This window comes from Sapajus apella, unplaced genomic scaffold, assembly GCF_009761245.1.
Source record: "Sapajus apella isolate SASKATOON/1434 unplaced genomic scaffold, GSC_monkey_1.0 scaffold30, whole genome shotgun sequence".
NCBI classification, from domain to species: Eukaryota; Metazoa; Chordata; class Mammalia; order Primates; family Cebidae; genus Sapajus; species Sapajus apella.
Window position 1 is genome coordinate 402,057 of NW_022436970.1, and position 121,896 is coordinate 523,952.

Genomic DNA, 121,896 nt, shown 5'->3' on the forward strand with positions numbered 1-121,896 from the left:
TCTTGAACTCCTGACCTCGTGATCTGCCCACCTTGGCCTCCCAAAGTGCTGGGATTACAGGCGTGAGCCACAGTGCTTGGCCAAAGTAGACTTTAAGAGTTACTTCTTTCAAATTATTGATATTTTTTCTGTCTTTTTTTTTTTTTTTTTTGGGACGGAGTTTCGCTCTTGTTACCCAGGCTGGAGTGCAATGGCGCGATCTCGGCTCACCGCAACCTCCGCCTCCTGGGTTCAGGCAATTCTCCTGCCTCAGCCTCCTGAGTAGCTGGGATTACAGGCACACGCCACCATGCCCAGCTAATGTTTTGTATTTTTAGTAGAGATGGGGTTTCACCATGTTGACCAGGATGGTCTCGATCTCTTGACCTCGTGATCCACCCGCCTCGGCCTCCCAAAGTGCTGGGATTACAGGCTTGAGCCACCGCGCCCGGCTATTTTTTCTGTCTTAAACAAAATACATTTACAGTACTACAGTTACACATTTTTCAAAGGCATTCTAGGATCTTGATGCAATTAACTCAATGTACTTCTAAAATATATCATTTTTAGCTTAATATATTCTGTTAACAGAATCTAATAGCTCAATTAATTACTAGAAGACCTTGTATTTTCTTGTCTTTCTGTATTTTGAAGAGAATATGATTACCTATGACTATGTTCAAATGAAATATCATATTTTTTCTTAAAATTAACAAGATACTTTAAGTAAGTCAGAAGACTTCTATATTAAAATCTCGCTATGCCACAATTCACCAAGAGTAGAATTTGTTGCAGGGTAGGCCAACAAGTAAATAGACATTGAGAGAGACAGCCCAATCTGAGTTTGAAGCCTAGATCAGGCCAGTTACCTAACTTCTCTGAGCCTCCATTTCCTCATCTCTAAGGAAACGGGACATTTCATTGCTGGATTCTGTGTTAGATTAGAGACAGTTTAATGGGCAAGCATGCAGTAGATGATTAATGAATGGTCATTATTATAAAATAGTGTATAATTGCTGAGCTGCCAAAAAGGGCCTCCTTTTAATGATTGTAATTTACTGGGTAATCTCAAAGAATGAATCTCCCATAACCAGTTTAGCAAAATGCCTAAATATTTACTTCCCCCATTGGCTCACAGCAAAGTCACATGATATCTACATTTAACATACTGAAATGCAACTATATGCATTTGATAAGAAAAAAAATAGAAGGAAAATGTCCCTCAATTTTAATTTATCTGGGAAAATCAGCTCAATATTCCTCTCAATGAGCAAATACTGTGGCATAAATATGAGAAATGTGAACCTTTTTTTCAATGGCTTCTCAAAGTATCAACATCTCAGTGTAGAGAGCATAGTTCTAGTATTTAAAAATATATACTTTTGTGCAAAAATATTACTAAAGCACAAACCAACTGTACTTTATCTGGTGCTCAAGTGAAGAAACAAAGTTCTGCCTGAAAGTTGGAATAAAAACTCAATTAGAACATTGAGAAATACTCTGCCTCTCTCTGAAGTAACAACTTCCTGACGAATTTTCCAATGTAATTAAAAAATATTTTTATTTTGAAATAATTTTAGACTTACAGAAGTTGCAAAATCGTTGCCCAAATAGTTCACTAAGTTGTTATCTACTCTCTACCCATTTTCCCCTAAGGCTTACAACTTATATAACCATAGCATAATTATCAAAACCAGGAGCTAAACATTGGAACAAAACTATTAACTAAACAACAGACCTTATTCACATTTCGGCAGTTTTTCCCTTAATGTCCTTTTTCTGTCCTGGGATCTGATCCAGGATCTCACCTGTGACTTATTTATTATATTTACTTACTTTCCTCCAAACTGTGACAATTTCTCACTCTGTCTTTCATGACTTTGATCTGTGGTTCCATGAAGGTAAAGAAATGTAAATCAAGTCAATTGTTTTTTCTTTAGTGTCTTAAGTATCCATTTTTCAGAGAATTCTTTATAAATCCAAAACCAGGATATTTTCTATGCTGGATTATTAATTAATTTGTCATTATACAAGTGAATGTAGCAGACGGCATTATTCAATTGAATTTAACTGCCCAAGTGACCAAAAAGAACAAGCTCCTCTTATTCTTGAATAGTTGCTACCTTATGATAGGAACCATTTCAGACACTGACGGAAGAATCTACTGCTAACATTCCATTTATCTTATCCTCAGATGGATACGAGATTCAGCAATTCTGACGTCAAGTACTCATTACCATTTCTTTCTTTTTTTGAGACAGAGTCTCATTCTGTCACCCAGGCTGGAATGCAGTGGTGCAATTTTTGACTCACTGCAACTCCGTCTCCTGGGTTCAAGCTAATTTTTGTATTTTTTGTATTTTTAGTAGAGATGGGGTTTCACCATGTTGGCCAAGGTAGTCTTGAACCCCTGGTCTCAAGTGATCTGCCCACCTTGGTCTCTCACAGTGCTAGGATTACAGGTCTGAGCCACCATGCCTGGCTTACCATTAATTTCTTAATAGTGTTTCTGGCATTTATTCAAAAGAAAAATAAGCCAAAGCTTATAGACAAGTAAGAAAGTTTTTACGTAGAAAGTTTTTAAAGAAGTGATTATTTCTTTAAAAACTGTTTGGTACCGATATGTTAAAAAACATCCTTCAACTATGAACATTACATAGGCATTAACTCTAATGATAGCATATTTTAAAGATTTTAAAGCATGGTGACAAAAATGAAAAAGAATAACTGGGACCTAAGAGGTTTAAAAAAGTTTTAAACAGAATTCAAAGGATAGCAGTTATCAAATATGTGTATGTTAGTAACATTAAAAGGCAGGGTTTATATTGCACTTTTGAATACCAGGAGCAACATATGAGTATTTTTCTAAATAACTTTTTTTTTTTTTTGACAGGATCTCACTCTGTTGCCCAGGCTGGAGTATATTGGAACAATCTTGGCTCACTGCAGCCAAGGGGAGGTTGATCCCCTAGCTCAGCTGACCCTCCCATCTCAGGACACCACTGCCTCCACTGCCCACCTCCCATCCCACCTGCCCACCCCAAAAGTATTGAGAATAGAAGCATGAGCCAGAGCCACGGCACTTGGCTTCTAGAGAGCCTTTCTATTTTCATTTTTACTTTTCTTATTTGTGAAGACTTGAAAAAACTACTGTGGTTTATTTAGATTCTGGTTTGTGATTTTTTTAAAATAAAGTTATTATTTTGGAATAAATTTCTGTTTAGAGAATAGTTGCAAATATAATAAAGCGAATTTTCATAAACCCCTCACCAGCTTCCCCTGTTGTTAACATTTTATATCACCATGCTGTGGCCTTGGTCAAAACTAAGAAACTAACATTGCTGGATGCAGTGGTTCATGCTTGTAATTCCAGGACTTCGAGAGGCTGAGGTAGGAGGCTCACTGAGGTCAGGAGTTTGAGATCAGCCTGGGCAACAAACAAGGCCACATTTCTACAAAAATTATTTTAAAAAGTAAAACTTAAATAGAAACCAAAATTGATGTATTTTTATAAACATGAGATTTTGTTTGTATTTCACCATTTTTTTTCCCATTAATATTGTCTTTTTGTTCCAGAATTTAATCCAGAATGTCACATTGCTTTTAGTTGTCATGTCTCCCTAGTGTCTTTTACTATGTGACAGTTCCATGGCCTCATCTTTTCTTTCATGACCTTGACACTTTTGATGAATATTGGTTAACTATTGGTTTTGTAGAATGCCTCTCAATTTGGATGTTTTCTTATGATTTGACTGAGGTTATGCATCTTGGGCAAGTATTCCACAGAAGCAACGCTGTGCCCTTCTGATCACCTCATATAAGGGGTATATCCATGTGGTTATTTGGTTAAGTTAGGTTAAGCTAGTGACTGCAGATTTCTCCACTATAAATTTACTATTCCTCTCCTTTTTTTTTTTTTTTTTTTTTCTTGACAAAGTCTTGGTCTGTCAAGACTTTGTGTCTGCCAAGACTTGGTCTGTCAAGACAGAGTGCAGTGGCGCAATCTCTGCTACCTGAAACCTCCACCTCCCAGGTTCAAGCAATTCTCCTCCCTCAGTCTCCCAAGCAGCTGGCACTACCACCACCCAAGCAGCTGCATGCCACCACTCCTGGCTAATTTATTGTGTTTTTAGTAGAGGCAGGGTTTCGCCATGTTGGCCAGATTGGTCTCGAATTCCTGGCCTCAAGTGATCTAGCTGACTTGGCCTCCCAAAGGGCTGGGATCACAGGTGTGAGCCACTGTGCCCGGCCCTAAACCTCTCCTTCTACACTCTCTTCTTCAGCAGCCAGTCACTATACCTAGCCCACCAGCAAAAAGGGGAAGATTAAGTTCCATTTCCTACAGAAGGGCTTATCTACATACAATGTTTGGAATTTTTTGGTAATAAAATTTTGTTTATAACAGGCTTTTAAGTCTGACTTCATCTAGGTATTCAACTTTTCCACTGATATTGAAATAATATTTGTTTACTGCAAACATATTTTTGGTAGATTCTAATAAGGTACAAGGCATAGAAGTTTTCCACCCTAATACGATTCATGCTCTAATAGAAGAGAAAGACATTAAAAACAAGTAAGCTATAAATAATCAAGATAATTACATATTGGTATAAGTGTTATAAATGAAACTCAGTAAGGTATGAGAGAATGTGGTAACTCCGGGGGAGGCCTTCTGAGTCAGTGCAGTTTGGAAAGGTCAGTCTGAGGTGTCGACATTTGAACAGAGAACTCAAAAAAGAGAACATACCAGTTCTGTGAAAAATGTTCCAAACTTCAGAATGATTTGGAGGCAGGAAATTGTCCTGTGATGGTTAATTCGTGTGTCAACTTGACTGGTCATGGGGGACCCAGATATTTGGTGAACTATTATTCTTGGAGTGTGTTTGAGGTGTTTATAGATGAGATTAATATTTGAATCAGCAGACTAAGCAAAATAGTTTACCCTCCCCATTGTGGATAGGCATCGTCCAATCCATTGAAAACCTGCATAGAACTAGAAGGTTGAGTAAGGGAGAATTTGTATTCTCTGTCTGACTGTCTTTGATCTGTAACATCAGTCTTCATCTGACGATTTAGGCTTGGGTTGGGCTGGAACTTACATCATCAGCTTTCCTGGTTCTTAGGCCCTCTGGTTCAGACTCCAACTATACCACTGGCTCTCCTGGGTCTCTGGCTATCCAACCCATAACTAATATGTGTCTCCAGAATAGGAAATGGGCTGCAGTAGCACAAGTGTGGGGAAAGATGGGCAATTGCTATGAGAAGTAGAGAAGAGACGGAGCCTGCTCCAGCAGGGCCTTGAGGACCATGGCAAGCAAAGGGTTTGATTTTTACTGTAGGTATTGTAGAAAGCCTTTGAAGGATTCTTGGCAGGAAAAGGAAATTAGATACTACATTATTAAAAGATTCTTCTGACTGCTCTAAGGCCACAGATTGTAAGAAGCAGATATTCAGAGCCCAGTACAGTAGGCTAAACCAGAGGTAACTGTATGTATGTGGGCTGGTGGTGGAAAGTGTCAGTGCAGACACAGAGAAGTAGAGGGATTTGAGAGAACATTTGGAGTTAGACCCAACAGGCCTCATGTGTTATAGCATGCTTATATATAAAGTCTGCAAGGTTCAGTCACTGAGAGAAAGGGAACCTCTTGATGTCATATAGAAAGTGCAAGCAGATTAACATAGATCAGCCATCTAACTTTAATGTAATGTACAGACATCTAACTTTAATGTAATTTTTTAAGTACCCCATTTTTTGTTTGCTTTTGAAAGACAGAATCTCCCTCTGTTGCCCAGTTTGGAGTGCAGTGGCATGTTCATAGCTCACTGCAGTCTGGACCTCCTGGCTCAAGCAATCCTCCCACCTCAGAGACTCCTGAGGAGCTGGGACTACAGGCACACACCATCATGCTTGGCTAATTTTTAAATTTTTGTAGAGATGGGATCTTGCTATTTTGCCCAGGCTGGTCTTGAACTCCTAAGCTCAAGCAATCCTCCTTTCTTGGCCTCCCAAAGTACTGGGATTACAGGTGTGAGACACTGCACCCAGTGAGTGCCTCATTTTTTTAGTTGAAAAAGTAATCTATGATTATGATGGAGAATTTTGAAAACATAACATTATTATAGAATTTTGGGAGATTTGATTTGTCTTAGGGAAGGGTGGGATCAAACTCCTGAAGAAGGGCACAAAGATACATGAACAAGAATGTTCACTGCAGCATTACTGGTAACAGCAAGAAATTAGAAATAAGCATCCATGATTATGGAATTGGTAAAACAACGTGGCCATTAAAAAGAATGCAGTAAATTTTTGTGCACTGAAAAAAATGATGTTCAAGACATACTAAGTGAAAAAGCCTAATGCAAATAATATACAGTGTGATCCCACTCATGTGAATTAGAATATTTTTCATTGTGTCTTCCCTATATTAAGTATATTGTAAATAATAAAAGTCTGAAATATATTGAATTTTATTAGCAATGGTCACCTCAAGATAGAGAGGGGATTAGAAAGGATTTTAACTTTCTGCCTTTTACCTTTTGTTTTAGTAGGATATGTTAAACAATGGATAAAAAGAAAAAAAAATTAAGCAGACACACAAGCAGTAATTTTAGGATTAATAAGTCCTTCAAATGAAGTCTTTGAAGCAACAGTAAGAAAAAGTCCTGTAAATATAAGTATTATTTTCTTTGTAGAGAGTTTACATTAATCTCAAACCAGACAAATGGAGATTATTAAGTTGAATTTATTAGCATTTCCAAGATGAGGTTTAGGCTGTCTTTATTCATGTTCTTTAACATTAAAAACAAGTAAGTGGATAGAAGGCTTTCTATGTCATTTATTTAGGCAATGCATGTCTCAGTGGTTTTCGTGGCTTAGTAAATAAATACACACATTTATTTGTGAAAAATAAAAAAAATTAGTGGGGCATGGTGGCACATGCCTGTAATCCCAGCTACCTGGGAGGCTGAGGCAGGAGAATCACTTGAATCTGGGAGGTGGAGATTGCAGTGAGCTGAGATCGCGCCACTGCACTCCAGGCTGGGTGACAGAGTGAGACTGTCTAAAAAAAAAAAAAAAAAGGAAAAAAAAAACCCTACAAGTTTCTTTTCGTCATGCTTTGTGAAAAACTGATTAAAGCATGGTTCTCTGAGCATCAAGATTATGGATTATTACAGATTATTTCCATCATTTTCTTATGTCCTATGTTTTGCCAATTCTCTGTAATAATGAATTTTGTAATCGGAAAAAGAGGTACTTTAGAAAACATTTCATTAAAGTTAAATGTCTATAAATTTAAAACAGTATACCTGATGTATACTGATCTGCTTACACTTCCTACATGACACCACATAGTTTCTTTCTTTCGATGGCTGACCTTGCAGACTTTATTTACAAACTAAGACCAAATGACTCGTATTGTGATCACACTGGTCTGCACCTCTCTCCATCCAAAATGACGAGGCTCGGTCCATTGAGCACACCCTGCCAAACGACATTTAAAATATAATTACTGAAATGACTATGTAGGCTTTTCAACAGACTTCTACAGCACCACAAAGAAAAGTCAGAGCAAGAAGCTGACTGTTAGAAAAACTCCAGCCTCTTACACCTTTTAGCCCCAATCACATGTTGTGCAGCAGATACTTTTAGGTTACACAGAGTAAACCTGAAACTGCAAACTGGAGCTATGGTGTGCAATGTGATAACGGAAAAAAAAAAAAAAAGATTTCTTTGTGACAATTGAAATGTTTATGCAAAATGTTTGAGACCTTTGGTTGAAAGTTAAGTAAATACCGCAGGAGATGTACGTTGTACTAGAGCCAGCATAGCATAATTACAGTTTGCTTTCAACCTTCTGAAGCCTGTGTTTTCTGGTTTTAGTCTCTTTGCCTTTCAAATTATTTCTGACTCATTAGCCTTTCACCATAGGGGCAATTATTGAACTCCATAAAAGTGTGGATATTTTTTCTTTTCCTTTGTTTTTGAGACGGAGTCTCTGTCGCTCAGGCTGAAGTACCGTGGCAAGATCTCTGTTCACTGCAACTTCCGCCTCCCAGGTTCAGGCGATTCTCCTGCCTCAGCTCCCCGAGTAGCTGGGATTACAGGTGCCCACCACCACGCCCAGCTAATTTTCGGATTTGTAGTAGAGACAGGTTTTCACCATGTTAGCCAGGCTGGTCTTGAACTCCTGACCTCAAGTGATCAGCCTGCTGTGGGCTCCTAAAGTGCTGGAATTACAGGTGTGAGCCACCACGCCCAGCTGTGGATATTTTCCTTAAATTTCTTTTCCAGGAAATGCATTCCATTTCTTTTTTAGTATCAGAATATAAATTCCCACAGTAAAAAGCAACTAAAACTTATTTTCTTCTTTTATACTCTTTCCTTTTTTTTTTTTTTCCCTTTTTGAGATGGAGTCTCACTGTTGCCTAGGCTGGAGTGCAGTGGTACAATCATAGCTCACTGTAGCCTCAAATTACCAGACTCAAACATTCCTCCCACCTCAGCCTCCCTAGTAGCTGGGATTACAGGCATGTCCCCCCAGGACTGGTTGATTTTTTTTTTATTAATTTTTCTTAGAGATGAAGTCTCACTACGTTGCCTAGGCTGGTCTCAAACTCCTGGGCTCAAGCCATCCCCCTGCCTTGGCTTCCCAAAGTGTTGGGATTATAGGCATAAGCCATCACACCTGGTCCTATTTATAATTAATAAAAGCACATAACTGAAGACCAGTTCTTCATTACAACTGGAGACCCTAATCTGAAGAAACTAGTTGGGAGCAAGGCAGTGTAGACACTACTGGTGTCCCACCTGGCGCCCTACTGACACTTTGGGCTGGATAATTCTTTGTTGTAAGGGGTTGTCTTTGCACTGTAGGCTGTTCAGCAATATCCATGACCCCTACCCATTAGATGCCAGTAGCACAGAACTCCAACACCAGAGATATGACCACCAAACAATGTCTCCAGACACTGCCAAATAGCCGCTAGGGAACAAAATCATCTTGCTTGAGAACTATTGCATTAGGCCAAAGGCCTCACAAAATCAAGCTCTTTGTGCCTTTGCCAATTCAAATTGCTCCTTTGACTCCATGGTCAACCTCTACCCACTTAGCCACCCACCAACATAAAATACAGACACTCACAAACGCCCTCACATTCTTCATATGAAAGACCTTGATCATTGTCTCGAGTTCTTCCTCTGAGCCATATGTGGCCAATTTGGCTGAGAGGAGAGAAGCAAGCACTGATGCTTATTTCTTACCCTCCGCTGACATGGGAGTTCATGCTTGTCCTTTCAAATGTACTTAAGTTCATAATGTACTGACTGTCTTTGTTTCTTCTTTCTTGGAGATGGATTCTTACTCTGTTGCCCAGGCTGGAGCATAGCGGCATGATCATAGATGACTGCAGCCCTCAAACTCCTGGCTTCAAGCATCCTCCTGCTTCAGCCTCCTAAGTAGCTGGGATTACAGATGTGACCCACTGCATTGGCATGTCTTGACTTCTGAAGCTCCAAAACACCTCCAGCTTCTTTGTCCACTAGGCATGCTCTGCCAACCCATGCTGCTCCATGAATTCTGTTTGACCATAATATTATTTCATTAACTATATCTATTCTGCCTTGCAATTGTTTTCCTCATTTGGCACTTTAATTTACAATTATGATCCAAACTTGAGATAGCTATTTCTTTTTTTTTTTTTTTGAGACGGAGTTTCGCTCTTGTTACCCAGGCTGGAGTGCAATGGCGCGATCTCGGCTCACCGCAACCTCCGCCTCCCGGGTTCAGGCAATTCTCCTGCCTCAGCCTCCTGAGTAGCTGGGATTACAGGCACGCGCCACCATGCCCAGCTAATTTTTTGTATTTTTTTTTTAGTAGAGACGGGGTTTCACCATGTTGACCAGGATGGTCTCGATCTCTTGACCTCGTGATCCACCCGCCTCGGCCTCCCAAAGTGCTGGGATTACAGGCTTGAGCCACCGCGCCCGGCCTGAGATAGCTATTTCTTAAAGTTATTCTAGATTAGATCCTATTAATTAAAACTGGGAGTAGGGATTTATAGAATTAATCCCCAAAATCCTTTTTTCCTAAAACATTCCGCAACAAAGAGACACACGTTAGCTTATATAAGTTTTATTGTTATGCCTTTTAATACATTTGCGGGATGTTTATTCTCCCCACTGCAAGTCATCTGGTGTTTGAAGCACCAAGGAGAATGGTGAGAGTGAATTGATTTCCTCTGTGGAGTAAACATTATTAATGAATTCTTCGCAGTGGAAAATTCTGAAAAGTGGATCCGTCATTGCTAGATTCATAGCCTTGAGCAAGCATATTAATCTCTCCTAGGTTGTTTCATCTTTGGTAAAATGAGGATGCTGACACCTACCCTCTAGGGCTATTATATTGAATGAAATGACCTGTTTCAAGCTTTTAGCCCTGTGCTTCACATACAGGTGCTTTATGAGTGTCCTTTTCAATGCTGCTTCTCTTCCTTGTTTCCAGCACTGGCTAAATAATTTCTGGGGTCCAGGGCAAAATGACAATGTGGGGCTTCCTTGTTCAAATATTAAGAATTTCAAGACAAGAGCAGAATGTGAAATCACGGTGGAGCCCTGTGTGACTGTCTACGTTACACACTCATAAAGCCAGCCCTGCTTGCTCCCTAGGGTTTCCAAGGGTCTACTTTTCTATCCTTCCACTAAATTAAAAGCCACTCTTCAAATTAAACAACTGTCAGATAAATAAATGCAACTAACTAAAGAGGGCTTGATTGTGTGATTGTTTTTCAATGCCGTCTCACTTAAGCAACATGTTGAATATTAGTGAGCCTAGGGCTCTTCTAGAGAGACCCTTTTCATCTGACATAGTATTTTCATGTTTATATCATTTTTTTTCTTTCTTTTTTTTTTTTTTTTTGAGATGGACTCTTGTTCTGTTGCACAGGCTGGAGGGCAGTTGCATGATCTTGGCTCACTGCAACCTCCACCTCCTGGGTTCAAGTAATTCTCCTGTCTCAGCTTTCTGAGTAGCTGGGATTATAGGTGCCCATGACCATGCCTGGCTAATTTTTTGTATTTTTAGTAGAGACAGGGTTTTACTGTGTTAGCCAGGATGGTCGAGACCTCCTGACCTTGTGATCCGGCCGTGTCGGCCTCCCAAAGTGCTGGGATTACAGGTGTGAGCCACAGCGCCCAGCCTTTATATCATTTTCTATCTGGAAGAATGAAAAGAAAAACAAACTTTGGTTGTCTATTAGTAATCAGACCCTGGAATATCATCCAAGAAGCACTTAGCAGACAAGGAGACATTCAGTTCTAAAGCTCTCTATTTATGCTGGGCTGCGGTGGCTCAGGCCTGTAGTCCTAACATTTTAGGGAACAAAGTGGGTAGATCACTTGAGGTCGGAAGTTTGAGACCAGCCTGGCTAACATAGTGAAACCCTGTCTCTACTAAAAATACAAAAATTAGCCAGGTGTGGTGGCACACACCTGTAGTCCCAGCTACACAGATGACTGAGGCAGGGGAATTGCTTGAACCCAGGAGGCAGAGGTTGCCCTGCCAAGATTATACACCACTACATTCTAGCCTGGGAGACTCTTCTCAAAAAAACAAGTAAACAAACAAACAACAACAAAAAAAACCCACCAAACAACTATCTAAACTTATCAAACAGCATTCACAAAGACAGAAGCATAGCTCTCTGAACAGGTAATTTATAACCTAGAGAGGAGACTTTGAAAGAACTGGTCTAGATGTTTAAGAATTAAATATGCAAAGAGGAAGATTTTGTCTCCAAACCACTGAGACCCAGCTCTGCTTGTTATTCCTTTTTCTTTATGGATGCATCAACATATCCTTTAAAGGAGGGGTTCCCAATACCCAGGCCATGGGCCAGAACCAGTCCCTGCCCTGTTAGGAACCAGGGTGCACAGCAGGAGGTGAGTAGCAGGCCGGGGAGTGAAGCTTCATCTGTATTTACAGCCACTCTCCATTGCTGGCATGACTACCCGAGCACTGCTTCTTGTCAGATCAGCATCGGCATTAGATTCTCTCAGGAGCACAAACACTATTTTGAACTCGCATGCAAGGGATCTAGGTTGCATGCTTCTTATGGGAATCTAATGCCTGACGATCTATCACTATCTCCCATCACCCCAGATGGGACGGTCTAGTTGCAGGAAAGCACGCTCAGAGCTCCCACTGATTCGACTTGATTATCTATTAAAATATAATAATAACAGAAATAAAGTGTACAATAAATGTGATGCACTTGAATCATCCCAAAGCCACCCCCCTCCCTTCCATTTGAGGAAAAATGGTCTTCCATGAAACCAGTCCCTGGTGCCAAAAAGGTTGGGAACAGCTGATTTCAAGGGTTTCTCAAGGTTCTAATATCCTATTTGATAAGAAGTAGAACCACGTATGTGTGAATATGGGTATTTATACAGAAACAGTTTATATACATTCATACAGGCAGGAAGGAATTTCCAAATTTCCTCTATTGGAAAACACATACACATATACACACCAACACACTCATACACACATGGTATCCTAATAGAAGGCAAGGAGAATTAACATTTACTGAGCACTTCCTAAGTGCCCTATGTTTTATATACATTAGAATATTACAGTATATGGTAGCTTTAATCCATTCTTTCATTTAATCTCAAAACACTGTTTTTTTTTTAACAGTAGAGCCACTGAGGCTCACAGCAGTTATGTAAACCTGCCCAAAGTCATTCAGCATAATGGAGGGTCTAGATGGGAGATTTTATCTTACTCCAACACTTATGTATCAAAATCCTATTCAGTTTTCATGTTAAAAATTCTGCGGTTGAATTCGTTACAGTGTCTTTAAAGAAAACGACAACAAACAGAACACAGCAAACCTTAACATAGTTGCTAATCACATGAGTTTACAAGGCCACCTGTCTATCATTTACACTCTTTCCCACCCCATCACATTAATCACTCAGGTCTAGGGATTTGCAATTTTGCTAACTGCCGAACAGAGCAAAGATAAAAAGATAAAATTTCTGAGGTGGGCCCCACTCCAAAGCCTTCACGAGAAAAAAAAGTTAGGCCCAGTGCGGTGGCTCACGCCTGTAATCCCAGCACTTTGGGAGGCCGAGATGGATGGATCACCGAAGTCAGGAGTGCGAGACGAGACTGATCAACATGGCGAAACCACCTCTCTACTAAATACAAAAAAGTACCACAGCTTGATGGCGTATGCCTGTAATACCAGCTACTTGGGAGGCTGAGACAGGAGAATCGCTTGAACTCGGGAGGCGGAGGTTGCGCTCCGCCGGGATTGCGCCACTGCACTCCAGCCTGGGAAACAAGAGCGAGACTCTGTTTAAAAAAAAAAAAAAAAAAAAAAGCCACGTGTGCTTTCAATCTCTCCCCGCTTCCGGCCTCGACCGGGTGGGAAAAAACTCCAGCACGTGGGCGTCCACGATTCCCCGGCAAGCACGTCCCTCCGGGAAACAAGCTGGTCGGCCACGACTGCGCCGGCGCGAGGGACCCAGCGGCTGGAGACGGTCGCCCCGCGGTTTCCCTGGAGACCAGGCGGAAGGCGGAAGTAGCGCTGCGGTTCGTAGCGGCTGGATGGAGAAGAAGGGGGTGGAGCTGGAGGAGGAAGGCTGCGGCAACGAGGAAGACGACGAGGCCTGGGCCATGGAACTGTCGGACGTAGGGGCGGCTGGCAGCTTGCAGGGTGCGCTGGGGCCTGAGGAGCCCAGCGGCCTCCTTGGATGTAAATGAGAAGGGCGGGGTAGGCAGACGCCCGGGACGGCGGCCTGGTCCCTGCCCCGCTCGGCTCCTCTAAGAGAGGGCTGCTTCCCTCTGCCTCGTATTACGCGGCTGGTACCTCTAGAGGAATGGCTTCACTCAGTAGGAGTAGGGTGGGGCGCGTCCACACTACAAATGCGTGTCGAGGGTGCATCTACACCTTCCTCTCCTCCTCTGTGAGGGGCGAAGTCGGGCAGGAATCCCTAAGCCAGCCCTACGAAAACTGCAGAAGCTCCCGGGGCCGTTTAAGGTTGGAGAAGTGGAGGACCTTGCCGCTCACTTGGCAGAGGGTGGGACCCGGTCTCAGCCCTGGCAGGAAGGGATGACTCGGAACCTAGGCGGAGTCACGTCCGCTGTGGTCTTATCTCTGGTGACCCACTTCCAGCTTCTGGTTTTTACCTTGTACCGCCCACCTCAGGGCCTGGATGCCAAGGCACCGGTTCTCATCTCCTGCTGGTTTTTTTCATTCATTAATTTAGAGACAGGGTCTCCCTTGCAGCCTTGAACTCCTGGGCTCAAGTGATCCTCTGCCTCCCGAGTAGCTGGGACATCAGGCACGTGCTACCACACCCGGCTAATTTTCAGATTTTTTTAGATCAGGTGTAGCTGTGTGTCCAGGCTGGTATCAAACTCTAGCCTGAAGCCATCCTTCCATCTCAGCCTCCGAAAGTGTTGGGATTATAGGAATTAGCCATCGTGCCTGGCCTTTTAAATTTTGGAACAACTTTAGGTTTGCTGAAAGTTGCAAAGGTAGATACCCCTAGTGTTAACATAAACTCAGTACATATGTCAAAACTAGGAAATTACTATTAGTATAATACTGTTAACCGAACTACACGCTTTATTCAGATTTTACCAGTTTTTCTGCTAACATTTTCTGTTCTAGGATCCCAGCCAGAATATCAAATTGCATTTTGCTTCTGTTTCTACCCAATGTAGAGAGGAGTCGTCTCTCATTCCCTTCCCCTACACGTGATCTAAGCAACTTTTTAAAACTAATAACTATTCAGTCTTTCAATTTAGTGAATATTTATTGGTGGTCTTTTATGTCGTAGACACTGTTTTAGGCACTGGTGATTTAGCATTAAACCAGATAATCTTGCTGTCATGGGAGGTAAAAATCGCCCACACTGGTACCCACTGGTTGTCTTTTGTCATTTTGTATTTCAGATATATATATATATATATATATATATATAAAATATATTATAAATGATATATATAATTATATATTATAAATGATATATATAATTATATATAAATGTATGTAAATGGATATATATATTAATGTAAAGGGATGCTGCTTAGAATAATTTTCAAGTTTTGTGAAAATCAACGACGTTTCAACTTTTCTGCCCCTTCTGGTTTATGCTGAAAGCTACTATAAACTTCCAAGTGATAGTATTATCTCTTGCATCATCCTTTACTGAACAGATTTTTTTTTCTCCTCAAATTTATTGCTATCCTAAGAAAAATCCAGTACACAAAGAAACGCTAATTAAGAGGACCGAAGACCCTACTCTAGGTGGAGTTTCATGTCTTTGTAATTTTTCGATGCTTTCACATATAATCCAGGAAAAAGCTAACATCACTTTGCATTCTTCCTTCACAGGTACCATGTTTTAAGGAATTGTCAGTTGCTCGGAGATGACAGCAACCTGATTTTTTAAAAATTTCTTTGTATATTGTGCAGGAGTTCATGATCAAGTGTTGCCCACACAAAATTCTTCAACCAGAGTCATAGTACATGTAGATCTGGATTGCTTTTATGCACAAGTAGAAATGATCTCAAATCCAGAGCTAAAAGACAAACCTTTAGGTAACTGAACGTTTATAATATTTGTATTGCATAATGATTAGATTAGCAACTCATGCACATTATATACAGATTTATTAACCTTATTAAGAAAGGTTTTGGAAGCAGTTCTTAAGTGCTTTGTAGCTGGTCATTTGTGCTTCACTACCAACTGTAAATTTTACAAGCCTCATTTAGTAAGTGGTGAATCTGAGAATAGTATAGTCGACAATAAATGAAGAGAAAACATTTTACTTTTCTGTGCTGGTTAGTAGCTTAGTTTGCTTGGCAGATTTCTTTTTCTCAGTATTTGAAATTTTACAAGCATTGTTCTCAAAAACAACCTCTCACTACATTTTAATGGAAGTGTTCATCTGTCCTCCCCTTTCTGAAATTAACTCTTAAATTGTATAACATCTAACACACTGGTTGGATTTTGAACATAAACCTAAGTATTATAAAGACAGCAAACTTTCCATAAAAACATAAGCATCTTTTTAAATAAAAGCCAAACCAATTTTATATTGGATATTTACTTGATATACTGACTTGTTTTATCATTTTTATTCATATTTTAAATTGAGAGATTTTCATGCATTCAGGAAAGATTCATCTTTAAGTATAAACATAAAGAACAATTTTGGTTCACTTGCTGCCACCCTCTTGTGTTCAGTTTGGCTTAAAAAATCCCAAGCTAGCCTAGTTGATTTACTGAAGAACAAAGGGATGACTAGCTTTTGCTATGCTAAGGTGAGTCAAGGATCTTCAGACTTTCCTAAGAGTGCCAAGAAGTTAGAATCAAGGGACCTAAATTTTTCTCCTCAAAGCTTTTCTAAATAGCAGCACTGTGATATAAGATGTTCTGTAGATAATGCTTAATAAAAAAAAGTGTAATTAAGTACAAATGAATGATTATTGTGAAATGAGGGATATGAATGCTCCACTTTTTGGAAGGAAAACTGAAGTATTTCATTTATACTCAACAAATACATGATGAACTCAGGCTAGTGATATACAGTGGTGAGGCCATATAATGTAATGCTCCATTTAAAGACTCCTGTTTTTGGTTAAGAAGTCTACCAATCTGATTTTTTATGTGGTTCACTGAGGAATCTCAAATTATTATTACTTTTGGTTCCACGAATATATTTTTGGGCATTACCTGATATGTGAAAAAACTTTATGTAAAAATAATGTTTCTTGCCTTGTTTATGATACCAAAATTTTAGAAACAATGTCTAATAGTAGAGAAGTGGACATAACCTTTTTTTTTCTTCTACATGTTTACATTTTACATATTTTAGGTGAACATTACTCTTACAGTGGTAAACAAGTAGTCAACTTGTATAAAAAGAGCAGAGCAAATACTTTTGAGCCACCTTAAGTCACCAATAAACTAGAACTTTTTATGCAGTCTGTAAATAAATGATCATATTTAATTGTTTTTGATAGAAAAGTTCAATAAGTAGTACATAACTGTTAGATCCCTAAAAATTGCTGTAGCCTGTCACATGTTGTATATGTTATATTTTATATTGCTTTATATTAGCAAGTTACTTGGAAGAGAAGTTGAGTTTTTCTAGCAGCAACCAGTATTTAATTGTACTCAATTATTTTCATCTTGTTTTTTTTTTTTTTTTTTGGTAAAACATGCCTTATTATATGGCAGTATAAATTAATCTGCTTTTATATTGTCTGGGAAAAAATCCTAGAGAGATTTGATTTGTGTCTTATCACTGAAGATTCCATAGAATTTGTTGATTTATGTTCATTTTTATTAAATTTGAGAAATGTAATACACAGATTGCCTTTTGTATGTGAATAACTGATCTTTTGTCTAACTTGTAATTTTGTGTTATTCAGTGTTTTGTTATTTAATAATAACTTACCTTCTTCATGGAGACAAAACAACCAGAGATTAAAAATGGGTATGGAAAAATACCATATTGGTATATTATAATTCATAATTAGGAGGCAGCTTCAAAACCTAATGTTTCTGTAATATAGAAATTTGATTTATGGAGGCTGTGTTTTTCTTTTAATTGAGATAGGGCTGTTGGTTCTTATCAAAACTGATTGCCTTACAACTTAGACAAGTGTAATGTGGAATTAATAAATATTATCTTTAAATGTTTCTTCAGTTGTGCTTGGTTTTCTCATAAAATATTTTTTATAGGGGTTCAACAGAAATATTTGGTGGTTACCTGCAACTATGAAGCTAGGAAACTTGGAGTTAAGAAGCTTATGAATGTCAGAGTTGCAAAAGAAAAGTGTCCACAGCTGGTATTAGTTAATGGAGAAGACCTGACTCGCTACAGAGAAATGTCTTACAAGGTTACAGGTACAAATTATAGGCAATGTACTTTTAACATTAATTTTTATGTAGGATGCCCATTATGTGAATTTTTTAATGAATGTGAAATAACATAAGATGCTTTTTCCTAATAACTTCTTATTTTGGGTCTCATCCACTTTAAAAATTATATAAAAGGATAACTATTCTACAAATACTATTTTTAAGATGTATAGTTGTAAGTAATTTTAACTCTGTTATGATTCATGTTTATATATATAATGGGGAAAAATGGAAAACAAAGTTTAAAAGTGAGAAAATGGGAAACTGTACTGTAAAAGATGCCAGGTATTTAAAATTTTAAGTTTGAATGAATTATGAAGAAATAAATTGTTTTCTGATGCACTAATGAAAGTTGGAAAAGGTTTCTGTAACATTTGATCAGCATAAGTAAAAACTGATTTCTTATGAACGATTAATAAAAATAATGGATTTATTAATATTTTCTTAGATTTTATATGTATAATTAATATTACAGTGTAGCTAAACTCTCTCATGCTAGGTTTGGGTTTAAATCTTAGTGTTATAGTAAATTAGAGGAAAAATGAAAATGAGCGTGCACTGACACATTGCAAATAAAGTAGGTTGGTGCAAAAGTAATTGCAGCTTTCACAGTTTTAATGGCAAAAAATGCAATTACTTAATATGTAGCATAAAAATCTATAATGATCAGCTTTGCAATGATTTGTCTTCATTTTTACTTTGTTTTTCTTTTATTATAGCAATTTTCAGATGATTGGATTAATGTCTATAATATACAAAGAGCTCTTAGAAATTAGGAAAAAGAAACCTAATTAAAAAGGACAAAGGATATGAATACGTAGTTGACAAGGAGAGCCTAACTCAGTGTCTAACACTTATAGGGAAAAAATGCTCCAATTTATTAGTGGCCAAGGAAATTTGAATTACTAAGATATTTTATATCCATCATACTTGCCACAATTTAAAAGGAATGCGAGAAAAAGCATCAAGAACACTTACCGAGGTTAAATATGCATGTTCTTCAATCCAGTGATATCATTCCTGGGAGTTTACCAAATAGAAATAAAATCATAAGACTGGTTATTGTGGCTTATACCTGTAAACCCAGAACTTTTGGAGGCTGAGGTAGGAGGATTGCTTGAGCAGGAACTTGAGGCTGCAGTGAGCCATGATCGTGTCACTGCATTCCAGCCTGCCTGCACATAACAGAGTGAGACTCTGTCTCTAAGAATAGAAAGAAAGCCACAAAAGACATATGTATAACAATGTTTATCCTAACATGGCTTATGATTGTTGAAAGTATGGAAGGAAAAATACCCATCAAGAGAAGTAGCCAAATAAACTAAGACATCTGTATGATGGATATTATATAGCCATGAAAAAGAATGCGTTGGTGCAATACTATTTGACTAATGGAGATAGGCCTTGTTGAGCTTGTTGAGTGAATAAAAGGCAAGATACAAAATCATGTATCATGTTTTTCCAAATGTGTAAAATGATGGCCTAAACGCCTCCTCTCATATATATGTGTATGTCTATATAGGAACAAGAAGAGAAACATGAGAGAGTATATTATAGGTTTTTAACATTGATTAACTTGTGGCGGGAAAGGCGTAGTGCTGAAATGGGAGGAATGAAGGGATAGCAGAGCACAAAAGACAAGATTATACTCCCAGATATCACTTATTTACATCACTAAAATTGTGTGTGTTTAACTATTAAAACTTTAGTCTTTAGAACTTTCCCTGTGGAGAAAATAAAAACTTAAGTTTTAGTGTACACAGAAGTGATTATATAATACATACACTTCTGTATCTTGCCTCTGAGCTTATTGATCTTTCATATCATTCACAGAGATTTTCCTCACTCCTTTTAATGCCTGCACAGTATTTTACTGTATTTATTCCATGTTTATTTAACCAATTCTTCAGTGATATGAAGACAGTGTGTATGTCCAACTTTATGCCTGTTGTTGCTACCTAATTAATAATTGCACTTCCTTTCACTCAAAAAATGTCTTCTTTTGGATGATAAGTTATATGGTTTCCCTGCATAGTGATGGATTATTAGGCTGTTGCCAGATTTTTGCTCTTAGACATTTTCTTGTAGAAATGTTGGCATATTTTTAAAGGGATTTCCATAAGGTAAGTTTCTAGAGGTGAATTGTGGGATCAAACATGATTTGCATTTAAATGTTTGGATACTGTTAATATGTTACATCTGAGGTTGCCCCAACATATTGCTGGTATATATGAGAGTGTTAGATAAAAAGTCGTTGCCTGATAGAAGAGGATTGTTTTAATTTGCAGTTTTTCATGAGTAAGGTTGAATATTTTTTCATATATTTTTGATCATTTATGTACTTTTTTCTGTTAACCTATTTACTTGCGCCTGTTTTTTATTTGGGTTGTTCATCTTTTTCTAAGTACTAAGTACTTAGTACTTTTTTGTGTCACTTTTTTTGCGAAAAAAGTTTTTTTTTTAAGTTATTTTATCAATTTTTCCTTACAGTATTTTTCTGAGTTGAAGTGGGAACCTAGCCAATTAGTCCTTTACTGTATTTATCTCTGACCTGTTTATGATATATAACCTTATTATTTATTTCACATATTTATTGTACTGCATGTATACCTTTCTTCAAGGTAGTTTTTTTTCCCCTCTAATTACAAACTCCTCTTTTGAGCCTTGTATAATTACATGTTTAATAATGTATCTTGTTTGTGAAGTTGATACCAAGAAAGAGGTTAACTTCAGGGTCGGAGGCTGGGCATGGTGGCTTATGTCTATAATCCCAACACTTTGGGAGGCTCTGGTGGGGGGATCATTTGAGGCCAGCCTGGGCAACATAACAGCAAAACCCTGTCTCTACAAAATTAAAAGAAAGAAAGAAAGAAATTAGCCGAATGGTAGCATGTGCCTGTAGTCCCAGAGGTTGAGGTGGGAGGATTGCTTGGGCTCAGGAAGTTAAGGCTATAGTGAGCTGTGGTGTGCTACTCCACTCCAGCCTGGGCAACAGAGTGAGACCCTGTCTCATTAAAACTACAGCAACAGCAAAAACCTTCAGGATTGGGATAATTAGGGATTTGTCTTCTGACCTAAAATCAATCAATGTTTAGTGATCCACCAGCTTCATGCACGATTCTGTATTTAACTTGCTTTTCTACTTAGTACTTAAAACCTTACCCTTTATTTTTCTTATGTAGTATTCTTTTGATAAACTCTTTTGTTTTCTACATCTTATTTTGCATGGCAGGTATATGCTTTTGAAAATAAATTGCAGAAATTGATAAAGGAAATGCAAAACAGTCATTTTATATGATCAGACATACTGTCTGTCTGTCCTGAGAGGAGGTAATAGTTTTCTCTGGGTAAATCAGGAGATTTTTGGTGTTCACCATGTCACATTGTTATCTTTATTAGTTTCCCCTTATTGTCAGTGCTGACATCAACAAAACAAAAAAGCACTTTTGGTATTTGTGAAAAACCGATCTGTGTGGAATGACATAGTCCTTTTATTTCTGAGCTTCAGATTATATGACTTTAAGGATCTATGCATTTTGTATACTAAGAGACTTGCATTTGTTTTCTCTTATCTAGCTGGTGTCGGTAGGTGATTCAGAGTGAAGTAAAAAACTTTCTCAATGATTTTAAACTTATTAGTCTCAGTGTTAATATATGAAAATTGATAGTTCTTTTGAATTTATTTTGAATTTTGGTTCAGCTCAATATAGTAAACATTTGACTTAAGGACTAGATATTGTGCTAGATGCTGGGAATTTGAGTATCTGAAACCTGTGGTTCATCTCTCTCTGTCCTAAGGAATATGCTTGGGAATGGCTAATAAAAATACCATGTTATAGTATATTTTGAAAGTTGAGTGACTGTTTTATTTAGTAATAATTGGAACTTTTAAATGCTATTTTGTTTTGCCTCATTTAAACTCTTGGAAAAATACAGCTAAAATATACTGTTATAAGCAGCCTCTAGTTTATTCTTTGACACATTTCTTCAAGGTCATAAATTTACTATTAACATTGATATTTAATGTACTACAGATATAAAAATTAAAGGCCTAGAAGATTTAGCTAAATATGTTGCCATGAATAACTGCCCTAGGAATGTCATTTTTAGATGTTTTGAAAAATATTGCCTGAACTTAAGATGTGGTACAGAAAAAAGTCAGTTAACCGAGGGTTTTATTAAAGATATTATGGAACTATGAATGTATATAAAACCTTTAACAATAAGGTTAAACATTTTTAAACACTAGTTAAATTTATCCTAGTTATAACTTTATTTACATCTGTGCTCCAATATTATTTCAATTTAGAATTACTGGAAGAATTTAGTCCAGTTGTTGAGAGACTTGGATTTGATGAAAATTTTGTGGATTTAACAGAAATGGTTGAGAAGAGACTACAGCAGCTGCAAAGTGACGAACTTTCTGCGATGACTGTGTCGGGTCATGTATACAATAATCAGTGTGAGTGGGTTCTTATTCTACCTACTAACTAAAAGTACATGCATTTCTTAATGTTCAGTGAGTTTGCTGTGTGATTCCGAAAGATTCACGACTTTTGTTGGAGGTATAGTTACATTTAGTCTGTAATCCGTCCAGGACAGCTAAAATTAGGTGTTGCTATTCTATCATAAGTATTAAAATTTTGATGACGTGGCTCAGTGCTCTGTGCACTTTTCATTTGCACAGAACATTGTTCCTGTTCACCTGCACAGAGTATTCATCTGCTCAGAGTTTTTATTTGACAGTGCATCTGCTCACATTTTAGAAAGCCATACCTAGCTGGGCACAGTAGTGCGCCCCTGTAGTCCCAGCTACTTGGGAGACTGAGCTGAGAGGATTGCTTGGACCCAGGAGTTTGAGTCCAGCCTGGGAAATAGACCAAGATCCCATCTCTTCTTTTTTTGTTTTTGAGACGGAGTTTTGCTTTTATTGCCCAGGCTGGAGTGCAATGGCACGATCTTGGCTCACCGCAACCTCCGTCTCCCAGGTTCAAGTGATTCTCCTGCCTCAGCCACCCGAGTAGCTGGGATTACAGGCATGTGCTACCATGCCCAGCTAATTTTGTATTTTTAGTAGAGATGGAGTTTCTCCTTGTTGGTCAGGCTGGTCTCAAACTTCCAACCTCAGGTGATGCACCCGTCTTGGCCTCCCAAGGTGCTGGGATTACAGGCGTGAGCCACCTTGCCTGGCTGATCCCATCTCTTAAAGAAACAAAAAGCCAAACCTCTTTAGGTCATTCTTAAGTTGCAAGAGTTGGCTTCTTAATATGCTTTTTGGAAAAAAATTTTGATTATCCTAAAGCATATCTAAGCAGAATTTTCAGGTAGGTTAGATGCCTTTGATATGTCTTTTACATGTTCATTTCAATTCCCCAGAGACACTGAGACCCTCCTGTTGCTCTCTGACTTCCCAAGTTAACACTTTTGGAATGTTGTCCAGGCCTATCTGCTTGTGCTAGAATCTTCTCCAAGCTCCTATTTAATCCGTTCAAATAATCTTTGCCAACTGTTAGCAAGAAAGCAGAATGGTTTATCTCCATGTATTAAGATATGAATGACTGATGGTATTTCCAGGGATATTTACATGCTAACTAAGCTTTCAGACATCTTAAGACTCTGCATGTGACTCCCTTATCATACCACATACAAGACAAGTTACTCTGCTTTTGTGTAAGATTTGTCTGACCCTTTTGCTCTTAAGCCTCCCCATGCATTTCCTCTTATCCTCTTTTTTTGAGAACTAAACATAAGTCTGCAGAATAGTTCTCCACAGAAGAAAAGCGGTGGAGCTACAGTTTCTGGAATACATGGAGCTTTTCTTGTATCTTTTGTACTTGTGGTTATTTATAACTTACAAGGGCTAAGTAGCAAGAATATTTCAAATGTATTTCTACATAATTTTTAAAGCAAATTTAGATTTTATCGGTTAGAGCACATTATAGTTAGGTTTTATATCCCAAAAAGGAAATGTGCAATTATTGATTAATTCTTCCTCTTTCACACAGATTTTATTAAAATCTTTTTTAAACCTAAAGAAAAGTTGACAGAATTGTACTACAAATACCCATTATGTCCTTTCTTGTAGATAAACCAGTTGTTATCATTTTGCCACATTTCCCTTATTCCCTATGGATTGCTTGCTTGGTTGATGAGCTATCTGAAAGCATATTGCAGACATCCTGACATTTCATCTCTAAATACTTGTAGTATGAGTCTCTTTGAGGTTTGTATAGTTTCATGTAATTCCAGCACTGTTTTACATCTAAAACAAATTTGTTTTTATACAATTTTCTTACACTTTTCATAAAAAAGCTCTAAAACTATGTACAGGTTAGAGATTATTTTCAGCAGCATATACAGCTAGTATGTGGTTAGGATTTAGATGTTTAGAGCTATAATGTTAGCTTCTTGTTATAATAATACTTTTATGCTTACTTACAGGTAAATGTGAGTAAACGTTTTACTCATGTCAGTAGGAATTTTTTTTTACGAGATGAGTGTTTATAATTTGTTAATTATTAAGAACTTCTAGTATACAGTCACTATCACAGGCCCTTGGAATTTGCTTGTTGAATTTGTTTACAGTATTCCTGTGAAGCATGAAAGAGATTAGTCAAGTGGATCACAGGGTGGCAGTGGTCTCTTAGTCCATTGAGTGTTGCTTTAACAGAATACCTGAAATTGGGTAATTTATACAGAAAAAAAGGTTTATTTGGTTCATGATTCTCATGGCCGGATAAGTCAGAATTAGCCCTCTGCATCTGGTGAGGGCCTCAGGCTGTTTTCACTCATGGTGGAAGGCAAAGGGGAGCCAGTATGTGCAGAGATCACATGGTGAGAGAGGAAGGAAGGACTGGGGGAGGTGCCAGGCCCTTTTAACAACCAGCTGTCTCTGGAGCTACTACCGTGAGAAACTCACTCACCCCTGAGGGAGGGCATTAATCTATTCATGAGGGATCCACCCCTGTGATCCCAATACCTCCCATTTGACCCCATCTCCAACATTGGGGATCAAATTACAACATGAGGTTTGGAGGGGACAAACGTTGCAGCCATACCAAGTGGTGGTGGTGGTGGTAGTGGTGGTTGGATATAGACTAAGCCCTCTACCTTTTAAAATTATTTTGTAAAGAAAAAAAGTTTTTTTCTTGTGACTTTTAATGACATTTGTTGTTTTTAAAGCTATAAATCTGCATGACATCTTGCACATCAGACTACTTGTTGGATCTCAGATTGCAGCAGAGATGCGGGAAGCCATGTATAATCGGTTGGGGCTCACTGGCTGTGCTGGAGTGGCTTCTAATAAACTGTTGGCAAAATTGGTTTCTGGTGTCTTTAAACCAAATCAACAAACAGTCTTATTACCTGAAAGTTGTCAACATCTTATTCATAGTTTGAATCACATAAAGGAAATACCTGGTAAGACAAATATATTTGAAAAGTACATATAGGTTTTAATGTATTTCTTTAATTTAAAAAATTATAGATACAATGTAATTAATTCTTAGAAGGGGTGTATGTGAGTTTGTGTGTGTGCACATGCGTGTGTGTGTGTTTGTGTGTGTGTGTGTGTGTGTGTGTGTGTGTGTGTACTTGGTTCCTGGAAAAAAACTAAAAGAACAGCAATATTTTCTGAAGCAAATTTGGATTAAGAAGTACATGAAAGTACTTTTCTTATTTTATCTACTTTTGTATGGTTAGAATATGATCATAAAAGTTATAGCCTAGAAACATATGGCCCTTTATTTCCAGTCCTTGGGTCATACTCTTATACTGTATGTTGCCTCTGGAGAGGGAAGTTGATCTTTTACTAACTCCTTTTTGGGATTACATATAAAATATTAAGGCTACAATGGACTTTCCAAAACATCTAGGCCAAGTTCCTCATTTTAAAGATGAGGAAACTGATTTCTTTAAGGAGTTCAGTGATCTATTTAGGTCATGGGGCAAGTTTGTATCTTCGAAGGTCAAATACCTAACTTTTTATAGACCATCAATAATGGCTATGTTAAACTACGTTTTTATGGTATTACTGGGGAATAAGATGTTATAAAAGAGTTCTGTGGGAGTGAATTTCTAATACAACTGAAACTTAGATGTCGTACTTCACATTCTCAACTGATACTTGTGTGTCCTTGCCTTCCTTAGTATAGTATAAGTATAATTTGGAGTTTTTTGGATGACTTTGGTTCTGCATTCTGAAGAACAATGTCAGGTTGTAATAAATTGAGAACTGTGTACTAGTGCAAAACATTTTTACTTGGCTTAACTTTTGAGTTCTTGGGTCTGTTTATTTTTTTATTTTATTATTTTTTGTAAAACAGGCTTTCTGCTTTCTCACTTATTGCCAAATTGGTAACCTTCTTTTATTTCTGCTGTGAAAAATCTGTCACTCTACCTTAGTAATTCCCCCTACACAGCTGTCCCTTCCTGCTTACTGCTTTTGCTGTGCAAGAAAACCAGATAACTGTAGAATTACTATTTTTAAATGAAAAGAATAAGGAGACACTAGATCGCCTGAGTATTTTCTCTTGTGAATAAAATATGACTAAATTTTAGTGCAAGAACTTTGTGACATTTTTGCCAGCAAGATTGTTTGTTTGCTTTCTGGCTGATAGTTGTATTCTGGATGGTAAATATTGTTAGATGTGACTTATGGTTAAATGTGTGGTGGTATGTATAGCAATCAGTTAGGTTACCTAATATGTATACTTAATTAAATTGCTCTAGTGACAGCCTTTTTGTACATTAATAATCATGATTTCTGAATATTTCTGGAATATTACATAACAGGTTGTAAAAACTTTATTTTAGTAAGACAGCATTTATTGGCTGCCTCTATGTCCATTTTATTATACTGCATTTTGTGAGGACTTCAAAGAGATGCATATAATCCAGGAGCCTGGCGTGGAAGAACAGCAACCTGGTTTGCAATGGAGTTTGATCTTTGCAAAATACAGTAGTCCCCCATTACCTGCAGTTTCACTTTTCACAATTTCTGTTACCTGCAGTCAACTGAGGTCTAAAAATACTAGAGGATATTTTGAGAGAGAGGCAGAGCCCACATTCATATAACTTGTGTATAGTACATTGTCATAATTGTTCTATTTTATTAGTTATTGTTAGTCTCTTACTGTGCCTAATTTATAACTTAAACTTTATCATAGGTATATATGTAATGGCAAAAACAGTACTGTATATATTGGGTTCGATACTGTCCATGGTTTCAGGCATCTGCTGAAGGTGGTAGAATGTATCCCCTGTGGATAAGGGGGGACTACTGTATACATTATAGAACTTAAAGATATGATTGATGTATTTATAATATTTTAATTACCTTTGTTTTCAGGAGAAAAGCTACTTTAACATTGTATGCATTTCTTTTTATTTAGGTATTGGCTATAAAACTACCAAATGTCTTGAAGCTCTGGGTATCACTAGTGTACATGATCTCCAAACCTTTTCATCCAAAATTTTAGAAAAAGAATTAGGAATTTTAGTTGCTCAGCGTATCCTGAAACTCAGTTTTGGAGAGGATAACTCCCCTGTGATACCCTCAGGACCACCTCAGGTATATGATGATATTTATTTTAATTAAGTACTGTTTATCACATCATTTGATAGAAAGAGTTCTAGTTTTAGTACCATGTTCTTATTATTCTAGTTTCCTTAGTATATGATCCTTTTCTTGTTAGAAGGCTGATTTATTATTAATAGATTAGATAATAAATATTCTTAAATTGAATCTTAAGCATTGATATTTAGATATTTTGTTAGCTACTATGATTGAAGACAGTGCAACTTAATTTTAATAGCCTATAATGCATATATGAGGCAAATATTTTAATCTTTAAAAATCTTGTTTTCAGAGTAGTCCAATGATTTAGCAAATGGGAAAGGTATAATCACCCAGTTAACATTGTTTGATTTTTTTGCTATGGGACAAGCACTCTACTGAGTGCTTTAAATACAGTAGTCCATTTAACCTTCACAACAAACCATCAAGGTAGGTAGTACTGTTGTTTGTCCATTCTTTCTTATCCTCTTTCCTTCCTTCTGTTCTCTCCCTGTGTCTCTCTCAAGATGAGGATACTATATTTCAGAAAGGTTAAACAACTTGTCCAAGGATAAACTTAGATTCAAGTCCTAGGTAATTAAGAGTCTTGCCATAATTATACTTGCTTGGAGTTGGTACTGGAGCTTTAGAGTTTTCTTAACTTTGAATTATTTTATATTAACTATTAATATAGTAATATTTTACATTAACTTCTTAGTGAGTACAACAACTTGCAGATAAAAAAGAGTTAATATATTGGCCGGGCGCGGTGGCCCATGCCTGTAATCCCAGCACTTTGGGAGGCCGAGCCGGGTGGATCACAAGATCAGGAGTTCGAGACCAGCCTGGCCAAAATGTTGAAACCTCGTCTCTACTAAAAATACAAAAATTAGCTGGGCACGGTGGCACACGCCTGCAATCCCAGCTACTCAGGAGGCTGAGGCAGGAGAATCACTTGAACCTGGGAGGCAGAGGTTTCAGTGAGCCGAGATCACGCCACTGCACTCCAGCCTGGGTGACAGAGTAAGACTCTGTCTCAAAAAAAAAAAAAGAAAAAAAGAAAAAAACCAGTTAATATAAAAGTGAACTAAATGGTTCAAATGAAGGACAAGAGGTATAAGTAAAGAACATATTGAATATTTATTTGACTATACACTGATAATAATTAGATATAGTTATTTGAGTTTGCATTAATCCTTATTTATGCTTCTTTGATAGTCCTTTAGTGAAGAAGATTCATTTAAAAAATGTTCATCAGAAGTTGAAGCTAAAAAAAGGATTGAAGAACTACTTGCTAGTCTTCTAAACAGGTGATTTTCAAACCATTTTGCCATGTTATCTTATATATTCATTCTGTATATGGTGTATGGAAAGAATATTTGATGTTCCGTCTTGGAACTGACAGATTATCTGGAGACTAAACAATGTAAAAATAATTTATTATGGGATTTCTCTGCATTATGAACTATTGTAAAGATGGTAGTGGGGCTCTTACCAAATTTAATTCATCTGCTTCCCTTGGTCTTAATTCTAGTAACACTGTGGTTATACTATGGATCTAAAGCTGCAGATAGTTACCTAGACGGGTTTTATAGATATTTCTAACATTCCTAGACTTATACTTGTCCTCCGGTGAGAAGGAAGAAGTTTTAATTTTTCCCTGTGGCAGCTGCAAAGCCTTTGCCCTCAACCTAATAGTTACTTGCATTTCATTAAGAAGAAAAAAATGCAAAGAGGAATAATACTGTCAAATTCTAGAACTCTTGATATAGGAACAGCTGTATAAATTTGTGATTGTTGGGGATAGGAAATTATTAAAGTAACAATGATGAAAGAAGCAGAAAAATCGTTGTATCTCTTTTGCCTCAGACTGTAAAATAAAATGGAGCCAAAGGAAAGAATGGCTAGCTGGGGCTGTGTGAGCAGGCTGAGTGACTGCAGGTGTGCGCAGGGTTTCTGATCTGTATGTGAAGAGTATCAGCTGTGGTTATAAATACATGAGTAGCACAAGATAAACTGAAAAGGAAATTTAGTTTTGTGCTGCTCCTTGCCATTATACTTGTATTTCTCAATATTCCATATTCCACAGAAGAGTATTACCTGTTTTCCTCTCTTTGTTTCTCCTTTTTTTTTTTTTTAGAAATTTCTCAAATTGTGGTTTTAGGACTCTAACAGTTTAGAGTGCTTGTCCTTCTCTAATGATTCTAGGAGGACTAACTGTATCTAGAGAAAATGTTTTTTAGATGGCTGTAAGTCTGAGAAAACTGATGAAGTGAAATTTCCTCCACTTTGCTGTCACGTGCAATGTGGCACTCATGTCTTGAGCAGAGCCATGCAGCTCATTTTTGGCTGCATGCATGTGGGGCTGGCTGTATGACTCAGCTCCAGTGATATGACTCAGACTGGGCCTGTGAGTATGCTAGTGAAACTGGGTCATTTGCTTTGTCTAAATAGAAGACTACTCTGAAATTTGTAGCCTTTGGAGACAGTTCTACACATAGATAAACCACAAGAAGTGTAAGTTTTAGTTCTCATTTGAAGAGTCAGCACAGAAGTGAGACTAGGTGCTCTAAACCTGTGAAATACAAAACCTGTAAAATTAACCATTTATCTGTATCTCTGCTTGCCAGCAACTTTTCTCCCACACCACGGGCACTTATTTAAGTGACTGAATTATAACACCATCTAAGTGACTTGCAAAAAAAAAAAAAAAATTACAGGTGTCTGTGTGTGTGTGTGTGTGTGTGTGTGTATTTGTGTATGATTACTTTTGTTTTTTCTAGAGTGCGTTATAATTAATACTATAGGTATGTAAGAAATGTAAAACCATATTAATTTTTAATCCATCCTGTAAGTACTAGTTTAGATTGCTTGTGATACAGCCTTTTTCTAATGTGTCTTAACTAGCATATCATACTCTTTGAATTGCATAATTAATAGAACAAGTTTAATTGGTAGATATTTAAACTGTTAACCATTTAAGGTATTTTATTATTCTAGTTAAGTAACCATCGAGAAGTTTTGTCATAAAGCAATAAGAGATAGAAAAAAATTATTTACTACAAAACTATTTTATTTATTTATTTTTTTTTTGCGATAGAGTCTTGCTCTGTCACCCAGGCTGGAATGCAGTAGTACAGTCACGGTTCACTGCAGCCTCAACCTCCTGCGCTCAAGAAATCCTCCCACTTCAGCCTCCAGAGTAGCTGGGAAGGTGCCTGCTATAAAGCCTAATTTTTAAATTTTTGTAGGTGAGGTCTCGCTCTGTTGCCTAGCCTGGTCTAAAACTCCTGTGCTTAAGTAAGTGATCTTCCCACCTCAGTTTCCCAAAGTGTTGGGATTACAGGTATGAGCCACCGTGCCTGGCCTAAAACTATTATTTTCAGTTCAGAATCTTCAACTTGAGTGTGTTTAACAATGTGCAATATTTGTATTTTGTGTTTGAGATTTGGTTTTATATGCATTGCCATGTGTATAAAAAGGAAAATTTTATCCTTTAATGACATTTATTTTTGCAGTAATTAGGTTTCATACTTCTTAAGTGAATTTGTCATATAATTAAAACTTTTGTTTCAATGCCAAAATCAAGACATTTGGATGAAACTTTTTAAAAACACATGTACATATATTGTATATCATTTATATCTAAATATAGTATATGATTGATCTTTCAAGATACTGCTCTAATATGCTATCATATAATGGTAATAGTGATTACTCTTTAACAAGAGTAATTTCATTTTGTAAAAAAAAAAACTTTTTTTGTAATCTTATTTTGTAAGAAAAAGTTTGAAAAAAAGGTTCTTTTGTTATTTTTTACTTATTTGCTTTTGTCAGTGAATGGTTCAGTTTCTTAAATTTCCTGCTGATTTTAATTTGTTGCCTTTTGGTTGGGCGTAGTGGCTCATGTCTGTAATCCCAGCATTTTGGGAGGCTGAGGCAGGGGATCACCTGAGGTCAGGAGTTCAAGACCAGCCTGGCCAACATGGCAAAACCCGCTCTCTAGTAAAAATACAAAAATTAGCTGGGTATGGTAACGCATGCCTGTAGTCCCAGCTACTGAGGAGGCTGAGGCAAGAGAATCACTTGAACCCAGGAGGTGGAGGTTGCAGTGAGCTGAGATTGTGTCACTGCACTCCAGCCAGGGTGACAGAGTGAGGCTCCATCTTATAAAAAAAAAAAAAAAAAAAAAAAATTGGTTTGTTTTAGTTTTATTTTGGATTTGGATTATAAAACAGCTTGTTATGATTAAATCTTATATCTCTTCTGTTTCTGACAGCACTCAATTCTGAGTGAGGCCTGAGAGCCTTACATGTAAACTTTCAGAGCTTTAGGTGCATAGACTTTGTGGTGATTATTTGGATACTTAGGGACCTTGATTGCTTACTATTTTGTTATCTACAATATGTATAATTGTTATAGTTAACAAAATCTGGCACCTTTAGATAAATGAGGTATTATGTAATTTAAAAAGTCTTTAGGTAATACTTTTTAAAATTCCTTATTTCCACTTTATTTTTAGAGTATGCCGAGATGGAAGGAAGCCTCATACGGTAAGATTAATAATCCGTCGGTATTCATCTGAGAAGCACTATGGTCGTGAGAGTCGTCAGTGCCCTATTCCATCGCATGTAATTCAGAAGTTAGGGACAGGTATGGACTAGTGTTCCAACAGTTTGATTAGCAGGTTGAACTCTTAAATAAGCCAACTTTGAATTAGAAAAATGCTCCAAAAAAGGAGAGTCTTTACAGGGAATTAGCGAGCAATTAAATGCTTTTATTCTTTAAGAAATTTCAACCAGAAAACTTTGTTGTTTTATTTTTATTTTTTTGTTTAGTTTTTGAGGTCTTGCTCTGCATCAAGGCTGTAGTGCCGTCATAGCTCACTGCAACCCTTGTCTCCCAGGCTCAAGCAATTCTTCTGCCTTAGCCTCCCAAGTAGCTGGGACAGTAGGTACATGCCACCACACCTGGCTAATTTTTTTGATATTTAGTATAGACAAGGTCTCAAACTCCTGAGCTCATACAATCTTTCTCCCTCAGCCTCCCAAAGTCCTGGGATTATGGGCATGAGCCACTGCACCTGGCCTTGTTTTTAAATGGATAATTAAGTAAAGAATCATTTGAGAATGTTTTCCGAGCTCAAAGAGAACAGAACTATGATAACTATATAGCATGAGATAACTTCTGTATGGGCATTTAGATTGTCTCATTTTGGTGAACATTTAAGTGCAAGTCATTGGTTGGGTATATGTATATGTTTTCATTTATCTTGGGTAGATTTCAAGGAGTGGGATTGCTGGATCATACGGTAATATGAACTGTTTAAGAAACTACCAACTTTTTTCCAAAGTTCATGCAATAATTTACATTTTCATCAACAATATATGAAGGTTCCAGTTTTTCATATTTTTGCCAATATTTGTATTATCAGTCTCTTTGATTATAGTTGTTCTAGTGGTATATAGTAGCATGGTTTTTCTTTTATGGATAATGTTTTTGGTGTTATATGTAAAAATTATTTGCCTAACTCAAAGGTCGCAGATATTTTCTTTTGTTTCCTGTTAGAAGTTTTATGGTTTTTAAGCTTCATGTTTAGGTCCATTTTGAATTAATTTTTTATGTGTGGTATATGGTAAGGGTCTTAGTTCTTTACTTTGCATGTGGGTATCCAGTTGATCCAGCATCATTTGTGTAAGACTATTCTTCACCCACTGAATTACCGTGGCATCTTTGTCAAAAATTAATTGACCATAAATATGAGTTCATTTCTTGACTTTCTTGATTCATTGGTCTATATGTTTATCCTTATACTGATTCCACTCTGTGGTGATCTTTGCTGCTCTGTTTATTTTTCTTCAGTCTTTTTTTTTCTGTTCTTTCTTACAAAGTGGTTAATTTGTATTGAGCTGCCTTTAAGTTCTCTGATTCATCTGTCATCTCATAACTGCTGTTGCCCCTCTAGTGATTTGTTGGTTTTGGTTACTGTACTTTTTAACTCTAGAATTTCTCCCATCCAAGTACTAACCAGGCCCGACCCTGCTTTGCTTCCGAGATCTGACGAGATCGGGCGCATTCAGGGTGGTGTGGCTGTAGACAACTTTAGAATTTCTATTTGTCTTTTGTTTGTATGTGTTTTGTTTCTTTATCGAGATTCCTCTTTTTGGTAGTCATTATATTTTACTTTAATTCTTTAAACACGTTTGTCTTTAATCCTTTGAACATATCTATAGTAATGACTTTGAAGTCTTTGCTAAGTCCAACTCAAAGTCAATTTATGTTAACTGCTTTTCCCCCCAAATATGTACAGGAAAAGTATACATATTTGGGGGAAAAAGTGTACCAGAAACACTTTCCTGTTTCTTTGCATGTTTTGAACTATTTTATTGAAAACTGGACCTCACAGACAATGTATTGTAGAAACTTTGGATTTAAATTTTTTACCTGTAGGGTTTTTTCTTTTTCTTTCCTGTTCTTTAGGTAACTTGTCTGAATGTAATCTGCAGAATCTATCTCCTCTGTGCTGTATAGCCACTGATTTCTCTGCTCAGTTTTTTGTTTTTAATTCAAATTTGTATTTTTATATTGGCTTTCAGGGAAGTTGCCCATGTCTGTATAGATTCATGGTTAGCCAGTGATTGGCAAAGGTTTTGCTCAAACACTAGAGCCTGGAAGCCTTCTACCTCTGCCAGCGGGTACATGCATGGGTTGGAGAGGACTCAGAAAATTTAGGCCATTTTCAAGTTTGCCTTATCTTTTATTTTCTGCTAGGCCCTCTTTATATACCCTTGATGTGCATGTGATCCTTTCAGTAAGGAGTGTATGGAGAACTTGGGCCCTCTGCACATAGTCTCCTAGTTGGCTATGGTTGTAAGGGAAGCCTATGTAGTCCCTCTTTGGTTCTCTCATTTCCAGATCCCCTAGTGAAATTTCTGGCTGGTCCACTGTTCTTTCATTCACTCCATTCACCACTAAAACCTCAGACTAGCAGAGCTGTAGGATTTCCCCATTCGTTTCCTATCAAGTTTGCTAATTTTACTGGCAGCACTGCTAAGTGTGGGCTTTTTGCGCTCTGCCTCAAATCAGGTCTGGTCTCCTCTGGAAGTGAAGCTGCTGGCTTTTGCAGTCTTCACCCTGTACCAACTGAGTGATATAAAGGGGCATTCAAACAGTCCCAGGCAATGAAGCTGCTGTCTCCTACTTTCTTAGCTAACATATAGCAGCTGGTCATAAATCAGTACTTCTTGCTTTGTTTGCCTTTGGTTCATTTCCAGATTTCCACCAAAATGATTGTTTTTGACAATGTTCAGTTTTATAGTAGCTTTTTGAGACAGGATTTTCTGGCCATATCACTGTACTATAACCAGAAGTCCCATATTTCAAATCTTTTGAAAACTTTTAGCCACTTAGTATTAATGTTGAAATATCTTAATTTGGTATATATAATGTCAAAATGCCCAGTGATACTTATTTAGAATTTTAATTTCTTAATCTCAGCAATATCAAGTATATTATGCTCTTAATATTAATTATAATGTTTATTGTCTTCTTAAACATTTTATTTAGGAAATTACGATGTGATGACCCCAATGGTTGAGATACTGATGAAACTTTTTCGAAATATGGTGAATGTGAAGATGCCATTTCACCTTACTCTTCTAAGTGTATGCTTCTGCAACCTTAAAGCACTAAATACCGCTAAAAAAGGGCCTATGGATTATTATTTAACACCATCATTAACAACAGCTTCACACTCTGGAAAGCGCAGTTTTGTAAGTACACTCTATTTTGTTCAGTTTCCTAAGAATACTCTTATTGGATTTGTGTGGTTAAAAATATCAAATCTAAGTGCTTGTCTTTTTGATACAGTTTAGAGATTCTTTTGGGTGATATTGTTTAGGTGATTAACTTGTTTATAATACCTATCTTATTATGGTTGCTGGCCTTAAATATACTGTGATCTAAGAAGAAAACCTAAGCATCACTGTATAAAAGATAGAACATTATAGAGGCTCTCTATTTTGGAATTGTTAACACATTTTATAGTAGTCTATAAAAACATGGCTTAGCTCATAAGTATCAAAATATTTTCAGATATTAGAAGTCACATCTTTTAGTGGACACATAAGTTACCAGTACCTTTCCCATGATTCTTTTGTTAAAGTATTTACATTTTCTTGGTTTTGAAAGAGTATTGAATTTTGATAGCAATATTGATAGAATTGACTACTGATTTTACAGTTGTAAAGTTAACAGTGTGGCAATAGAAAGGCAGAGGACAGTCACATTTTCAGATGACTAAAACAAAACCCTTTTATGAATAGACAAACCTATTTAGTAAATGTGGGTTGCCTTAAAAAATTATTTTTTAGGCCGGGCACGGTGGCTCAAGCCTGTAATCCCAGCACTGTGGGAGGCCGAGGCGGGTGGATCACGAGGTCAAGAGATTGAGACCATCCTGGTCAACATGGTGAAACTCCGTCTCTACTAAAAATACAAAAAATTAGCTGGGCATGGTGGTGCGTGCCTGTAATCCCAGCTACTCAGCAGGCTGAGGCAGGAGAATTGCCTGAACCCAGGAGGCGGAGGTTGCAGTGAGCCGAGATCGCGCCATTGCACTCCAGCCTGGGTAACAAGAGCGAAACTTCGTTTCAAAAAAAAAAAAAAAAAATTATTTTTTACTAAATTGTTCATGCCTATAGTTAACGTAAAATGCTTTTGTTTGTTTAGTCAGTATAATTTTGTAACCTTTTTATTTCCATTTAAGTTCAAAATGAGAACAGGACAGTGTATGGAAATAGTGAATTAATTCTCTCTTCAAATTACTTTTTTTCTGTGACCCTTTTTATTTCATTTATTACATTTACAAAGGTGTTTCTTTTTACATTTTAATTAATCTGTGAATTGGAATTAAAAGTGCTCATTTACACTGGCATTAGAGAAGTAAATATCAGTGAAAGTACCTTGTATGTATTTGTCACACAATAGGTATTCAATAAATATAATAGCCCGAATCTTTTCTACTCCTTTTACTTTTTCGGAATTAATATTGTATTATGTTTACTGAGTTATATTTTACTATGTTTATATTTTTAAGATGATTAAACCTAGAGGAGACATTTAGATGAAAAACTACATAGAAAAATTATGCAAGTTATAGTTGACTGTATCTTTAAATTTTTATTTTATATAAATATAAATTAGCACTATAGCTTGATGATATTGGGTTTTTGTTATAGGTTTTTTTTTTCTTTTCTTTTTTTTTAAAGGTTACCCTTTAGAATATTAATTTTTGGAAAATGAGCCCTTGATGCTGTATGTGTGCTTTTTGAAAAATACCCTTATGTGAACTGCTTTTCTAGGCGCTGTTCTTTTATATATGGAATTGAAAGTTTGTGTACATGATTGTTAAAATATTCCCAGGTCTCCAAATGCATATTTACCTTTGTTTAAGTGCTATCTAGGAAGGAAACCTCTTCCTGGAATAGTAAGTAAAGATTCACACAATAGTGTGACTAATTGTGGTAGTAGATCTCTAGTTGTTTTGAAGTGGCCACAAATAATTGAATTTATTGAGTAGGTTAGAATCATGTCAGGTAATAGCTATAGGCACACAGCAGCGCAGGGATATCTAAATTAGTCTGTTATTCTTGTGTTCTAGAAAATGAAAGACACTCATATGGAAGATTTTCCCAAAGACAAAGAAACAAACCAGGATTTCCTACCATGTGGAAGAGTTGAAAGTACAAGAACTAGGGAGTCTCTACTAGATACTAAACGTTTTTCTGAAGAAAAAGACATTAATGAATTCTCACTCTGTTCACTTCCTGAAGGTGTTGATCAAGAAGTCTTTAAGCAGCTTCCAGTAGATATTCAAGAAGAAATCCTTTCTGGAAAATCTAGAGAAAAATTTCAAGGGAAAGAAAGTGTGAGTTGTCCATTACATGCCTCTAAAGGAGTATTGTCTTTCTTTTCTAAAAAACAGATGCAAAATACTCCCATAAACCCTAAAAATCATTCATCCAGTAGCAAACAGGTGTCCTCTGTATCTCCTTGTGAACCGGGAACATCAGGCTTAAGTAGAAGTAGTTTCTCTTATCTGTCTAGCCAAAAGGATTATTCATATTATTTAGATAATAGATTAAAAGATGAACAAATGAGTCAAGGACCTAAAGAACCTCAAGGATTCCATTTTACAAATTCAAATCCTGCTGTGTCTGTTTGTCATTCATTTCCAAATTTGCGGAGTGAGCAGCTTTTCTCCAAAAACTATGCTACAGATAGCCATAAGCAAACAGTAGCAACAGACTCTCCTGAAGGACTTACAGAAAATAGAGAGCAAGATTCTATAGATGAGAAAATTACTTTCCCTTCTGACATTGATCCTCAAGTTTTCTATGAACTACCAGAAGTGGTACAAAAGGAACTGCTGGCAGAGTGGAAGAGAACAGGATCAGATTTCCACATTGGACATAAATAAGAATATTCAGCAAAAAGGTCTGAAAAGCAAGGGAATACCATTATTTTTGGATTAGTGGTTTATTAAGCTCTTCTATATTAAACACTAATAGATATTCAATAATGGAGTAAACTGTTCCAGATAAAGCAGGAATAGTTACAGGAAGTAAATTCTGGCACAAGGCATAAAAATATTTATAACAAAAAATAATGTAAAATACTATCTTCTATGTCTAAAGCCTTTTTATGTTGCTTTTCAATAAAAAGAATATCATGGTCAACAGAATATTTTTCATGAATTTGTGGGGAGATGTATACGCTTGCATATAAAAATAAACCATTGCAATGCTATGGTAAAGAACACATTTTTTTTCTTCCTGAGCAATGTGGAATATCTCAAATTCAGCCTATTAGGATATAAACAAATAGGAAATCCTACTGCCAACTAATCTATTAAAAATATAGGTAGTTTCGACTAAAGTACTTCATTACATTTAGTATGTTGACTTTTAAAGTACCAAAGTAATTTATATTCAATTAATGCTTCTTTATACACCTAGAATCTACCAGAATAACCCAGCACACAAAGGCCATTCAATAAATGTTGAATGAATGAATGGTTTGGCTAGGGCCAGGGTGAGGAGTTGAAGTGAGAGAAGTGTGTATGTTGTAGAGAACAGTGGTATAAGGAACTCTCCGTGCAACTAAATTAAGGGAAAGATGGGCACCAGAAATGCAAGGTAATGGGCCTATAGAATACTGGTTAAATGGAAGAAGTCCTTTGGTGGATGTCCTTTTTCTCCCATAGTTATTGGTGGATGTTATTGGTATTGCCTGTTGGTGGATGTCCTCTTTCTCCCATTATTATTGTCTTCCTCTTTTGCCTGCCAAACTAAAAATTGGATATAAGATTGCGAATATAATTATATAATTTGCAAGACATGGAGGATATTTATAGAATATACTAAAGTATCCTTCAGCACTAATATGGAGTATCCTGGTCTCATGTTTATAGTTTTTGCGCATATAATCTAAAGAAGAGACTTTAAAAATAAAGTACACAAATATGAACCAAAGAGTAGCTTAAAAATACTTTATTCCAGGTCTGAAATTTGCTTTTCTTTTCTCTTTTTTTTGGAGACAGAGTCTCACTCTCGCCCAGGCTGCAGTGCAGTGGCGTGATCACAGCTCTCTGCAACCTGCACCTCCCAGGTTCAAGCAATTCTCCTGCCTCACCCTTCTGAGTAGCTGGGATTACAGGCATGTGCTATCATGCCCAGCAAATCTTGATATTTTTAGTAGAGATGAGGTTACACCATGTTGGTCAGGCTGGTCTCAAACTCCTGACCTCAGGTGATCCTCTTCCTCAGCCTCCCAAAGTGCTGGGATTAGAGTTGTGAACCACCCTGCCCAGCCCCAGGTCTGAAATTTTACCTTGGTTTTGGATTCCTTGGAATTTGAAAATATGCTAACACAAAGGATTTTAAATGGGTAGTTTGAGGTTATCAAGAACAATAACTTGGAGCAAGAACATCAGAAATTGTTCACCATGCAAATATGTAGTGCTCTGAATCAAGGAACATAGTATTTTTTACATGGAGTATTCCAGCAAGGTAATTAAACTTATGAAAAGAATATATGACTTTTTATAAATAAATTATTGAAACATTTTATACTCCTTGTAATGATTTCAGGAACTTGGACAGCTAGAAGGGTCTTAAGAAAAACTGGTTAAGAAGAGAAAGTAAATGGTTTTGGCTAGTTTAAAAAGAGAAGGTAACATAGTTAAAAATATATTTTATGGATTGAGAATATAGGGGCTATGTCACAGTTATGCTACTTATTTTGTGGCTTTACGTTAGTCTCAATATCTTTGGGCCTCAGAATCAACTTTTTAGGTGTTGTTTTTTCTCTGTTTTTAAGATGATCTCCCTTTTTTTTTTTTTTGATGTTCTGCAGATTTACTGTAATATTTGAAAGTGTGAATTTCTTTTTATTCTTGATATATACTGGCTTCTTCCTGTATTTTTTAATTCATATTCTGTAAAATTCTCTGTTAGCTCTTCAAATATTTCTTCTCCATTCTAGGACTATATACAAATGATAGACTAATCTTAACTGTATTTTTCATGTCTCTTAATTTCTCATATTTCTCATCTTGTTTCTCTTTATTGCATTTCAGGTAATTTCATCAGCTCTATCTTTCTGTTCACTAATTCATTTTTCAGCAGCATCTCACCTGCTATTTAAAACAAGAATGATGGTTTTAATTTCAATAAATATATTTTTCATTTGATTCTTTTTAACTTCCTGTTTACTCATTACAGTCCCTTGTAAGTCTATTTCTAATTTTAAAAAATCAAATATTTTATATTTTTGATAATTTCAGTATTTTAAGTCTTTACAAGTCTAAATTTAAGGTTATTATTGCAAATTATTGTGACTTATTTCCTTGAGTATGTGTTAATCTGCGAGAAGACAGAGGGCATAAATTGTGTATGTTTTCCTTCAGTATGATTTGAGTTTGTTGCTTCTTGGGATCTTTGGATGAGGTGTTACAAACTCCCTGGCATACTCCCTTCACCTTTGAGGATCCTGATTGAATGCCTTGTCTTAAGTTTAAGCTCCTTGACCCTTACTACTAGCCTAAGGTTTTGTGTCTGCAGGTCAATTGCAAACTAACAGGCAAATGCTGTTATCTGCCCTCAGGGATAAACCCTATCTTTCAAGCTTGCTTCTTGCATGATGCTTTCTGCTGCTTTCTTGCGTTTGTTTCAGCTCAAGTTTTTTGTTTTGTTTTGTTTTTCTGTTCCTGTCTTAAGGGTAGAGGGTTTTAATTTTTTCTGTTTCTGTCTTGGTATAGTGTAGGGGGAGTTTCTGTCTTGAGTGTGGGCCTGGAGATTTCCTTTATATAGTCCAAACCAACAATGAATTAAGAGGTCTGTTTTCTCCAAGATCTAGTGTTTCGTACTGGGAGAACTTTTTAGAAAAGTATGTAGTGCCAAAGTACAAATTTATTTGGATTTATTTTTGCCATTTTATTTTGGACTATTTTTTTTTTCTCACTGTATAAGGTTTATTGGGGGTTTTACTTGGTGTAATGCTTGGATAGTTGGTTGCATTGTTTATATATAGATATTTTTACATTGTATGGTAATGTACACTACTTATATATATAGTTTACAAAATAAGATCCTTTAGAACAAGACATGCGATATTGGATCTATACACTGAATGCCAGGATGTGACTGACGGGGAAAAAATGTTGGACTAGGCATGTTCAGTGAAGGAGCCAGGAAGTTATATAACAAAGGAACATCTCTCTGGCTCAAGGGGCAACTGCAGCATGTGCAGCATTGGCAGTGGTGCCTCAGAGGTGACAGAACTATTTCACACTAACCAGTCTAGGACTACACAAGGTTACCACCATCCAGCATCAGGATATAGCTGTAGGATTTTACAAACCGTTCCTATTTCTAAGTTGAGGAATTGATGTTTGTCCTAGTCCGTCTTAAAATATGACTGCTTTAATCGCCGATCAGATAAAGAGGACAACATGCACAACCTCCAGCAAAAATCCTGTTGTAGCCTAGACAGTGAAATAGTATAACATCAGAAGACTTTAAAATTGCAGCTCTTTTTGGATCGCCCAAAGTGTATCCATACTCTTCTTCAAAGGGGCCTCTTCCTCAGGAGTCAGAGTCACCTTCACAACGTCTGAGATTCCATTCTGTCCCAAAATGCAAGGAACACTAAGGAAGATGGACGTCATCCTTTATTCCATAGAGACCCTTAATCATGGTGGAAATTGGGTGCACCCGCCTAAGATTCTTCATTATAGTCTCTGCCAAATCTGCCACAGAGAGTCCAATGGCCCAGGATGTGTAGCCTTTGAGTTTGATCACCTCGTAAGCACTCTCAACCATCTGCTTGTGAACCTCTTTCCACTGTTCCTTGTCTGTATCAGTTCCTAAATCTGGGTGCAGAGTCTTCAGGGAGACACCAGCAACATTCACTCCACTCCATACAGGCACACTGGAATCTCCATGTTCCCCAAGGACCCACCCACGACAGCTTAATGGGTGAACTCCCAGCCTTTCCCCCATCAGGTAACAGAATAGGGCTAAATCTAGATTGCAACCACTTCCAATAACACGGTTTTTGGGAAAGCCACTTATCTTCCAAGCCACATAGGTCAAGATATCCACTGGATTTGAAGCAATAAGCAATTTGCAGTTCAGGCTGTATTTTACAACATTAGGAATGATGAATTTAAAGATGTTCACGTTACGCTGGACCAAATTAAGACGGCTTTCTCCCTCTTGCTGACATGCCCCAGCCATAATATTGACCAGCTTGGAGTTTGCAGTTACATCGTAGTCTTTGCCAGAGACAATCTTTGGTGTTCTAAGGAAAAGGCTGCCATGTTGGAGATCCATCATCTCTCCCTTCAGTTTGTCTTCATTGACATCAACAAGAGCAAGTTCATCTGCCAAGTCCTTCATTAAGATACTGATGGCACAGGCCATGCCAACAGCACCAACCCCAACAACTGTAATCTTATTCTGGGGGGTCTGTTCTTCCTTTAGAGGATTATGAACCAGCTGATCCTTGAGAGTTGCCATGTTGGACTTGGAACCAAAAGGAACCAGGAATGCACGTCAGGCGGGCATCAGGGGCGCACAGCAGTGGGATCCAGACTTGGCAGCAGCTGCTCCAGCACCTGTACTATATTTCTAAAGGCAGCAAACCATATTGCCATGTATGTACCTATGCAACAATCTTACATGTTTTTCACATGTACCCCAAAACCTAAAACGCAATCAAATATGTATTAAAAAAATTTTAAATATAAAGGCAAATATGTTAAAAGTAACAGATTGAATAAAAGACACTAGTCTTAACAGTTGAAAGCTCTGTAATAGCTTTCAACAGGAAAACTGCTTGTTAGAGCAAAGGATTTTTTTTTAATTGCATTTTAGGTTTTTGGGTACATGTGAAGAACATGCAAGATTGTTGCATAGGTACACACATGGCAGTGTGATTTGCTGCCTTCCTCCCCGTCACCTATATCTGGCATTTCTCCCCATGCTATCTCTCCCCAACTCCCCACCCCCCACCGTCCCTTCCCTATTTCCCCCCAACAGACGCCAGTGTGTGATGCTTCCCTCCCTGTGTCCATGTGTTCTCACTGTTCAACACCCACCTATGAGTGAGAACATGCAGTGTTTGATTTTCTGTTCTTACATCAGTTTGCTGAGAATGATGGTTTCCAGGTTCGTCCATGTCCCTACAAAGGACACGAACTCATCGTTTTTCATGGCTGCATAGTATTCCATGGTGCATATGTGCCACATTTTTCCTGTCCAGTCTATCATCGATAGGCATTTGGATTGGTTCCAGGTCTTTGCTATTGTAAACAGTGCTACAATGAACATTCATGTGCATGTGTCTTTATAGTGGAACAATTTATAATCCTTTGGATATATACCCAGTAATGGGATTGCTGGGTCAAATGGAATTTCTATTTCTAGGTTCTTGAGGAATCGCCACACTGTCTTACACAATGTGTAAAAGTGTTCCTATTTCTCCATATCCTCTCCAGCATCTGTTGTCTCCAGATTTTTTAATGATCGTCATTCTAACTGGCGTGAGATAGTATCTCAATGTAGTTTTGATTTGCATTTCTCTAATGACCGGTGATGAGGAGCATTTTTTCATATGTTAGTCTCATGTATGTCTTCCTTTGTAAAGTGTCTGTTCATATCCTTTGCCCACTTTTGAATGGGCTTGTTTATTTCTTGTAAATCTGTTTTAGTTCTTTGTAGATTCTGGATATTAGCCCTTTGTCAGATGGGTAGATTGCAAAAATTTTTTCCCATTCTGTTGGTTGCCGATTCACTCTAATGACTGTTTCTTTTGCTGTGCAGAAGCTGTGGAGTTTAATTAGATCCCATTTGTCTATTTTGGCTTTTGTTGCCAATGCTTTCGGTGTTTTGGTCATGAAGTCCTTGCTTACATCTATGTCCAGAATGGTTTTGCCTAGGTTTTCTTCTAGGGTTTTTATGGTGTTAGGTCTTATTTTTAAGTCTTTAATCCATCTGGAGTTACTTTTAGTGTAAGGTGTCAGGAGGGGGTCCAGTTTCTGCTTTCTGCACATGGCTAGCCAGTTTTCCCAACACCAGAGCAAAGGAATTTATCAGAAGATAATTTCACAATGCTAAAGGGGTCAATCCATCAGGAGAATGCAATAGTCCTAAATGTTAATGCATCCTCAAAATACATAAAGCAAAAGCTGATAAAACTGCAAGGAGAAAAAATATCCACTATTGTTAAGAGATTTGAGGCTGGGGGTGGCTCATACCTGTAATCCCAGCACTTTGAGAGGCCGAAGCAGGTGGATCACGGGGTCAGGGGTTTGAGACCAGCCTGTCCAACATAGTGAAACCCTGTCTCTACTAAAAATACAAAATTAGCGAAGAATGGTGGTTGGTACCTGTAATCCTAGCTACTTGGGAGACTGAGGCAGGAGCATTGCGTGAACCTGGGAGGCGGAAGTTGCAGCAAGCTGAGATTGCGCCACTGTACTCCAGCCTGGCAGCAGAGCTCCCACAAATAAGTGAGAACATGCAAAGTTTGTTTTTCTGTGCCTGACTAATTTCACTTAACAACTGCCAGTTCCATCCATGTTGTTACAAATGTTTCTCAATTAGTTTTCACCCATTTCTCCTTACCAAGTTCCATTAGCATCACATCATTGATATAGAATTAGTCCTTTGGGTCATCAGCTGGTGGATGTCCAGTATTTGTGAAAAGTAATGATGTATTGCTATTTGAATTCTAGCTGTGATATATAGTCTTGCATTTCGTAGTTCCAATGTAGACTTAAAGGTAGTAGCTCTCGTGGTAGGACACCTACATAGTATACTTGGAGGCATCCAGGAGAGCCTAGAATCTGCCCTTCCCACTTTTCCAACAATGCCCTAAGTACCTAATTAGCTGTACTAAATTTATCACTTTCTGCCTAAACTACCTAGATTGTTTTGCATTAGTCCTAGAATGATAGAATGATAGAAAATTCTATTCTTTTTAAAATCTGCTTGCACTTTTTCTTATACTGTGTTAGAGCTGTCATGTTTTATTTTAATTACTATTTTCAACAGAGTCATTTTTATTCTGCATGAGGTAATATAAATATTTGAATTATTTGGTGGAAGACTCTAATTCTTTGTCTTATTATTTCTGCTGACAACTCACACATGCTGGCATTTTTCCTCATGTGCTCTGTGATTTTGGAGTGTGTGTTCATGTTGGCTAGCCTTTATTTGTGGAACTCCTATAAAGTCTGGATGAGGATGTGCCACTCCAGGAAATAATTGAGCTTGCTTCTGCTGGCACTTGGACTATTTTGCTAATTTCTTATCTTGCAAATTAAATCTCAACTGTCGACAAGACTGCAGTAATGGATTCTCAGGAGACAATTCCCCCCTCTCTCAGTTCATTTAAAAAATTTTTTATGGTTGGATTTTTTTTTTTTTTTTTTAGCTCACCATTTTACTGAGAAGATAGTCCTTCCAGGTTCCCGAGCAGTCACATTCTAGTTACTCACCTTCTATGGGTCCAAAGTTTTATCTCCTGTCTTCAAACTTAGATTTAATCATTTTTTGTTTTCTTATTTGCATAATACCACCACTTGTAAATAGTTGTGCGGATAGTGTGGAATTCTCTCTTATCCTATTACCTCGCAGTATTACCTACTTTTTTTTTTTCTGGGAGAAAGGTGCACTCTGCATTTCAACCTTGTTCTGTAAAGTTGATTCATATTAACAATTTTAGTTCACAAAGAGAGTTATGCTTTTGATACATAGTGGTTGGATGGATTCTCATAATTTGGTGATACTTGGGCATCCTCCTTTTCTTTCCTAAGTTGTATTTATTAAATATTAGATATGCTGAAGTCTTCAAATGTTGAAAAAATCTTTTAAAAATAGGTTAAAATCTTTTGAGAAAACTATAAGCTGTTTTCAAATGTATTGGTCAGGAAAATGGAACTGGTGTACATATTTTAAGCAAGAAGTAATTTAGTATAGTGAATTAAATGCTTACAAAATAATTGAGGAGCTGAAGGAGTCAGTTCTAGGTTTGGCCTCTGGAAATGAATCTGTGAACTATACAGAACCAACCATCAGATAAGCTATCTCTTTTGATTTAAAAATATATAGAGAGAGATGGGATCTTGTTATGTTGCCCAGGCTGGTCTCGAATGCCTGGCCTCAAATGATCCTCCTGCCATGGCTTCCTGAAGTGCTAAGAAGGGTTACAGGCGTGAGCCACTGTGCCCGGTCTAGCTATTTCTTTTGAATCCATCATGGAACTATGAATTCAAGAAACTGTAATCAGTATGCTGCCACCCTGCCAATGCTTCTTGACATCTGGAAGGCTGGAGAAGTTACTGACAATTGTGACCTAGTGATAAGGAACCAGGAATTGAGAAGCTGCTATTGCCTCTATTGTTGATGCACCTACCTCTTGGCACTCAAGAATCTGCTGGTTGGACAATGGAACACAGTAAAAAGGACTCACATTCCTTGTTTTTGCTAGCCAGCAGAAACAGCAATAAAATAATAATTAAAACAATGAAGAAACATGGCTTCTTCACAAAGAAATTACTGTTGAAATTACTATAGAATTTTAAAAGTAGCCAGTGTAGTATATTTGTGTCATAGTGGTCATTTCTTTTTGTTTCAAATTACAAACTTGTATTCTAATAAAGTTTAGCCTATAGTTGATTGATCTAAACCAAACTTATGTAGATACATGTATATGGATTTAGAAAATTTGTGATATTGACAGAATATTTAATCTATTTAGGCTTAGCCAGACTATCGTGTTCTACTTCAGTGTCATCAATTTTTTGATATAACACCCTAGCAGTGAAGAAAACTTAGAGGTACACACTCCCAGTATCTGTATATTTACTAAAGATGCCCCAAAGTTTAGCTTTAACCTTGGTATTCACTTGGCATTTGGGTGGCCGAATAATCAAATACATAGCATTAAATTGTGGTAGCCCATCAAATTGTGCAAATTATCATGTGATCATATAGTTTACATCATATCTAATAAGCATTAATGATTCTAGCCATAAAAACGGTATCACATTTAGATTTATTATTAACATCTGAATATTCACTTTATTTTAGAATTGAGGGATACATGAGCAGGTTTGTTACAGAGATATATTGCTTGATGCTGATATTTGGAGTACAAATGAATCCATCACCCAGATAGCAAGCATAGTACCCAATAGATAATTTTTCAACCCTTGCTCCCCTCTCTCCTCCTCTCTTATATTCCCCCCATTGTCTGTTTGTTTCTATCTTTTATATCCATGTATACCCAATGTTTAGCTCCCACATATAAGTGAGAAACACAGTATTTGGTTTTCTGTTTCTATATTACTTTGCTTAGGATAATGATTTCCAGTGGTATCCATGTTGCTGCAAAGGACATGACTTTGTTCTTTTTTTATGGCTGTATAGTATTCCATAGTGTATGTATACCATATTATCTTTATCCAGTATATCATTGATGGGCAATTGGGTTGATTCCCAGGTGTCCATATGTCTTTGCTCTTGTGAATAGCCCTGCATTGAACATATAGGTGCATGTGTCTTTTTGGTGGAATGATTTATTTTCCTTTGAGTATATACACAGTAGTGGAATTCCTTGGTTGAATGATTGTTCAGTTCTCTGAGGAACTGCCAAACCGCTTTTCACAATGGCTGAACCAATTTACATTCTTACCAACAGTGTATAAGCATTCCCCATGTTATCCCTCCCCGACCTCCCCAGCCTCCCCCTGTCCCTCCCTTAGCCTCCCACAACAGACCCCAGTGTGTGATGCTCCCCTCCATGTGTCCATGTGTTCTCATTGTTCAACACTTGCCTGTGAGTGAGAACATGTGGTGTTTGATTTTCTGTTTTTGTGTCTGTTGGCTGAGAATTATGGTTTCCAGATTCATCTGTGTCCCTACAAAGGACACAAACTCATCATTTTTTATAGCTGCGTAGTATTCCATGGTGTATATGTGCCACATTTTCCTTATCCAGTCTATCATCGATGGGCATTTGGGTTGGTTCCAGGTCTTTGCTATTGTAACCAGTGCCACTATGAACATACATGTGCATGTGTCTTTATAATGGAATGATTTATAATACTTTGGGTATATACCCAGCAGTGGGATTGCTGCGTCAAATGGAATTTCTATTCTAGGTCCTTGAGGAAGTACCACACTGTCTTCCACAATGGTTGAATTAGTTTACACTCCCACCAACAGTGTAAAAGTGTTCTTATTTCTCCACATCCTCTCCGGTATCTGTTGTCTCTAGATTTTTTAATGATCGCCATTCTTACTGGTGTGAGGTGGTATCTCAATGTGGTTTTGATTTGCATTTCTCTAAATGACCAGTGATGATGAGCATTTTTTCCTATATTTGTTAGCCTCATATATATCTTCTTTTGAAAAGTGTCTGTTCATATCCTTTGCCCACTTTTCGATGGGTTTGTTTGTTTTTTTTCTTGTAAATCTGTTTTAGTTCTTTGTAGATTCTGGATATTAGCCCTTTGTCAGATGGGTAGAATGCAAAAATTTTTTCCCATTCTGTTGGTTGCTGGTTCACTCTAATGATTGTTCATTTTGCTGTACAGAAGCTCTTGAGTTTAGTTAGGTCCCGTTTGTCTATTTTGGCTTTTGTTGCCAATGCTTTGGGTGTTTTAGTAAGCCTATGTCCTGAATGGTTTTACCTAGGTTTTCTTCTAGGGTTTTTATGGTGTTAAGTCTTATGTTTAAGACTTTAATCCATCCGGAATTAATTTTAGTGTAAGGTGTCAGGAAGGGGTCCAGTTTCTGCTTTCTGCATACTACTAGCCACTTTTCCTAACACCATTTATTAAACAGGGAATCCTTTCCTCATTGCTTGTTTTTGTCAGATTTGTCAAAGATCAGATGGTTGTAGATGTGTGGCGTTGCCTCCAAGGCCTCTGTCCTGTTCCATTGGTCTATATCTCTGTTTTGGTACTAGTACCATGCTGTTTTGATTACTGTAGCCTTGTAGTATAGTTTGAAATCAGGTAGTGTGATGCCTACAGCTTTGTTCTTTTTGCTTGGGATTGTCTTGGCTATGCGGGCTCTCTTTTGGTTCCATATGAAGTTTAAGGTGGCTTTTTCCAGTTCTGTGAAGAATGTCATTGGTAGCTTGATTGGGATAACGTTGAATCTATAAATTACTTTGGGCAGTATATCCATTTTCACGATATTGATTCTTCCTAACCATGAGCATGAAATGTTACTCCATCTGTTTATGTCTGCTGTTATTTCCTTCAGCAGTGGTTTGTAGTTCTCCTTGAAGGGGTCCTTTATGTCCTTTGTTAGTTGTATTCCTAGGTATTTTATTCTCTTTGTAGCAATTGTAAATGGGAGTTTGCTCATGATTTGGCTCTCTGTTAGTTTGCTATTGGTGTATAGAAATGCTTGTGATTTCTGCACATTGATTTTGTATCCCGAGACTGCTGAAGTTGCTCATCAGTTTAATGAGATTTGGGGCTGAGATGATAGGGCCATCTAAATATATAATCATGTCATCTGCAAATAGGGGATTTCCAAATTTGACTTCCTCTTTTCCTAATTGAATACCGTTTATTTTTTTTTCTTGCCTAATTGCTCTGGCTAGAACTTCTAATACTATATTGAATAGGAGTGGTGAGAGAGGACATCCTTGTCTAGTGCTGGATTTCAAAGGGCGTCCAGTTTTTGCCCATTCAGTATGATATTGGTTGTAGGTTTGTGGTAAATAGTTTTTATTGTTTTGGGGTATGTTCCTTCGATACCTAGTTGATTGAGAGTTTTTAGCATAAAGGGCTGTTGAATTTTGTCAAAGGCCTTCTCTTCATCTATTGAGATAACCATGTGGTTTTTGTCTTTGGTTCTGTTTATGTGGTGGATTACATTTATAGATTTGCATATGTTGAGCGAGCCTTGCATCCCTGGAATGAAGCCTACTTGATCGTGATGGATCAGCTTTTTGATGTGCTGTTGCAATCGGTTTGCCAGTATTTTATTGCAGATATTTGCATCTATGTTCATCATGGATATTGGCCTGAAGTTTTCTTTTTTTGTTGAGTCTCTGCTGGGTTTTGGTATCAGGATGATGTTGGTCTCATAAAATGATTTGGGAAGGATTCTTTCCTTTTGTATTGTTTGGAATAGTTTCAGAAGGAATGATACTAGCTCCTCTTTGTATATCTGGTAGAATTCAGCTGTGAACCCGTCTGGACCTGGACTTTTTTTGGTTGGTAAGCTATTAATAGCTGCCTCAATTTCAGCCCTTGTTATTGGTCTATTCAGGGTTTCAGCTTCTTCCTGGTTAAGGCTTGGGAGGGTGTAAGTGTCCAGGAATTTATCCATTTCTTCCAGGTTTACTGGTTTATGTGCATAGAGTTGTTTGTAGTAATCTCTGATTGTAGTCTGTATTTCTGTGGAGTCAGTGCTGATATCATCTTTATCGTTTTTTATCGCATCTATTTGATTCTTCTTCCTTTTCTTTTTTATTAATCTGGCTAGTGGTCTGTCTATTTTATTGATCTTTTCAAAAAAACAGCTCTGGATTTATTGATTTTTTTGAAGCGCTTTTTTGTGTCTCTATCTCCTTCAGTTCTGCTCTGATCTTTTTTATTTCTTGACTTCTGCTAGCTTTTGAGTTTTTAAAATCTTGCTCCTCTAGCTTTTTCAATTTTGATGATAGGGTGTTGATTCTAGATCTTTCCTCACTTATCTGGTGGGCATTTATTGCTATAAATTTCCCTCTAAATACTGCTTTAAATGTTTACCAGAGAGAATCTCTGGTACGTTGTGTCTTCGTTCTCGTTGTTTTCAAAGAACATCTTTATTTCTGCCTTCATTTCATTGTTTATCCAGTCAACATTCAGGAGCCAGTTGTTCAGTTTCCATGAAGCTGTGTGGTTCTGAGTTAGTTTCTTACTGTGGTCTAAGAGACTGTTTGTTATGATTTCTGTTCTTTTGCATTTGCTGAGGAGTGATTTACTTCCAATGATGTGATCAATTTTAGAGTAGGTGCCATGCGGTGCTGTGAAGAATGTATATTCTGTGGATTTGGGGTGGAGATTTCTGCAGATGTCTGTTAGGTCCGCTTGGTCTGGATCTGAGTTCAAGTCCTGGATATCCTTGTTAATTTTCTGTCTTGTTGACATGTCTAATATTGACAGTGGAGTGTAAAAATCTCCCACTATTATTGTATGGGAGTCTCTTTGTAGGTCATTAAGAACTTTCTTTATGTACCTGGGTGCTCTTGTATTGGGTGCTTATATATATATTTAGGATCATTAGTTCTTCTTGATGCATTGATCCTTTTACCATTATGTAACGCCCTTCTTTGTCTCTTTTGATCTTTGTTGGTTTAAAGTCCATTTTATCAGAGACTAGGATTGCAACTCCTGCTTTTTTTTGCTCTCCATTTGCTTGATAAATCTTCCTCCATCCCTTTATTTTGAGCCTATCAGTGTCCTGCACGTGAGATGCACTTCCTGAATAGAGCACAGCAATGGATTTTGACTTTTTATCCAATTTGCCAGTCTGTGTCTTTTGAATGGGGCATTAAGTCCATTTACATTTAAGGTTAATATTGTTATGTGTCAATTTGATCCTGCCATTTTGATGCTAACTGGATGTTTTGCCTGTTAGTTGACATATTTTCTTCATCCTGTCTTTATCATTTGGTACATGTTGGAGTGGCTGGTACTGGTTGTTGCTTTCCTTGTTTAGTGCTTCTTTTGGGAGCTCTTGTAAGGCCGGCCTGGTGGTGACAAAATCTCTCAGCAATTGATTGTCCAAAAAGGATTTTATGTCTCCTTTGCTTATGAAGCTTAGTTTGGTTGGATATGAAATTCTAGGTTGAAAGTTCTTTTCTTTAAGGATGATGAATGTCGACCCCCACTCTCTTCTGGCTTGTAGGATTTCTGCCGAGAGATCCGCTGTGAGTCAGATGGGCTTTGCTTTGTGGGTAACCCAACATTTCTCTCTTGCTGCCCTTAGCATTTTTTCGTTCATTTCAACCTTGGTGAATCTGATGATTATGTGCCTTAGGGTTGCTCTTCTTGAGGAATGTGTCTGTGGTATTCTCTGTGTTTCCTGGATGTAAATGTTGGCCTGGCTTGCTAGGTTGGGGAAGTTCTCCTGGATAATATCCTGAAGATTGTTTTCCAGCTTGGATTCATTCTCTTCATCACATTCAGGTACACCTATCAAAAGTAGATTTGGTCTTTTCACATAATCCCATATTTCTTGGAGGCTTTGTTTATTTCTTTTCACTCTTTTTTCTCTGTTCTTGCCTTCTCATTTTATTTCATTGAGTTGATCTTCAATCTCTGTTATCCGTTCTTTTGCTTGGTTGATTTCGCTACTGAAACTTGTGTATGCTTCATGAAGTTCTCGTGCTGTGTTTTTCAGCTCCATCAACTCATTTATATTCGTCTCTAAGCTATTTATTCTAGTTAGCATCTCATCTAACCTTTTTTTCTAGATTCTTAGTTTCATTGCATTTGGTTAGCACATGTTCTTTTAGATCTGAGAAGTTTGTTGTTACCCACCTTCTGAAGCCTGTTTCTGTCAATTCATCAGATTCATTCTCCATCCATCTTTGATCCTTAGCTGGTGAGTTGTTATCCCTTGGAGGAGAAGTGTTCTGCTTTTTGGTGTTTTCATCCTTTTTGCACTGATTTCTTCCCATCTTAGTGGCTTTATCTATGTTATCTTTGTAGTTGGTGACTTTCGGATGGAGTCTCTGAGTGGACATCCTTTTTGTTCATGATGAAGTTATTTCTTTTTCTTAGTTTTCCTTCTAATAGTCAGGGCTCTCTTCTGCAGGACTGCTGGAGGTCCACTCCAGACCCTGCTTGCCTGGGGATCACCTGGAGGGGCTGCATTACAGTAAGGGTTGCTGCTGGTCTCTTCTTCTGTTATCATTGTCCCAGAAGAGTACCTGCCAGATGTTGGCCTGAGCTCTCCTTTATGCGATGTGTCTTTTGGTATACGGGGGTCAGGGAGCTGCTTGAAGTGACAGTCTGTCCCTTATAGGAGCTCAAGTGCTGTGCTGGGAGCTCCGTTGTTCTGTGCAGAGCTGCTGGGCAGGTATTTTTAAGTCTGTTGCAGCAGAACTCATAGCTGCCTCTTTTCCCAGGTGTTCTGTCCTAGGAAGGTCGGCTTTATTCTGTAAATCATATAACTTAAAACCCTATTCTAAGATTTAATGTCCAAAAAAGTTAGTAATATAATTATGCATACCACTTGAACCTGAGTGTTTAATAATATTGAAGATGTGCAATATAGCATCTACAGCTATAGCCTTGTAGCTGACGGTTTTGAGAATTTTTTTTTGTACTCTAAATGGCAAATTTTAAAATGTTGGCTATTTTTAAAAACAAAGTTGTAACAAATATTTTTGGATAAATATTCTGATTTATCTTTATATCATAGTTTATTCTAAGATACTAATAATAAGAGTGGGCTTTTGTTTACACAGGCAAGAAAACAAAATACAAAACAAACAAAAAAAGAGTGGGCTTTAGTTTGACCAAATACTAATTTAAATACTCAGCTATTTGTCCAAAGTGTGCATTTAATTCAATGTACTTCTATTTTTACTTATTTTAAAAGTATATACATGTACCACTGTCATTGGATAACATCTCAAGATATGAAAGATATTTCTGGTGAAGTTCATTTTCATTGATAATAGATATAATTTCATATTTCAAATAGTCTTGATAATTTATATTTTTTGCTAGCTTCTTATGAGATCTAACCATATTGTCATTGTTGTTTACTTTATAATATTGGAAATATCTCACATTAAAATTTCAGCTGTATTCATGTTTGTTTGTATTATCAGTATTTTTAATCCTTAGTTTCTTTGCAGAAGTCTTTTAATCCCATTCATAATTTTCTGAGGTTTTTTTTCATTAAAAGTATATCTGCTTAACTGTACCCCTATAAAACCTAATTTGTCAAAATATACTAAAAGCCAACAACCAATTTCAAACCTTCCACACTGTGGAATTCATCCTTATTTCTCAGAGTGTCTTTTAGGCTGTATGTCTCAGGACCCTCTCATGAATGGCTAGGTAAGGCACCATATTCTGTATTAGTAAAGCTTAATTGATTTTCTCAAAAAAATAAATATAAATATTTTATTTCTGTACTCTGGTGGCTCTTTTTTTTTTTTTTTTTTTTTTTTTTACTATAGATACTGGAATAGCTTCCCAGATGCCTTTGCAGCCAGCTGTGAACAGTGTTCCATTTCTGGCTGATGAGATGTAAGCATCTTTGTTGGGGTACGGGGGTTTCCAAGAAAGCTATGAAATAGGGATAAACTCAGCTAAAATGTCTTTTATCTTTCTTTTTCTTCCTGCTTAGAACACTGGGACAATGCCACCAGAAAGACAAATGCTATAAGCTAAGTATGGCAGAACTGAGTGCTGTAAAGAGCCTTGGTCCCTTGGGAGGCTGAGGCGGGTGGATCACGAGGTCAAGAGATCGAGACCATCCTGGTCAACATGGTGAAACCCCGTCTCTACTAAAAATACAAAAAATTAGCTGGGCATGGTGGTGCATGCCTGTAATCCCAGCTACTCAGGAGGCTGAGGCAGGAGAATTGCCTGAACCCAGGAGGTGGAGGTTGCGGTGAGCCGAGATCGCGCCATTGCACTCCAGCCTGGGTAACAAGAGCAAAACTCCGTCTCAAAAAAAAAAAAAAAAAAAAAAAAAAAAAGAAGAGCCTTGGTCCCTAATGGCATTATTAGGCCATCATATCAGATCTCTACTACAGATTCTCAGACATCTTGTGTGAGATCAATAAACTTCTCAACACATATGTCCCCTATAAATCATATTTTTGTTGTTTGCAGTGAAATGTTTTCTTAACTGATATAATAATGTTGCACTCCCCTCTATGGAAATCACTTTTCTGATTAACTAATATTGTAATGTGTACAAAATTATGGTAGAGACGGGACATTGATAATGGACATGGGGCATAGGGAGTAAGCACTTAATTTGGTTAAATATAAATATTTTTCTTTTGGTAAGTCCAGTAATGTCTGATATCTGAAAGTATTAGAGGAGTTATATGGTAAGAAGGATAAGATATATAGAAAAATTTAAGTTCAGAATTGTTAGATTATTTTTATATGTCATATTATTTGGATGCCAGTATTACTTACCTTTAAACCTTTTTGTTTTATGGAATTGTTATTATCATATATGGTACCTTCTGCAATTCCTAGCTATTTAGAAGTAACTGAAGTGACAAAACAACATAATATATAGAGTTGATGACAGGGCAAGGAGAAGGAATGAAAGATACAGTACCTGGTATTATTTCCATTTAATTTGTTTGCCATTATTATTTACATTTACCTTAAATAGGAGACAAGTTAATTAAATATCCCATTTTCCTATGTGTAAGAGAAAGAAAAAGCTCACGTTTGGCTTTCTTATTTCAAGATTTTTATCTTTCTTGAGATATATATTTTATTAAAATATGTAATTTGGTAATTTGTAATTTTATGAAATTTAGGGGTGGCTAAAAGGTTCATATTCTTCAAAGAGTAAAGTATAAATTGGAAAACTGTAAAAATTGCATACTCACAAAATTAGGCATATTCTAAATCATAGTATATCTTTAATTATGTCTCCTGAACATTCAGTAGAAAAGGGAAAATAACACTCAGATTCCCAGTAGATTTAGAGTTGGAAACAGAAGACAGTTGGCCTTTAGTTATGCTGCTCTTTTTTTTTTGGGGGACGGAGTTTCGCTCTTGTTACCCAGGCTGGAGTGCAATGGCGCGATCTCGGCTCACCGCAACCTCCGCCTCCTGGGTTCAGGCAATTCTCCTGCTTCAGCCTCCTCAGTAGCTGGGACTACAGGCACGCGCCACCATGCCCAGCTAATTTTTTGTTTTTTTTTTTGTGTTTTTTTTTTATTGTTTTTTTTTGAGATGGAGTTTCGCTCTTATTACCCAGGCTGGAGTGCAATGGCGCGATTTCGGCTCACCGCAACCTCCGTCTGAAATGAGTGCCATGAAAAGACGTAATTATTCTTCATGAGAATAGTATTTCTGTATGTTATTACACTTGAATTTTGGCATTATTTTTCCATGAAGCATTAGAGTTGTTCGAGCCACAATTCCAAAACGATGTGTACATTTTTTAGATTTGATACATAATGTTTATGAAGAAAAATAGGCTTTGTCCTGGGGCTAAATATTAATATTTTCTTAACAATCATTGCAATCCATAGTGAGATTAGAAAATATTTAATAAAGAAATTGTAAAGTGTAATGTCAAACAAATATTAATAATGTAAACCCATCAACCACATATGGTAAATAGTGATATGGTAGATAATCAAATAAAAAAAAACAAATGCTTTCGATTATGAGATAGTGTTTCATGACATTCTTTTCTGGCTTGGATAGGTTTTTCTATTTAAAAAAATTATTTTGAGATAACTGTAGATTTGCATACAGTTTTGAAAAATAATACAGAGTGATGCCATATTTCCTTTATGCAGTTTCTCCTCATCTTATCTTGCATACCTACAGTTCTGTATCACAACTAGGAAAATGACATTGATACTACCCACTGCCTTTATGTAGATACCACCAGTTTTACATGTACTCATTTATGCATGTGTGTTAATTCTATGCAGTTTTATTGCATGTATAGATTCATGTGACCACACCACAGTCAACACACAGAACAGGTTTATCACAAAGATCCCTCCTGCTACCCTTTCAAAGTGACAGCCACTTTCTTTCTTCTCCTCCCTCTACCTCCTTAACCCTAGAAACCAATAATTCTGTTCATCTCTATCATTTTGTCATTTCAAAACGTTAAATAAATGGAAGAATGCACTATTTAACCTTATGAGATTGGCTTTTTCATTATTATTCTCGTGAGACAATTCCAGTTGTTGTGTGCATCAATAGTGTGTTTCTTTTTATTACTTAGTAGTATTCTGTTTACGGATTACCACAGTTTATTCACTCATGTGGGTTGCTTCATTTTTAGCTATTTAGAATAAAGCTACTATTAACATTTGTGTACATGCTTTTGTGTGAATGCTTTCATTTCCATGGAATGAAGAGTACAGATGCTGGGTTGTACAGTAAAATTGTTTGATTTTCAAGACACTGCCACACTTTTCCAGAGAGGAATTACTGTTTCACATTTCTAGGTCCAATGTATGAGTGATCCAATTTCCCCAAATCCTTGCCAACACTTGATGTTATCACTATTTACGAAAAAAAAAATTAGCTATTCTGGTAAGCAAGTACTGATATGTGCTTTTACCTAATGGCCAATGATGCTGAACATCTTTTGATATATGGGTATCTTAGTCAGTGAAATGTCCATGTCTTTGTTCCTAATTAGATTGTTTCTTATACAGTTGAGTTTTGAAAGCTCTTTATATATTTTAGGTACAAGTATTTTGTCGGCAATGTCTTGCAAATATTGTTTTCCAGTCTATCACTTCTCTTTCCATCCTCTTCACAGGTCTTTCACATAGCATACATTTTTTAACTTTGATAAAGATCAATTTATCATTTTTTCTTTTAAGAATCATGCTTTTGGTATCAAGTATAATACTTCTGCCTAGTTGTAGTTTCTGAAAATTTTATCCTGTGTTTTTCTTCTAAATATTTTATAGTTTATATTTTGCATGTAACTACATGTTCCATTTTAAGTAACTTTTTGTACTTGGCATAAGGTTAGATCAAGACCTGTGAATGTCCAGCTGCTCTAACACCATTTGCTGAAAGGCTGTTCCATTGAATTGTTTTTGAACCTCTGTCAACCATCAAATATGATTTAATATACTCAAGAGTACAGCTTATTTTTACCCATTACAATGTTCTTTCCTTTCTGAAGACCGCTGGATCCTATTAATCTTCATTTTTATCAGGCAGTCCTGCTGTTCAGGTGTAGTATGAGGGTTGGGTGGATGTGTTGGTTCAGCCTTCCATTGGGCTCTGCCATCACCACTCTGGCAAAAGTTGAGCACAGACTGCCTCTTATTGTAGATGGGTGAGGTGGCAGTTCAGCTCCCCTTCTGGCCCCGTTGACATCCTCCTGGCAAAGGTGGGGCACTGATTTGCACATCCTTGTTGCTTCCCAGTGGGACTGGAAGCTCATCTCCCCAGTGGAACCTGATGACACACGGGAGGTGACAGGCAGGTGGAGTGCTGCCTGGGCCCGTGTCCTGCCTCTTTGTTCCACCTTGTTGATACTCAGGTAGGAATGGAGGCTCAGATCCCTGCTGAACCCTGCCAATACCAGAGAGGGTATATTAGTTTCCTATGGCTACTATAACAAATTTTCACAAATTTGGTGGCTTAAAAAACAATTTTTTTCTCTCATAGCTCTGGAGGCCAGAAGTCTGACAAGAGGGCCACACTCCCTCTGAAAGCTCTAGGGGAGAATGCTTTTTCACTTCTTCCAGCTTCCGGTGCTTCGAAGTGTTCCTGGACTATAGTTGTAAAAATCCAGTCTCTACCTCTGTCTTCACATGGCCTTCTCCTCTTCTCCATGCCTCTATCCTCTCTGTATCTCTTATAAGGACATTTGTTTTTGGATTTAGAGTCCACTGGGATAATCCAGGATGATCTCATCTTGAGGTCTTTAATTATCTTTGCAAAGACTCTTTTTCCAAATAAGGTCACATTCTCAAGTTCCAGGGATGTGACATGGACTTTTTTTTTTTTTTTTTGGTGGGTTATTGTTCCCAATACAGAAGGTAAACCACTGATGCAGGCTGGGGATGGAAGCTCAGCATCCTGCTGGGCCTTGGTGACTCCAACGGTGGGAGTAGGGCTGGAGAGGGTTTTGAAGCTCCCTGATCACTAGCCTTTCTTTGCACTACCTAGTTGCTATGGGTTGAATGTCCTTCTGCTTTTATGAATGGAATAATGTTACTATCACAGGAGTGGCTTTGTTATAAAAGTGAGCTCTCTCTTGCTCTGGCCCTCATGTCAAGTTATGCCCTCCACCACGTTATGATGTAGCAAGAAGGCCCTCACCGGATGTTGGTACTATGCTCTTGGACTTCTCAGTCTCCAGAATTGTGAGCTAAATAAACTTCTTTTCTTTAGAAATTATCCAATCTGTGATATTCTGTTATAACCACAGAAAATGGACTAAGACACTGGTTGAGTCTCGTTGCTGCCAGCTGGGGGTGGAAGCTGTCTTTGTCACTGGACTCCACTATACCTGTACTAACTTCTGCTCCTGCTGTGTGGAAGATAGAAAATTAGCTCCCTGCTTGGTTAGTCTACATCATCAGAAAGGGCCACCAGTGCTATCTGCATCTGCCAGGTAGAAGGTGGAAGATTAGCTCCCTGCTTAGCTTTGCAGACACCATAGGATAGGGGTGTGTCAGGGTACCACCATCTGCTTCTGTGGGATGGGGGTGGGGTAGGATGGAAAAGTGTCTTCTTGCTCTGCCCCACTGAAACCATGGGGGTGGAATGGGAGTGGTTTGTAGGTTGATGTTTGGCTGGTGTAGGGTGGGCATTATAAAAAAGTGTTTTTGTTCTGTTAAGTGCCTGGTCCTATGACTAGGAGGAGCAGGCTTTTTCATGCATGCAGGTGTGTGTGTGTGTGTGTGTGTGTGCGTGTGCGTGTGCGTGTGCGTGTGTGTGTGTGTGTTTCTTTCCCATATGGGATATGTGGGAGGCAATAAGGAAACCCAGAGAACTCACTGAATGTCATTCCTTAAGTCCCAAAGTCCCTAGATAGTTTGCTGCATTCTTTCCGCCTATGCTTGAGTTTTCCTATGCTTGTTTGTGGTGTTACGTGCAGGGTCTTTAAGTTTTTTTTTTTTTTTTTTTTTTTGAGACGGAGTTTCGCTCTTGTTACCCAGGCTGGAGTGCAATGGCGCGATCTCGGCTCACCGCAACCTCCGCCTCCCGGGTTCAGGCAATTCTCCTGCCCCAGCCTCCTGAGTCGCTGGGATTACAGGCACGCGCCACCATGCCCAGCTAATTTTTTGTATTTTTAGTAGAGACGGGGTTTCACCATGTTGACCAGGATGGTCTCGATCTCTTGACTTCGTGATCCACCCGCCTCGGCCTCCCACAGTGCTGGGATTACAGGCTTGAGCCACCGCGCCCGGCCAGGGTCTTTAAGTTTTAAGAGTAAAGACTTGAAAGGAATGGACTATTGCATCTCAGCCACACCAGAAATTGCTTGTGACTCATTCTATTTAAAATTCTAAATGTCATTGGTTATACATTTTAGTGGAATTCTTTTCCATTTTTATGTTCATGTTTCCTACAATTCTCAATTTAAGCAGTAAGTGAAGGAAAAACAATGTAAAATGTATTTAACCTTTAATTAATGCTGATCTCTGACTATATCGGCTTTCTTATTGGTTCTTATACAGAGCATTTTACAGGGACAAAAGCAAAAGATAAAAATGTACTAAATAACACTTGTTATTTAACATCATTCTTATGTGAGATTAAAAACTATATTTAATGCCATTTTCTTGTACAACAATGAGTTCTTATTTTCATGAACAATCTTCAGAAATGTGTACAAGAATACTGTCTAGAATAGTTTAACAGTATTATTTATGTGTGTTGACTTAGAAGTAAACTGCAATAACTATTACACATGATTTTAAAGCAGAATGGCCTCATTTCTTCTTTTGGTATCAGGAATGACTATTATGATGAAATCCACGTCCTGATGGAGTTTTGTGTGCCTTTATTGCATCTTTTGCATTGAGGATGATGTTTACTAAGTTGGAAGGCATAGCTTTTTCAATTATTGCTGGGGACAATTTTCCTCTCATTTCTGTCTGGACAAACATCACTATTTTGGAATATGCTAGATTTCTGTAAGCAAAGGGAGAGTTAAGAAAAGAAAAGGAATTTTTAGATTTACCTACTGAATTTAAAGGTTTTTGGAGAGCAGGATTCTTGTCTTATTCACCATCGACATACTTATAAAAATTTTACTTAAAAGTATCAAGTGGCTAGAATATTTCTTAAAATCTTCAGTTTTAGGCACCTTTTCCATTTTGTCTTTTTATTGACTTTTTAAAATTCTAAAAGTAATGTATGCGTATTATGAAAATTTAAACAATATAAATTTTTTTTTTAATTAAAGAAAATTATCCCTCCCTTATTCCCCTTATTCTGTTTCCCAGAGATAAGCACTGTTTATAGTTTTAATTGTTATCTTTTTTTTTTTTTTTTTTTTTTGAGACGGAGTTTCTTTCTTGTTACCCAGGCTGGAGTGCAATGGCGCAATCTCCGCTCACCGCAACCTCCGCCTCCTGGGTTCAGGCAATTCTCCTGCCTCAGCCTCCTGAGTAGCTGGGATTACAGGCACGCGCCACCATGCCCAGCTAATTTTTTGTATTTTTAGTAGAGACGGGGTTTCACCATGTTGACCAGGATGGTCTCGATCTCTTGACCTTGTGATCCACCCGCCTCGGCCTCCCACAGTGCTGGGATTACAGGCTTGAGCCACCGCGCCCGGCCTTTAATTGTTATCTTTTCAGGTGACTGTCTATATATTTACACAAAGACAGCATACATATGTACATAAGTGAATATGCACCTCACATATATAGTTTTCATTTTTTAATGGAGATATATTTCTGCAACTAGTTTTATTTTCATCTTAATAGGAAACCATGAACTTCCTTCTGTGTCTACTTAACTGTTTTTCATGGCTACAGACAGTATTTCATATTCTATTTAACAGTCCTTTGATTGACTATCATTTAGGTTGTTTCTCACTTTTGGCTACCGTAAGTAAAGCTGCAATAAAATTTTTTTACTTACTACTGTAAGTAAAGCTGCAATAAAAATTTTAAATTTTTGTAATGTCTCCGCTTACACTTTTTTTTTGAGACAGAGTCTTACTCTGTTGCCCAGGCTGGAGTGCAGTGACGTGATTATAGTTCACTGCAGCCTCAAATTCCTAAGCTTAAGCAATTCTCCAGCCTCAGCCTTGTGAGTGGCTGGAACCACAGGCTCTTTAAAAATTTTTTAAAGAGACAAGGTCTCATTATGTTGCCAAGGCTAGTCTCAAGCTCCTGGCCTCAAACGATCCTCCGACTTCAGCCTCCCAAAGTGCTGGGATTACAGGTGTGGTGAGGGTGATTACAGGCCAGGTGAGGCGTCACCTGGCCCCATTTATACTTTTATAAATACTTAGAATTTCTAGCTCAAAGGTTTGTGCGTTTGGCTTTTTGACATGTTAATTCCAAACTGCACTCTAAGTGGTATTTTATATTCTAACCCAGTGAAAGGATGAACACTTTTAAGAGAATAAATTTTCAAATCTCTAACTTCTATATGCATTTTTTCCTTAATCTGATCTGTAAATACATTTTTTCCTCGATCTGATCTGTAAATTGTTTATAACCGTGCCTCCATCTCTGATGGAGATGTGGGCTTTTTCTTTCCTATCAGCCTGTTCAGAATCGCACTTCTCTTGCTTTATTCAACACAGGCATACCTGTTATCCGCACGAAATAGTACTATGGTACTTTACTTTGGTATATAAAAATCTTTGAGATACTAAAAGGAAAATTTGATTAGAAGTGAGTTGAGAAAAAATTCTTTCCCAAGTCATGTCAGTTTTTTTTTTCAGTAAAACTTAAGGATCTAATTGAGTTGTCAGCTGACAGGTCTTTTTTTTTTTTTTTTTTTTTTTTTTTTTGAGACGGACTCCTTTCTGTCACCCAGGTTGGAGTGCAGTAGCGTGATCTGGGTTCACTGCAACCTCTGCCTCCTGGGTTCAAGTGATTCTCCTGCTACAGCCTCCCAAGCAGCTGGGACTACAGGCATGTTGGCCAGGCTGGTCTCGAATTCTTGACCTCAGGTGATCCACTCGCCTCTGCCTCCCAAAGTGCTGGAATTGCAGGTGTGAGCCACCATGCCTGGATAGTTTTTTTTTTTTGATGATAGATCACTACCATAATTTATGGTATATAATTCAGAAAGATTTCAAGGCATTGAATGACAGTGCTGGCATTATACTCTCACCATTTTAACATATTTATGTTAATAAATTTTCTTCAGTTTTCTTAAAATGAAAGCAGTAGTAGACTTGATATTGAATGCTGTCTTTTTTTATCAGTAATATACACCCACAGTTAAATGAAATGAGTGTAATGTTTAAAAGCATGGAGTCAGGAACTAGCTTGCCTTGGTTTGAAACTGAGCTTTCCTATTACCTGTATGTAACCTTCAGATAGTTAATCACTCTGGGCTTCCACTTTCTTTCCTGCCAATTGGGCATCGTCATGCTACCTACTTTATGGGATTACTTTGAAGATCAAATGAGTCAATATATGCCAATTGTTTATAACAGTGCCTAGCACTAGTAAGTGCTATTTCAGTTTTGCTAATAATAAAATACATGTTTCTAATGACAGTTTGAATTATGTTTAATAATTATGTAACAAAATTTGTATTTAAATTTGTAATTAAATAGTTTTAATTGTGATCAATATGTTATAACAACTTAATCCAGAAGGCACACATATATTTTTAATTTTTAGATAGTATGGTTGTAGGAAATAAAACAAATTTTAAAATTTTAAACATGTCATTTTTATGGAGAATTAGGATGACTATGAAAGAACTCAAAGCATAAAATATATTCTATTAGAATAAAATTATATGAAGGGGAAAAATAAAAATGTGAGTTCAAGGAGGAATGGAATGATGTAAATGTTCTGACTGTTAAAGGTTGTATATATTTTGAAATGGATAATTTAATGGTGGGTTTCAAGTTATGGTATTTATAACATACTGTATATGTTTATAAGGATGATGTAACCATTTTTAAAATGTCAATATTTCACACACACTGGGAATTGTACTTTTCATCAATGTAATTTACTTTTCATCAATGTAATCCTATGAAAAACTTTAATGTCAACTTAAAAATGTGCAAGGGGGAATATAGTTTTATAACATTTTTAAGGAAGACTACCATTCCAACAAATAGTGTGATCGTCCATTTATAAAATTCTTATATTTTTCTCTATGCAGGGTTTAGACATAAACATTTAGCCATAAATGGTTAGATTGAGAACATAGTAGTTTCCTCTTATCCTTTGTTTCACTTTCTGCAATATCATTTACCCAACTCAACCTGTTCCAGAAATAAGAAAAATTCATAAGCTTTAAATTGCACATTATGGAGTAGTGTGACGAAATCTTACACCGTCCTGCTCTGTCCCACATAGGATGTGAAATCATCCCTTTACCAGCATATTTAGGCTGTATAGGCCACCCACCCATTAGTCACTTAGTAGCCCTCTTGATTATGAGATCAAAAACATGGTGTATACATAGAGTTTGGTAGTCTCCATGGGTTTAGGCATTTACTTAGAGTCATGGAACATAACTCCATGAATAAAGGGGGAGGGCCAGGCGCGATGGCTCACGCCTGTAATCCCAGCACTTTGGGAGGCCGAGGCGGGTGGATCATGAGGTCAAGAGATCGAGACCATCCTGGTCAACACGGTGAAACCCCGTCTCTACTAAAACTACAAAAAATTAGCTGGGCATGGTGGCGTGTGCCTGTAATCCCAGCTACTCAGGAGGCTGAGGCAGAAGAATTGCCTGAACCCAGGAGGTGGAGGTTGCGGTGAGCCGAGATAGCGCCATTGCACTCCAGCCTGGGTAACAAGAGTGAAGCTCCGTCTCAAAAAAAAAAAAAAGGGGGGGGGGCTACTCTCCTTTCTGGTAGTTTGTATGGTCTTAAATCTTTATTTGTGTTTATGATGGCTTTACACACATAAGAAAGCCTTTCCAACATTTACTGGAGTGCACTTTTACATTGACTAGGTGTAAGAAGGGGACTTGGCTTGTGAAGCACACTTTTAAGGTGTGTAATTTTCCAACTATAGTCCATGCGAGCAGTTGATTTACCTTGCTGAATTGGAGTAATTATCCTTCATTTGTTTTGGGAATAAAGTCTTGACCATAGATTCAAAATTGACAAATGGGTAGAAAGACCACACATTGTTATTATTATCTGTATCAACAAATCCTATACAATAATGTGAATAATTATGAGGTTTTTTAGTTTTCTATTTCAGCAAAGGAAATGTCAAGGAATACAGATCCAAAATTTAATTTCATTTGGGCTTCCTTCACATACATTTTTATCTGACCAATATATCTGTTTTCATGGTCCAAAATCTTTTACTTAATAAAAAATCATTTAGCAAACATTAAAACCTAAGGAACTTGTGAAATGATATACATTGAAATAGAGTTTATGCCTTTGCAAAATATGTATGTTATATGCTGCCATTTTATCCGGAGGCCACCTTTACGTAGTGACTCATCTCTGATTTCTTCAGCTTTTCTTTTATTTGACTATAACTACTGGATCTCATTTTGCAGGTATCTGCTCTTAGTATGTAGTCCATTGGGAAGATTTCATTCAAAGTAAAGCATTCGTTACTAATGTAAGTATGTTCTAATTCTAGGAGTATTTATTTTTTTATTTTTATTTTTATTTTATTTTTTTTTTTTTTGCGACAGAGTTTCGCTCTTGTTACCCAGGCTGGAGTGCAATGGCGCGATCTCGGCTCACCGCAACCTCCGCCTCCTGGGTTCAGGCAATTCTCCTGCCTCAGCCTCCTGAGTAGCTGGGATTACAGGCACGCGCCACCATGCCCAGCTAATTTTTTGTATTTTTAGTAGAGACGGGGTTTCACCATGTTGACCAGGTTGGTCTCGATCTCTTGACCTCGTGATCCACCTGCCTCGGCCTCCCAAAGTGCTGGGATTACAGGCTTGAGCCACCGTGCCCGGCCAGGAGTATTTATTTTTTAATTCACAAAAATTCCTTAATAATTTACAGAAATGACTCTAATGGAGAAATAGAAAACATCAAGGAAGCTTAACTGCTGGGAAATGCTTGTGTGTGTTTGACTATTCTCAGAAGCTCAGATCATACTTTATAGGGAAGTATCCATTCTGATTATACTTAAAATGAAAACGATTATAAGAAGTTATTTTAAAAATCATGTTGAGCCACAGGTTTTTTTCCCCAACAGAATATGCTGGTACATATTTCTACTGATGAGCAGGAATCTTGAACTAAATCACAAGTCGAACCAAAAAGCTGTTAAAATAAATAAGTGCAAATAATACTTACTCTTTCATTGGTGAACATACAAAGCCACAAGGGTGGTTATAACCACGGATATAATTTGAAGATGGAGGATATTCTGGAAAATCCACACTTGTACCTAAGAGATAAAAAAAAATTAAAATGAAACCTATTTCCCAAAGATGAAAAACTATTTCCAGTAGCATATTTAAAAAACTAGATAATATAGCATTTAAGTTAGTTATCAGCATTAACATTAGTTTTATACATGTGAATGTGTATTTGCACATATGAAGGTGCACACAAGCCAAAATTGAGAAAACACCAGTATGAGCACTGTTGTCCTTTTAAACTTTTTCCTGCTAGTATTTCTAAAGATGCTGTCAACTTCTGTATACAATAAAAATGGTTAAAAGTATCATTTTACTATTTTCTTAGATTTGAAGGAAAAGGTAGCTCAAATCTCAGGAAATAGTTATTGCTGATAACTAACTTAAAATCTCACTGGGTTTGAGTGAAAACTGAAAACTAGCTTTGTGTGAAAACTATTCTCCTAGGGTCGTGGGTTCATAGATTTTTGTGTTAATCATGTTTTTTTTTTTTTAAATAAAATATTTGAAGTGGTTAGATGGTCTGTTAATAAAGACAGTTTAAAACACTCCCTCTGCAATTCCCTGTAGCTAACTTCAAATCATAACTAAAAATCAGTAGAGTTCATTTTAGAATTATGCAACCTAGTATCTGTATTGTATATGAATGCAGAGGGGGTAGTTTATGATTTAATTTATGATAATATATATGCTGTTTATAAAATATTTCTAAAATATATTTGTTTATTCTGTGCAACTGAATCCTGCTCTTGTCAGAGAAGATGGATTTTCTGATATGATCTTACATAAGGAAATCAATACAATGTGAAACACTAACTTAGGAGACTAGAGTAGTTGAATGAATTTTCCATTTTTATGATTTATTTATTATCTTAACAGAGCCTATAATAGTACTGCCAGAAGTGATGTTATTATAAAAGATTTTTTCTCTGTTTGAAATATGGAAATTATACTTGTTTTCTTTTAAAAAATCTGTTGTAGTCTACAAGCAGGTATGGGTCTTTTATGAAGCATATGGTGTGGTAGTTAGCACTTATTTTGGAAAATCAGAAAGATCTGAGTTTTAATTCTGGTTTAGCTGCTTATTAGCTATGTAACTTAATTTCTTAACTGCTTAATTTCCATGAACTTCAGTTTCCTCACTAGTGACATAATGCAAGCAAAATATTTAGCTTAAAGCAACGTGTAGAGTAGAATTAAAAAAAGAAAGAAAGAAACCTTAAGAAAACCATGAGTATTGATCAAAAATTCATTCAACGGAAACTTCTTACAGCAAATTCAGTAGTGATTTGTGCACCACGTGATTGATTACCTCTAAATGTTGATGTTAACCTCTACTTCTTTTTTAGCTTCCCTTTGATCACTAATAATTATATAGTAATGGTGTGCTTCAAAATGTGGAAAATAACAGATCTACCCTCTGTTCAGGCAGACTATTTTATGTTGCAGGCAGTGAATACATTATATGTACCCTCATTTCAAAAACAAGACAATTAGACATATATGAACATTATGAACATCAGCCCTTAGTGGTATGCTGTAGAAAGAGCTAACTGGGTTTGAATGAGTGCTGCAACTCAATCTGGACTCTGAAACTTAAGAGTATGAAAGATACCTCGGAGGAAGTGAAATCTTGTTGAGAAATAATAATTAATAAAACTTAATTGTCCCTGTTCCCAAGTACTTTACAATAGGGGAAACTATTCAGATAGGAATGGTGAAATTAATTCAAATCATAGAGAAAAAAGGGCTCTATGCCACTGTGCTACCAAAATTCCTTCACCATGAGTTATTTTAAATTATCTGAGTCTGTAGATCCTTATGGTATGAAATGGTATGTTTGATCAAATAATGCAAATTAGAAAATGATTACATATTTGCATTTTACAGAGTGACACATTTGGGAATGGGAATAGGGATATATCAAAACCTGCAGTTTCTAAAAGAAATATAAGCACAATTATATGAAGAGCCATCTAGTGGAAATTTCTTTTACAGTTTTATCAGCTACTGGGTATGCCCATTCTAAGCAATTCAAATATAAAATTATATCTAACAGTTAATTTTGTTACTTAGGATTTAAAAAATGTATACCTTGATGTTTTAGGCTACAGGTATCTGTCTATACCCTGTGCTACAGGATGTATGCTGCGGAAGTCTAAGAGATGTTGTAAACATTGATTGTTATATAAATGGGACCTTCAGAGTGTCCCCAGACATGTCTATATGATATGTGTACTTGTTGATCCCACTGAGTACATTTTAAAAGTCAGTAATTATAAATATGATTTCTTTCAAACTCTGAATAAAGGGAAAACATTTATTTTCTTTTTAGTTTTGGAAAACACTTATTAATGGCTCATAGTAATTCCAAGATATGGGCAAAATGTTTCAACTTACAACTGATAATGTTCATATTTCCTTCGTAGCACTTGATGTACACTAAGCCGATAAAGTCTCGAGGAGAAATGGAGCCCATAGCAAAACTTTGTGTAATGGTATGACATATGAAAGTGTCCTGCAACAATTCAAACCATAAAGTTTACAACAAATATTTAATATCTATTATGTTTCATTTCCCTCCCAAATTTTATTGCATATGATTGGCCTCTATTTGGAAAAAGCAGGACTTTGAAATTTTAAGAACTTATCAGCAAATCAGCTTGGATTTTGAATGTTAAAGGAGCGTTAAATCAATGAGTATAGAAAATTCAAGAAGCAATCTTGAGATCATCTACTCTTTCCATTTTTAGATGGAGAAATTGAAGCCTAACAAATTAAATCACATGCACAACTAGAGATAAGTACAGAAATAGAACCCAGGCTTCCTGATTCCCCATACAGTACTACTTCTGCTACTCCACATAGGCTAAGTAATGTATTTAAAAAAATACATAGATTTAGCACCCTGTGGGGTAAGGTCTAAAATTAAAGCCCAGTATCATATGCTGGTAAAACCAGCATAGGGTGAAACCAGGGGGGTCCTGAATGGCCTAACTGCACATTCCTTTCCTTCTTCATTCCTGCAGATAAAATACCCTAGCCAAACAATCCTGCTTCTCAACAGGACCAGCACAGTTATTATTTTTTATTTCTGTTTAGTGGTTTCATCTCCCTGATGGCCCATGGAATTCAAACAAGTCAATCACATTCTCCTGCAGGAACTGGGGCTCACCCTATCCTGTTGATGCAAAGGCTGCCTCCCACAGCCCGTAGGTATTCACTCTGTTCCCATGTTGCCGTGTGTGGCATAGTTTGTCCTCCCTCCCTGGTCTGTGATTAATGATTAATAAACTTCAGTATACCTCACTTCTCCAGTAATGAGTATTATGTGTTTGGCCATCCCTATAACCCTAGAGTGGGACTCTCTCTCTCACCAGTAGGTTGAAGAGGAGGCAGTTAAAATACATCCTTGACCAGGCATAGTGGCACATGCCTGTAATTCCAGCTACTTGGGAGGCTCAGGTAGGAGGATCGCTTGAACCCAGGAGTTTGAGGCTACAGTGAGCTTTGATCACACCACTGCACTCTAGCCTGGGCAATAGAGTAAGACCCTATCTCTAAAAAAATGATTATTATTATAAAAATAACTAACTAAATAAAACATAGTCCTGGAGATGAATACTATAAATATTAACAGAAGGGTAAAATAATTCCTCTTGCAGTATAATGCTATTCAGAGATACATGGTATACTGGAAAGGGCACAAAATTTGGAATTAGGAGACTGGGTACAAGTCCTGGTTCTACCACATACTAGCTGCATTATCCTTGAGTAAGTCACATAATCTCTGAGTTTGTTTTCACGTTTTTGGATGTCACATCTAGTATTCTATTATAACGTATGATTTGCAACAATAGAAATATCTGAAGCACTAATCAAACTGTATGATTAGTATCACACAAAGATAAATGAAATAGTTTAATTTCGGGATTTTCATTTGTGATGTCCATTGGTTCTCAAACTGAATGTTCAAATCCCAAGGTCATGGACATGTGTTTTTTGTGTATAGGAACTTACTCTCTACAAAATAAAACTGATTGATAAGATGAAGATCAAGAACTTTCTACAAGATGAAACAGATTCACCTTCATGGGCTTTTTTGCAGCTCTTCTCTCCCAGATTTTAAGATCAGTTTAATAAAAGTAGGTAAAACTACAGAATTCTAAGTAAATGATAAAATGATGGCAGATATGTGGCTTATTTCTTTATTTATTTTTGTTTGCTTTGATAAATGAATGCAGATTGCAGAATTAAAGAACCTAAGGCCTAGTGATCTGAAATTTTACAAATACAATTATTTGTGAAAATCATAAAAATTTCCTTTATTCAATCATTCACATTTCTTACCTCTTTTAAATAACGTTTTTATTAGCCAGAAATCTAGGACTTATTTTTAAAAACAGCTTGAGTATAATATACATACCATAAATTCACCTATTTTAAGTATACAGTTCAAAGAGTTTCCTAAAGGAAATGTATTTGTGCAATTACAACACAATCCAGTTTTAGAAGACTTACCTGATTCCTCTCTCCCTGTATCAGACAGCCCTATTGACTCTATCTCTATATCTTTGGGTTCCCTGACTTACCTTCATCTCTACATCTATCATCCTAGCACAAGTCACCATGATGTCTCATTTAGCTTACTCTCATAGCCTCCTAACTATTCTTGGTGATTTCATTCTTACCCCTTACAATCCATGCTCTTTCAGCAGCTGTCTCTCAAAAGTGTAAATCAAATCAGTCACTTCCCTGCTTAAAACACTCCAATGGCTTCCCACTGAATGTAGAGCAAAACTTCTCCCCCTGACCTTTAAGACTCTTGCAGAATTTGATCCAAGCCTAACCTCTCACCTCGTAACCACTCTTCTTGCTTTTTATGGTCAAACCCCATAGACCTTGTTTACCTCTTGATTGAACACTGCCAAACTCTCCACCACAAGGCCTTTGCATTTGCTTTCCCCTATGTCTGCTACTCTCTCCCAGATCTTTGCATGTCTATCTCCCTAATCTCCATTTTGTTACCAAGGTTTCTAATGTCTCTTACTCAGAGAGGCCTTTCCCAATTCTCTAGCTATCAATTAGCTTCTCCTGGTTATTACCATTGTTATTAATAGTAATAAGGATATTACTATTATCCTTCATAATACTCATACCAATCCTAGCCTTCATTATACGGTAAGTTTTAAAAAATTGTTTATTTATTATGTCTCTTCTGATGAGAATATAAGTTTTGTGAAAGCAGGGACAATTTCTTCTTCTTCCCTTATATGTCCCTAGTGCCTGAAACAGTATGTTGTTCACAACAGTTGCTCAAAAAGTATTAGTGAAGTGAATTAATTAGTCAAAAGAACATACACATCAGTCTGGGAGAGGTTGGAACAAAGTCAGGATTCCCCCACAAACAGATTTCCTGAGAGGGAGAAAACACAAATAATAACAGAAATGGGGAATGAATTTTAATACATTACAGGAGGAGAGAAGAATCATCCCCCATCCCTCCAGGTGGTTATTTTTATAATGGCTTTAATAAATAAATGCGATATCTACAGTGTGCTGGACCAAAGTTTAGAATCACTTATCCCAATTCTTCATCCTTGTTGCTACTTCTAATATGGTTTGGATTTGTGTCCCTGCCCAAATACCATGTTTAATTGAAGGATTGGCCTGGTGGGAGGTGACTGAATCATAGGGCAGACTTCCAAATCACTGTTCTCGTGATAATGAGTTCTCATGAGATCTGATGGTTTAAAAGTATGTGGCACCTCCACCTGAGCTCCCTCTCTCTCCTTTTCTGCCAAAGAAACAAGAGAGTTACCTGTTATCTCATGCCAAGGTGTTCCCCTTCACCTTCTGCCATGATTGTAAATTTCCTGAGGCCTTCTAGTCATGCTTCCTGTGAAGCCTATAGAACTTTGAGTCAATTAAACTTCTTTTCTTCATAAATTATTCAGTCTCAGGTAGTTCTCTACAGCAGTGTGAAAACAGACTAATACAACCTCTTTTTCCCGTGTATCATTATTCCTGTCATTTCATTCATTTTTTTCTGCACCTGAGCTTTCATTCTGCCCTTACCTCATACTGATCCTTTCTTCTGTCTCTCCCTAAACCATACTTGTCTCTCACATTTTCTCTTCTCTCAACTGTATCTTTAACTTTCTACTCCAGTTACCTTTGTGTTTTTTCTTTTATTTTCCCTCTTTATATCTGTTTAACTGAGATAATATATTTGAAAGAGTTCCTAAACTTCAACCTTCTATATAATGTTATTTCCTTACTTTATCCTTACTGCTGTGGTTTGGCTCTGTGTCCCCACCCAAATCTCACCTTGAATTGTAATCTCCACCTGTCAAAGGAGGGACCACGTGGAGGCAATTGGATCATGGGGGCAGTTTCCCCCATGCTGTTCTCCTGCTGCCCGGTGAAGAAGGTGCCTGCTTCTCCTTTGCCTTCTGCCATGATTATAAGTTTCCTGAGGCCTCCCCAGCAATGCAGAACTGTGAGTCAATTAAACCTCTTTCCTTTATAAATTACCCAGTCTTGGGTATTTCCTCAGAGCAGTGTGAGAACGGTCTCATACACTTACTCTTAAACATTACATGCTGCTTTTCTTTAAGTCCTTATGGTACGTGTCTGCATTGCTCCTGTTCTTGTGATGTGAGTTCTCATGAGATCTGATGGTTTAAAAGTGTGTGGCATCTCCCCCGTGCTTCCTCTCTCTCCTGCTTTGCCATGGTAAAATGTGCTTGCTTCCCCTTCTGCCATGATTGTAAGTTTCCTAATACCTAATGTAACATAACTAAAATAGGTCTATAGACTTCCCATCAAGGGGGCATACTTAACCTTTGTTTTCCATGGAACAGAGGTGAATCCCTGAGTTCTGTTCCCTTATAACAAATGGCACACATTGCAAGAGAGCTTACCAGATTCAAAATGTAATATACATTTACAAGCAGAATAAAGCTAATTAGAATTAAACCCTTGGAAAATAAAGAGGGAACTTTTAAGGCTTTTATAAAGACTTCAAGTCAATTTGAAACTATAAAATACTTTGTCTACATAACATAGTTTTAATAAATTCAACTCACTAAGGTATAAAGTAAAAACATATTAATGTACTAAAAGTCTAGTATTAAAACAACAAATTACCGAATCAATCCTGTGTACCATATCATACACTTGCAATGATTTATCCCATGTAACTCTGCCTCCAGTTTGGTAGAGGAAATCAGATAGTTTAGCTGCTGATTCTGGAATTATCCCTTCAACACGATATCTACAGTTAACAAAATAAAGAAAATTCAAAACTTAAAGTTTAGTCTAAGCTGAAAATACAATACTGTCAAAGCATAAAGGTAGGCTAATTTAGCAAACAGCAATGAAGGAAACTCGAAGGTACTATTGGCAATTTAATATGTTAATACTCGATTGGAAGTAGCGAGGTTTACTTAAATATGCATTGCAATAAATATACATTATTTCAAAATTAATTTTTCTACAAGTAGGCTATTAGTAATTAAGTTTTTGGGGAGTAAAAATGGGATTTCTGACTGCACGGTAGGTTGGCGCCCCTAACTTTCACATTGTTTAAGGGTCAACTGTAATGTTTTATTGAAACACAACCACACTTATTCATTTATATGTTATCTCTGGGTGCTCTTGTGCTATAATGGCAGAGTTGAGTAGTTACAAGAGACCATGTGGGTTGCAAAGCCTAAAGTATTTACTCTCTGACTTTCTACTGAAAAACCTTGCCAACCCCTGGTTTAGGGTGTCCACTCAGTGGCTAATCTTTTATTTTCTAGTCATTTTGTAAAGGTAAGAAAAGTATGAATTACAGTTATATTACGTGGCTATAAGGCAGAAATTATTTTTTTGTTAGTGAACAATTGGAAGGCTAATAGCTGCATGAAACTAATAGCAACAAAGAAACAAAGAGGACCAGCCAGAAGCTTAACAGAGAGAAGCAGGGAAACATACAGCTAAAGTGACCCACTAAGAGCTCACTCATCCTTGGGGTCTGTAAGGCTGTGCTTACGCGTAGGCTCTGCTTACTCAGTAGCAATCAGGGCAAGATGTGGTGCAGACTTGAAAGTATTCCCCAGCCACATTCAGATTGATTAGCAAAGAGCTGTTACCTTAGTGACTCGGGGATATAAATATAGTACAACCTGTGGTGCATCACTGACTGCACAATAAGCTATTCTACCCACTTTAAAATGAAATATAATCATGACTGGGTCTGTAAGACTGTATATGCTGAAGGCTGTATCCTCTGAGGAGTGACTGGAGACAAAATTTCCAAGCTACCAGTCCCTGGCTAAAACTTCTAAACTACCAGTCCCAGAGCAAAACCACAAAACTCCCTGAATTATGAAAGCAGTCTCCAATCCACATACATATTTGACAGTAGAGGATAAAAATTACCACAAAATGGCTTATATTGACCAAGGAGTGATCCATAAAAAGCCAGGCTAAAAGATAACCCCAGGTAAAAAATCAGAGCAGAGATATCAGAGGCTACAGACTGTGGGTGAAATAGACTTCACAGAATTAGTCCAGCTAAATAACCAAACAGATACACAAATGACAAAACAAATAACCACAAACCCAGGAAGGGTGGATGGAGTCAGTATACAGCGTTACTACAATATTTTACCTAAAATATTGTTTTCAACAAAAAACTGAGCCATGCAGAGAAACATGCAAAGTGTGACCTATAATTAGGAAAAACAGCAGACAGTAGAAACTACATTTTAGAGGCCTTATCATACAAAGATGTTGGAATTATTGTGTAAAAAATTCAAAGCAATGATTATAAATATGTTCAAAGAACTAAGGAAAGCAGGGGGGAAAAAAAGAAATGAAGAAAATAAACAGTGTCTCAGAGAAATGTGCTATACCATTAAATACATCAACATATACATTTTGAGAGTACCAGAAGGAAAGAACAGACACTGCACTCCAGCCTGGATAAGGGAGTGACACCCATCTCTAAAAACAGGAAAGGATAGAGAAAAAGAAAAACAATATGTAAAGAAATACAGAAATAAAATAATGACTAAAATTTCTACAAATTTGAAGAAAAATACTACATTCAAGAAATTCATTGAATTCTAAGTAGTATAGGTGGAAAAATAATCCACATCCAGACATATCATAATCAAAATTCTGAAAATGAAAATAAAGTCTTGAAAGCAGTGAAAAAAAATACATATAAGGAAATCATAAAACGACTGACAGCTAGCATGCCATTAGAAACAATGGAGGCCAGAAGGAAGTAAATGACATTTAAAGAGCTGAAGAAAAAAAGCTACCAAAAAAGAATTCTATATCCAGCTAAGTTATCTTTCAAAAATAAAGGTGAAGCAAAGACATTCTGAGACAAAGAAAAACTGAGAGAATTTATTGGTAGTAGTCCTGCCTTACAAAAAATACTAAAGGGAAGTTCTTCAGGTGAAAGGAAGAGACACAAAATAGTAATTCAAATCCTTACAAATAAAGAGTTACAGTAACAATAAGTATGTAGCTAATAATAAAGGACAGTATAATTACATATTTCTTTCCCTTTCTTCTATTAACTGATTAAAGACAATTTCATAAAATAATATAACATTTTATTGGGCTTATAACATGTATACATACAACTGACAATAAACACAATGGAGGGGGATGGAAATAAAGCTATATGGGAATAAAATAATAATAGAAGATAATAACTCAAAATCACAGAAACAAATGAAGAGAACCAGAAACGGCAAATAAGAAAGAAAGAATATATTTCTATAGCTATGGTTCTATATAGATATATTTGTATAGATGTATATGTGTATTTAGATGGGTAAGACAGAAATATCTTTAAGTATGTTTGTATTCTATTAACTTCTTTAAATAAAACAATAATTATAACAATATGGTATTTGATTTGTAACATATATAGACATAATATGTACAACAAAAAACAACACAAAATGTTGGGGAAGGGACCAGAACTATGTAGAAGTAAAGCTTCTATGTCTTACCGGAATTTAGTTTGTATACATTTGCAGTAGATTCTGATGAGTTAAAATATATATTGTAGCCCCTATGGTTATTACTAAGAAAATAACCCCCAAAAAAGTTCAAAAAATTATTAAAGGAATTAAAGATGATACACTAGACAAAGCCTACTTAATACAAAAGAAGGTAGTAAAAGAACAGAGGAACAAAATAGTCATGAGACATACAGAAAACAAACGCGGGGGGAGATCCAAGATGGCCGTTTAGGAACAGCTCAGGATTGCAGCTCCCAGTGAAAGCGCAGAGGGTGAGTGGACGCCGCGTTTTTATTGCCCACAGACTAGGAAATTCCCGGGCAGAGGTGCTCCACGCTCGCCAGCGTGGCTGTTGTGGCCAGCGCTGCTGTGCCGGCCAGCGCCGCTGCTCTGCCCCGCGCGGCTGCTTTGTCGGCGCCCCGGAGCCGCGGTTCTCCGTACAAAATACACCGGTCCGGGTGCCCTTTTGGCTGGCGATTGGAGCCACGGGAAGTCGCCCATATGCTGGTTCAAAAAGGGGACTGAGCAGAGAACCAGGACAGTAGATTCCAGGGCAAAAAAAAAAAAAGAACAAAAAGCGCCACAAACCTCAGTGCCGCTGTTTAAGCCAGCGCAGTGAGTGGCCGCAGGGGAAAACAAACAGACCCCGGCGCCTCTTCAACAGGCGACTGGAACACTAACTTAAAAAAGGCTCTGAGGCAGGCAGCCAGGCGATCAGGCTCGGCTGGCCCCACCCCCACAAAAGAACAGCAACCAGAAACTCTGGATTGAGAATTTCACAGCAAGCGCAGCTGAACCTGGGACAGTCCAGCTCTGTGGGGGAGGGGCATCCGCCATTACCGAGGCAGCCCGCCGTTGCCAAGGCAACCCGCCATTGCTGAGGCAGCCCGCCGTTGCCAAGGCAACACGCCACAGCAGAGAATCCGCCCCAACAGAGGCGGGCCACCATCGCCAAAGCAGTTCTAACTACACCCATATAAACAGGACTGCAGGGAAGTTCACTCGGCAGCGGGGCGCAGCCCACAGCAGCTCAGCAAAGCTGCTATAGGCCGACAGTGACTAGGCTGCCTCCTTGCTGGGCTGGGCAGGTCTGAAGGAAAAAAAGAAAAAAAAAAAAAAAGAAGGCAGCAGCATAACGGAAACTCATAAATAAAGCCCTAAATCCCTGGGACAGAGCACCTGGGAACAAAAAGCAGTTTATGAGTTCTGCTGCAGCAGACCTAAAAGTATCTGCCCAGCAGCTCTGAATGAACAACAACAGAGCTCACAGCTCACCATTTGAGCTCCTATAAAGAAAAGACCATCTCCTCAAGCAGCTCCCTGACCCCTATATATCCAAAAAGACACCTCATAGAGGAGAGATCAGATTGACACTAGGCGGGTATCCTTCTGGGACAAAGATAGAAGAAGAAGAAAACTGGTAACAAACCTTGCTGTTCAACAGCTGCTGCAGGTGAACCCCAAGCAAGCAGGGCCTGGAGTGAACCTCAGCAGACCTACAGCAGAGGGGCCAGACTGTCAGAAGGAAAACCAAGAAGCAGAAATAACCTCATCATCAACAAACAGAACGTCAATCTGAAAGATTTGAGACCCAATCTGAAAGCCAGCAACTACAAAGTCAACAGGTGGATAAATCCTTAAGGATGGGAAGAAACCGGCGCAAAAAGGATGAAAACACCCGAAACCAGAACACCTCTCCTCCTAAAAGGGATCACAACTCCTCGCCAGCAAGGGAACAAGGTTGGATGGAGAATGAGTGTGATGAAATGACAGAATCAGAATTCAGAAGATGGGTAGTAAGAAACTTCTGTGAACTTAAAGAACATGTTCTAACCAAATGCAAAGAAACTAAGAACCTTGAAAAAAGATTTGACGAAATGCTAACAAGAATGGACAAAATAGAAAGGAATATAAGTGAATTGATGGAGCTGAAAACTGCAACACGAGAACTTCGTGAAGCATGCACAAGTATCAACAGCCGAATGGACCAAGCAGAAGAAAGGATATCAGAGGTCGAAGATCAACTCAATGAAATAAAACAGGAAGGCAAGACTGGAGAAAAAAGGGTAAAAAAGAATGAACAAACTCTCCAAGAAATGTGGGACTATGTGAGAAGACCTAATCTACGTTTGATAGGCGTACCCAAATGTGACGAAGAGAATGAATCCAAGCTGGAAAATACTCTGCAGGATATTATCCAGGAAAACTTCCCCAACCTAGCAAGGCAGGCAAACATTCAAGTCCAGGAAATACAGAGAACACCACAAAGATATTTGTCAAGAAGAGCAACCCCAAGGCACATAATCGTCAGATTCACCAGGGTCGAAATGAAGGAGAAAATACTAAGGGCAGCCAGAGAGAAAGGTCGGGTTACCCACAAAGGGAAGCCCATCAGACTCACAGCAGATCTCTCATCAGAAACCCTACAAGCCAGAAGAGAATGGGGGCCAATATTCAACATCCTTAAAGAAAAGAACTTTCAACCCAGAATCTCCTATCCAGCCAAACTAAACTTCATAAGTGAAGGAAAAATAAAATCCTTTGGGAACATGCAAGTACTCAGAGATTTCGTCACCACCAGGCCAGCTCTACAAGAGCTCCTGAAAGAGGCTCTACACATATAAAGGAACAACAAGTACCAGCTCAACTAAAGGGCAAAACAGCCAGCTAGCACCAAAATGGCAGTATCAAATTCACACATAACAATATTAACCCTAAATGTAAATGGACTAAATGCCCCAATCAAAAGACACAGACTGACAAATTGGATAAAAAGACAAAACCCATCGGTGTGCTGTATCCAGGAAACCCATCTCACATGCAAGGATACACAAAGGCTCAAAATAAAGGGATGGAGGAAGATTTACCAAGCAAATGGAGAGCAAAAAAAAGCAGGAGTTGCAATTCTCATCTCTGATAAATTAGACTTTAAAGCAACAAAGATCATAAGAGACAAAGAGGGACATTACATAATGGTAAAAGGATCAATGCAACAAGAAGAGCTAACGATCCTAAATATATACGCACCCAATACAGGAGCACCCAGATACATAAGGCAAGTTCTTAATGACTTACAAAGGGACTTAGACTCCCACACAATAATAGTGGGAGACTTTAACACCCCATTGTCAACATTAGACAGATCAACCAGACAGAAAATTAACAAGGATATCCAGGACTTGAACTCAGACCTGGACCAAGCAAACCTAATAGACATTTACAGAACTCTCCACCCCAAATCCACAGAATATACATTCTTCTCAGCACCACATCACACCTACTCTAAAATTGACCACATAATTGGGAGTAAATCACTCCTCAGCAAATGCAAAAGAACGGAAATCGTAACAAACAGTCTCTCAGACCACAGTGCAATCAAGTTAGAACTCAGAATTCAAAAACTAACTCAGAACCGCACAGCTTCATGGAAACTGAACAACTTGCTCTTGAATGTTGACTGGATAAACAATGAAATGAAGGCAGAAATAAAGATGTTCTTCAAAACCAACGAGAATGAAGACACAACATACCAAAATCTCTGGGACACATTTAAAGCAGTATCTAGAGGAAAATATATAGCAATAAGTGCCCACATGAGAAGCAAGGAGAGATCAAAAATTGATGCCCTATCGTCAAAACTGAAAGAGCTAGAAGAGCAAGATCAAAAAAACTCAAAGTCTAGCAGAAGACAAGAAATAGCTAAGATCAGAGCAGAACTGAAGGAGATAGAGACACAAAAAAACCTTCAAAAAATCAATAAATCCAGGAGCTGGTTTTTTGAAAAGATCAACAAAATAGACAGACCACTAGCCAGATTAATAAAAAAGAAAAGAGAGAATAACCAAATTGATGCAATAAAAAACGATAAAGGGGATATCACCACAGATTCCACAGAAATTCAAACCATCATCAGAGATTATTACAAACAACTCTATGCACACAAACTAATAAACCTGGAAGAAATGGATAAATTCCTGGACACTTGCCTCCTGCCAAGCCTAAACCAGGAAGAAGCCGAAACCCTGAACAGACCCATAACAAGGTCTGAAGTTGAGGCAGCAATTAAGAGCTTACCACCCAAATAAAGCCCAGGTCCAGATGGGTTCACAGCTGAATTCTACCAGACATACAAAGAGGAGCTGGTACCATTTCTTCTGAAACTATTCCAAACAATACAAAAAGAGGGAATTCTTCCCAAATCATTTTATGAGACCAACATCATCCTGATTCCAAAACCCGGCAGAGACTCAACAAGAAAAGAAAACTTCAGGCCAATATCCATGATGAACATAGATGCAAAAATCTTCAATAAAATACTGACAAGCCGATTGCAACAGCACATCAAAAAGCTTATCCACCATGATCAAGTAGGCTTCATCCCGGGGATGCAAGGCTGGTTCAACATACGCAAGTCTATAAACGTAATTCACCACATAAACAGAACCAAAGACAAAAACCACATGATTATCTCAATTGATGCAGAGAAGGCCTTTGACAAAATTCAACAGCCCTTTATGCTAAAAACACTCAGTAAGCTAGGTATCAATGGAACGTATCTCAAAATAATAAAAGCTATTTATGACAAACCAACAGCCAATATCATACTGAATGGGCAAAAACTGGAAGCATTCCCCTTGAAATGTGGCACCAGACAAGGATGCCCGCTCTCACCACTGCTATTCAATATAGTATTAGAAGTTCTAGCCAGAGCAATCAGGCAAGAAAAAGAAATAAAGGGCATTCAAATAGGAAAGGAGGAAGTCAAATTGTCTCTATTTGCAGACGACATGATTGTATATCTAGAAGACCCCATCGTCTCAGCCCCAAACCTCCTGAAACTGATAAGCAAGTTCAGCAAAGTCTCAGGATACAAAATCAATGTGCAAAAATCACATGCATTCCTATACACCAGTAACAGACTTAAAGAGAGCCAAATCAAGAACAAACTTCCATTCACAATTGCCACAAAGAGAATAAAATACCTAGGAATACAACTAACAAGGAATGTAAAGGACCTCTTCAAGGAGAACTACAAGCCACTGCTCAACGAAATAAGAGAGGACACAAACAGATGGAGAAACATCCCATGTTCATGGTTAGGAAGAATCAATATCGTGAAAATGGCCATACTGCCCAAAGTAATTTACAGATTCAATGCTATCCCCATCAAGCTACCAATGACCTTCTTTGCAGAACTGGAAAAAACCACCTTAAACTTCATATGGAACCAAAAGAGAGCCCGCATAGCCAAGTCAATTCTAAGCAAAAAGAACAAAGCGGGGGGCATCACACTACCAGACTTCAAACTATACTACAAGGCTACAGTAATCAAAACAGCATGGTACTGGTACCAAAACAGAGATATAGACCAATGGAACAGAACAGAGGTCTCGGAGGCAACACAACATATCTACAACCATCTGATCTTTGACAAACCAGTCAAAAACAAGCAATGGGGAAAGGATTCCCTGTTCAATAAATGGTGTTGGGAAAGCTGGCTAGCCATGTGCAGAAAGCAGAAACTGGACCCCTTCGTGACACCTTACACTAAAATTAACTCCAGATGGATTAAAGACTTAAACATAAGACCTAACACCATAAAAACCCTAGAAGAAAATCTAGGCAAAACCATTCAGGACGTAGGTGTAGGCAAGGACTTCATGACCAAAACGCCAAACGCATTGACAACAAAAGCCAAAATAGACAAATGGGACCTAATCAAACTCCACAGCTTCTGCACAGCAAAAGAAACAATCATTAGAGTGAATCGGCAACCAACAGATTGGGAAAAAATTTTTGCAGTTTACCCATCTGACAAAGGGCTGATATCCGTAATTTACAAAGAACTAAAGCAGATTTACAAGAAAAAAACTAACAAGCCCATTCAAAAGTGGGCAAAGGATATGAACAGATACTTTACAAAAGAAGACATACGTGAGGCCAACAAACATATGAAAAAATGCTCATCATCACTGGTCATCAGAGAAATGCAAATCAAAACTACACTGAGATACCATCTCACGCCGGTTAGAATGGCGATCATTAAAAAATCTGGAGACAACAGATGCTGGAGAGGATGTGGAGAAATAGGAACACTTTTGCACTGTTGGTGGGAGTGTAAATTAGTGCAACCATTGTGGAAGACAGTGTGGCGATTCCTCAAGGACCTAGAAATTGAAATTCCATTTGACCCAGCAATCCCATTACTGGGTATATATCCAAAGGATTACAAATCGTTCTACTATAAGGACACGTGTACACGAATGTTCATTGCAGCACTGTTTACAATAGCAAAGACCTGGAACCAACCCAAATGCCCATCGACGATAGACTGGATAGGGAAAATGTGGCACATATACACCATGGAATATTATGCAGCCATCAGAAACAATGAGTTTGGGTCCTTTGTAGGGACATGGATGAACCTGGAAACCATCATTCTCAGCAAACTGACAGAAGAGCAGAAGATCAAACACCGCATGTTCTCACTCATAGGCGGGTGTTGAACAATGAGAACACATGGACACAGGGAGGGGAGCACTACACACTGGGGTCAGTTGGGGGGAAATAGGGGAGGGACGGTGGGGGGTGGGAAGCTGGGGAGAGATAGCAAGGGGAGAAATGCCAGATGTAGGTGATGGGGAGGAAGACAGCGAATCACACTGCCACGTGTGTTCCTATGCAACAATTTTGCATGTTCTTCACATGTACCCCAAAACCTAAAATGCAATAAAATAAATAAATGGGGAAAAAAAAAAAGAAAACAAACGCATTTTTAAAATACAGGAAAAACTGGCAGACATAAATACAACCATATAACAATAACATTAGATGCAACTGAATTAAGCCAATCAGAAGGTAGAGATTGTCGACAGTAATTTTTTTTATCTCAAATAAGTTCCAACTATATGTTTGCTGTCTATAAAAGATTCTCTTTAAATACAAAGATACACATAGGTGAATGTAAAAGGTTTGAAAAAGATACACAATGCAAATGGAACCATAGTGAACTGAGGTCGCTTTACTAGTATCAGATAAAATAGGCTTTAAGATAAAAACTAGTAGTAGAGATAAATAAGAATATATTATAATGATAAAAGGGTTAATCTGTTAGGAAGATGTAATAATTATAAATATATATTAATCTAATGATAGAGCCCCAAATACATAAAGAGAAAATGGACATATCTGAAGGGAGAAATAGATCATTTCACAATAATAATTTAAAATCTCAATAGGTCATTTTCAATAATGAAACAATCAGAAGAAAATCAGCAAGAATATTGAACACTTAAACAACACTAGATCTAAGAGACACCTATAGAACACTCCTAAAAATAGCAGAATACACATTCTTCTCAAGTGCATATTCTCCAAGATAGACCATCTATGAGGCAATGAAACAAGTCTCAAATTCAAGGAATGAAATTTTACAAAGTATTTTTTTTCCATCACAATGGAATTAAATCTTAACAACAGAAATTTTTGAAATTCACCGATATGTGGAAATTAAACAAAACATTGTTAAATAACCAATAAGTCAAAGAAGAAAAATAAAACCAAAGGAAAATTAGAGAATAATTTGAGATAAATAAAAATGAAAACCCAACATGCCAAAACTTATGGGATGCTGCAAAAGCAGTGCTTAGAGGAAAATTTATAGTTGTAAATGTCTATATTTTTAAAAAAGAAGTTCTGAAATCAACAACCTAGCCTTTAATTTTAGAAAACTAGAAAAAGAAGAGCAATCTAAAACAAAGATAGTAGAAGGCAGGAAATAATAAGGATTACGGCAGAAGGTAATGAATTGAGAATAGAAAAATAAGAAGATAAACAAAACCGCAAGTTGTATCTTTGAAAAGATCAACAGAATTGATCAATGTTTAGCAAGATGGACTAAGCAAAAAAGAAGACTCAACTAAAATCAAGACTGAAAGTGAGGACTACTGAACCTATAGAAATAAAAAGGGTTGCAAAAGAAGAATGATATGTCAGTAAATTAGATAACCTAGATGAAACGGACAACGTCCTAGAAAAACACAAATTACTGAAACTGATTTAAGAAGAAATAGAACATCTTAATGTATCTATAACAAGACAGAAATTGAATTAGTAATTCAAATAATCCCCACAAAAAGAGCCCATGCTCAGACGGCTTCACTGGTAAATCTGACCAAATATTTAAAGAGAAATCCAGAAAATAAAAGTGGAGGAAACATTTCCCAGACAAGTTTTAACCTGATATAAAAACCAGATAAAGACATCATAAGAAAATAAAACTAAATACCAGTATCGTTTATGAATAAATATGCAAAACTCTTCAGGAAAGTACTAGCCTACCAAATATAGCAATGTATAAAAAGGATTATAAACCATGACCAAGTGGGATTTATCCCAGAATGTAAGGTTGGTTTACCATATGAATTATCAATTATTATAATATACCATTTTAATAGACTAAAGAACAAAACCACATCATTTCCATAGATGTGGAAAAAGCATATGACAAAATCCAACACCCATTCAGGATAAAGCACTCATAAAGTGAGGGGTATAGGGAAATGTCTTCAACTTGATAAAGGGCACCTATGAAAAATACACTGCTAACATCATACGTAATGGTGAAAAACTAAATACTTTTCTATTAAGATCAGGAATAAGACAAGGATGTCCACTCTTGTCACTGCTATTAAACGTTATACTGGAGGGCTGGGCTCAGTGGCTAATACCTGTAATCCCAACACTTTGGGATTTATCAGCAGTATGAAAAATGACTAATACAACCTGTTTAAATATGAAAGTTTTAATTTATAAAACTTACAAACTGTCTCATGTGTCTGCCTCAGAGGTAGAATAGAGGATTAAATAAAGTGGTGGTAATGATGGTAGTAATAAGTAGTATGGAAATAACTGTCAGAGGAGAATGTAGTATGCTAAACAAGCATGAAATGCATAAAGGTAGAGCTAGAATCCATCTCTGGATAATCTGCCTTGATTATTCCACAGATATATCTGACAGTATGGAGGATGTCAGAGAGAGTAACGATTAAGAAAGTACAGCCTTCTGAGGTAAAGTCTTGTTGTCTAAGTTTTTGTCTCATTAACTAGGTGACTTGGAGATTGTTAACTTACACAGACCCTTATTCATCTGTAAAATGGGGATAATAGTGCTTATACTGTGGGAAATATTAGAAATATATTTAGAAAATGAAAGAAAAGTATTTAGCATAGTGCCTGTCATATAATAAGACATTAATGTTCACTGCTTGTAACACTTAGGGAAATTTGTAGACCTGTATGCTGGTAGATCTGCATTTCATACTTTAAGAGCAGAAAGAAATGAAATTTCAACCAAAGAAATGCCCCTCTTCTCACATATAGAGGCAAATGCTTAAAGCTAACCACAAAAGGCCCTTTTTGGGTGGCAAAATGTTAAGAAAAAGTATAAGTATTGAAAAATTATCTTGAGTTTTTTTTTTTGTCCTGCAGTTATATCTTTCCATTTGGTAGCCAATATAATATAACTAAAGCCCATAAATTCATTCAATAAACATTTATTGAGCATCTCGCTGAGAGGCACTGTTCTAGTGCTAGGGATACTGCAGTGAACACAAGTGATTTATTTCTAGTCTGGTGCCTATTAAGGTTAGTATCCTAATCAAGTTTATATTCTAATAAGAGAGACATATAATACATAAGAAAACAAAGAAGATAAATTTCATATAGTGAAAAGTGCTATGAATAAGATAACAGCAGAACAGTGTAGTAAATAGAAGCTGAGTGTAGTATTTGGGAACTTTGGCCGAGTGGCCAGGAAGGTCATTCTGAAGAGGAGAAAATGAAACTGAGATCTTGAACATAAAAATGACGTTAGACTTGGAAACATTTGGAGGAATAGCTTGTCAGGTAAGAGAAGAGCAACTAAGAAGGCTCTGAGCTAGGTTTCAGTTCAGTGCATTCAAACAACAAAATTTCATTGTGGCTGTGACATGGGGAGAATGAAGAGAAGTGGTCAGAAATGAGGTCAGAGAGGTAAGCAGGGCCCAGATAGTGACCTGCAGATCATGATAAAATGTTTGGACTTATTTCAATAGTTTTTGGGGGAACAGGTGGTTTTTGGCTACATGGATACATTCTTTGGTGGTAATTTCTGAGATTTTGGTGCATCCATTACCTGAGCAGTGTACACTGTACCCAATGTGTAGTCTTTTATCCTTCACCCTCCTCCCACCCCTTCCCCAGTCCCCAGAGTCCATATATAATTCTTATGCCTTTGTGTTCTTAGAGCCTAGCTTTCACTTATAAGTGAGAACATATCATGTTTGGTTTTCCATTCCTGAGTTACTTCACTTAGAATAATGGTCTCCAACTCCACCCAGGTAGCTGTGAATTCCATTGTTTTGTTCCTTTTTATAACTGAGTAGTATTCCATCCATTTGGATAATTGCTCTGGCTAGGACTTCTGGTACTATGTTGAATAAAAGTGATGAAAATAGACATCCTTGTCTTGTTCCAGTTCTTAGGAGGAATGCTTTCAATTTTTCCCTGTTCAGTATAATGCTGGCTGTGGGTTTGTCATAGATGGCCTTTATTACTTGGAGGTAAGTTCCTTCTATGCCTATTTTGTTGAGGGTTTTAGTCATAAAGTGATGATGGATTTTGTTCAATGCTTTTTCTGCATCTATTGAGATGATCACACGCTTTGTTCTTAATTTTGCTTATGTGATGTATCACATTTATTGACTTGGGTATGTTAAATCATCCCTGCATCATGGGTATAAAACCCACTTGATCATGGTATACATTATTTTTTTGATATGCTGTTGGATTTGGTTAGCTTGTATTTTGTTGAGGATTTTTGCTTTTATGTTCATCAGGGATATTGGTCTGTGGTGGTTTTCTTTTTTTAGTTATGTCATTTCCTGGTTTTGGTATTATGATGAAACTGGCCTCATGGAATGATTTAGGGAGGATTCCTTCTTTCTCTATCTTTTGGAATAGTTTCAGTATGATCATACCAATTTTCTTTGAATGTCTGATAGAATTCAGCTGTGAATCCATGTGGTTCTGGACATTTTGCTGGCAATTAAAAAAAATATATTTTTTCAATCTTGCTAATTATTTTTTTTCTCATTTCTATTTCTTCCTGATTTAATCTAGGAGGGTTGTATTTTCTCAGACTTTGTCAATCTCCTCCAGATTTTCCAGTTTGTGCATGTAAAAGTGTTCACAGTGGCCCTGAATGATCTTTTGTATTTTTGTGGTATCAGTTGTAATATCTCCCATTTCATTTCTAATTGAGCTTATTTGGATCTTCTCTCTTTTCTTGGTTAATCTCACTAATTGTCTGTCAATTTTGTTTATCTTATCAAAGAACCAGGTTTTTGTTTCATTTACCTTTTGTTTGTTTCTATTTCACTTAGTTCTTGCTCTGAACTTTGTTATTTCTTTTCTTCTGCTGGGTTTGGGTTTGGTTTGTTCATGTTTCCCTAATTCCTTGAGGTATAAGCTTAAATTGTCTATTTGTGCTCTTTCAGGCTTTTTGATATAGGCATTTAATACTATATACTTTCCTCTTAGCATCACCCAGAGGTTTTGATAAGTTGTATCATTATTATTGTTCAGTTCGAATAATTTTAAAATTTCCATCTTGATTTCATTGTTGACTTAATGATCATTCAAGAGCAGATTATTAAATTTCCATGGATTTGCAGTTTTAGAGTTCCTTTTGGAGTTAATTTCCAGTTTTATTCCACTGTGGTGGAATTCAGCATTTGTTTGTCTCAAAAAGACTTTAGCTCTCCTTTTATGAAGCTTAGTTTTGCTGGATACAAAATTCTTGGCTGACAATTATTTTGTTTCAGGAGGCTAAAGATGGAAGAGCAATTCCTTCTGGCTTGGAAGGTTTTTGCTGAAATATCTTCTGTTAATGTGATAGGTTTTCCATTATAGGTTATCTCATGCTTTTGTCTCACAGCTCTTAAGATCCTTTCCTTTGTCTTGACTGTAGACAACCTAATGACTATGTGTCTAGGTGATGATATTTTTGCAATAAATTTTCCAGGTGTTCTTTGAGCTTCTGACATTTAGATGTCTAAACCTCTAGTAAGGCCAAGGAAGTTTTCCTCAATTATTCCCTCAAATAAGTTTTGCAAACTTTTAAATTTCTCTTCTTCCTCAGGAACACCAATTATTCTTAGGTTTGGATGTTTAACATAATTCCAAATGCCTTGGAGGCTTTGCCTGTTTTTGTTTTTGTTTCTTTGAGACAGGGTCTCACTCTTTCAGCCAGGCTGGAGTGCAGTGGTGTGGTTTCGGTTCACCGTAACCTCCACCTACCAAACTCAAGTTATCCTCCCACTCTCATCTTCTCAAGCAGCTGGGACCACAGGCATCCACCATCATGCACAGCTAATATTTTGTATGTTTAGTAGAGACAGGGTTTGCCATGTTGCCCAGGCTGGTCTCAAACTCCTGAGTTCAGGCGATCCACCCACCTCACCTCCCAAAGTGTTGGGATTAAGGGTATGAGCCACTATGCCTAGTCCCAGCTTTCAAAAATTCTTTTTTCTTTGTCTTCATCTGATTGGGTTACTTTGAAAGTCTTAAATTTGGGTTCTGAAGTTCTTTCTTCTACTTGTTCTAGTCTGTTGTTGAAACTTTCCAGTGCATTTTGTGCTTCTCTAAGTGTGTCTTTCACTTCCAGAAGTTGTAATTGTTTTTTTCTTTATGATATCTATTTCCCTGAAGATTTTTTCATCTATTTCCTATATTAAAAAAAAAAAATCTTGAGTGGATCCAAGATGGCCAAATAGGAACAGCTCCAGAGTGCAGTTCCCAGCAAGAACAGTGCAAAGGGTGAGTGCTCACCACATTTCCAAACAAGTTTTCACTGACCAGGAGATTCCTAGGTCAAAAAGCACCATGAGTTTTCAGTGCAGGGGTTCCAGCTGGTGCCAGGTTGGTGCACAGAAACTCACACAAGTCTGGGAGGTTGTTTAGACTGGGGCCTGGAACACCTGGGAGACAGAGCCGCCCATTCAATTGAAAGGGAGGGGGCAGAGACAGGGAGTCAGGCGATCTGGATCGGCGGGTAACACCCCCACAAAATAAGCAATCTGAAATGCTCTGGACGGAGAGTTTTGTAGCAAGTGCACCTGGATAGTATGGTCCAGCTCAGTGGGGGGAAAGGGCGTTCCCCACTACCGACGCAGTCCATCACCACCGAGGCAGTTCACATAGCAGCTAGGCAGAGCCTGTGGCATCTCAGCAATGCCTCTGCTGGCAGACTGTGACTAGACTACTCCGTGCGGGGCAGGGCATCTGTGAAAAAAGGCAGCAGCATGACAGGAACTTATAAATAAAGCCAACCTTCCTAGGACAGAGCACCTGGGAAAAGAGACAGTTATGAGTTCAGCTGCAGCAGACTTAAGGTACCTGTCCAGCAGCTCTACACGGAACAACAAAGCTCTCAGCACAGCACTTGAGCTCCTATAAGGGACAGACTGTCTCCTCAAGCAACTCCCCGACCCCCATATACCCAAAGAGGCACCTCATAAAGGAGAGCTCAGGCCGACATCTGGCGGGTACCCTTCTGGGACGAGGATAGCAGAGGAAGAAACCGGCAGCAACTCTAGGTGTTCTGCAGGCACTGTGGACGATTCCCAGGTAAGCAGGGTCAAGAGTGAATCTCCAGTGGTCCCACAGCAAAGGGGTCTGACTCTTAGAAGACAAACTAAGAAGCAGAAAGAAATAGCTTCAATATCAACAAAAAGGATGTTCACTCAGAGACCCCATCCGAAAATCACCAACTACAAAGACCACAGGTAGATAAATCCACAAAGATGGGAAGAAACCAGTGCAAAAAGGATGAAAACACCAAAAACCAGAATGCCTCTCCTCCTCCAAGGGATTCCAACTCCTCACCAGGTAGGGATCAAAGATGGATGGAGAATGTATCTGATGAATTGACAGAAACAGGCTTCAGAATGTGGGTAATAACAAACTTCTCAGAGCTAAAAGAACATGTGCTAACCCAATGCAATGAAACTAAGAACCTTGAAAAAAGGTTAGATGAGATGCTAACTAGAATAAACAGCTTAGAGAAAACAAACCACTTGATGGATCTGAAAAACACAGCATGAGAACTTCACGAAGCATACACAAGTTTAAATAGCTGGATGGACCAAGCAAAGAAAGGATATCAGATATTGAAGATCAACTCAATGAAAAAAAACAAGAAGGCAAGAATAGAGAAAAAAGAGTGAAAAGAAATAAACAAAGCCTCCAATAAATATGGGATTATGTGAAAAGACCTAATCTACATTTGATAGGTGTACCTGAATGTGATGAAGAGAATGAATCCAAGCTGGAAAACAATCTTCAGGATATTATCCAGGAGAACTTCCCCAACCTAGTAAGCCAGGCCAACATTCAAGTCCAGGAAATACAGAGAACATCACAAAGATACTCCTCGAGAAGAGCAACCCTAAGGCACATAATCATGAGAATCACCAGGGTTGAAATAAGGAAAAAATGCTAAGAGGAGCAAGAGAGAAAGGTCGGGTTACCCACAAAGGGAAGCCCATCAGAGTCACAGAAAATCTCTTAGCAGAAACCCTACAAGCCAGAAGAGAGTGGGGGCCAATATTCAACATCCTGTAAGAAAAGAACTTTCAACCTAGAATTTCATATCCAGCCAAACTGAGCTTCATAAGCAAAGGAGAAATAAAACCCTTTATGGACAAGCAATTGCTGAGAGATTCAGTCACCACTAGGTCTGCCTTACAAGAGCTCCTGAAAGAAGCACTAAACAAGGAAAGGAACAACCAATACCACCCACTCCAAACACGTACCAAATGGTAAAGACCATTGACACAATGAAGAAAATGTGTCAACTAATGGGCAAAACATCCAGCTAGCATCAAAATGGCAGGATCAAATTAAGACATAACAATATTAACCTTAAATGTATATGGGCAAATGCCCTAATCAGAAGACACAGACGGGCAAATTGGATAAAAATCAAGACCCATCGGTGTGCTCTATTCAGGAAACTCATCTCACGTGCAAGGACACACATAGGCTCAAAATAAAGGGATGGAGGAAGATTTATCAAGCAAATGGAGAGCAAAAAAAATCAGGAGTTGCAATCCTATTCTCTGACAAAATAGACTTTAAACAAACAAAGATCAAAAGAGACAAAGAAGGGCATTACATAATGGTAAAAGGATCACTGTATCAAGAAGAGCTAATGATCCATATATATATATATACATACATACATATGTACCCAATACAGGAGCACCCAGGTACATAAAGCAAGTTCTTAATGACCTACAAAGAGACTTAGACTCCCACAAAATAATAATGGGAGACTTCTTTAACACTCCACTGTCAATATTAGGCATATCAACGAGACAGAAAATTAACATGATATCCAGCACTTGAACTCAGATCTGGACCAAGCGGACCTAATAGACATCTGCAGAAATCTCCATCCCAAATCCACAGAATATACATTCTTCTCAGCAGCACATCACACCTACTCTAAAATTGACCACATAATTGGAAGTAAATCACTCCTCAGCAAATGAAAAAGAATGGAAATCATAACAAACAGTCTCTCAGACCACAGGCCAATTAAATTAGAACTCAGAATTAAGAAACTAACTCAGAACCACACAGCTTCATGGAAACTGAACACTGGCTCCTCAATGTCAACTGGATAAACAATGAAATGAAGGCAGAAATAAAGATGTTCTTTGAAACCAACGAGAATGAAGACACAATGTACCAGAATCTCTGGTAAACATTTAAAGCAGTGTCTAAAGGGAAATTTATAGCAATAAATGCCCACCAGAGAAGCGAGGAAAGATCTAAAATTGACACCCTATCATCAAAATTGAAAGAGCTAGAGGAACAAGTTAAAAAAACTCAAAAACTAGCAGAAGACAAGAAATAAATAAGATCAGAGCAGAACTGAAGGAGATGCACAAAAAATTCTTCAAAAAATCAATAAATCCAGGAGCTGGTTTTTTGAAAAGATAAAAAAATAGAGTGCTAGCCAGATTAATAAAAAAGGAAAGAGAGAAGAATCAAATAGATGCAATAAAAAATGATAAAGGGGATATCACCACTGACTTCACAGAAATACAAATTACTATCAGAGATTACTACAAACAACTCTATGCACATAAACCAGTAAACCTGGAAGAAATGGACAAAATCCTGGACACTTGCAATCTCCCAAGCCTAAACTAGGAAGAAGTTGAAACCCTGAATAGACCAATAACAAGGGCTGAAATTGAGGCAGCTATTAATATCCTAACAACCAAAAAAAGTCCAGGTCCAGACGGGTTCACAGGTGAATTCTATGAGACATACAAAGAGGAGCTGGTACCATTCCTTCTGAAACTATTCCAAACAATACAAAAAAATGGAATCCTTCCCAAATCATTTTATGAGACCAACATCATCCAGATACCAAAACCCCGCAGAGACTCAACAAAAAAAGAAAACTTCAGGCCAATATCCACGATGAACATAGATGCAAAAATCTTCAATAAAGTACTGGCAAACTGATTGCAATAGCACATCAAAAAGCTTATCCATCATCAAGTATGCTTCATTCTGAGGATGCATGGGTGGTTCAACACATGCAAGTCTATAAACATAATCCACCACAGGAACAGAACCAAAGACAAAAGCCACATAATTATCTCAATAGATGCAGAGAAGGCCTTTGACAAAATTCAACAGCCCTTTATGCTAAAAACTCTCAATCAACTAGGTATCGAAGGAACATATCTCAAAATAATAAAAGCTATTTAAGACAAGCCTACAGCCAATATAATACTGAATGGGCAAAAACTGGAAGCATTCCCTTTGAAATCCAGCACTATACAAGGATGCCCTCTCTCACCGCTCTTATTCAATATAGTATTGGAAGTTCTAGCCAGAGCAATTAGGCAAGAAAAAAAAATAAAGGGTTTCAATTAGAAAAAGAGGAAGTCAAATTGTCTCTATTTGCAGATGATATGATAGTATATTTAGAAGACCCTATCATCTGAGCCTCAAATCTCCTTAAACTGATAAGCAACTTCAGCAAATTGTCAGGATACAAAATCAATGTGCAGAAATCACAAGCATTTCTATACACCAATAACAGACTAACAGAGAGTCAAATCATGAGCAAACTCCGATTCACAATTGCTACAAAGAGAATAAAATACCTAGGAATACAACTAACAAAGGATATAAAGGACCTCTTCAAGGAGAACAACAAACCACTGCTCAAGGAAATAAGAGAGAACACAAACAGATGGGAAAACATTCCATGCTCATGGTTAGGAAGAATCAATATCGTGAAAATGGCTATATTGCCCAAAGTAATTTATAGATTCAATGCTATCCCCATCAAGCTACCAATGACCTTCTTCACAGATCTGGAAAAAACCACCTTAAGCTTCATATGGAACCAAAAGAGAGCCCGCATAGCCAAGTCAATTCTAAGCAAAAAGAACAAAATTGGAGTCATCACACTACCAGACTTCAAACTACACTACAAAGCTACAGTAATCAAAACAGCATGGTACCGGTACCAAAACGGAGATATAAAGCAATGGAACAGAACAGAGGCCTTGAAGGCAACACCACACACCTACAACCATCTGATCTTTGACAAATCTGACAAAAACAAGCAATGGGGAAAGGATTCCCTGTTTAATAACTGGTGTTGGGAAAACTGGCTAGCAGTGCGCCGAAAGTAGAAACTGAACCCCTTCCTGACACCTTACACTAAAATTAACTCCAGATGGATTAAAGCTTTAAACATAAGACCTAACACCATAAAAACCCTAGAAGAAAACCTAGGCAAAACCATTCAGGACATAGGCATAGGCAAGAACTTCATGACTAACACCAAAAGCATTGGCAACAAAAGCCAAAATAGACAAATGGGACCTAATTAAACTCCAGAGCTTCTGTACAGCAAAAGAAACCATCATTAGAGTGAAGTAGCAACCAACGGAATGGGAAAAAATGTTTGCAATCTACCCATCTGACAAAGGGCTAATATCCAGAATCTCCAAAGAACTAAAACAGATTTACAAGAAAAAAACAACAAACCCATCCAAACAAACACTTTTTAAAAGAAGACATATATGAGGCCAAGAAACATATGAAAAAATGCTCATCATCACTGATTATTGGGGATATGCAAATCATAACCACACTGAGATATCAGCTCACACCAGTTAGAATGGCGATCATTAAAAAATCTGGAGACAACAAATGCTGGAGAGGATGTACAGAAACAGCGACAGTTTTACACTGTTAGTGGGAGTGTAAACTAGTTCAACCATTGTGGAAGACAGTGTGGCGCTTCCTCAAGGATCTAGAAATAGAAATTCCATTTGATCCAGCAACCCCACTACTGGGTATATACCCAAATGATTATAAATTTTTTTACTATAAAGACACACGTGGCACTGTTTACAATAGGAAAGACCTGGAACCAACCCAAACGCCCACCAATGATAGACTGGACAAGGAAAATGTGGCACATATACACCATGGAATATTATGCAGCCATAAAAAACTGTGAGTTTGTGTCCTTTGTAGGGATATGGATAAATCTGGAAGCCATCATTCTCAGCAAATTGACACAAGAACAGAAAATCAAGCACTGCATGTTCTCACTCATTGGCGGGTATTGAACAATGAGAACCCATGGACACAGGGAGGGGAGCATCACACACTGGGGTCTGTTGGGGGGGAACAAGGGAGGGACACTGGTGGAGTGGGGAGATTGGGAAGGGATAACATGGACAGAAATGCCAGATGTAGGTGACAGGGTGATGGAGGCAGCAAACCACATTGCCACGTGTGTACCTATGCAACAATCCTGCATGATCTGCACATGTACCCCAGAACCTAAAGTACAATAAAAAAAATCTTTAAGTTGGTTTTCATCTTTCTCTGGTATCTCCTTGAGTAGCTTAATAATCAACATTCTGAATTTTTTATATGGCAATTCACAGATTTTTTCTTGGTTTGGATCCATTTCTGGGGACCTGGTATGTTTTAAGAGGTGTTATAGAACCTGTTTTGTCAGATTACCAGAATTACTTTTTTCTTTTTATTTGAGTAGGCTATTCCAGTGGAATGCTTTGGAACTTAAAAGCCTGTTGTTCAGATTGTCTAGTCCCATGGGGTGATCCCTTGACGTGGTGCCCTCCCCCTTTCTCTAGGAATGGGACTTCCTGAGAGCCAGATTGCAGTTATTGTTATTCTGGGTCTATACCCAATGGGGCTACCAGGCTCTGGGCTGGTGCTGGGGAATGTCTGGTAAGAGACCTGTGATGGACTCCGAAAGGAATTGAATGAAATTTATGATGATCTGATGGCCTTGGAGCAATAAACGAACTCTGAAAAATAAAACTAAAAAAAGTCAACATACTTTCCCTTAGTGTACTTGTAATTTGAAATAATATGATCTTTAAAACTATTTAAAAGCAGTATATAGAAAAAAATGCATATTTTATTTAAAATGAGGAAGTAGGCCAGACACAGTGGCACATGCCTGTAATTCCAGCACTTTGGGAAGCCAAGACAGGCAGATTGCTTGAGCCTAGGAGTTTGAGACCAGCCTGCGCAATCCCATCTCTACAAAAACATACAAAAATAGTTGGCCATGGTGGTGTGTGCCTGTAGTCCCAGCTACTCAGGAAGCAGAGGTGGAAGGACTGCTTGAGCCCAGGAGGGAGAGGTTGCAGTGAGCTGAGATTACGCCACTGCACTCCAGCCTAGTGACAGAGCCAGACCCTGTCTCAAAAAAAACAAAATAAAATGAAGAAATAAACTTTACTTTTTAGTGGTTCATTTAATGGACAGGTGAAGGGTTTTAAACTCCATAAAATATATTGTTAGCAAGAAAATACCAATCTGCTTTTATAGTAATTATTTCTTGAAGTAGAAATTTCCTGTTTTAGTGAATTAGTAATTAGAAGGGATTTTTTTTTTATCTGATTGTCATCAGATTTGGAAATAGAAGATTGGATGGTATCTAATTGCTATATTTTACTAATATCACATTTTTTTCAACCTAGTGACTTAATAATTTCTATTTATTACTATAAAATAATTTATTATAGCTAATAAAGCAGCACTGAAATTCCAGATACAATGCCATTGAAGTTAAAACAGTAATTATAAATAGAAAATTGTACTCACAGATTTCCATGGAATTTTCTAGAAGGCTTACTGGAAACAGTTATCTTTTTCTCAAAGGGGAATAAAAATCCACAAATAATTAGCTGTCAAATGCATTAAAACGAAAATGAAAAACTAACACAAATTAAAAAAGATTTTTTTTCTGGTTTGTAAAAAAATAAATTTAAAACTATGTATATATATTTTTCAGAATAGAGCCACACTATGTTGCCCAGTCTGGAGAGTAGTGGCTATTGACAGGCGCAATCATAGTGCATGACAGCCTCAAACTCCTGGCCTCCAGTGGTCCTCCTGTCTCAGCCTCCTGAGTAGCTGGTACTATAAGTGCACCCCACTGCACCTGGCACAGAATTTTTTTTTTAAATAAAAGTCTTTACAATGAATTTTTTCTTATTTAAAAACAAACTATGAAAACATAATTTAATTTATTTTCTTACTGAAGTTTTAACCACTTTCCAGCCTGATGTATCTTGATTATAGCCTAAAACTTCTTGGGCCGTTTGTTGGGCAATTGCCTTATAGTCCATCTATCTGCAAAGTTTTAAAAACAACTGATTAGAGTATAATCATATAAAAACTTAAGTGCTATCTTACATTTTAATATTATTTCTATAGTGCCTGTCACATATAAATGAATAATTATTTGCTGAATGCATGTATGCATGAACCCCTCTCTCCTTACAGTCTTTCAAATGAGAAACTGTGGTACAGTAGAAAAATCTAGACTGTGGAATCAGAAACCTGGGTCATATTTTGTCTCTGCCACCTATTAATTGTGTGAAGCATGTTACTTAATATTTCTGGTGTTCCATTTTTCTCAAGGTACAAAATTAGGATAATATCTACCTTGTAGAATTAGTGTGAGCATTATATGAGATGATATGCTTAAGGTTCTACCCCAGTGCCTGGATGATAGTTATTCAATAAATAATTCTAATTTCTAACAGATTAATCATGCTTCCTTTCTCTTATGAAGCATCACGATCTGTTGGTTATGTTTTCTTAAGGATTAATCTTTTTAAAGTGAGTAGCAGTGGCACTAAGTGATCTGACCCCTGGCTTCCTCTTCAAATATACCTCCTACCAGTCTTCTTCTTGTTCACCTAGCTCCAATCATTTGATCTCCTGGCTGTTCCTCAAATACAATCAAGCAATTTCCTACCTCAGGTTCTTTGTACTTGCTGTTTCTTCTGCTTGTCACCTTCTTCTCCAATGTGTTCACATGACTGACTGTTTCATAGGTATCTTTGCTTAACTGCCACCTCCTCAGATAGGATCAAGTTTAAATCAACTCAATTTAAACACATTGACTGAACTCTACTTGAATTTAGAAACTGCAATGGACTGAATGTTTATGTCTCTCTAAAATTCATATGTTGAAATCCTAACTCCCAAGGTGATATCAGGAGATGATTAGGTCATGAGGGCAAAGCCCTTGTGAATAGGATTAGTGGCCTCACAAAAGGGACCCCAGGGAGCTCACTGGCCCCTTCTGCCATGTGAGGACACTGCCAGAAGTCAGCAGTCTGTAACTAGAAGTGGGCCCTCACCAGAACCAAACCATAATGCCACCCAGATCTCAGACTTCCAGGATCCAGAACTGTGAGAATTAAATTTACTGTTTACAAGTCATTCAGTCTTTGGTAATTTCTTATAACAGCCCAAAAGGACTGAGACAAGCACTGTTGTAAGTGTAGCAACAGTCGGGAAAGATATTAGATACTATTTCTTCTGTGAATGAGTTCAGGAAGCTGTAGTCTCACTGGTCCTTTGCTCATTATCCTGCTTTCGGTTAGGGGAAGCTGGCAGGTAAGGTGAAAACACAGAGCAGGGTTCAAATGCTGACTTTGTCACTTAGTACCAGCTATATTATTTTGAGTAAATTGCTTAACCTTTGAACTTCAATTTCTAAATCTATAGAATGAGGATAACAATATCTATCTCACTGAATTATTATAAGGATTGAATTAATATATGTAAAAATGCTTGAAACAGTGTGAAGTCCTATACTGGGATAACAAAATGGTTAGTTTCTCTTTACAAAATGGACACATGTAAATCCATCATTTAAAAAACTCTCCAAAGACCTGCCTCCTTAGCACTTAAACAAACTTTATTAAAGTTTAATTATTGGAACATTTCTTCCTTACCTCTCACCTAAAACTCTTCAGGTTGGATCGTAGATCTATTTTCTCTTATTTAATTCTCCAGCAAGGCACAACAAGTACTTGAGAGCCTCTATATTTGAAAAGTTTTAGTAAACCATTATTATAACCTCCTTCTCTTTCCTAGCAGAGTCCTAGTTTCTTTACTTTTCCTGACAGAGCTAATCCAGAATTTTAGTAACTTTTGGGGATCCCTTCCAAATCCTTGTGGAAATCTCCATATCTCTTAACCTGTGAGGAAACAAGGCAGAAGTAGAATTATTTTGATCCATGAATTAGGTAAATATATTTGATAATTTCCTTTATATCTTTCTCAATGTCTTTTATCTATACTGTCTTCATTAGGAAACATTTGCTATATATATGTACCAAGATGAAAGAAAAAGACAGTGTGAAAAACTTTAAAAAATACTGTTTATAAAAATAATTTTTAAGAAATGGTTTTGAAGAAAATCAGTTTAAAAAGACATTTAGGTGAAACATGGATACAAAAATCTAACTTTTTAAGCTCATGTCATTAACGATCCTTGTTTAATCCCGGACCAGTTCTTGTATTAGCATATAAAACACCGTTCTTGATTTCCTTTTAGAAACCTACTTGATATTAATAGATCTAGAGACTTTGAAGATTATTGGAACGTACCACTAGCAGGGTATGTCTTATTTTCAAATCATTAACTATTACTGCCACATAGACCTGTGTTTAATTGAACCACTAAACTGAACCTTATAGCTTCTGGACTTTTTCATTTGGTAAGAGAAAAAGTAAGGTAAAATTTAGTAGGCTACAAAGGGTAAAAAGAAGAAAGCACAAACAGTTGTATTACCTGGTGACGGAACGTCGCATGAGCTGGAACATATTTAGATGTACATGGTCAAGGATAGGGTCAGTGGAAAATAAACATAAACCAACATTGGATGGCCTCTTTTTCTGATACACCACTTGGTTGAAACTGGATTCTTTCCAGCTTTGTAGATACGTTCACACCTGTTGTTAGTAGGTCTTTACATCTGTTTGTATAATGTCCCTCTTTCTGGGCTGCCTGACTGGGTGCCCAGTCCATGCTGGGTCACTGCCATTCTTCCCCGGGAATCAAGGCTTCCAAGGAGTTTGTTAAATCCCATCCCTGGCCAAAATCTGCTCTCCGATCTCCCATCTGCTTTGTGTGTGAGAGGCTCCGGGGTGCGATAGGAGAGGCGCTGAAGAGTGAGCGAAAGAAGCGGTGAGGGGAGCTGCCTATTAGCTGAGATGGTGTCTTATTTTTGGGAGGGGATGCTCTGAAAGTGGGGAGGCTGAGCTCACTTGGAAGGACTGGAGCTGTGGGGCTCTCAGCGACCGGAACGACCGCCGCCAGCGCCCTGAAGTCTCCCTCCTCACCTAGTCCCCTCCCGCAAACCCCGGGGCCGGCCGAAGCAAACTGGCCGAGAATAGCTGTAGCGGAGGTTTGGAGAGCTTGGGGGGCAGCGACTAGGTCGCAGCCCAGATCCGCTCCTCCCAGCCCCAGAAAGGGGGAGAAACTGCACCTCCCAGCAGGGGTCGCGACATAACGCCCCACAGCATCCTCTTCAGTGACCCTGCCGCTTCCACGCCTCTGTTTGCGCCCCGCGCCCGGGGCACCACTGCCGCGCATGCGCACCGCAGGCCGGCGCCATGTTGGGGCGGTTTGAAAGCGAGCGCGGGCGTCGAGCTGCGCGGTGACGGCGGAGGAAGCTACGAGTGAGCCGAGCCTGAGGCGGGGAGGTGTCTGCGTTGGGGATGCTTTGTGGTGTCTCGCTTCGGGTAACAGGCCTGGGCTTGCGGCGGAGAGCTGTGGAAGTGTGCGTTTTCTTTTTTCTTTCTTTCTTTTTTTTAAATTTTGGGGCATTAGGGATGAGTTAGGCCGGAAAGGAGGGTATCTTTTCGAGGGGTGTCCCATACTGTGACAGCCGAGAAGAGGCGAAGTGGGGGTGGCGAGGAAAGAGAAGGAGACATCTCCTGAGGGAGGTCGCGTGTGGAATCTATGTGGAAGAAGAACACTGTAGGGGAAGTGCCCCTTGGGCGAGGAAGGGTCCCGGGACGCCGCGAAGGGGCCTGATAGGGCCATCTGGGGACCTGAGGTGGCGACCGGTAGGGGCTTGCGCTCTGGGGCGGTCGCCTTCGAACACTTCTCCGTCCGTCCATTGCGGCGGTCGCCCTGGCTGCTGAATAAATGGTTTCCGAGTCAAAAGCATCTCATTGAAGACCTTGTCTCCGTCTGTAACTAACGGCTGGTGGAACTCTAAAGAGAGGGTGTCTCCTGGATGTGGCTGGAGACGTTGGAACCCACCGCGCCCTGGGTAGGGGAAAGATGCGCAGTGCAGGGTCCGTGGGTTCCTGGCGTTATGCTGCCGGATGAACAAACATTCCCTTTCCTAACTTAGCAGTCACAGAGCTATTTCCAAGAGTTGTTTTAATTTCCTGTGTGATATTCCCATTGGCCATTTAACACTGAACGTTCTGTTTTTGAATCAAAGGTAGTTGAAATTTCTTGTCAGTAAGTTTAACATTCTGTTCTTCTGCGTGATGAATTTTCTTTTGGAGATTCGAACTGAAGCCTATACGGAGGAAATGGTAAGATAAATGGAATTTGTATGAGATATGTGGGGTTCAAAATAATCCTGTGGCTGAAGTAGGGGGAAGTGGGTGGGTACCATACCATAATAGATACTCAGAAATGTTTTCTAAATCATTGATGAAGGAATTCACAATAATAAAGATAAATAATCTACAATACCGTACCTTCACCCACTTCTCCCCACTTCAGCCACGATTGGGGTATGTTCAGTGATTGTTGGAAGCAGGTTGTTGAGTGCATAGGGGTTTATTGAACAATTCTACTTTTGCATTCTTTTTTTGGGGGGAAAAGTTTGAAAACTTTCCATAATAAAACGTAAATTCTACATTTTCTTTTTGTCCGTCCTTTGAGTTGAAATATCTAGTAAATGGTATCACCACTTAAGGAGACCAATACAACCGCTTTCTCTTTTAAGGTTTTGTAAAATAAAATCAGTAGTCTGTTATGCATTCAAGGAGAGAAAACCTTTGGCCAGGCTTATCCAAATACATTTACCTGAGTGAATTTAAACTTCTTTAAAAAAAAGGGATATGGAAAGTGTAAAGCTGGCTTAGTTTAGCCATTCGTCAGAGATATGCCAGTATGTCAGCATTCAGAGAAATCAATGAGGCTAAATAACTGTTACCTTATGTTCTGCCATTTGCACTGACCAAGGTCACATCTCTTATAATGGCCATTGCATGCTCTAACGCTGTGGTAGGATGACGTTTTACTCTGTCTCTTATTTAATTAGAAAACTGGATATTTTAAAGCCAAATTTTAACAGTTACTAAGATTACATTAAAAGTTTTTATAACTTAAATATTTCTAAAATTGTAGCCAAAAATTAAACATTATAACATCATAGCATTGTTAAGTCATCAAAATTAATCCTTTTTTAGTATAGGAAATCTATTGATTTAATTTTAAAAAGAATGTCATATCATGGACTGAATGCCGATTTATTCTGTTATTTCTTAGGTTTTTCAAATATACATCCTACTACTGTACTGAGGTGGACAGGGATTCTCTCAATAATGTAAAAACAGTAAGAACAATACATTGAGTTGATTTTCACATTATTTATGCTTCCTTTAAAAGAAGTGAACTGAATCTATTTAATGTAAGAATTGAAAATACGGAGGGTGGTACCAAAAACCAAGGTCAGGAAATGATTATTAACTATTTTAGGAAAAGTACATATTGCTAGCTCATTTTCCTGCATAAGACCTGCAGTTTATTTATGGATTTAAATGTTGAAAATATACTAGTGTTTATAACATTGAAAGTGAATATTCTCCATTGTGACTTCTTGTTTTGAATACTTCATTTGATGGCTTTAAAAATTTTGTTGAATACTATTATCTGCGGCACATGGTGGTAGGCTTATGATTTGAAAACTGTTATGTATAGGGGAATTTTAGGTATTGTGATGTCATAGAATATATCACCAGGATTGAAAAGACTGTTCATAAGTAGTTTTTAGGACTTTTTAAAAAGTAAGTACTCTTTCCTTGGTATTTTCCATGTATATTCTCAGATAACTTTTGTATACATACTTCTAGGCACATAGTAGGTACTCAGAAAATGTTTTCTAAATCATTGATTAAGGAATTCACAATAATAAAGGCAACAAAAAATCTACAATTCCTAACAAGGAGTGTCTGTTATAGATAATAGCTTTTATTCTTTAAAGAAAATTATAAAGGTTGAAATATTTAGTAATTTTGTTTGTATATGGTCACTATTTTTAATGGCACCTTAACATTTTGTTTTTTTATTACAGTTATTTTTAAGGGAAATGAATAGAAATAATCCACTTTGAAGAAGCCATGGCAAAATCAAACACAAAACATAGACTTTGTTCTCGGGAATCTTCAGTATCTTCGCTGCTGGCAAGTTGCAGCCTGAGTGGTAGTAATTCCTCTAATTCTGATGGCTCTTTTCACTATAAAGATAAGCTCTACAGATCTGCTTCTCAAGCTCTACAGGCTTATATTGATGATTTTGATTTAAGCCAAATGTACCCTGGTGCAAGCACTGGAAAAATTAACATTGATGAGGGTTTTACTAATACGCCACAATTCAACTATAGTTACAAACCAAACAATGGTATGCTTTTGTTCTTTATGTTTTATTTATGTTCAGATGTTTTGAAGCATTTGATAGATGTACTGTGGTATTGTACAGCTTGACATTATTTTTGTTATTTTGGAGTAAAAATAACTATTATAGTATTGGGATCTGGGTGTTTTTGTAAAATGATTATATAATTCTGTTTGGAACAGTAATATTCACAAGATGTTAAGAGTTTGTCCATAATAAAGCTTCCTTGAAGACAAGTTTGGAAAATGCAGTTGTTAATAAGTCAATTACTACTTTACTGAACACTTACAGAATGATCCTAGAATGGAAGAAGTTTGTATTCTGCACTTAGATGTGGTCAATATATTCCAGAAGAAGGGAATTAGAACAGCTGTCCTCTCTGTAATCCATGCCACTGAAGGGTTTGTATGTGATAGAGCAAGTTATTTTTCCACCTAGTTTAATAGCATATTTTTTCTATGCTGCAGTCAGTATTGAGTGACCAATGTTACTGTGATTGTATTTGTGTATCAGTTAGGTCTAGATGAAAAAAAGTTGAAGAAACAATAAATTAGAGAACAGGAAAATTCAGGAGGTTGGAGAGAAACATGTAGAAATTAAGTAACACATTGAAAAATCATGTGAGAAAGAAAGCACATCCTATTTTATCAACCTATGCCTTTTATGCTTTTAAAGCTTTAGTGAGGATAAGGGGAAAGCAGAAAAATGACTCAAATTCTTAATTCTCATTTACTGTTGGATATTGTAAAATATTTGTATATAATAAACAGAACTGTTCTTTGTTTTTCAGCTTTTGAAAACCTTGATCGCAAAAAGCACTCAAACTTCATATCCTATAAAAGACAGACTACTAATGACATAGACTCTATGAGCCTAACAACTGATGATCTATTAAGACTCCCAGCAGATGGATCATTTTCTTTTACTTATGTTGGACCAAGTCACCGAACGAGGAAGAAAAACAAGAAATGCCATGGAAGACTGGGTTCATTGGACACTGAAAAGAATCCAAATTTTCAAGGACCCTCCACTCCCATGGACAAAGATAACTTAGTTACTCCTGCTGTATGCACAAATATAAATGGAAAGCAATTTGGTAGGCTGAAAAACCCAAAACTTATCAATAGGACTAATAATTGCAAGAAATCGTCTTTCCAGGACAGTTCAGAACACAGTCTTGAAAAGAATTATCCAAGATGGCTCACTAGCCAGAAATCTGACCTTAATGTTTCAGGGATAACCAGTATACCTGATTTCAAATACCCTGTCTGGCTCCACAATCAAGATTTGCTACCTGATGCAAATAGTCAAAGGGTTTATAAAATATTTAAAGATGATCAGTGTCCCCTTAGACGTAGTCATCAGGCACAAGGAACTTCTCAGCTTGTTAATAAATTAGATTTTGAATATTCTTTTGAACCCTCAAAGTTTTCAAATTCCTTGAGTGATGATAAAGAATTAGTTAATGAATACAAATGTGATTTTGAACATAGCCAGTGTCAATGTGAGAATCCGCTTCTCCCAGGACAATCCACACAGCCGTTCAGTGGTAATACTTTGTTTATAGCTTACAGTTTTATTCTTTTTTTAAACCAAAAGAAGTGCTGTAAAGTTGAGGTAATATCTGGGAGCTTTTATGTTTTGTTTTTATTTAATCTTTTTAGAATGCTTATAATCTTCAAATGTCTTTTCTCCCACTTTTTTCTTTGCTTGAAATGTCACATCTTAATTTGCTGTTATAGATGAATATACATTCCAGATTATCAGAATTTTGACTTGTTTGTGAGATTTTGTTATGCTTTGTATTAACTTTTTTCTTCAAGGACTAATAGTCATCTTTTAAAATTAGGTGACAAAATTGAATTGCTTATCTTGAAGGCCAAGAGAAATCTAGAGCAGTGTACTAAAGAATTACCAAAGTCTATGAAACAGGATGACAGTCCTTGCTCATTAGATAAACTTGAAGCAGAAAGATCATGGGAAAACATTCCTGTTACTTTGTAAGTAAGTGACAATGGAAAAACTATTTAGTTTTCCAAGTGAAAAATGTCATGAATATCTGATTTATATTTAAATGAATGGTAATAATATTGTAATTCCATGGAACATAGCTTTGTGTTATTTGCTTTAAATTGCATTTTTCATTATTACCATTGCATTTTTCATTATTACCACAAGATGGTGTAATGTTTCATAACCTTAGGTATGTTATATAACATCTGTCTTTGTTACATGTTCATTTTGTTTCATTATAAAGTATTGATAAGCATCTTAATATGAGGAATTAAAACCAGAAAAAATCATTTTGCAGAGTAGTATAAAATTTGTGTTATTTTCTTCTAACTTTAAGTTTTTCCTCTCCATATAATAGAGTTATAAATTTCTTATTTACATTTTACTTTCCCTTTTAGTTGTTTTCCTTAAATGATGATACTTTTTTTGTTTGTTTTTTACCAGAAATACATTATTGCTAACCCCATATCATGCCTTAGGCTCTGATAATTTATTATCTTTAGTTGTCTACACTTTCGTTTTGTTATAGACAGAGTCTATCAGTTCCTAGATTCGTTTTTTATTCTCAGTTGATTGTCTCTTTTCAGAATGTAGAGATTGACTATAATTCTAATTTAGAAGCCTACCTCTGCCACTTTCTTGCTGTATGGCTTTGTACAATTTACTTGACTTCTCTAAACTTTAAAGATGGAGAAATAATGTCTGCTTCAGGGTTGTTGTAAAGATTATTTTCAACAGAAAATGAATATGAAGTTTCTGAACTAAGATGAGCACTCATAAATTTTAGTAGTGGTGATGATTATCTAGAATATTTTATTTTCTCCTTTTAGCTTCATTTCTCCAGTTGTTTCAACAACATATATATTTAAACTTGAGTTGTTAACAAGTTCACGTAATACTTGTCTTATTTTTCTTGTTTCCTAGTTGCTTATTTTATCACTTGTTTTGTGTGTTAATAAAGTATCATAGCTGCAATACTTTTCTTTTAATTGGAACCAAAATGGGCAAGCAAGTAGTATCAGAGGTGCTTAAATTTTTTGAATGCAATTAATATATTTTATAATTTGATAATGTAACTTCTAGCTTGTATGATTAATATTATCAATAGATTGGCTCAGTACCTTACATATAATAATTCACTTTTGGAAGACTGAATTTATATTGTGATGGGTATATTTGTAGATAAAACTAGTGATGAATTGCTGACAAGGAATAGATCTCAGTTTGAGATTGACAAATTATTGTAAACCTGTCATCAAAAACAAAATTGAATAGAAAGTACTCAAGGCAGTATTCTAAGTGGTAGAGCAAAACCACAACCAGATCATTGCTTTTTCTAAAAAAACTTTTTATTATGGAAAAGCTAACATAAATTACAAAAGTTGAAAAATAGTGTAATGAACCCCTATGTACCCTCCACCCATCTTTAACAATCTGGTAAATGTTTTTTAATAACGGACAGTGGATATACAAAGTATTGGCAAAGAATGGGGGAAAGGAGTACCTGATAGTATGAAAGGGCTTGTAAATTAGAAATCAAATATGTCAATAAAGAAGCATACTTGTTAAATAAAAACATTAGCATTGTGTAAATGTTAAAAAAAGATTCTTAGATATCTGAGTTCTTGAATTACACACCTTATAGTAATATATGAATAAGAGAGAAATAGATTGAATTCATTTTTGTGACTTAATAGAATTTGATTCTGGGGACATTCTTGTTTTTGCTGGAGATACCCTTTCCTCTACTGCCCCTTGAATATGAGGAAATAAATGGGTATTTATTATCTATTAAATGTATTAGGTACATAGAAAATTAATTCAGTTAGTTTATGCAATGTGTCTATGAGATAGATGGGATGACAATTGTTGAAACTGAAATTCAGATAAATTACCTAAGGTCATACAGTGAATGGGACTAAGATTGCATGCAGGAATGTTAATTTCAGAATTCTTTTCTCAGAATAATCTGTCCTTTATGTTAATACCAGTTATAAAGGCGAAGTCTGTTCTGTTGCTTCAAGTAGGAGTTGTAACTACCATTCTAGTTAAAACTTTTATGAGTTTGTGGGGTTTTTGGTTATTATCTGGTAACAATGTTAATTGGAAAAATGTACTCTTTATTTCAAACAAGGTGAGCTTTTGGAGCATAGTCTGTAGTTCAGGGCTTATTTAGCTGAATACTAATATCTTCAGTTTCTTCATAGTGTTTTCTCAAAGCTTGAAGAGAGAAGCAGAGGGATAAGGGGTTGGATTCTGGTATCAGTTTAGGGAGAAGATGAGGGAATTACCATACAACATTAATATTAATCACATCCATGATGATTATTTCTTGGTACCTACTTGTACATAAATGAGAATTCTTAAATTGTATACTGTTTACTTTTTAGAAATTGGGAACTTAATTGCTATCTTGCATCCTTTAATTCCTCTTTAGCAAATCTCCTGTTCCTGTTAACTCTGATGATGGTCCTCAACAAACTTCAAGGGCAAAGAGTGCTAAAGGAGTTCTTGAAGACTTTCTAAATGATAATCAGGTGGGTGAAATTAAAAGTTTTAAAACTTATTAAAAGATTTATGAATAATATGTAGATATTCTTAAGTTACTTAGATAATTTAAAGCAAAAAAAGACTCAAATCATCTCCTCAAATACACATCATTCCTCTCAGAATTATTGATCATATTATTTTTTATAATATTTTAAATTTTTAAATTAACACATAATAACCATACATGTCTATGGGATACATGGTGATGTGATAAACCATGAATATATAGTGATCAAATTGGAGTAATTTGCATATCCGTCATCTCAAATAGTTATCATTTCTTTGTGTTGGGAACATTTAAAATCCTGTCTTTAAGGTATTTGGAAATAAATGATAATTTATTGTTGGTTATAGTCAGCTGATATTGCTTTAGAACACTAGGACTTATTTCTCCTATCTAGCTATAATTTTATATATAAAATTTTTTAAATATAAGGTAATTTTTTTTTTTTTTTTTTTTTTTTTTTTTTTGAGACTGAGTTTCGCTCTTGTTACCCAGGCTGGAGTGCAATGGCGCGATCTCGGCTCACCGCAACCTCTGCCTCCTGGGTTCAGGCAATTCTCCTGCCTCAGCCTCCTGAGTAGCTGGGATTACAGGCACGCGCCACCATGCCCAGCTAATTTTTTGTAGTTTTTAGTAGAGACGGGGTTTCACCATGTTGACCAGGATGGTCTCGATCTCTTGACCTCGTGATCCACCCGCCTCGGCCTCCCAAAGTGCTGGGATTACAGGCGTGAGCCACTGCGCCCGGCTGTATAAGATAATTTTTATATAATTTTTAATATATAACAATTTATAATTTATTTTTAATATATAAAAGTTATATAATTATATAAAATTTTAATATATAAAAAATTGTAGCTAGATAGTAGAAATAAGAAAGTTTATTTCTCTTTCATTTCTGAAGGGAAAGAATTGGAAAGAAAGAAAAAAGATGAAAGAAAAAAATAACAGAAATTGGAAATAAATAAAATTATTATTATTAGAAGACATGATGGTGTATATGCAAAATCCAAAAGAATCTACAATAAACTAACAGAAATTTTTTATATATTAAAATTGTACATAATTTTAATATATAAAAAAATTATAGCTAGATAGGAGAAATAAGTCCTAGTGTTTAGGACTTTCTCTCTCCCTATTCTTTACCTCCCTCCTACCTTTCCCAGTCTCCAGGAACCACTATTTTACTCTCCACTTCTGTGAGATCAGCTAGTAAGCTTTCCCATATAAGTGAGAACTATGATATTTATCTTTCTGCACCTAGTTAATTTTACCTAACATAATGTCCTGCAGAATCATACATTTTGTCACACATGACAGGATTTCTTTCTTTTTGAAGACTGAATAATATACTGTTGTATATACGTGTTACATTTTCTTTACCCTTCTATCTGTTGATGGATACTTATGTTGAGTCTACATTTTGACTGTTGTGAATAATGCAGTGAACATGGATGTGCAGATATTTCTTTGACATATTGATTTCATTTCCTTTGGATATATACCCAGTAGTTGGATTGCTGGATCATATGGTAGTTCTATTTTATATTTAATTTTTTGAGGAATCTTCATACTGTTTTACTGTGTCTGGCTGTGTGTTGTGGCTCACACCTGTAATACCAGCACTTTGGATGGCCAGGGTTGGAGGATTATTTGAGTTCAGGAGTTAAAAAAAAAAAAGGTCCATAGCGAATAATACTAATTTATATTCAACAAGTGATTATTTCTTAAAGGTAAGTCGTAATATGAAATCTTAAACCATAATAACAACCTTCTTTGTCTCTTTCTACAGTTGTTGACTTAGTCTGATTTGTCTCATATAAGTAAAGTCACTCCACCTTGCTTTTGGTTGCCACTTGTATGGAGTATCTTTCTCCATCCATTCACTTTAAGTCTGTGTGTATCATCAAAGGTGAATGGAGTTTCTTTGTAGGCAACATATAGTTGAACAATGTTATTTTTATCCATTCAGGAAGTTCATCTCAAATTTTAAGTAGGGAATTCAATTTGTTCACATTTAAGGTTAATATTGATAGGTGAGGATGCATTCCTGTCATTTTGTTTACTGTACTCTGGTTGTTTGTATGTTCTTTCTTCCCCTCATATTGTTTATCATTATGGTTTGGTAGTTTTCTGTAGTAGTGTTTGATTCTTTTCTTTTTCCTTTGCGTATCTGCTCTACCAGTAAGTTTTATATTTCCATGTGTTTTCATGATGGTTATTATCATCTTTTTGCTTCCAGATGTAGAATTCCCCTGAGAATTTCTTGTAAGTCTCGTCTAGTAGTGGTGAATTCTGTTGGTTTTGGTTATGTAAGAAAGTTTATTTCTCTTTCATTTCTGAGGGAAAGCTTTGCTGGATATAGTATCTTGGCTTGTGATTTATTTTGATATTCACACAGGGTCCTGGAAACAGTCTCCCAAGAAACTAGGGATGACTATATATTGGGCTCTCCTCATGTTCTGTTTGGTTGAAATCATTTTTTTTGAATGTATGAAATGTCACTAAGGTTCTAAGAGTTGGAGATATTCAGAGATGTACCCAGAGACATTTATTAGGAGGTTTTACAATATTTTTTAAAACATTCATTAACATTGACACAGTTTATATGTTTTCTAGTTTTCTGTCTTCTTTGATACTCTGACCACTGCTTTGCATGAAAAGTCACTCAACTCAGACATAAATTCCAGAGGCAGCCTTTTATAACTATTATGGTTGGCCTAAGCAGCCGAAGTTCTAAAATAAAATAGTGGCTGGATGCCGATTATTTGGAGATTATACTTCGGATACTATCTCCAAGGGTGTAGGAGTATATGCCTAACTGGATCCTTTTACCCTTTTTTTTTTTTCTTTTTAAAATGTTTTTAGTTTGTTATGGTAAACTATACATAACATAAAATTTAAAATTTACCATTTTAATCATTTTTAAGTGTGTAGTTCTGTGGCATTAAGCACCTTCACTTTGTGTGTAGCTACCACTATAGTCCATTTTCCAAACTTTTTTATCTTCTCAAACTGAAACTTTGTACTCATTAAACTCTAACTCCCTATTTCCCCCTCCTCAGCCCCTGACAAATAGCTTTTCACTTTCTGCCCCTATGGAGTTGTTACTGTAGGAACCTTGTGGAAGAAGAATCGTTATATATGTACCTTGTTTGTGACCGGCTTACTCTGGTTAGCATATTATCTTTAAAGATCATCTATGTTATAGCATTAGTCAAAATTTCCTTTAGTTTTTAGACTGAATAATATTCCATTGTATGTATGTACTACATTTTGTTTATTCATTCATCCGTTGTTGAACTCTTGGGTTGTGTCCATCTTTTGGCTATTGTGAATAATTTTCTGTAAATATGGGTATACAAATATCTACCCGAGTCCCTGCTTTCACTTCTTTTGGATATATACCTAGAAGGGAAATTGTAGGATCATTCAGTAATTCTGTGTTTAATTTCTTACGGAATTCCTGTCCTGTTTTCCACAATGGCTATAGCATTTTACCTTTTCACTCCCTGTTTCTTATATCCTGTTCATATAACTATGGAAATGTCTTTAAAATCTTTTTAGCCATACTGCTTACCTGGAGTACCTTATGCTAATCAACAACTTTCTATAGAATTGAAGTTTAAGTCGTACTTATGGTGCACAGTCTATGCTGAAATATGTTAAATTACAGACATCTGTAGAGGCCTATTTGCTACTTGGTAGATAAGTTATTAGGGCACAGAAACTCATTTGAAAGATGTAAAATAATAGACTGGTAAGACTTTTAAAAAGAAATTTTAAGTATCCCTCACTTATTATCTTAAAAGAATCCTGACCACCTTATGTATCTTAAGTACTGTTGCATCCTTTGAACACAAATAAGGTCAGCGGTAATCAAGCTATGAGTGTTATTGAGGTAGAAGGAATGTATGTGCCATGAAGGGGTGAAAAGCTAGCATTCTGTACATGAAAACATATTTGAAAGTGTGCAGAGGTTGCTATATTTGAAATTCTAGTCCCTGACAAACTGGAAAGAACATGTTGGTTTATCTGTCCTCTGAAGACCTTTTCAGTTCTAAAAATTTGTGATTTTACATGTGCTAAATGAATTTGTCATTAATATAAATTTGTGCTATTTATTTTAAAAGAGCAATGACTAGAAAGGATATGCTAAACTGTTAATCATGATTGTCTCTAAGTAACTTCACCTGGGGCCTGGGGATGGGGAAGTGGTGAATTACAATTTTGATTTTTTAAAATACTTTATTGACATGTATTGTTTGGATTTTTACATTAATTTTCTATTATGGGAAAATAATGCAAAATAAAACTCTTCTTCCCCTGAGTTTGGTTGATTAACTTTATACTATCGTCTATTTTAACCTTAGAGTTGTACTCTTTCTGGAGGCAAACATCATGGTCCTGTTGAAGCCCTGAAACAAATGTTATTTAATCTTCAAGCAGTACAAGAAAGTTTTAATCAAAATAAGACCACAGAGCCAAAAGAAGAGATTAAACAAGTAAGAACAAATATAATTCATGAATTGAGATTTGTGAATTTGTATAAGATTTTTACATCTTTTTATAGACATAGTTTTATGTTAGTAAGTATGTGATATAACACATGTTGTAAGTGGCAGTAGTCTTCTTTTTTTTAGGAAGTAATTTGCTCACATTTAATTCTGTTTGATTTCTATAGGTGTTTGTCTCTAAATAGATTTTTCTATTTAACTTATGGTTATAAATCCAACATCTTAGTTATGATGATGTTACAACTATAGTATGAAAGGGCTGTAAGAGTTGTTTTTTAATGATCTACAAAATTAATCTATATGACCCATCTTCTGGTAGTTATATTTGGGGAGGCCTAGAAAACTTTTTCTTTTCTTTTTTTTTTTTTTTTTTTTTGAGACAGAGTCTTGCTCTGTCGCCAGGCGCCAGGCTGGAGTGCAGTGGCACGATCTTGGCTCACTGCAGCCTCCGCCTCCCGGGTTCAAGCAATTTTCCTGCCTCAGCCTCCCGAGTAGCCAGGACTAGAGGCAGACACCACCATGCCCGGCTAATTTTTATATTTTTAGTAGAGACAGTGTTTCACCATGGCCAGGATGGTCTCGATCTCCTGACCTTGTGATCTGCCCGCCTCGGCCTCCCAAAGTGCTGGGATTACAGGCATGAGCCACCACGCCCAGCCGAAAACTTTTTCAGTGTTAGATTTCTCCACACTCCTTTGTCATTTGAAATTTAATTTTGTTACCATGTGTTTATTGGCTGTTATAAATACAATTATATCAAGTTTTACTTTAGGGCCTTTTTATTTTTTCAATTTGTGTATTTTCTGGGAATTTGAAAATTTCATTCTGTTTTGGACTGCCATTCTATATGATAAACTTTTTTCCCACAAAAGTGTAGTGTTTAAGAACATAAGGGTTTCTGTTTTCCCAAATATGATTGTAAATTCTGTCACTTACTAGCAAGTGCAGTATTTGTGCAAATTATTTAACCTCTCTAGTTTCAGTTTCCTATTTAAAAAATTATTTATTTTTAATTGACAAATTATATATATATATTTGGTGTACAACATGATGTTTTGAAACATCATGGAATCACTAGGGAAGCTACTTACCTCTCATACTTTTGTGGAGAACATGTAAAATCTACTCTGTTAGTAATTTTCAAGTATATGACATTTTATTAATTTTAGTCACCATGTTGTACAATAGATCTCTTGAATTTAATCTTCTTGCCTAACTGAAATGTTGTTTTCGTTGACAAACATCTCTGCAACTCCTTGTCCCCACACCCGGATTCTACATATAAGTGAGATTATTATTCAGTATCTCTATTTCTGTGCTGGGCTTATTTCATGTGTCAATTTCCTTTTCTGTACAGTGAGGTTGTTGAGAAGATAAATTGAGACAAACTGTATAAAGTACTTACTGTAGTGCTTGGTACGTGGTAAATGTTCAATAAATGATGGCTCTTTTTATTGTCATTGTTTTATTGTTATTCAGTAGATTTATGAAATTTAGTTTTCATTACAAATGAGTTGATCAGCTTTTGAGAACCTCCACAGCTTGCACATTTGAGTTGTGTTTCTTAATTTCTGTCCTTACATTCTAATAATCATAATGTTAATATGTAGAGTGTAATCTATCCTTTCCCCTCTCATTTTAAACATCATTGAGATATAAGCCTGTTCAGTGAAGTCATAATTTTAAGCCAAGACTTGATTTTTAATGGATGTATATGTAGAAGTATACTTTAGGACAGTTGAAAAATGGCTGTTGTAGTGTTTTTACAATAAATGGAACATACAACTATTTAATGCTCTCTTGAAAATTATTTGCTAGAATTATTTGGAAATGTAGAAAATACTTTTTAATGTTTTAATCACATTTTAAATAGCATTTAGTTTTATACTTATATTTTTAATATTTTGTTATATTTGGTGTTTTTAATTGTAGGCTTCAGAAGATGATTTCTCTAAATTACAGTTGAAAGAAAGTATGATTCCTATTACTAGGTCACTTCAGAAGTAAGTATTCTTTGTTAATAAGGATACAAATTCATCTTAGCCATTCCTTTGACTCAAATCAAAGTTACAGGGTAGAAATAAGTAGTTTTAAGAGTAGCACTGCTAGGCATGTTTAAGCCTCTTGGAGCATACTATTTAATCACACTGAAAAACAGTTTTCTTTTAAACTTGTGCTTTCTCCTATTCTAAATGTTCTAAGGACCTAATGAGATAGCCTTAGAGCCCTAAAATACAATGGATATGAATCACTCATTTTGAGTATAAATAGCAACAATTTATGGTAGTATTTGTGTGAGTATCCTATAACAGTAACTTGTTATGAAATGTGTTTTCATATATTCTCTCCAGAATAAATATAATAATAAATGGATCATTATTTGGAACATTACTACAGAAATCTAAAGTAGGTATAATGACCTGGATATAAAAATAGTTCTAATTTTTTTAGTCACATTGTCTTAAATAATAAAATGGAGAAAAATACAAGTTGTTTCTATAGTCATGATATTGACAGAAGAGAAGGGTATTTATTTTGGAGTTTGTTGTATGACTATGAAGTGTCCTCAGAAGATGGAATGCTTTGCTTAGGAAATACTGAGATTAAAAGTTTCTACTCTAATAACACCATATCCCTTGGCAAGCTACCTTTTGTACTTAGAGAATTTGCTTAGTCTTCTGTGATCAAATGAACTGCTAGAAAAATAAAACATTAGACATGTAAACTTATGAATCTAATTGTCATAAATACATATATAGTTTTCATGGTCAAAATATATCATGCATGATAACTTCTTTCTCTCTACTTAATTCATTATTTTCAGGGTATAAATAATGCACCCTTGTTTGTAGCTTGCCATAGTACTGGGGTATAATGTTCCATACCTAGTAGAATTCAGTGAATAATAGTAATAACTAGCAAATGTCAGTATTCTAAGTGCTATTGAATATAATTCATGTGATCATCACAACCCTATGAGGCAAATACTATTATTATCTTCATAATACAGATTAGAGAAAAGGCATGCAGTAGTAAAGTACCTTGCCCACTGATACATAGCTGGTAAGAAGTGGGATTCAAAGCAGGCAGTCTGATTTGAAAGTCTGCATTTTAAACACTCCTCTCATTAATGATAGTGGCGAATTACTCATTGAGACTAAGTGCAGGGCCTCAGTTGATCATCTAGTATGAAGACTTCATTTTGCTTTAAAATTTGAGGTGAATGACCGTAAATTTTCCATTGCTCTTTATAGCATTGATACTAAACTTGTCACAGACCTAAATATGTTTTCTGAGTTAATGTACATACCCTAGATGTTTTTCTTGGTGAAAAAACGCTGGATTACAAGTTATTAAATCACCACAAAAATCAATATTGATCTGTAAGTGCTTTTACCATTTGGTCAAATTTTTTTTAATAGTAACTTTTTTTTTCTACTATAAACAATCAGTAGTCTTACCTGTATATGGAGTTTCATTTTTAGAGAAAGTTTACATTTTGTTAGATGGCCTTTAGTTATTAATCCTGTTGGATTAACTGAGCAGTCTTAATTTGTCTTTACATTTCAAAAGTATTATCAGAAAGATGTTTGTACTGTAATGAAGTAAGCTTAGACTTAACAAAAGTTACTTTCATTCTGTAGATTAACTGTTTTAAGGACACTTTAAATTTAGTTCAGTCTCAGAATTCCTTTTTCCAGGCTGCAAAATATTCCGGTTTAGGTATGTGGTCATCTTTTCATACTTCAGATATTTCAAATGTATTTCAAAATTTCTAAAATATTTCTAAAATATTTTAAAAGTTACTGATTATACTTTGTAGGCTTTAATGGCCTTTCCTAAGGTAAAAGTCCTATTATGTCTCTTTACGTTCCTCAAATAACAGTTTTTGTTTTTAATAATTTGGGTGGCTAACCAGTTTTAAGATATTTTTCATTAGCCATAGCATACTCTAAGCTCTTAGTCTGGCCTTTGTTTACTCCCTTAAATACTCAGTTTTCTTATATTCTTCAATGAGGAATATCTGCTCTCTAGGAAGACTTATTGGAGCTGGTATTACAGGCGCGTGCCACCACAACCTGTCTAATTTTTGTATTTTTAGTAGAGATGGGGTTTTGCCCAGGCTGATCTTGAACTCCTGACCTCAGGTGATCCACCTGCCTCAGCCTGCCAGAATGCTGGGATTACAGGCGTGAGCCACCATGCCCAGCTGAGTCTTGTAAAATTTGAGTTATTTTACCTCTCATTGCTTAGTAACTTTGGGTTGAATTATTGTTACTTAGTCAATGAAGGTGAGAATCTCAAAAATTAACTGAGGTTGCCAAAAAAGGTGGGAAAATTGAGAGTCTTCTTATTACATTTGAGTAAAAGTGTCCAAGAAGTGTATAGTACAGAGAAATAGATATATATGCAGTAATTAATACTACTAGTTTCCTTCCCTCTCCTTGTCCTGGGTAAAGTTGAACATGTAGTTTATTATACATTTATTGAACAATTACTGTGTATAAGAGACTATAGAATAGACTTTTGTAGTCATTACCTTTCCAAACTCACCATAAATGGAAATTACTAACACTGGAAGTTATTGCACAACTTTTATTTTTTTAATTTAATTTTATTTTCTTTATACAGACTTACTGGAGTAGTCAGCAGCTTCCCCCACACTCAATAAAAATGAGTTTTGTTTAGATTTGTAACTAATCCTTAAATGTTATTTAAAAAAAAGCTATCTTGAAATGTAAATGTTAAAAGTTATTTCTGTGTTTTACTTCTTAACTAATATATGCAGGATACCTAAAGAAAAGGTATCATTTCACAGAGCTGTAATAAAAATTACTTGAAAAAAGTGTTTTTGTTAAGTGATACAAATGATACCTATTGTTTCTTGTTAGGCCACTTGGGAGATTATCTTAAAAAGGTTAATGTCAAATAGTATAATTTTTAAAGTAAGTGTTTATAGAACTTTAGATAAATTATTTTAACCCTCAGTTATTCAGATCTCAAGGTTTGATAAGGAATAACTCTTACCAGTTTTGAATAAAGTAATCACCATAATCACCATCTTTTTTTTTTTTTTTTTTTTTTTTTTGCTATCTGCATTGGCTATTTAGTTCTTAATACTTGGTTTATAATGTGTTTTATACTTTTTGATGAAGGGCTTTGCACCATTTATCTCGCCTGAGAGACCTGGTTGATGATGCTAATGGAAAAGAGTCACCGAAAACGTGAAGAGGAAAATGAAACTGTCACCAAAATAAATAGTCACCACAGAACAAATATTTTTTTTCTATTACATAAACTGACAAAGTAAATATAAGCCATATATTATTTTGTAATTGGTTCAATGATTATATATTTCTGAAACACTGAACTTGAAAATACCCATAGGTTTTGTGACCTATTTTTATTTTGTGCCAACATATTAGAATGTGAGCTCCAAAGACCCACAATATATCCTAAAGTCTTACTTTTGTCTTCTGGCCAGCGAATGTCTAATATTTAAAGATGGATGACTTCTGTTCTTGAAACCTGTGTGGATTTTAACCTTCTTCAGCATCCTTAACATTTTATTATCTGGTTCAGGATCATTAAGAAACTTCCTGGTTTTTATCCAAAATCTCTTACGTTAAATAGACTTTTTTTTTGGTTATAGTTAGCGTCACTTTTAAACAGCTTAAAGGAATATCAAAATTGTTATTGTATATCTCATCTATATGGAAGTCTGTTGCTTTTAAGTTTTCATAAATTTAATATTTAAGATACATTGTATTTGAAAAATTACAAATAGTGGAGCGATATTGTGTTAAAAGGAATTCTATGCTGTGACATTCAAGAGAATCTTCTCATTTAATTAGTACTTTGATTATATATAAGATAATCTTAATGGTTAACAGTTTCCAAAACCTTTTTGGGGGTATATTTAAGAATTTGATATTTTGATATTAGATTGTTTACCAGATTTTAATTTTGGGATTAGCTCAAACTAGTGAAAATTATGACTTAATGACCAATTGCTTTATGAAATTTGGTAACTAAACTTAAAATGAATATGGAAAATCAGAAAGCACCTATTATTTTAGAGCTATTTTGTAAGAGTTGTGCTTTCTCTAACACAATCTGTAGTCTTAAGTTTGTCTCTAGCTGGAACTGAACAAAGCTCTACAATTTTTCAGTTTTTATCAAGCACTTACTAATCCTTAGAATTAAGTCATAGAGTGTAACTAATATAGTACATTACAGCCTGATAAAGAATACTATGAATATATATAACTACTACAAATTGACACTTCACTCAGATGATAGCATTTTTGCTCAGTAGATGTATTGTCAAATAGGAATTTCTAAGCACATTGTGTCAAAACATTTTTTCCAAACTATTAAAGCATCATTTAATATATTTGTTAGAAGTGACATGTCAAACTCTACAGTGAGCCCTGTGGGTTTTTTGTTTGTTTGTTTGTTTTTGCCAGTGAGTGTTTCACCACACTGCTATGGCCAGTTTGAGAGGCAGTTACCAAGAGGTTTGTTTTGTTTGCCCTGTGGAGATATTTTTGCCACTGACATTGTTTTCTGATTATAGTCTGCTTCATAGAAAATAGCCTGCATAATCAAACAAGGAACTACTTTGAAGATTAAAGTATACCTGGCTATTAAAAATACAGATTTTATATGGTAAACATCAGGTAGGTCTGGGTGGGTTATGTTCTAGGCCTAGCAAACTCCTCTATTAGACAAGTTCTGAAGAAGGCAGAGAATATAAAGGCATCAGGTGGTAACTTCTAATTGTATGTTAATTATATGTTGATCATACATAACATATACTATGCCAGGAAATTATAATGACTGAAAAGCACCTATTTGGTTAGTGCTTCTATCTGTGAGAACATGACATATCTCCAATACTAAATGAGATAAGCCTGTTCTAAAATCTTACAGCCAAATTTTAAGAAACTTGATTATGCTTATGAAAGGAACATTGTTTTCTCGTTTTAAGTATGGAGAGGTTTAATCCTTTATCTAATAAAGGAATTAATTTTAGCAAAATGATTCCTTCCTACATTTTTATAAGAAATATCTAGGAGAGTCAACAGAGAAAAATAAAATCTAAACTGATAACTATTCAAGACATTCTCTAAATAAGAGATTTAATTACAAGCTTTATATCTCAGGGTCCTTTTTAGGATTCCAGGGGAAAAGAGCAGGATAACAGTATGGAGACTGCTAAGTTGAGAATTTAAAACAAATGAGAACATGAGATTTTAAAAGCTGCATTGTGAATATAAAATTTTTATCAATCCTTTGCTCTTATTATTTTAGATATATTAAGAAAATAGAAGAAATTAAGAAATTTTAATAAGATGTTTCAGATCTTTGAGTATGAAAATATAAAAATTTAAAAGCCTAATTTCAAAAACTATTTGAGATCAAGGGACAATGTTGTCACCAATATGAAGATTCAAGACTGAACTGTATTGTCTTCACTATCAATAAGAACTTTATTTTCAGTTTTTTCTCCAACAATAGAGATTTCTGACCAAATTAAGGAACACTGTTTTCTTGGGTTTGTTTTGAGTATATGTCATTATAGTTATGTTCTTGTTAAAATGTATAATTGTGGGATTTTTGTATTGTTTAGTATTTAATGGTGTATACTGTGTTGTTAAATTATATGTGGTTATACCAAAATGTTGCCCGAAGATAAATCATGACAAGGTTCCCTGTTTATTCCTGTGTTTTAAATACATAGAATTGCTCTTGTAGATTTGAATTTTTGTTTCATTTTTTTCTGTCCCATCCATCACTCTCCGTATCTCAGAACCTTTTTGGTAGAACTGCTATCCAGAAGTGAACTTGTAAAAAGTCAAGTAGCATGAAAGGAGACAAAAAGAAAGCAAAAGGCCAATACAGTGGATAATTTCTGAGCACTTGAAGTTTCTTCAAAAGTGCAAGACTGTGTGTCTTCCTATTAGATGTATAAATTGGATATTTCATGCCTAATTGAATGTCGTATTGGATTACAGTGCCTATCATAAAGTGATTGGGATAAATTGAGGCCTAAACCTGAACACCTTGTAGAGCATATTGTTAGAAATTTTTCCTATGATATTTGAAGTTATTATTTTCCCATTTTCTTTTCTTTTTTTCTTTGTACATCATATGTCCCTAAGATTGTTTTCCTGTTTTGGTTTGGACCAAAAAAACAAACAAAAAAAAAAACTTAATTTTTTATCTTCCCAGTGTATTCTGCATTGTCCTTACCCTAGATCAGACAATTCTATGTAACAGTTTTTCTCACAATGTAGCAACTTTTATCCACCCTTCAATACCTTCACTGGGACTAGTTCATTCATTTTCAAATAGCTATTTCAACTTTTAACCTCTCCTGTCTTTGTCTTTTATGCAGAAGCCAGAGTGACTGGTCTTGGCAAGACTCTTGTGTATTACCACTCTGACCTTACTGATTTGTTTCAGCAAATTTGCTGTAGTTAAATTGTTTTGTTCAGATTCCCCCCAACATTATTTATGTCTCCTCATCTTTGTGCATATTATTTCTCATGCATGAAATACTCAAGTTTTATTCTTTTATCCTGCTGAGCGTGTCCCTCAGACTGTGGCCCAGTGATGGATGAAAGGAGTACTCAGGCATGCAGTGAAAGAGTGCTAGGGGACCGCCTGCAGAGTGAACAGTCTCGATAAGCTGGCACTGCTTGCTTTTATTCAGTACAGACATGCTGAAAGCCTGGAGCAAATACAGTCTATTGGTAATTAACATTGTCGTCCCCCCTTGCAGGGAGCAGTCTCACATGTGGATGATTAAAGGTCACTTTCTGGACAATATAAGCAAACAAGCCTATTTAGATAAATTCCCCTACATTCCCTGGTACCTACTCCTCGCTCTTTGCCTCAGGGTAAGAGAACAGCTGCCTTCAGCTTATTCTTCCCCAAAGCTTTGCAAAACCTTCTGACCTTTCAAGAAGATTTGCACGTTTTCCTATTGCTTCTCCCACCACCCTGACCAATCTCCTACATCTTCCCTTTTTCTGTTTTTTTGAATCAGGTTTTGTTGAAGAGTACAGATGTGTGCTGCAACAGTGTTTGTCAGGTGCAGCAGTTAGAGCTCTTGTTCTGACTTTGCATCCTAGAATTAGTAAATAACGTAAGACAAATGTGAGTATAATTAGTGTCATTCTTTCCTAATGAAGGAGTGATATGTAGCATGACTTGGCACCTTAGCCCAATTTGTGCCATGACTGAGGGACCCCACCAGGGGCATGTCAGTCCTTTCTAGCCAAGCAGTCACATTGTTAGGGGCTGGGAAGGAGGTGTCCACTCAAAGTAACAGGGCAGAAGAAAGGTGGATCCCAAAGATGGACACAATAGAGTATAGCAGGTGCAGGTTGCAGGCAG

General features: G+C 36.8%; 3 protein-coding genes and 1 pseudogene across 11 annotated transcripts; 2 read left to right on the top strand and 2 right to left on the bottom strand.

Moving 5' to 3' along the window:
* The first annotated feature begins 13,463 nt into the window (after positions 1–13,463).
* On the top strand, positions 13,464–38,293 carry POLI (DNA polymerase iota). 6 transcript variants are annotated; one of them, XM_032293556.1, is made up of 10 exons: positions 13,464–13,701; positions 15,469–15,594; positions 17,747–17,911; positions 22,236–22,388; positions 25,109–25,345; positions 27,319–27,497; positions 28,701–28,792; positions 32,005–32,135; positions 35,049–35,254; positions 37,144–38,293. In XM_032293556.1, exons 1-10 carry the CDS (start codon positions 13,593–13,595, stop codon positions 37,960–37,962), a joined length of 2,217 nt encoding a protein of 738 aa, XP_032149447.1. In that variant the 5' UTR covers positions 13,464–13,592; the 3' UTR covers positions 37,963–38,293. The 6 variants fall into 6 exon arrangements, with proteins under 6 accessions (XP_032149447.1, XP_032149452.1, XP_032149448.1 ...); XM_032293561.1 differs by having other exon boundaries at positions 37,316–37,604; XM_032293557.1 differs by having other exon boundaries at positions 13,488–13,701; positions 22,305–22,388.
* A 2,916-nt stretch (positions 38,294–41,209) lies between these two features.
* On the bottom strand, positions 41,210–42,659 carry LOC116561696 (annotated as a pseudogene). Its single transcript, XR_004273561.1, has one exon. The product of XR_004273561.1 is annotated as an L-lactate dehydrogenase A chain-like (transcript).
* Positions 42,660–60,534: 17,875 nt separating this feature from the next.
* On the bottom strand, positions 60,535–98,797 carry STARD6 (StAR related lipid transfer domain containing 6). Of its 2 annotated transcripts, XM_032293565.1 has the most exons (7): positions 98,711–98,797; positions 96,998–97,091; positions 96,561–96,643; positions 73,441–73,567; positions 68,689–68,806; positions 66,224–66,317; positions 60,535–60,918 (listed from the first exon to the last, which is right to left on the bottom strand). In XM_032293565.1, the coding sequence occupies exons 2-7, from the start codon at positions 97,085–97,087 to the stop codon at positions 60,735–60,737; spliced, it is 696 nt and encodes a 231-aa protein (XP_032149456.1). In that variant the 5' UTR covers positions 97,088–97,091; positions 98,711–98,797; the 3' UTR covers positions 60,535–60,734. The 2 variants fall into 2 exon arrangements, with proteins under 2 accessions (XP_032149456.1, XP_032149457.1); XM_032293566.1 differs by lacking the exon at positions 98,711–98,797 and having other exon boundaries at positions 96,561–96,610; positions 96,998–97,234.
* Positions 98,798–100,385: 1,588 nt separating this feature from the next.
* CUNH18orf54 (chromosome unknown C18orf54 homolog) lies at positions 100,386–120,674 on the top strand. Of its 2 annotated transcripts, XM_032293563.1 has the most exons (10): positions 100,386–100,543; positions 101,219–101,315; positions 103,085–103,410; positions 104,195–104,953; positions 105,254–105,404; positions 107,855–107,954; positions 112,345–112,476; positions 114,421–114,491; positions 114,840–114,894; positions 117,645–117,820. In XM_032293563.1, exons 3-10 carry the CDS (start codon positions 103,131–103,133, stop codon positions 117,681–117,683), a joined length of 1,587 nt encoding a protein of 528 aa, XP_032149454.1. In that variant the 5' UTR covers positions 100,386–100,543; positions 101,219–101,315; positions 103,085–103,130; the 3' UTR covers positions 117,684–117,820. The 2 variants fall into 2 exon arrangements, with proteins under 2 accessions (XP_032149454.1, XP_032149455.1); XM_032293564.1 differs by lacking the exon at positions 114,840–114,894 and having other exon boundaries at positions 117,645–120,674.
* The last annotated feature ends 1,222 nt before the right edge of the window (positions 120,675–121,896 follow it).

Excerpts from the sequence above, each read along its gene's own strand:
- POLI (XM_032293556.1), top strand. The coding sequence starts at position 13,593 with ATGGAGAAGAAGGGGGTGGAGCTGGAGGAGGAAGGCTGCGGCAACGAG. Across the intron at positions 25,346-27,318 it reads TCACATAAAGGAAATACCTG|GTATTGGCTATAAAACTACC; the intron begins GTAAGACAAATA and ends CTTTTTATTTAG. Across the intron at positions 32,136-35,048 it reads AATTCAGAAGTTAGGGACAG|GAAATTACGATGTGATGACC; the intron begins GTATGGACTAGT and ends CATTTTATTTAG.
- CUNH18orf54 (XM_032293563.1), top strand. The coding sequence starts at position 103,131 with ATGGCAAAATCAAACACAAAACATAGACTTTGTTCTCGGGAATCTTCA. Across the intron at positions 112,477-114,420 it reads CAAAAGAAGAGATTAAACAA|GCTTCAGAAGATGATTTCTC; the intron begins GTAAGAACAAAT and ends TTTTAATTGTAG. Across the intron at positions 114,895-117,644 it reads CATTACTACAGAAATCTAAA|GGCTTTGCACCATTTATCTC; the intron begins GTAGGTATAATG and ends TTTTTGATGAAG.
- STARD6 (XM_032293565.1), bottom strand. The coding sequence starts at position 97,087 with ATGGACTATAAGGCAATTGCCCAACAAACGGCCCAAGAAGTTTTAGGC. Across the intron at positions 73,568-96,560 it reads AGAAAATTCCATGGAAATCT|ATATCGTGTTGAAGGGATAA; the intron begins GTGAGTACAATT and ends TGTTAACTGTAG. Across the intron at positions 66,318-68,688 it reads AAATATGAACATTATCAGTT|GTACAAGTGTGGATTTTCCA; the intron begins GTAAGTTGAAAC and ends TTTATCTCTTAG.